This window comes from Dicentrarchus labrax, unplaced genomic scaffold, assembly GCF_905237075.1.
Source record: "Dicentrarchus labrax unplaced genomic scaffold, dlabrax2021, whole genome shotgun sequence".
Classification (NCBI taxonomy): domain Eukaryota; kingdom Metazoa; phylum Chordata; class Actinopteri; family Moronidae; genus Dicentrarchus; species Dicentrarchus labrax.
In genome coordinates this window covers 13,073,194-13,198,635 of record NW_026136710.1, presented here as the reverse complement: position 1 = coordinate 13,198,635, position 125,442 = coordinate 13,073,194, and the positions used below count along the sequence as shown (strand labels likewise).

The 125,442-nt window shown below is 39.5% G+C and overlaps 7 protein-coding genes and 1 long non-coding RNA gene across 9 annotated transcripts; 5 read left to right on the top strand and 3 right to left on the bottom strand.

Moving 5' to 3' along the window:
• Nucleotides 1–26,233: 26,233 nt before the first annotated feature.
• rai14 (retinoic acid induced 14) lies at nucleotides 26,234–67,073 on the bottom strand. 2 transcript variants are annotated; one of them, XM_051413348.1, is made up of 21 exons: nucleotides 66,707–67,073; nucleotides 65,373–65,454; nucleotides 44,507–44,637; nucleotides 42,518–42,606; nucleotides 42,270–42,334; nucleotides 40,957–41,014; nucleotides 40,254–40,324; nucleotides 36,624–36,730; nucleotides 36,300–36,484; nucleotides 35,940–35,965; nucleotides 35,439–35,525; nucleotides 34,990–35,079; nucleotides 33,952–34,089; nucleotides 33,146–33,247; nucleotides 30,938–31,663; nucleotides 29,931–30,424; nucleotides 29,349–29,517; nucleotides 29,070–29,237; nucleotides 28,759–28,917; nucleotides 28,593–28,658; nucleotides 26,234–28,234 (listed from the first exon to the last, which is right to left on the bottom strand). In XM_051413348.1, exons 2-21 carry the CDS (start codon nucleotides 65,406–65,408, stop codon nucleotides 28,148–28,150), a joined length of 3,054 nt encoding a protein of 1,017 aa, XP_051269308.1. In that variant the 5' UTR covers nucleotides 65,409–65,454; nucleotides 66,707–67,073; the 3' UTR covers nucleotides 26,234–28,147. The 2 variants fall into 2 exon arrangements, with proteins under 2 accessions (XP_051269308.1, XP_051269309.1); XM_051413349.1 differs by lacking the exon at nucleotides 35,439–35,525.
• Nucleotides 50,636–57,983, top strand: LOC127370890 (uncharacterized). The gene is made up of 2 exons (XR_007886306.1): nucleotides 50,636–50,822; nucleotides 56,855–57,983. It is a non-coding gene; the product is annotated as an uncharacterized LOC127370890 (long non-coding RNA).
• Nucleotides 67,074–69,818: 2,745 nt separating the features above from the next.
• scarb2c (scavenger receptor class B, member 2c) lies at nucleotides 69,819–80,188 on the top strand. Its single transcript, XM_051413351.1, has 12 exons — nucleotides 69,819–70,094; nucleotides 70,674–70,831; nucleotides 72,030–72,174; nucleotides 72,845–73,036; nucleotides 73,258–73,349; nucleotides 74,023–74,142; nucleotides 74,961–75,139; nucleotides 75,261–75,379; nucleotides 76,986–77,059; nucleotides 77,479–77,530; nucleotides 78,861–79,013; nucleotides 79,494–80,188. The coding sequence occupies exons 1-12, from the start codon at nucleotides 69,972–69,974 to the stop codon at nucleotides 79,530–79,532; spliced, it is 1,446 nt and encodes a 481-aa protein (XP_051269311.1). The 5' UTR covers nucleotides 69,819–69,971; the 3' UTR covers nucleotides 79,533–80,188.
• A 1,889-nt stretch (nucleotides 80,189–82,077) lies between these two features.
• LOC127370888 (liver-expressed antimicrobial peptide 2) lies at nucleotides 82,078–83,817 on the top strand. The gene is made up of 2 exons (XM_051413361.1): nucleotides 82,078–82,349; nucleotides 82,498–83,817. Exons 1-2 carry the CDS (start codon nucleotides 82,284–82,286, stop codon nucleotides 82,678–82,680), a joined length of 249 nt encoding a protein of 82 aa, XP_051269321.1. The 5' UTR covers nucleotides 82,078–82,283; the 3' UTR covers nucleotides 82,681–83,817.
• A 1,173-nt stretch (nucleotides 83,818–84,990) lies between these two features.
• Nucleotides 84,991–97,447, top strand: LOC127370880 (AP-4 complex accessory subunit RUSC2). Its single transcript, XM_051413347.1, has 10 exons — nucleotides 84,991–85,357; nucleotides 88,728–90,120; nucleotides 90,246–90,540; nucleotides 90,688–91,704; nucleotides 92,845–92,921; nucleotides 93,064–93,238; nucleotides 93,401–93,506; nucleotides 93,605–93,651; nucleotides 94,430–95,102; nucleotides 95,557–97,447. The coding sequence occupies exons 2-10, from the start codon at nucleotides 88,783–88,785 to the stop codon at nucleotides 95,666–95,668; spliced, it is 3,840 nt and encodes a 1,279-aa protein (XP_051269307.1). The 5' UTR covers nucleotides 84,991–85,357; nucleotides 88,728–88,782; the 3' UTR covers nucleotides 95,669–97,447.
• A 127-nt stretch (nucleotides 97,448–97,574) lies between these two features.
• Nucleotides 97,575–104,397, bottom strand: fam166b (family with sequence similarity 166 member B). Its single transcript, XM_051413359.1, has 7 exons — nucleotides 104,380–104,397; nucleotides 101,450–101,571; nucleotides 100,649–100,857; nucleotides 99,414–99,568; nucleotides 98,722–98,848; nucleotides 97,786–97,995; nucleotides 97,575–97,698 (listed from the first exon to the last, which is right to left on the bottom strand). The coding sequence occupies exons 2-7, from the start codon at nucleotides 101,512–101,514 to the stop codon at nucleotides 97,610–97,612; spliced, it is 855 nt and encodes a 284-aa protein (XP_051269319.1). The 5' UTR covers nucleotides 101,515–101,571; nucleotides 104,380–104,397; the 3' UTR covers nucleotides 97,575–97,609.
• si:dkey-106l3.7 (uncharacterized) lies at nucleotides 103,328–106,955 on the top strand. Its single transcript, XM_051413354.1, has 6 exons — nucleotides 103,328–104,074; nucleotides 105,361–105,513; nucleotides 105,717–105,900; nucleotides 106,051–106,133; nucleotides 106,267–106,364; nucleotides 106,663–106,955. Exons 1-6 carry the CDS (start codon nucleotides 103,442–103,444, stop codon nucleotides 106,751–106,753), a joined length of 1,242 nt encoding a protein of 413 aa, XP_051269314.1. The 5' UTR covers nucleotides 103,328–103,441; the 3' UTR covers nucleotides 106,754–106,955.
• A 782-nt stretch (nucleotides 106,956–107,737) lies between these two features.
• rnf208 (ring finger protein 208) lies at nucleotides 107,738–117,246 on the bottom strand. Its single transcript, XM_051413360.1, has 2 exons — nucleotides 116,378–117,246; nucleotides 107,738–109,925 (listed from the first exon to the last, which is right to left on the bottom strand). The coding sequence occupies exon 2, from the start codon at nucleotides 108,889–108,891 to the stop codon at nucleotides 108,115–108,117; it is 777 nt and encodes a 258-aa protein (XP_051269320.1). The 5' UTR covers nucleotides 108,892–109,925; nucleotides 116,378–117,246; the 3' UTR covers nucleotides 107,738–108,114.
• Nucleotides 117,247–125,442: the final 8,196 nt, after the last annotated feature.

Sequence of the window (125,442 nt, the reverse complement as noted above, 5' to 3'; positions counted from 1 at the left end):
AAAAGCCAAAAAGGGAAGGAGACAGCATGCTTGTTGCACACCTATTTGCATTGACTTAACTCAGTTGAACATTACAGAAATTAAATAAACAAAATATTTTCAAAGTAACTTTTCAAAATGTGTCCTGGTTTTCCGTAGTTATATTAATATGAAACATTCAAGGTCTTGCAGCTTTATTTGAAGGCATATGTAACTAACATGACTTGTCCCTGACATTTGCATGTATACCTAAGCATTGTAAAGACTGTAATATCACAAAGGTATAATATTCTTAAAGGACCACTTTGTAGTATTTAGTGGCATCTAGCGATGAAGTTTCAGATGGCAACTAACTGAACACCGCTGTATTTTTACGACCTGGGAATGAGAACGGGCTGTGAAGTGTGGAGGAGAAACAAAACATGCAAAAGGCCCTATCTAGAGCCAGTGTTTGGTTTGTCTGTTCTGGGCTACTGTAGAAACATGGCGGTTCAACGTGGCAGCTTCCACGAAAGGCAACCGGCAACATTTCTGCCAGAGCCTCCTAAATGTAACACACTGGGCCTTTTAAATCTGTTGTAGTCTAAAGCCCAGCAGTCATTTGCTACATTAGCTTTAACAGACTTAAGTAAGCACCTTTTATGTGACCATAATGAAGTTTGACATTCAGCATAAACTGGCACATCTGTCACAGTCCAGACATGTACATAGTTAAAGAGAGACTAAATAGAGGTATACAGCGTTAGTGAGAAGGTTTTGAAGGAGACTGGGGAAGAGGAGAGAGAGAGAGAGGGAAAAAGAGAGAGATAATTGTCTCTGATGATTGATTATTCTCGCGGCGTTCTTGTTTATTTCACCAGGCAGGAAGTTGAAAGCGGAGTAAGCCTGTGACCAATCAGTGGTCATCATTAAAGGCGGGATGAATGCCAGAACCAATCAAATGCTAGTTCATTAGAAGGCGGGAGTGTGAGGTCGTCATGTTGTCTGAAGGCAGGCAAACAGTCGAGAGGTGTTTGTTGAGTCTGGAAAAACTTCGGTACCGTGTTTCCTGAATCTTTACATGTGTGTTTTGTATAATATTTTGCAGTCTTATATGCCTGTTTTATTTTGTAAACCAACTAATTAAAGCCTTTTCACTTTATATATGTTGATCCATGCTAGTGGGAATGACGGCCCACCACTTTGATTCAGAATTAAATGTCTCAGCAACGATTGGATGGATTTCCTTGGACTTTGGTCCAGACATTTGTGTCCCCCTCAAGAGTAATTGTAATAACTTTGGCGATCCCCGGACATCTAGAGCCATCATCCATTTGTACCAAATACTTTGTAAAACTCAAAAATCTGCCTCAGCTGTACTTGAACATTGTAAACATTATACTGGTTAAACATCAGCAATGTTAGCATTGTCAATACCAGCATGTTCGCTTGCTTGTGTTAGCATTTAGCTCAAAGCATACAACTTTATCTCCATGCTAATGCCTGTAGTAAACATTCATTATAACTGATAACATTTTTAACTGCCTGAATTTATTAACTTTCATTACTAAAAGGAATCAGTAGACATGAAACAGAAAGTCTTCTTTTTGTCAAGTTAAACTGAAGTGGACTCAACAACGTAAGTATTATTATTCCATCCATTTCACAATGGCTGCAAATAATTATTTTCATCACAGAATAATGTTTCTGATTAATCGCCTGGTCTATAAAACGTCAGAAAATAATTCATAATTAGTCATAATTTCTCACAGCCTGTGATGTTGTATTCATATAACTTGTTTCATTCGAGCAAATGTCCAAAATATATTCCGGTTACTATGGTACATGACAAAAAAAACATGAAATCCTCACGGTTGAGAAGCTGGCACCAGGGAACTGATTTGGCACATTTGCTTGAAAAATTACTTAAATGATGACTAGGTCAAAATCGTTGCTGATTGGGTCTCTGTGGATCAATTAATTGATTAATTGTTACAGCTCTAGCTTTCACAAACATCCAGTACTATGATATTGCGTCCTCCGGTTTGATCCATGCCACCATGCTTCAGTAATCAAAGTTTACTTGATACAACCTCAGTAGGGGACGCGTCTTCGGAGCGGCTGCCCTGACGTGCAAGATTGTGTCAGGCAGGAGGTAAAATGGAGGCCAGGTGTTCGTGTGTGAGCAGAAGCTTGAGAGTTATTTGGCCAAAATGTTCCCAGACCTTTCAAGCACGAAGACCATCCTGCTGTAGACATAGTGTTGCACTGTTTTATTTTGAAGATTTTAAAGATAGCTTTCAGTGCTCTCTTGACCTTGACGCTGCCACAAATGCACGCACCTCCAACCTTACACACTTACTGACACATAAACACACCAGCACGGCAATGAACACGCATACATTTGCATAAAGGTCAGATAAGGGTGAGAGGTCAGAGGAAAGAGTGAGACATGGGAAGTTCTATCAGCTCCTTCCTAATGTTACAAAGGATTTTGTAACCTCCCACACCAACCTAACGCACACTAACCCAACCCCCCATCCCCACTCACGTCCATTACTTTGGCCATAGTTGGAACCAGACACCTGTCGTGTTCCATGTCCCCAGGTCGATTTCAAGTATCAGGTTTAAGTGGGCCAATAACCTCCTCCCTCCCCTTTCCTAACCTCTCTGCACACGCTCATTTAGCAGGTGACCAGTGTACCTGTAGCTTTATCCTCTACATATAAAAACGGCAGGTAGAGATGTTCCACCTCCCCCGGCACGACACATTAGCGAGGAGAAGAGAGGGCGACGGGGGTTGAAAGGCAATTATGTCTGGTCTCTGATGAGAGAACAGACTCAAGCAGACAAAGACCTGTGATGTGGTGAAGCCATCCAACCATCCCCAGGTACACAGGTAGACAATAGACGGCGAACTCAAAGCCCCGCAAAATACATTCTGTCTAGACACGCAAACAAACCAAAGCAAAAATAGTCCATAGAGAGAGGATGAAGACATTCGTTTGTAGGTGAGACAAGAGAAAAGGATTGTTGAGCTGAAAAATGCTTTGAAAGTACTTTAAAGCACTTGAAGTGCACTTGAATTAACCTGTTAAATACTTGTCTCAGTAGTAGGCACTCCACTTTAAAGATCAATCAAGAAAGATTATTTTACAGGGTTCTATATGTTTAGAGGAAGTGTTTGAAGCATGTTTCCTAAGTGACAAAGAAGACTCAAAGCTCTAAGTGGATTTTTAAGACATGTTCAAGCGGATTACATGAGCCAAAACTGCACCAGTGAACTACCATTATTACTGTCTTACGCAGGTAGATTGGCAAATGTGAAATTGCTCAAATAATCAGCACATTAATCGATAATGAAAATAATTGTTACAGTCCTAATTTGAAACACTGCTCTTGAAACTGCTAACATTGATTTTTGCAATGGGAGAGTTCAAAGTAGGAACACACCATTCAAATCGCCATCTTTTGAATATCCAAAGCTTGCCTGTAGGTTTCGAAAATGACTGAAGTTACAAAGCCACAGCAAAAAAATGTGTCAAACATATCAAAACGTCCACAGAAACTTCTCGAACTACTCTTACTATTTCTACTGTTGATCCATATTTTCAATATGTTCTAATTGTTGCTTTGTCAATAAATCCCTAAATACACTGAGAACATTTAGATACAGATAATTGACATAGAAATAGATTATGCTGTAGGAGAGGATTATTAGGTTTATATGGTTGCTTTGAAACATTTAGCCTTCGTCTTCAAAGGAGTCAGCAAGTATTCGTGACGGACATTATTTTTAGAGGAATTTCTTAATTGCAAGTGAAAATCAAAGTATCATCCCAAGTCTTACACTTACTTTCTCAACATTGACTGCATAACTGATTCAGAATTTCTAATAGTCATAGACCAATTAATCAGCCAACCACTTAATTGGGCTGATTACTATGATTTGAGTTAACCAGAATTGGCCTACGTCTGTGCTCATAAGGCCGATAAAGTTGGTTTTGAGCATCGTACAATAACTCACATGCAACACTGCTGTAGTCCTGCTGTACTGATGTAGCATAGTTTAAATATCTACAGTAACCTTTACAGTTAAAAACAGATTTTCCCTGTCTTTCTGTCTGGCTTTCACCCCTCAGTCTAAATTTGTTTTGTGATGGTTGATTGCTGAAGCAAGTTCTCATTTGTGTGTTATAACTGTGTTGAAAGTTTTTACAAGGCTAGCATGAACACCTGCGATCATGTGCTCGAACACGTTTTGATTCCACGCTGGGGCCCGCAGCAACAACTGCAGTTACAGCGTTAGAAGAAGCTCTGCTACCAGAGATGACACACGTGAAACACACACACATGATCCTGTGGTTTTCAAAACCACAACAAACACTTACTCCAGGACTATTCCCGCGTCTGTATGTAGTGTTTTCTCCTGTTTACACTCTCCAGTAATGATAGGGCCATTAGACATGAGACTCATGAGGTCTCACATAAAAGGAATCATCATGCTTCATCATCACCATGGTCTGTTGGTTGTAATAAGGACAGTGAGGCTGGGCTTCCCCTTGTATAACCGCTCATGTCTTGACTCATGGGTTCCCACATTGGTTGTCCCTCACATGTCCTGACTGAAGGTAAATCCTCTTATACTCTCTGTGGTATATCTCTGTGGTTCTCAAGTTGTTTATTGAGTAAGGGAAGCTACACAAAATCATGTTTAATTCTTCAGACTTGCATCTAATCTTTGCTTTTATGTTGTGGTTTGTTAGATCACCAATCTAAAAAAATACATATATCCTGTGTATATATCATTCACAACACGTAGACATTGCTTTGTTTTAATGCGTCAGATGAGCCTAAAAAGGTCAGGTACTTCTGCTCTCTCAGATACATAATTATAGCATGGTCAAGGGATTTTAAACATTGCTTTACATAGTAATTTTCAGTATCTTAGTTTGATTTTGTGTTATACTACGTGTTTATGTATATTTGTTTACTGTCAACAAATCTTGTGGAAAAAAAACTAAATGTATTGACCCAACTAACAAGTACTGTTTGTGTAGCCAAAGCCTGATCTTATTCCTCTGTGCCATAGACAAAGAAGAATGCAGTCTGCACTCGAGCTAAATGCTAATGTCAGCATGCTAACATGTCTTACATGCTTGTGTTAAGCAGATAAAATGTTTACTGTGATCACCAACATAGTGATTTTAATGGAATATCATATTATATACATTGTATACTAATTATATATATTGACTACATTATACATTGATAAATATAATATATATATATATATATATATATATATTGGACAAATTGAAATTTTACCTGATGATGGGGCTGTGTATAAAAAGTGAAGGGATCACCGAATTGATTAAAATTGATCCTGAGGGGGAAATGAACATCTGAACCAAATTTCCTGACAATCAAACACAGATGTCTGTACAACATTTCAGTCCATCCAGTAGTTAAAGAGAAATTTCAGTCTGGACCAAAGTGGTGGACAGACTGACTGACAGACTAACATTGCCGTCCCTATAGAGCCGTGGGGGGAGCAGAGCTAAAAACATTTGTTCTATATATGTGGGACCTGTTTTTAATGGTCTATGAATAAGCGTGTGGCCTACAGACAGGGTAGGAAAGCTGGAAAGTTTCTTCATTTAAAGTAATACTTCATGGGTAATTTTTCTTTTGAGTACATGTATCGTATACTCACCCCTAAACTATGCTTGAAAGATGGCTGTCAAAAGTCTGAAGATTGCTCGAGAACAGCTGTTGGCTTGCTTGGATTCACAACCATGAACAATCTATTCAAATACGGACTGATAGTCACAGCAAGGAAAGTGGTATGAAAAGAGACTAATAATGATAGACATTTTATTAATGATAAATATTAAGCTATTGGAGCAATTTGAGGATGGTGAGCTGTTATATATTTGCACATTCTGTTGCAGATATGACAGTGACATACAGTATTTGGGCCTCTGACACACATCTTTGTGAATTTCAAAGGGTCTTTTTCATATGGTGGCCAGTGCAATTGGCATATTGACTTCTCTGTCATGGCTATCACTTATAACGTTGGCCAAGTCACTCATATGGAGGCAACAAAACATAAACGATATTGTTCTCTGCCTGGGGTTTATCTCTTTTTCTCTCTCACACACACACACTGAATCTGAAATACCCTTTTGGAGTAAAAGAGACTCTGCTGAGGCCAACTCCCTCATATGGAGGAAACAATACACAAATATCTTTGATGTCTTGGATGAAGCCCCAACTGAGTCCACATGTTTCCCAAAGAGATGATTAATGGATATTAGCACATAAAAAAGGATTAACAAGCATCACCGCAATACAGGTCATGAACTTTACACACAACAAACAAACATGTCACGTCACATTTGTTTGTACAGTGGTTTTGATTGTCAGTCTTGTCTGAGAGGTTGATGAGTTTTGTAATGAGGCAACAAGAGAGCTTCCTGACAGAAAAACCACTGTGTTTTTATAGTAGAGCTCACATATGTGTGTTACATCACCAAGGTTGGACAGCTCTCTCACAGCGGACTATGGCCGACTATCTCAAACTAGTAATACATCACCTTGCACCTGCAACTCATTTTAAGGCAACAGAATTACATAGATCGTTGTTACGACTGATGGGCTGCATTATATTATTATATAACCTTTTATCTATTTACACAATCCTTGTTCACCTTCAGAGAAACTGAGATTATTCAGGTTGTTTTCCATCTCAACTTGCACTGCAGATAAACAAAGCATTGCAGTCACAGAATTAAATGTGTGTATGTATGTAATTGTATATATGAATATAGATATACACACATATAATTACATAAACCCAGCACAGAGGCCTTTGACATTTTGTATCCAAGCTAGATAAGCTGACGTGTTTAGATCAACAAGACAACAGATTTGACAAGGGAATGTGATATTTAGAGCAACAATAACAAGAAATAATAAATCAGATTTTGTCAGAGTTTAGTTTTACTTCACTTCATCATTCATTTTCTATCCTTTCTTCTCTCACTGTTTCACTGGCTTCCCAACATAGCTTAACTGTTTCTTTTTGTGCATACCTCTGAGGTTAAAAGAAAGCAGCCAAGTACATGGTATCCTCTCAGACCTCACAAAAGCACACAGATAATGGAGAAATACCCTGCTGTTGCCAGTCCCTTACATCAGCTCAACACATTATGTTAAGATGTGGCAGGATAACAGTAAAACAACACAGATTGGATGCAGTCAGCAGTGTATCTTTGATGTGATCTGTTAAGCATCTGGTCTAAGTAAAGCATATCAGGGGTAGACTAACTAGCCAGCATTAGCTTAGCATCTAGCTTTAGCCATGTGGACTGACAGACTGAGACAGCTGAGCAGAATACAAAATTAAACTCATCAGAGACACATTAACCACCTGCTGGCTGTTGTGGACAGGTCTTTTCTTCAACAGCATACTCTGCAGAAGAAGTAGTTTCCATCTCTTCATATCTGTTGGTTCTGTAATTTTCCAGCAGCTCAGCTGACTCAACAGGAACACTTCTAATGTTGCTGCCAAGAGACTTTGCATTTTCACACCTATAGTAGGCCTCTAGGGAAGGCAGAATTTACTGCAAATGTGCAAGCAAGCTGTGGGTTGGTGGGACAGAGGGCAGAATGCATGAAAACTGAACTGATTGAATGATTTTATGATGTATGCTAATGTAAACACTTTTTGGATTGAGTTTTTTTTTTTTTATGTTGTTTCATTTTAAGAAGGAAATGCTTCTTTATTTTGCATTTTAGGCTGCACAGAAGATGGACAGAAGTTTTATTGGACTCATTTATGTCACCTGTGTTGTTGTGTGTTGTTGTTGATATGAATGTGGTCGGTGGAGCAGACCAAGACTGATGACGACTAGTTTGCCTAGTGGTGCTGCTTGTTTTAAATAGAGTATATGACTACTAACACAACAGATCTGTGTTTAATGCATTAACTACAGCCCATTCAGATGTTGTTTTCTCCTTCTATCTAACTGACATTCATATTCAACTATTCTGCCTTAGCAGATGAGATTCAATGAAAGGTCAGCGGGGTGGTTAGCTGTATAGATCATGCAGCTGCTTTGCAACCAGGTGGTATTTTTATTATTTAACCATTACCTTATTTTCTTCCTCAAACCTCACCCCAATGCAGTAATTTGTCACATCTCAACAATACTTTATTGCCGACTTGACAAGCTGCAGAAAGAAATATGCAGTTGTTAAACTTTGGGCGTTAATATGTTGCAGATACATAAGATATGAAGACTCCGTCCAGAAAACATTCAGCCTATCCAATGAGTGAATCCAAAGGGGTTTTTGTTTTTTGTTTTTAATAATTTATGGAATTGTTTGAATCATAATCATAAATGCATCATGAATGTCTTCAAATGGAATTAGCTCTATAAACACGAGTTAAACACACAAATAATAAGTATAATAATAATCTGTATTTCATCTAAACATTAGTTCCCATTCGACTTACCTGCATAATGTTTAATGAAGCTTGTGGTCTATCTACTGAACATCTCACCTTTATTTTCACATGTCTCGTTCCTTCTTCTTTACGTGAACTAGAGTTAATTGTTCTATCTGACGGAGAGGTATCTCACAAATGTGTTGACAGAATAAATATATCTACGAATTCCCTCACTCCTTTTTGCTCTCGTTATCTATCCAGCTCTTTATTTTTAAGGTCCGTGACCTGAGTTCCTCTCACTGATAAATCAATTCCCTCCATCTAAAGAGACCACACAAGACACACACTTACCTCATGGACACATTCTTCAAACACACAACACTGAACATTGCACGACGTCTGAGGGCACACAAATTTTTACTTACAGAAGACAAATACGATTACCATATTAACTGATTTTATTACCTGCTAGTCTTTTAGAAGCTGATATTTATAATGAACCTTGACAGTTAAGATTTTCTTGTCGAGTGGCAACAAACTAATCTGAGAAATAACATTATTGAAACAGCCGCTGGGCCTAAAACAAACACACAACCTTTTTACTGATGGGGATTAAAGTACTCACAAACCTCATTATATCATCTCCGATTATGGATTTAATCCTGAATCTGACACTGACTGGTCCACTGGACCGAAACAAGACATCCGTTCACTCAACAGGAGGGACCTGGAACATGGTCCACTGAACCTTGCTCTTAAACCGACTTCTCAAATTTAAAAGTCTTTCGTCTGTTAAGATGATAGACAGCCATACTACTAATTAAATGAATTAGCTTAATACATTTTAGCAAGAACATATGAAATTCTTTCAAATAATTATGTTTTTACCACATTTAGAACAAACTCTATATAACTGTTTACAAATTCAGCCCAAAGACGGATGCCTGGAGGGTTTGCAGTGAAGTGTAACATTGGTAAATCAGGCGTTCATGGAGGGAGGATAACGGAGAGGCTGGCTGAGAAGAAATCGTTCTGAACTTTTCCTCCAACACAACTCACTCCTTCAATGTAACAGTTTCATTGCACCCGCAGCCAACATACAGGCTGAAAGCTTGGATACTGAAACTTGTATCTGGGACTCATTGTACATCGACGTGACTCAAGACAACATGACGCCATCAGTCGTTTCAGCGCATATAAGGCCCCAAAACATGTTTACGTTAAAGTGACAGAGCCCTCCAGTGGCCGTAGAAATGATGAGTCTTGTTTTTCAAAGTGCAGAGGGAGGAGGGTTGGAGTGGATGTATGTATCAACCCAGCTCCTGACTCTGACAGTCAACTTTTGGTTTGTTGTTACCATATTTGTTTCCTGACCTAAAACCATGTGGTTATTAAAGTAACCATGCCAACGAAGGATCCCTAACCTAAGCAAAGCACATTTTTTTAACCCAAACCATGTGCCTTAACCAAGTCCCTTTTTCTCTTAACCTACCCAAACTTTGAACGTAGCGTCAGAACAGAAAACGCTTTCATTTTGCAGTATTGATTTGTCTTTCTGAAGTTACTAATAATACATTTTGTCATTTAAATTGTTGAGCATTGTAGGTGTTGGTTAGATTTAGGCATTTGGTCTTGTTCTGTGTATAAAAAGTGCTGCATAGAGCTGTGCTGTATTTCAATAGCAGCAGAAGGTAATTATAGTTTGACTATTGAAGTCTTATGAGGGGGGAATTTTGCCCTTTTCACATGTGTCAATCATGGGTGTCAATCATGGCTTAAACTCTTGCACAAAGTCAGTTGAATTGCATGCTTGGCTTTAATTTTTGAACTTTTTTTTTGTCCATCCAGATCTTAAAACCAGCTGATCCAGATGCTGGTTTGCTCTGTCTGATTCCATAGTTTATTGTTAGAGTTACATAATATAGCAGCATTCACGTCCAATTTCTCCAGTAGCACTCTGTTTATCTTTTTGTTGCTTTTGGTGCACATTTTGAGAATGGATGCCATGTTATGCAGCTGTTTGTCTTATATTTGAATGCAAACAACATTTCAAAGCAGCTGCCAAATGAATGTCTTTATGTGTCCAATGGTATTTCCATTCATTTTTGGGGATTTGGATTAATTATAACAGTTTTGTTTGGCCTGTGTGGAGCCTATTAAAGCCATCTAACAGTCAGTTCGGCATGTAGGGACCTCCAGCAGTGGGTCATGCCAGCCTGGTGAGCTCAGTAGGAAAGGGTGACCCACATTTTGTCTGTTTGTCTTTCTCATTGCTTGCATGTCTGTTTTGTTCTCTAAGTATTTTCAGATGGTTTTCAGCAGATATGCCTTTTTAGATGACAGGAATGGCACAGTGAGTTTGTCTTGTTGAAAGTTTGCAGCTTTATATCAAATCACTTTTCTGCTATTTCTCCTTTTACCATTCATTCCTGGAAAAGTGATCTACCAATACACAGTAAAAAGAAACCTATATGTAGATATCTTTGATGGTAAACAGACAATTCACCCCTGACTGTAGATATATAAATATTATTAAATAACATCCACATCAGGGTTTCTATTGGATAGAGGTGGTTGATGTTGTTGATACAAGGTCTGTTTATCTAAGTGCAATGCTTGTTAATCTAGTGTAATTTAAAGAAAACCTAAATCAACCCAAACTCCAGTTCCCAGCATGCTCATCTGTTCCACTGTTAACCTAGCAGATAAAGAGATTAATGTCAATGAGTCTGATGTTATATGCATCTATCTCTCACATCTAACATATCCAGCCACTTGAAATCAAGAGGAGTCTACTGGATGTTGTGACGTGGAAAAAGCATGCAGGAGATGCAAAGTACTCAGTTTATGATGGAGGAAAACCAGCTTAAAAAAAACAAACTAAAATGCATCGCTTTACTGCACAAATACTTTCATAAACTCCCAATACTCCCTCCCAACTTTCACATCTGTTAACTGACTCAGATTAAATCATTGTTTTAAGCAAAAGTCTGAACGTTTCAATATCTGTAGAAACCATCCCCAATAACGGTAAAACAAAAAAAAAGGAGAAGATGATGACTAGTGATTAACTAAGCAATGAGCTGGAGCTTTTAGGGATGTGTGTGTGAGGAGGGGGAGTATTGAGAAGAGTGGGTGGGCTGTGATATATGTAACAAACCATGATGTCATGAGAACAATTTCTCTGGGAGATAAAGACACAAGTGGTGAAGTTGTTATCTAAGAAAGATGGAGAGAGAGAAAGACAGAGAGAGAGGTTAAACGCAACAAAATATATCACCACTAAGATACATCATAAGATAACCTCAAGCCAGTATGTGCACTAGTTAGACTTCAGATGAGAAACTGAGACGATAAAAGAAGATTTTTATTTTGTTTTTGGTGAACAAACTACTTTTGGTTTACTTTTTGGTCTTATTATTAATGTATTATTTTTTATCACAGTTATTAATGATTGTTACCATCCAGTGTTCAGAGTTTGGGAGCTGAGATTAAACAATGTCCTCAGTCTTTGATATATTATGTATCAGCTTAAATCTACTGTCCAAAAGGTTTCTGGACTGTTGCAACACTGCAGCCAGCCACTCTTGCATTCTTCCTTTGTCACTCCCTTTGCAGAGCAGAGAGATCTTGTAAAAGTCCAGCTGTGAAGACAAATTCCAGAGCTTCCAGGAAAAATGCTATCAGACAGCATTAGCCCAAATAACGTTGTTGATTAATCATTTACTAACAGGCTCTGACGTCGCTTCATATGAGAGACATCCAAAGGCTAAGACATTACTCACGCCGCCTGGTGTTTCTGGTCACACGCTGACACACACACACACACACACACACACACACACACACACACACACACACACACAAGCGTACAGAAAGACATGCATTCCCTCATGTGCAAAAACACTGCTTAAAGCTTGTACATGTGTGCATACCGCTCTCAGGCTCCTTTGGCCTGTTACTGGACTTCAGCTCGCAGACCCAAGTTTGGTTTGTAATTCAACCCCTCTCTCCTCTGAACATTTGACAAGAAAAGCTCCAGCAGGTGACAGAGACGGAGAGCATGACACGGATTTCCCAGTGAGAAATTAACCTTAGCTGGATAAACTGTGATTAATGTAACTGATCAGAAACACATGGTTAAACTGCTGTAAGGCCCTGATGAGAAGTGAATCTTAGGGCCAGATACTCTAGATCTAATTCATTACCATAAGTACATGAGGATTCATTGCCTCAGCAACTTCAATGGATCAAAGCAACATCAGCAGATTATATTCCTGGACGAACAGTAATGATGATTGCTTTTTACAGCAAGACGGAGAGAGTGAGGCAGGGGAAGATTTTTTTAAAAAAAGAGAGAATTTGATATCTCTTTCTCAGAAATCCTTTGTGTGATGACAACATTATTTTCATGCTTGTGTCTCCCTCATTACAGTAAACCAGAACACATGTACGTGGTGTCGTTTGTTTGTGCTTGTAATTAAAGACCCGTCACTTAGAGACACTTAGGTCTCCCCAGGCCAAGACACACACAAAGAGAGATGTCTGTTGTATAATAAAACTAAATGAATCATTGTAATTATTGTCAGACGGGTGCTACGAGGGAATACCTCAACAACATAACCAACATTATAGTGTCACGTAAGCGCAGGCACTGCTTTAGTGCGTATGTAGTTATACAGTATAAAGAAAAACAATTAAAGTGCTCTACATGCAGGTGTCAAGCAAATGGCAGAATATTATGAGCTCATCTGAATTATCCACATAATATGGTCCGTACTCCAAGAAAGTCTCTAGATGGTTGATGGCATACCTGCTAACATATCATTACACAAGACAAATGGTTTAAACAGGGCTGAAATGCTTTTTCAAAGATGGAAAAAGACACATAAGTGCTGCGGGCCGAGTTGATTCAGCTACAAATTATATTTTCATTTTAATTTTTGGTGCTGCGGTTGGGTAAAATCCCTCAACGCAACTGCTGCAAAACCATCTGTCCGAGAGGAGAGTAATCAGTGTCAGGTGAAATAACATGGATGGACCATGAATCACTGGAAAAGTTCTAATGTTGATTAAAAATCTGTATTGGAAATCTTAAGCAATGCTTCGGGCAGCTCTTATGAGAGCCTTGAAGTCTGCACTTAGAAAGTGTTGTGTGTTTTTTTGTATTTTAACATTTCTGTTCTCGCTCACCAGACTTTTTGTTATTTGGGAATTTCTACCTGCCACTGTGCGCCGGTTCCTATAGAGCGTATCAGTTCAAATGTCTAACACCTGGAGTTAAATGAGTCGATGTTTAATGGAAGTGATGGTTGTGATTTGAATGATTTGTGGACGTGTTTACTAGAGTTTAAATTCCATTACAGAACTGCTGTGGGAGACGTGAGTGAAGCAAACTTCCTCACTGATCTACACAAACACTTTTGCCCTTACTTTGTAACACTTCAGTAGACAGTACACAATAAATAACTCAACAGAAGTAAACACAACAATATGTTTCCTTCTTACTTGATAGATGAGCTTCTATTTTTATAAAGTATCCTACCAATACTGCTTATCAGTATGTTTTTTAACAGAATTAGCATTGCAGTATTTTCTTGTACTCTTTATAAATTAACATTCTTTACTACTACATATACCCAAAAATATAACCAAGAGTAGTGGCATTTATTAATGATCCAAATCTGCAGACCAAAAACAACACAGTAGGTTGGTAAATAATAACTTATGCTCGTCGTGGGCTCATAATTTAGCATTAACTTAACAGATTTGTGAGTACTCGTTTTTCTTGTTTGTGAATTCTGTTGATCTTTTTTTCCCGGCTTGTAGCACCTTAAAGAAAATAAAGAGGTTTAATGTAAATGTAATGAGTATTGAGTTTACTATTATTAGCTCTTAAGCATGCATTTATTTGTGGAATTATTTTATTAACACTTAAGGGAATGTCACATAATCGGTGTACATCTGCTTTATTCTGCTATAATGCTATTATCTTTCTAAGAGGCCATGTCAGATTTTTCAAACATCTCTTATTTAAAATGTAATGCTTTAACGGAGGAAGTTTGCCAGGAACTTCTGAAGAGTTAAACAAATGCATTCTTGGAAAGAGCAAACAAAGTGTCCCATAGTAACCCCTCATCTGCAGTGACTTATAAAAGCTCTATTATCAACTCTGCTGAGCATAAAACCTTATATCTCCAAATTATTTCAATGAAACTAGTAGAATCCTCGATGAGTTCTGTTCAAAACCTGTTTAATAAAGAGAAATATATATTTGTATTTGGGCGTCAGGCCAGAAACACAGCCTTTTTCCTGAGTTACTAAAAAGTTTAGAGTTTATTGGAGATGTGAGGTTTTCACCCGGCAGCAGCGATATCAGAGAATGTGAATCTGTCTCCTCTGGCTCTGCAGTGTTTAGTCTGAGAGCTACACTCAACCATCTGCTTTACAGCTGCCTGTTAGAGGGTCTAATTAGAACAATGATAATGTCCAATCATCTATGCTACATTAAGTTAACATCCAACACAACCAATCAGGAGGTCAGGGAGCACGAGGGCTCAAAGCTCATGAGCGGAGCTGTTACTGTCAAAGAGTTAAATGAATCATTGGTTAAGGTTTATAACATTAATTAACTAATGTTGATCTTATAACCAATAGAAAAGTTACGTTTGTAATTATATAGAGCGGTATTCGCTAATAAAATATCAATCTGAGGACCAGAAGATACTTTATTCAGTTTGTTTAGTGTGTGTGATCCCCACACATAACCCGTCTGAGCCTGTTCAAGCATCTGGCACGTCAAATAAAGTCCAAACAAGCTCTGAGACTGTTAGTTGTTAAATCAGTCAGTTGATCGTCAGACTGTTTCTTACTTATTAAGTAACAAAACAGAGTCTGCTAACATGCTGATCTTTAGCAGGTATAATGAAATGAATTGTCCTTAATGAAATGTCAGAGGATCATCAAAACTGTTAAGGTTAAGCCTGTGGTCACCATGAACGTAGATCAAATGTCATGGCAATTTATCCAATAGTTGTTGAGATATATCAGTTTGGACCGTTTTGATGCTTTGTGTTTGGCACTATGGTTGTCACCATGCTGTTTTTCTTTCGCTCACTGGCTGCACAGTTTCAACTCGTCTGTAGCGGCAAACAAGGGCGGCTTGCCTGGTCACACACGTTCTTGTGTTAAAGTACACTTAAATATGTTTCTGAAAACATCTGAGGAGAGAAATAGGCAACTCAGTGACAGAATCTTAATACATATTTGATTAGCACTGTCTAGTTTGACAGTTCGATCTGAGTATCCATGTGGTCCGTTGGACAGACTGATGATTTGTCAATCACGAGGTAGCCACGCCCTAAAGCGTACCCTGCTTTATTGTCTATTTTACTCTAAATTGGTCCGTAATTTACAAAATGAACATTACTGAGCTAATAATTCAAGTGAGAAGTAGGAGCATTTCTCCATAAGACTCCACTACATTCCAGCCAATGTAGGTGCCCTATGCTGGCCATTATACAAAGCATGATTAAGACACTTCTATGCTCTGTCCACTATGTATACAGTCAATGAGACTGACTGTATTTGGAAGTAATAATAATAATGCCCGTTCTCAGCAGCCATTTGAAAGATAGTAACAAAAAGCAAGAAGATATAAAGATCCTACTTTTTGTTTTTCATCATTTTTATAACTCACACATCCTCTTGCTGCTCTTTAACCAAACTCTTACTTTACAACATTACTAATTTTCCTATTCCTTTCCTTCTTCTTTCTCTTCAGAGCAAAATCACCCTTGAGTTCTACCCTTTCCCGGCTATTCCCCTGAGCCTCCAACATCAGTTACAGTATCTTTTCCTCCTCCTCCTCTTCATCCTTTCTCGCTCCCATGCCCCTCAGCCCTGACACCAGTCTCTCTTTGAAGTCCTCTTTTAAGAGCACAATTAACCCCCTCCTCCAGACACTGCACTCACTTCTCACCTTTTTAATAAGGCACTCATAGACAAGTGTCAGACCTTTTTTTCTTTCTTTCTTTCTTTCTTTCTCTCACACACACTCTGTCACATGCACACTTAGATCTACAGGTCCTTACAACAAGCCTGTAAATTCTTTGTCACTTGGCTGCAAACTCAGAGACCCCTTCCTGTGTATATGTTGTGGCACTGTACGTGTGTGTGTGTGTGTGTGTGTGTGTGTGTGTGTGTGTGTGTGTGTTTGTGTGTGAGAGAGGGCAAATTAAAGAGAGACAGAGGTGGTTTCTGGTGGTTTGACTCAGTGTTAATGTAGTTTCCGGTACTTTGATACAAAGTGAATCAGTGATGACCGGGGGTGAAAGACCGTTAAAGCAGTAGACCACCTAATTGTCGCTCAGCGTGGGCTCTTTTGTGAACAATATCTGTGCAGTTCAGGTCAAGAGGAATTATTTGTCTGTTTATTCCACCAACATACACAAAAGTATGTGGACAAACAAACCTTATTCCGAAACCACTCACTGTTATGCCGATGTAACAGCCGGGCTGCAGACCTTCAGCCACAAGAGGTTGTGTCCGTTCTCCCACAATCCGCCCCCATATCTACATGATCTGTACACGCCGGGATACATGGCCTTAGGCTTTAGGAGTCATTTGGTGCAGGTTAATCTGGCTTTTGTGACTCAGTCTGTAGCACATGGATGATTTCCTCCGGTGACAGGATGCCGATGAGTATTTCCTGATAGCAGGAGACATAATGAAACCATAATAATTAAAGCACTTCTTCTTAAATTAATTTGTTACACAAGATGTAACAATATTCTTGACTATCTTAAGTAGGACTAATTTGCTCTGACTTCTGGTAAATTAAGACTTTCTTAAACTTAACTAAAAAATACTGGCTGGTTGAATAGCAACCACATGAAACTGTTGATCTCCATCCACTCCATGTCTGAAAATATTTGGAACAAACAGTCATCAGGGTGTTTTATTAGGAAAATACTAAATAATACTAAAATCTTAGGGCAGTGCAGACCTGAGATGTTGTGGCTTCTTAACGTGGCATGGCTCAGTATCTGTTAACTCATCAGACAGGCTCAAGATACTTTCTCTGGGAAAACCAAAAACAAGTACCACCGGACAGTACACATATTCACATTACTGAGGACAAACGAGAGTCTTGCTATGACTCAAACATTGGAAGCTGCATTTGCATGCAAGCAAAGCAAACATCTTTGTTTGTCTGGTCTCAATATGAGGCCAATTTCTTGTTGTACGGTTCTTGGAATTCAGGGACACAAAAAATTAGTATTTTGTCGATCTTTCGGCATACGCCTGCTCTTCTCTGAGTGTTATCCGCGATAATGTGAATATGCCTTTATTTATGAGTTAGGCTGGGGCCACTGTCTGTTACATTAGACTACTACCCTAATAGCAAAATAAAGACTAGCCAAACACGACAGACCAGTCTAAAATATCTGTGCATTCCAGTTCATCCCAAAGGATGTTGGACGGGGATGAGCTCGGGACAGTCAAGTTCTTCCACATCAAACTCTAAATAGAAAACTATTTTATAAGGACCTCGGGTTGTTCATGGGGGAACTGTCATGCTGAAACAGGAGAGGGCCTCACAGCCACAAAGTTGGAAACACACTATTGTTAAAATATCATTGGAAGCGGCCATGTCAAGATTTTACTCAGTTGGAACTAAACTGAACTAAAAAAAAAGTAGCTCCAGATGAAATGTACACAAACAGGGTGTCCACATACTTTTGGGCATGTATTATACATATTTTTATCAGTGTGCATGAGGGTCCAGAGTTCAGCGGCTTTTGGAGGAGTGACATGGGGCTAAGCCTGCGGAGTATTGAGTTAGATTGAGAGGATATTCCATATGCAAACACAGACGTGCTGCCTTCCTATAATAACTTCCTCAGAAGCGACGGCAGCTCAGTGTTGAGCTATTTAAGACCAGCAAGCCCTTTGAGGAGGGAGGATTTTCCTTCCCCACTCTCCCTCCCTCCCTCCGTCCCTCTCTTTCTGTCATTAATAATATGATATTGTCCCATCTGTTGGGGGAGCCAGCATGGAGCACGTGTTTCCAGTTAGGCTCATCAGAACCTGATGTGGGGAGGCCGGAGCGAACGAGAGGGACTGCAACTGGGAAGCCTGGCCTAGAGTGGGAACGGCGGCAACAGGGCAAGGTAATTAAATCACAGGGTCTCAGCTTTTTCAGTGCGCAGGTATACACTTCAGTGATATATGAAAACTCACAAAGTCTGTTTGGAATAAGAAGGACTCTTGGGAAAGATAGGTTGACCTTTCAGAACGTTATTCTCCAGCTAGAACAATAAATAGCCAAATAAAGCTATTTTTCCTGACCTCCCCTCACATGATCAAACATTGACACACTGTACAGACATTTTTTTCTTCCAGGTTCTTGGGTTTCATGGCTCCCTTCCAAATGTTTACATGCACATATTTCTCACAACATACAAGTGATCACATAATTATGTTGTCTTGATGTGATTGGTGTACAAAGTAAAGTGTAGGTGCCCTGGGACACGAGTAAGTTGACATCACTATTAACATATTTGTAAGATGCCATAATGTAAAACACAAACAAGAAAATAGCCTGATCAAAGGCCTTGTTCTGCCCACTGCTATTACCCCACCTCCAGACTGTATTGCTGCAATCATTCTGTGCTAAATCAGATGCAGAAATAAACATCTCTGGGGTTTGGATCTGTAGCCAAAACACTCTCGGATCAGGGATCTCATCCAACTATCCCACTTATATACAAGAGGAAAAGAGTACTTCTGACCTGGGATGCAAAAATTAGAGATTTGTAGACTGAAGAAAGAAGACAGTGGGTCATTAAACTCTTGCAATTATGTTTAAGAAGAGGAATAATGTAGCCTAAATGACCTCCCGAACACTTGTCTCTACGAAGCTATACACATCTAACTATTTAAATGATATTATCATAACCAATTCGACAACTTACAAAAACCACTTGCAGTGTCTCTGTGCAGGACTTTCTTGGAGAACCTCTCTGTGGTCTGTTGTGTTGTGGTTTTCCAGAGTCATGTAACTGTATCTCGGTGACCCGGGTTAGTGCCGCCAGCAGAGCTGCAGTCAGCACAGTGATGTCAGGGGAAAGCATCAGCGTGCCCAGAGACAGTGTCGTGGTTGTAGGGGAATACCACTCAATTGAAGAAATCACATCTGCTATCATCACGGCGGCGTAGCACCGTCAAATCTCTTTTTCAGGGACCCGAGGAGCTTTTCTCTCAAATCGAGAAACCAGAGAGCCGAGGCTGTAATCTGTGAAGTCATCCTGGTGTGCCGCCCGGAGTGATAATCAAGATGAGGCAGAATTTCGTGAAATTTTTTTATGATCTTTCAATGATGTTAGATTTGAGTCTTGAAATGTATGTTTTTTCCGGAGGGAGTGTAGCAGCGTACTGTTACAGTCACCTTTTCCAACTTTTCCAATTGATTCTCTATGGACCTGTGCGCCGGTCACAGATTCTTTATCGTTTCTGACTGCGAGGGACTGTATTAAATGTTCACATACATTAAACATACAGGCGTATATCCTTTCAACAATCCTAGAAATATTATATTGTAATGGTGTAATTCAGAAGAGCTCCGTCTGTGGCTCCTTATATCTAAGATCAAATCAGACCAGAGCTTCTCTCCTGTCTCTCTCCTCTTTGATCCGTCTCATCTTTTCTATTCAGTACTGCTTCATGGGATTTCTACTAAAAGCCAAATGTAGATTACTCAAAAGCATCTTTGCGTTAATAGCATCTTTTATCCATTAGACTTTGGTTCAAAGACTGTCTTAAGATGCCTTAAGGACACAAAACCCGTAGATTTTGAATCATTTTGATTTGGTTTGATTCCATTTGGTTTGCTTCAGAGAGGACTTTTGAATGTTCTCCATCAAAGGATAGCCTTGTAGTAGAATTAAAACCTTGTTTTTCACCAACAAACAAACAAAAAATGTGTCTATGAAGTTTGGGCCGGTGCCGTGAGTAAAAAAATTCAGCCATATTGTAATTTCATGTTGTGTTTTCTTTACTGGCTATACCATGTGTACACATGTTTGATTGTGTGTTTGCAGGCTTTTTTTATGTGTGTATGCGCATGCTTTCATGTGCATGAATGTGTGTGAGTGTTTGTGGGCCACAGTAGGCTGCAGGCGAGGTTACATCTTGCAGCAATTAAGCTGCATGCGTCTCTTACGCCCCTCCATTCGTCTACTGCAGGGTCCTGTTTCAAGGCCAGCCTGCATTAGACCAACTGAGAACATTTGACAGCTTGGTGGCTGAGGCTGGATGGGCACACAGCAACAACATGTTGCACACATCAGTTAATTACTTGACAATAAAATGTGGTTGTATTAGATGGAACATAGGCATGTTAACAATGTTGACAAACCATACAGACATGCAGCAGAAGGAAGAGATGAAAAGAACGAGGGAGAGGAGGAGGTGGAAGGAAATCAAAAGATAGTGAGATGTAGGTGAAGTGAGAGATTAGGTGAAGGCTGTAATGTGATGACAGTTACTGAAAAACTGTTACCAGGAATGAAAGGAAGATTTTATTCTGGAAATGTGTCAAACCTGTTTTTTTTCTCGCTTTCATTCTTCTACTTCTGCAGCGTTCATTACCATCAGACCTCCCATCAGAATACATATGTAAACACGCCTGTGGTCTCAGTGTTCTGCCAAGAGAACCGCGGATCAGTGACAATCACTCTGTTTTTCTGCCATCAAGTTCCCCGATGACAACATGACTGTAACCATGCAAGAAGTTATCATGGCAGAGATTACTGACATACCAACCCTTCCCCTGTTTATAGGAGCCTGGATGCCAAAAGCCAATTGTCCCCAACATTGCTGAGAAGTACTTAGCACAGCTAAATGTCACAAAATGATTATTTTCAATTGCAGTTTAACAGAAAATCAACAAATAAATAATCCCTTGTAAATGTAGACATAAGTATTGTTTATGGAAACAATGAGTGTACTAAAAAGCCCTAGGCTAGCTCTGTTTGGCTAGCAGTGGAAATAGGTGTGTAGATAGTTACTACACGGCCCCATAAAGATAGTTGCAAGAGATTCCCCATCATATATTCCCAGTGTTTGATAAACTGCCAGGGTTTAATTATATTTAAGAGATTCAAGGATTTCTTTTATTGGTGGGGCTTGTTTTTTTCTGGTGCTATGGAATTTATGATGAATACACAAGAGGCCTGCGGTGCAGACGTGTTGCATTTGAAAGTCAATTTCAAGTATTAAATGCTACTAAAAAACTTCATATCCAGCACAGGTAGATGCAGAAATAGACAGCATCAACTACACCTAGAATAACAATAATAACAGAGAGACTACACAACTTACATCCCAACAAACAACAAAGATGGGGAGCGCAGGAAATGCCTCCAAAACGTTGCATCTTAAGTGATCAAAGCCAGCAGTCCTGCTTCTACAAGCTATGAATGAAGCTCCTTTGCTGGTCGTGAGATTTTTGCAGGGGTAACAAGATACAGATTTAGATTCAGATGACTTTGTTGTACATTCAATTTGCATAAAATGGAAATTCATCTTTGGCACTGCCATATGTCAGCATACACACTATACACAGCAATACATAACATAGCAACAAACAAAGATTTTATGTTATGGTAGAAAGTAAGTTAAAGTGACTATTTTAAGGCTATTTTAAAGGCTGGGCAGCAGGATACCATCCTCTGTCTGTCGGTTGGGCAACAATAGCTCACAGCACTGCCAGGAGTGAGTAACATTGGAGGAACTCGGGTAGCCGTACGGTGTCACGGGTGGTCTCCAACCTCTGTGCTGACTATACCTGCCTCCTTTTTCTAATTTTCACCAGTTTCTGGTTCCTCTGGAGGAGGCTGTTTGAAGCTGAAAACTGAATAACGAGTTTACTTTAAGTTAACGCATCTTGCGTGTTTTGAACATGAATTGGTCCAGGTGATTCTAGTGCTAGAACTAAGTTTTCACATAAGGTTACTATGGCAATTGGAGCGCGCTATTGGACCAGATCAAGTGTCTGGTCATTTCTTTGTGGGGCTATAGTGGGCTATAGCAGCTATAGCTCCACCTTGCCCCTCCTTAGAACTGATTATGCCTGACTAAAAGGTGTTTGATGGGGTTCAGGTCAGGGTTCTGTGCAGTCCAGTTCTTCAGAAAACCAGCACCAGAAAAACGGCTGTATAGTGTAGGTCTAAATCTTTTTGGAAATCTGAATATGTTACACATCCTGAAATATCAGTCTGTTGATAGTCCATGCAGTAAATGATATGGCAAATGCAGACAATAACGTTCTGTGCAAATTTACACATAATGTCAGATTAATCCGCCTTCCCACCAGAGAAAAATGTTTTGAGCCTTGTAAAATCACAGACATGCAGCACGTTTGTGTTTGTGCATCTTTTCATGAACAGATGCCAATCTGTATATTTCCCATGGTGGGTGGAAAATGCAAACCGCAGTGGAGTGATGCTCTTCAACGGTCTTTTTGATACTGCATTGTAATGTGGGTACAACTAACCACCAGTTTGATCAGTCGCAGGGCAGAGTTCAGCTGCAACCCAGATAAGTTGAAGATTGTCACCAGGCAGAAGAATGTAGGTTGGAGCAGCTGGGTACGAGTTTGCTCTGTCTCACAACTTGTAAGAGACACAATAATATGTGTTGTATTTATATTTCTGTAAATGTGCTATAGTTAGCCAAAAGATTTTCCAGTCCAGATGTCTTACATAGCAGCCAAAAATAATAGGAAATACTTAAAATAACAGCAGAAATAACAACACATACGTACTACTTGAAGATACAAGTACCAACACTTGAGCAGATAACGCAGGGTTGCTCCCTGAGACCAGGCATACAGCCTATGACGCAAATTTGTGAAAAACCATTCAACAATATTTACTAAGCACACAAGCCTTGATTACTAGGAAATACGCAGTATAAACAAATAGTTAGCAGAGACACAGATAGAACATTTTTTAAAAAAGTGGCGAGTTGGCTGCCGAAACTGCACCACTTTATTGCTGCCGTGCTTAATCGCTAGTGAGCAGTGGTTATCAAGAAAACTAAGAAAAGTAACCTCCTCATCAGCTCTCCTTCCCCTCCTCAGCCAGCCGGTTCCCCACATGGTTCTGGCGGCTGATCCAGGTTTGTAAGCTACTTCACAGGAGTCTCTTAGTTGCAGATTAGTCATCCCTCCAGTGATTCAACATACACACTTGTCCCTCTCTCCTGATCTGCTACTCTTACTTGCTTCATGTTTTTTCTCTTGGCCACAACCTCTTCTCATTTCCTCCCCAAATGGGCTCCTTCAGCCGCAGTTTTCCTCTCCTGGGTTTTGACCTTCTGTTATGACTTCTTCACATCGTCTAAACTCGTTCTCCACTTTTCATTTGTGAGCTCCTTTTCTCTCAGAATTGTCCACTATCCTTGGTTATCAATAGAATTCAAAGGGGAGAAACAATTCACTTACTTTTTTGCATTCATATATTAAAAGCTGTCTTTCTGTTTCATTTTTGCATTTCTGTTCGGTGGGGTTCCTCAGGGTTCACTTCTGGGTCCCCTCATCATTTGCATACGGCACTGTATGGGCTAAATCCATGAACTTTAAACTTCACAGACTCAATGCCATTTTTTAAATTCCAGTTCAGATCAGTAAATCTGCAAACATAATAAACATCATGCAAGATATTTAAAATTCTTGGCTGATGTAATGGTGCAGCCATACAAATTAATCTGGTTTTGAACATTTAAATTAAGACAATATTTCTTCAGTGTAGGGAGGCAACTAATGATTGTTTTCATAAGAGATTAATCTGAAGATTATTTTCTCTGTACATCAATTATTCATTCTATTTGTAAAATGTCAGACTATTGTTTTTAATCGTTTCTAAAATGGTTTTCTGTCATTTTCCTTGAGCCAACGTCTTTAATTTGCTTATTTTGTCCAACCAACAGTCCAAACCCTAGAGATATTCAATTTCCATCAATCATATAAGATAAAAAAAAGCTGGTGATCTTAAATAAGTAATAAGTAAACTTAAAAGTTAGTTAGATGATCAATTGATTTTTGACAATTAACTTAATGTCTATCTGTAATCGATTAATTGTCTAATTGTTTCAGTTCTACGTGCATTGTAACAAGGTAAAAGAGAACATAACTTTAAGACAAAACTTTTATCTAACTTTAAAGCCACTTGAAGAAATGAGACTTTGAAGGAAACCACTGAAAGGTCAATTTAATCTCAGTTAAATAACCAACAGAAATACAGGAGTGACTATGAAAAAATTGTTTGAACGTCCTTGTCAAATAACATCAAACTGAATATTTCAGTTTAGCCAAACAGAGTTCATCCTGCCATTCAGAGGCTCCAGAGTTCGAGGATTTTACTGCAGCCTGAGTTGCTTGACAAATATGGGCCCTAGCTGGATTAGGATCACAGCACTAGATCTCTCTCCACTAACCCCCGAGGCCCGAGGGCAGAACGTGTGGGAAAGCAAGATTGACAGGAAGTTGTCGTGTAAAGGCAGAGGTGTGTGTGTGTGTGCTTTCTTGCGTGCATATGCGTATGTGTGTGTTTGACCAGCAGGCAGAACACAGGGCCAGGGCAGGAAACGAAGTGGTTGTGCATTCGGTTAGAGGAAACAGAACGGCAGATAAATTACCCAGAGTTGGGCTGGCACTACTTCTGAGGGCCAAAGCTGAGTGGACGCTGAGTGTTGACATGGAGGATGTTGTGTCTAAAGCAACAGGAACATAAACAATGCACCTTTTTTTTAATTCACCCAGTATTTCAAACTCAAAATGTATATTTCTTACTCTGATTCTGGAAGATGAACAGAAATAGAACATCAGATATACTGTATTGTTTATGCATATGTACAAGGGGACAAGTTGTTGGACCACCACAAGCTACCAGAACAGCTTCAGGGCTCCTTTGCATCAATTCTACAAGTCTTGATAACTCTACAGGAGGAATAATATACACTTTTTTGGTAAGTTATTCCCTCATTTGGTGGGGCTAGGTGGTTTTGATAATGGCGGTAGAGTCAGTCCCAAAAAAATGTCATACTCATCAAACCATTATGTTTCTTGTGCTTCATTTCATGCTATTTGTTCCGCTTCTCCCCTAAATTTGTTACCCATCTGTAAATTGTGTCAGTGGCGATGGACCTCTGGGTTAGATGAGAGATTCAATTTGGCAAATGCTGCCATCTAGTGGTCATATATCACCTGTTCAGTTTCAGTTCAGCACTTCACCAAGTAAGTAAATTTGATTCCTGACCGAGACACACCTCGTGGTCCATTTAGCACTAATATAGAAACAGCTTTTGACTTTGATTGCAAAGGTTTAATGGATCTGAACATTTAAAGGCCCCATAACGATCTCCATCTGACATAAATCCCTGAATAATATGTTATATCTCATTTATCTAGAAGCCCAAGATCTTAGGTTGCACAGTTGAAACCCTGAAATATTCTAATTATGATGTGTTGAATTATGCCAACTTTGTCTCAAGAACCTGAAAAGGAAGGCAGTGCTGTTGAGTTGTTGTTTAGAAAATGTATATTTAATTGGCCCCTCTGGCTAATCTAGTTTATATTAAGCACACTGTAGCTATATGCATGACACAATAATAAAAACTTAAATCACTTCACATCTTCAGCAAAAATGGTATTTTCAACTGAGTCATGATACAGTAATTATAGGTCACTTTCATATGCTTAGATATAGAACAGATGGATATGAAACATAAAACATGGACTCACGATGGTACAGTATCTTGAAAATTTATTAAAGTGGGCAAAAAGCAGTTGGCAAACAAGCATTTTTTTTCATGTCACTACAAAACTGTTAGTAAAGAAACAACCTGCAAGAAAGTTGTTTTTCTTTTCCCTTTCTTGTTACAAAACATTTCAGTCAAGGCCTACAGAGAAAAAAAGAGGTTGTTTATGATATTCTACAACCTATGAAATAAAGCAAGAGCTCTACTCAGGGTCGAACAAATCTCAGTCAGGTGTATGTGTTCAGTAAAAAAGTTCCTGAGTGAGAACAAGCTTCTGTCAGTCAGATACAAATTCATTTAATCTGACTTCAATTAAACAAGGTTAGTGTTGGGTGTATTCACAATAATCTCTAACACTGTTCAGAAGAAAGGGGATATCCAACAGCATATGGCTCTAATTACAGTACTAAGGCAAAGGAGTGTGATGGGAAAACAGTTCAGAAGTCTCTAGAGGACGCGGTCAAAGAAATGCATTTGAAATGTATTCTCAAACACCGTACAGTGTATATCCGTACCTACAAAGACAAAGTGAAAGAGATAGGAGCATTGCGAACAGAAAACCTTTTCTGGTAACTGAAATAAATTAATAAAATGGTAGAAGGAAGCCTGGTGAAATTGGCATCTATGACAATAGAGAGTATTACTGATATTGACTGTCATGCTCAGTTGAAAGTCTGATTACAGGCACGTGACAGCAGACAGAACTCTAGTTACAAAACTCAACCATTTGCTTTCAGCCAACACATTTTGCATGCTTTTCAAGTAAGAACATAAATGGAGACAAGAGGAAGGGAAATGCAAGAAATAAAAATCTTACCCCCTAAGTATCCTCTGAATCCAAAAGACAAGAATATTGAGACCACACTGTTTGACATTTGAAATTAAATGTAGTTTTTTTTTATGACAGTAAACAATTATATTCAACCTGTTATATGTAAAACATGAATAATGACAGGGAAATAAACTAATTCAGGTGTCACTAGACCAAATAGTGCGTTGTTATACTCAAGGAAAAAGCATCTCATTCACACAAAACAGACACAAAACAAGGCCATCAAAAATACAACTATCAAACCTCTTCATTAACATACAGTAACTTAGAAAACATGACATGATAATACAGTTCAGTAAAATACATTTTTATAATTTTTGTGCTAATAGGAAAATAGCAATACAAACAGTATCATGCATTTTCTTCGTAGAAGTGCGGCCAAAAAAAACAAAACAACCCCATTTCTATGTGATTTTTGGGCTGGCGTTGAGCAAAGTCACATGCATTGTTAAGAGGGCACAAATAATTTAGATTGTATCAGAAAAATGTTGACAACCATGAAACATTGAACAAGTAAAAACACTGTTGTATCATAAAATAGATACTATTAACAGCAGCGCTAACTGAGGCTTTTATTTTTCTAAGCGCACATTGTAACAGGAACAAACCACATCAACCTGTTTTCATTGGACCGTGTCCAACTGCGTGTGATTTAAAGTTACTGCACATTGAACGTGTAGTGTTAATGTGCATCTATTGAGATTATAGGTTTGGCTGGTACACAGAAGATAACCACCTGGTTCACACACTCGTTTGAGTGGTCAGTTGGCTGATGTACAGTATCTGAATGCCGGGCTGGGGTTTCCCAAAAACAGTGTAACACTGATGACCTTTAGATTGCAGTTGGTCAAAGTAACATTAGCGAAGGCAATGAATATATGATTGTAAACCTATTCATCATTAACAATACTCAAGGTTTATCCAGAGGCACGGTGTGTTGGTTCCTTGCTTGTAAGCAGTACAAGCAATATGTGAATTCTGACTGGAGGACATGCGGTGGTGGATACGGCTGACGGCAACGCTTCAGTTTTGTTCACAACATGCTTTTGGGAAACCAGGCCCAGTGTCTCTCAGCAGGTCTCCTTGGCTTGGCTTGGCATCTTGCACATCATCAGGATCTGCTTCAAGGCTTTCTGAACGTCCTCGTCCATCTGACCCTGAAGGCACACAGCACAGGTTCAGTTAACCAACTACAATCATTACGCAGTAAGTAAAATTAGTATAATATAAAAGGTTTGTCCACATTTTTTGATATTCGTCTGAGGTTTCTGCTGCCATTCAATTACAATAGAGGGGAATAGAAGTGTTTGTGGTGCTCACTGCATTGAAACATTATACAAGAGGAAAGATCATGGAGACAGATATTTTAGAGATTGTTATTTCAAAACATTTGCGAATAAAAAATATCTGCATTGCTAGAGACCACAACTACGAAGTGATAAAATATTCATATATTCTCCTGTCAGTTGAAGATAATTTGCAAGCTTTAGGCTTTGAACTAATGGATGTATTTACCTGGACAGCATAGAGGAGGTGCATCCTGTAGACGGACACAATCTCATTATGCTGCTTCTTTGACTCCTACACAGAAAAAACAAGATGAATATGATATATTTCAGATAGTACCGTGCACTCTCTTGTGTTTCAAAATTGAAATTATTGTGTGTTCTGTCTGTCTTACAGCTAGCTGGTACTGTAGTTGTTTGATTTGTTGCTGCATTGTCTCTAGTTGCTGATTTTGCTGCAGTCTCTTGGAGGGAGAACCAGAGGTGTAGGAGAGCTGTGATAGGCTGTTTAAGGCGTCCTTCAGCTTCCCCACCTCCCGTGACAGGTCATCTATCTGAGAGGGACAAACACAAAATAGTTTAAAAAACAACATAAAAATAAATCAGGCCCCGATTACCAATTCATGTCTCAAGTTTATGTCAAGTGGTTAATGAAGTACTACAATAGTGATGGTGGTTCTGCAGTGGCTGTGAGATTAATACTGACCTTCTTGTTTTTCTCTCTCTCTGAGGCAACGTGATTCTCCACCAGCTGTTTGAGCTGACACACAGCATCCTGGGACTCGGCCAACCTGGAGGTCAGCATCTGGTTCTCCTTCTCCCTCGACATCACCAGCTCCTGCAGGGCCTCCCGCTCTGCACGATTCTCCCGCGCCTGATGAGAGGATAAGGGGTTGTAAATTATATGAGGGAAGGGAATTTATAGTCAACATTTGGAAAGTTGTTTTTCATCCGACCCTTCCTCCTTGCTCTTCTTTCTTCTCACCTTCTGCCATGCATCAGCAGCCTCCAGAGCCATCTCATCCTGCTTCCTGAGGGCCCCCTGGAGGAGCTGCGTCAGGTGGTTCACCTCGCCCTCCAGTTGCTCTCGCGCGGTCTCGTGCTCCACACGGGAGACTGAATCATCCGGGGTGACATCTTTCTCTGCCGTCAGCCTTTTTGTGAAATAGACAAAGGAACCACATGGTAAGAAGTATAGTATGGGACTACAAGTACGTAGAAGTACAAGTAGTTTGACTAGTGACCACAAAGTTCTGACACATGGTCAACTTGATCCACCTAGGAGAAATATCCCTTCATATTTATAGCCATTTAGCCCAGAGTAAAAAGTACAAGGTTTATACAGGTATTATCCTCTGTATATGCAGTGGATAAGTATAAAGTAGCATAAAATGAAAATACTCAAGCACAAGTGCCTTAGAATTGTTCATAAACACAGTATTTATGTAAATACACAATATACAATTCGTCCACTGCTTTTCTAATTCCTCATATACCATTTCAGAAGCCCCACCGTCAGTCTTTAGTAAAAGCAGAAACAGAAGCATCTATCAGTTTTCTTCCTCACCTGTTCTGAAGAGCCTCCACCTGCATGGTTTTCTGGTGTAACTGTTCTTTCAGGGCCTCTGACTGGCTTTCCAGCTCTTTGATGGCATTTCCCAGAGATGACATCACTTGTGTGTGGTCAGCAAGGGCCACAGAGCTCTGTGCCTGAGCTTCTGCCTCCCGCTTCAGCCGTGAAATCTCCTCTTGAGCTCCAGAGTAATTCTTCTCTGTCTCAGCTAACAACGTCTGCAGCTCCTCCACCTTGCTGTTTAGCACCTGGACCTGTTGTTGCTGCTGTTGTTGTTCTGAGGAGGGAGATGAGGCTGCACTGCTCTCAGCTCGGGCCTCGGCCAGATGTTTCTGTGCAACACTCAACTGATTCTTAGTTTCACTGTAGGAGTGTGAGAGTTCCAGCAAGCGGCGCTGCAGCCCAGCAATTACCTCGTTGAGCTCGGCCTTCATTTCTTCAAAGTCTTTGGCTGCAGCTTCGACTGGCACTGTACCTCTCAGAGCCTCCTAAACAACAAAAAGGAATACATTAAAGGATGACTGAATGAAATAAAATAAAATAATAAAAAGTATGTATGTAGTAAGTATGTTGTTGAATTCAAGAGGCAAGTGATGTACAGTGAGCCAACTAAAATGGTTAAAGAATAATTTAAAGACAATGTAAAAGCAAGTTCATCTGTGGTCTTGTAGACATCAAAAGAGTACTCCAGAGATCATTTTATTCTACACATTCTTCTTCCTAGTCAAAACCTGGTGCCTACATTACCCACCATGCAACTCGACCACCAAAAATTCAGATTCAGGTGTGTAATGCTAGTAGCGGCTAATGTAGCCTCGAGCTGCTAGCCTCAAGCAGAGATGAGGAGCGCCTAAAGAGGTCTGGTAAACTAACTCCACACCAACAGATCTTTTTTTATTTTTAAACTTGTAGTACTCCCCAAGAGCTGTCAACAGACGCTGATAGGTTACCCTTTCAGTCCAACAGAAATTTAGAGAGAAGAAGAAGAAGCCCATTTGTACCTGGAGCATCCTAATCTCCTCCTGTGCTTCCTTGAACAGCTCCTCAATCTGCGCTGTCCTCTGTTCTTTCTCCATTACACTCCGTCTTTCCTCCTCTGCCCTCCTCAGCACCTCCTCCAGCTGTCTGATTCGTTGAGCAGCTTTCTCTTGCTCACATCCCGATTGGACGAGCTGGGCCTTCAGCTGTTTCACTTCATGTTCAACTGTGGATGACAAACATCTCTGGACCTCCTGTTTCTCCATCGGCTCACCTCCTCCCCTTCCCACCTGCGTTCTCAGCTCCTCCACCTCCTCCACAGCTTGGTGGTATCTCTCCTGAGTGTCCGTCAGCTTCGCCTGAAGCTCTGCTAGACTCTCCATCAGCTCTTCCTCTCTTCCTTTCTCCCTCATGGTTTCATACTCCCCTCTTTCTCTGCTTTGCTCGGGTTTCATCTGGGCCTGAAGCGAGCGGTTTTCCTTCCTGGTTTCTAGTAGTTTCATCTGAACGTTCTCTAGCGCCTGTCTCAACAGTCCGATCTCCTCTTTGCTCGCTCCTTCAGTCTCTTCTTCCACCCGTTTCACAAAAACACCACCTGAACCGTCTTCCCTTTCCACCTGGGTGGTGGAGGGGACTTGTGGCACTGATTCAAACTCATCTTGGGTGGAGTGGAAGGAAGAGTTGGAGGCCATGCTGCTTGGACGACTGGTCTCCTTCAGGTCCTCACTTCCTTGGAAGGACGGATGTTTCTGTGGGGCAAAGAGTAGAAAAAAGTTAATTACATTAAAATAAAAATATCACTAACAGAGCATAGAGGCGTTTTGGCCAAAGTCTGTCATTACATGGAGCCAAGCAAGCAAAATCTCACATTTTAGCCTTCAATCAAATAATGTTGCTAATTTCTGCTTTAAAAATGACTCGATTGATTATGATGATTAATCAGTTATCAAAATAGCTGACTAATTTTCTGTCAATCAGCAGCAGTAATAAAAGGGAGGGCAATCTGAATATATCTTTAACTGACGATTGGAATGATATAATTTCTGGTATTTTCATGATGGGTTAGAGTTAATTAGCTACTATTACATCTTTATGTCCATCATTTGTAAATATGATTTTTAAAAAAAAAATTTTTTAAAACCAGTGAGACCTGAAGAGTGACAGAAAGGGGGAGAGAGAAGGGATGACACGCAGCAAAGGGCCACAGGTCAGATTCGAACCCTGGGCTGCTGCAGCAAAGATTCAGCCTTGGTATATAGCTGGCGCCCTATCAGGTGAGTTATCCGTTACCCTGATTCTATTTCTAGAGCTACAACGATGAATTGATGAACAGAAAAGTAGGTGCAGATATTTTCTTTTCAGACATGTCATTTTAAAAGCAAAAACGTATGTAAACTGAATAAATTTTGGTTTTGGAGTGTTGGTCACAAAAAACAAGCCATGAAAATAGATTTTTGACTATTTTTCGACATTTTATAGCACATTAATCAATAATGAAAATAATTGTCGGTTGTATCCATACACATTTTAATTTTGTAACTATAGATTATAAATTACACTACTTTTTTCAGTTCAACCTTATAACAAGACTGAAAATATGTACATTGGAATAGTTTAAGTCACTGTAACTGATTTCCTGTCTATACTGGCTGAAAAGAAAATCTCCTAAATGTGATTCCAAAAATTGGGGACACTGTTTGCTGAACCTCAGGGGAGGCACAGTTATAAAAGACTACATTTTGTACTAAAATCATTCCAGCTTTGGAACATACCCAGACAGCTGAGGCCTTGTACTACTAGGTTAATATTTTTTGGTTACATAAAGAGAGACAGAAAAAGGGGAGAGAAGGAGGGGATGACATGCAGCAAAGGGCCCCAGGCTGGAATCGAACCTGGGCCACTGCAGTAAGGACTCAGCCTTAGTACATAGTGTACGTGTTCTACACCGGGTGACCTACGGGTGCCACATATTTTTTTTTTTTTTCTTTTTTTTTTTTTTTTTTTTTTTTTTTTTTTTTTTTTTTTTTTATATTATTTGTAAATTGCCTGTTTATAATTAAGTGTGTGAATTTCAAAGTTTTGTTGGTTTTTTTTTTTTTTTTTTTTTTTTTTTACTGTAGTGTAAGTTCTTAACCTCTCACATGAAGAATGTGCAGCAGTCGCTTAGCTCATATATACAGTGTACTGCCCTTATCTTAAGTATGTTCATTCAAGGTTTATGGGTTACATACCTTGAGTTTGCTTGCAAGTTGCTGGTTCTCCAAAGTAAGAGCAGTAATCTTGGTTTGCAGTGCAGAAACCAGAGCTGCAGACGCTGGAAAACTGTGCTCGACCTGTCAACACATATACACACACACACACACACATACACATACATTCACATGCAGAGGCACACAGACATAAAAGCAACGTTAAGGACCACTAGCTACCTACTGAAAAACAAAACGAGTTGTAGCATGTCTAAAACTTAGGTTAGACCTCCTTCAAGAATGCCCAAGGTGAAAAAGTTCAGTAGTACACAGCTGTCTGTTGTCTGTATAGTATTAAAGTTAAAAAGTAGTGTTGACGTAAGATTTTAACAACCGGGGAAACATTTACTAAACTCGGTGTAAAAATGACTCAAAAGTCAAAAAAGCCACCATGTAAAAATGCAGTTTTTTCATCCAATTAATTGTTGGATAGAAGATTAATTTACAATATGTTTATACACCTTTTGTTATTTTATTTTACCTTTATTTTACCAGGAATATTCCCATTGAGATACAAAACCTCTTTTACGAGGGAATCCTGGCCAAGACAGCAGCAAGTTTAAGATAAAAGAAAAAAACAGTAAAGATTAAAACAAACAGCACAAAGTAGTAGTTATCAATAGTTATATTGAATGCATCTGTTGTGCTCTATACTGTTTGAATGCTCTACTTTACAAAGTAAAAGTCTGACCTCATTTACCTAGACCAAGCATACTTTCATAAACATCACATCTGTTTTCAAATCTGCTCATGTAATATTAACACGTCACTACAGCGGCGTTCATCACCTTTGTCTCCACCTCAGGGAAAGTCACCGTCTGCTCCACTGTCTGCTTCAGGTCTTCGATTGTCTCAAGCAACATGTTTCTCTCCTCATGGAGCTTCTCGACCTCCTCTCTCAGTGCCGTTCCTCTAACCTCATCCTCCTTTGAAATGAGAAAGGGGAGGAGTGGCGGGAAAGAGGGAATGGGAGGGGAGAAGAGCAGTAGATGGAACAAGAAGAAGAAGGAGAGAGTAAAAGGTGAGAGAAGGAAGAGAAAGGATATAAAAGGTTGAGGGCAAAATTTCAGTTCATTGGTATTTAAAATGCTACTTATAAGTTAATTATATACAAAATTTCTCCCTCAGGGTTTGAAATGTAAGAATGTTGCATATTTGAGGTCATTCCTGAAACACCTTTGCATGTTTTCAATCGACATCCAACACAAATTTGCACAAATGGAAAATAACAAAAAATAGCTTGTTTTCATCCATGATGTTAATGCTGCTTTCCACCTGTGTTTATATTATTAATATCTTTATATCCCTTATTTTAGGGTCACGATATACACACATTTTCTATATATGATTTATATCTTATTTTTGTTTGGTTATCTCCTAACTGTACATTGAGATTTAACCTACTTATAAATGTATTTTGTATTTACACATTTTCATTGCTCTTGTTGACCTTTCATATACACACACACACACACACACACACACACACACACACACACACACACACACACACACACACACACACACACACACACACACACACACACACACACACACACACACACACACATATATCTCACAGTGTGCGTTTTCTATGGCTCCTTATTTACTGCAAATTTCGGGCTTATTGAATATATTGTGTTTTTATTTTTTCTTATTATTTTTCTTTCTCATTTTGTACATCTGGATGTCTCTGCTGCAACAAATCAGACTCTGAAGAAGGCACATTGTTGAACCTCAACTTGTGGAATATATTCTGTACTGCATACCTGTCACTCTTATTAAAGTTACTATATTTGTTATTTCAACCACTGTTTTTGTTTTACCTTGTAGTTGAATCTTCTGGGAGTTTCACTTTTGTTGGATGCAGGGGTCCCAGTGGAGGTAACAGCTGAGGGAGAAGAGGGTCCAGAGCTCTGAAGAAGGATTAAGTTGATTAGTTTGATTCGATTTTGGATTTGTTTTCTAAATTTCTTAATCGAGTAAAACTCAATAAAGTGACATAATGGGTTATTATGGCCCTAGCACATTTTTAAATCCTTTTACTCTGGAAAAAAGGCAGATTAGTACATAAATGAAATAAACATGAATGAAATATATTGTCACACTCTGATCAACTGCTGAGTGAAGAACAATTATATAACAGATAATATGTAAAAAGACCACACACACAGGTCCGACTGCTCATTTTTTAAACTGCAGTGCAGACGTGCATTAATATAAAGAGTGGCATACTGATACAAGCAGACAGATACACAGAGAGGCATGCATTTACCTGCAGTGGGCTAATAGGAGGTGGAGGTGCTTTTCGTTTTTTGGGAGTTGTGATCCGTTCATCACTTAGCTTAGCTACTTGATCATGCTGAGGAGCCAGCAAAAGAGAAGAAGAGGCAATGAAAAGAGATTTAAAAAAAGAAAAGAAAAGTGGGATTCAGTGCTGGTTAGTAAAAGGAGAGTCAATCAATGAGTGCTACAGTAAGACTTAAGTTTTATTTTCCTAAAATAGCAACTAAAAGATTTTTTACAAGCTGAGGAATTTGATATTGACACATTAGAAAAGCTGATAGTAAACTACTGTCCTTAAAGGTGTAGCTACACAACAGAAAGTAAATTTGGCTTTTGTTCATAATTTTTAGCTCTTCACACTAGTACATTAACTAATTTGCTAATAGACTTTAATCGTCATTAATAGTTATGTTGTGTTTTTAGTAAATTTGGTTTCCTTTTTGTTCGGACCTTTACAGAAAAGTATTGAAGAACAGGGCTGGTGTCTTACCTGAGGACTTCTAGGAGACTTTGCATCTGTCAAAGGAGATGGGAAGAACATTGAAAATAGTCAAATAAATCATTTTCTTTAAATATTTTACATTTTCTACAACAGGTAACATCTCTTTCATAAGAAAAACTCTAATCAATCAAAAAGAAAACAAGTAATACTAACTGGAGAACTCCTCCAGATGGCAGTGTTGACTTTGTGTTGAAACCAGAGCAGTATGTAACTCTACCACATAGAGGCAATGCATTTTATGTGTGTGTTTATTGGCATTGATCTTGTTGTGTCGACAATGTTCACAACGTGTAGTTAGTGTCAGTGTCTTCCTTACTTTCTCTGAGCATGTCTTTGCATAACTCTTACCTGGGACCTGTTGTCTGCTCAGGGCAGCAGTTAGGGCAGTTTTGACCTCAGTGTTTCCCGACAACTTGGCGTAGTGTAAGACATCGTGGCCTTGCGAATCTACAGCTGACATATGTGCTCCTCTCTGAACCAAGACTTCAACAACGGACACAGCGTTGGACTCACTGGCCAGCATTAAGGCTGTCCTGTAACTCAGAAAAGTAGAAATATTTCACCAATGTGACATATATCCATAATTTAAGAACTTAAGTGTCTTAAATCAATCATCTCTACTGTTACACGTATGTAATTTCTGAATTTTCTGGGTGTCTTGACTGTTTGTACCTGCCACTGTTGTCAGAAGTGTTGATTTCAGCACCGCAGTCCAGCAAAGTGCTGCATACTTCAGCATGAGCATGTTTGGCTGACAACAGCAAGGGGGTAAGCCCATCCTTTGGGACAAACAGACATTACAAACATTAGATATGCCTGAAACCAACCTGTGCAGGGACCACAAACCAACATAACTACACCTACATAACTTATCTTGTGTGACATGAGGACGTGGGCCTAGACATGAAGTATGGGGAGTGTCTGTGTGGTGAGAGAAATCCCAGATCCATGTGAAAAAGGAGTGAATGTCTCCTAAATGAATTTCCCAGCAGATAAACAGAAAAGCCAAAGTTGCTCCACTTTCTAGAGCAAGCTTTTGGGAAAATCCCCCAAATGATATATTTACAGTTCTAAATGAATAGTCTGGCTCAGCAGAGTTTATTGCCCTGAGTCAGGCAACTAGGGCAGCATTTAATGCAACGTAGACATCCCACATTTTTCAACAGCACTGACAGATCCTAACCCCAAGCATGACATTTAACCCAACCTTAACCATCTATGACCTAAATCTAACATGAACATCTGATTGGCTGGGGTTGTGGAGGGCGGTGTACAGCCTGGAAGGAGCTGCTGCCCAGAAGGCTGCATCATCTTCAGATGACATTAGAACAGATAAGGAACTCAATATTAAAACTGTATGTGTACACATTTTTACAGGTCATTTATATTGTTGAAAGGGGAAAAATAGTCAGGTCCAACTGTAAAAAAGCTAAAGAATGTCAAGAAACAGTAAAGTGTGTCAGCACAGCTTTGTGTTTTATATTACAAGACTGCTGCTTCCACATGCCACAGAGAGCAAAACTATGTTGTGGGTTCCTCTGAGCTCTGCTAAAGACTTTAACAGCCCTGTGTCTGCTCTGCTCCGTCTGTGTTTCTACTGAACTATTTCTTCTCTGGAATCTAAAAGACATAAACCATTTTCCTCTCAGAGATTCAGTGTCTGTGTGGGTGAATACGAGAGCACGGATGTATATATGCTTGTCCGCATTTGTTATTGTTTACAACTTGCTGCCGTCTTGTCAGTTTAACACTAGACTACCAAATTTGGAAAACAAGGTAAAGCCTGGGCAGAGCTGACGTGAACAAAGTAAGCAGCAACCATCACAGCCAAGTGTGATAACTTGAGAGGCCTGTCAATCAAGGCAAACACACACAAGCATGCCCCTGTTTAAAGCTTAATACACTCCTAATGAGACAATCATTTTCTAAATTCCCACCCACAGACACACGGGAGGAGTTGAAGTTGGCTTTAAAACTTTTAAGAAATGTAGTTTGTGATATTGCTTCGCCTTGTTGTTCCTGTGCAACGTCAACTGACCATGTATTATAAAAGTATATATAGCATTTACTGTTGTTTTTAACTATTAAAGTTGGATGGCAATGATGACCTTACAGATACCGCACATGCAGGTCTCTGTGTGTATACAGTAACAGCCGATGTGTGAAGTACACCATGTGACAGACTAATTTAGAAAGGGCATTTCTTTCATACCACCTCTTACTCATGAAACATGACAGGAGAAATAATTGAAGTGGTTGTTGTTCCCAAATGAGTGTGCTAGCTCTATCACTTTATGTGCCGCTGAATAAAGAGTGAGGGAGAATATAAACCAGTGGTTCTCAACCTTTTTAGCATGCAATGCTGCTATGTCTATTTGTGACCCTTCATCACATGTTGCATATGTCAATGAGTTGTGAACTGATGAAACAAAGAGTGACCAGATTGTTTAATTTAAATTATTTTAGAGGCCTGAGGAGATAAAACTATCCACAAAAATGAGGGACCATTGCTAGAAACTCCATTTGAATACAACTAAACTTAGTAGCTCAGTACTGGTGGAAGAAATCACTCACAAAGCTACTTCCTGGTATGTGGATATCCTGGACCAGCCTAGAACTGACTCATGCCTGTTAAACTTTTACCATACTGCAAGAATACACATGCACACTGTCATTTTGTCTTAAGGCTGTGATTCACAATCAGAATACAAATATACATATATTACCCAAACCACAGCACATTGTAAACTGTGTTTATTCAAAGCTCTGTAGTTGAGCTGATATATACACTGTATACTGTAAGGAACTTTTATACTACATAGTACCAGTGTCTCCGAGCAGAAATTAAGTTTACATTTTCTATAAACATTCTTTGTTCGACACATGTAAGTGCTGTAAGATGTTCCTCTTGTTCAAATATAGATCAGGTATAGATGTTTGATAGAGCCATGATGTATGCCTGAGGCCAACAAGCTGGCAGGTTCCACTTAGAACAGAAACAGCAATATGTTCCAGACGACTTTGTGGTCTATACGTCCACCAACAGCAGACAAAGCAGGTCAAATCTCACACACACATTTGCAGATTATGTCTATGTCATCTCACATGTATAAAAGCAATAACATGCAAGTGTGGAGAATAGGTAAATCTACATTTTGCCCATGCTGGCTACAGTTTTCTAAAAGCAATGATTTGGACTGATTCAGAAAAAATATTTGAAGATAACATGTACCGGTAAATGTCACAAAAAAATTCCTACCATGTCTGGTTGGTCCTGCTCCAATCTTAGAAACCCTGTACTTGAGCTCTAAAATCCTTACAGCCAGTGGTACAAAGTGGTAGCATGAACCAGTTTCAAAAGCCACAACATACAACTTCTCACAGGCTTAAACAAGCATGAAGCAGCAATAAATTTTAATTAACAATAACATAACCTCTTTACATGTAGGCTAAGAGACCACTGTGTGTGTGTGTGTGCGTGTGTTTATCTCTAACAGACCAGCTGTGGCGTGATAATAAAAAGTGAAATAAATGGGCAACAGATTCTCTTCTCTTCTCTCACTTGCCCTCTTTTTGTTTTCTCACACACACACACACACACACACACACACACACACACACACACACACACACACACACACACACACACACACACACACACACACACACACACACACACACACACACACACACACACACACACACACACACACACACACACCAGTTGAGTGAAAACCACAGGCATGGTGCGTCACTGCAATGGAGACCACATGTCTGCGGCTTGAGAGCAGAGTTCCCACAGTACGCTGACCCTCTACCTCACACACATTCACACATACACACACAATGTACAATATTTATCAATCTTTAAACAGAGAAGGACAAACGAGAGGAAGTGCCAGTTAACGAGAATCCTTTACGTTGTAGATTTACAGCTGTAACAGACAGCTGAAGTTATTTTACCTCTGCTCTCTTAAAAAACTTGAAAAGCACATACACGGATGTAGACAAAACTATAATAAGCCAAATAAGATATTTGACAGCAGATAGACACAGAAAGCATCCTGTTGCAAACACAAGAACAGCAGACAGGTAATTCTTGAAGACAATCCAAAGAACACAAACAGTGATTAACTTTCCTTGAACACACTCTCTGGACCTAACACAGTAGAAAGTGATATGAATGAGAACTGAATGGAGCATTTCTGTGGTCTTTATTCGGATTCAAAAACCCCTACTATCCTGCCAAGAAATATCTGGGAAAAGTCTGGGAGAAAAAGAAGTAATAATGAAAGTACATACTGCATCTTTCAGGTTGATGGGACTTTTGAGTTCACACAGAAGTTGGACGGTCTGGATGTTCCCACTGGATGCTGAGGATGAAATAAACAACAATCAGACAATGAAAGGAAACACACAGCTGTCCAGAGATTGCAGAGTGGGCTAGGTTTGAATTTAGCAAGAAATGTATCCCTCTCTGATTTCCAAAAGACCAAATTAAAAAAAAAAAAATAAGATGAGTTACAAATGCCTGGACTGTCTACTTTTTCATTAAAAAACATAAGCAGGGTTATGGTAGCTGTACTGTAGTAACACAACACTGCCTCTACTTTAAAAGTGCAACACTGATAAAACTTCCAACACAGCCATGTCAACTAACATCAGCATAGTAACACAAACCGAAAAGCAGCTTAAAAGAGAGTCGCCATATTCAGTGCAGGCAGACGTTGTTGAAAAACATTATTTTTGGACAGAAATTGGCAGCCCCATGAAAAAATAATCTCATCACTCAAGAGACAGTGTAGCATTTGGTTTGAATGAAAACCTACAAGAGTATTATGGGAACTTTAATCACTTAATTCCAAATATGGTAGATGATTTCATCCAAATAAAATTAGAGCTTAAACTTCATATCACAAGATATTTTCCCACGTCCTTGTCTAAGCAGACTAATCTTCAATAAAAGCACTTTTGTTTGATTAACTCTCAATACTGAGACACTTACCAGCATGATGCAGAGCAGCCTTTCCTGAGCTGTCTACAGCATCGATGGGGCATTTACTCTGGTGAGGAAACAGAAACGTATTAGACGTGCAAATTAATGTTACACATGAATTGTGAATGATTATGAAAGAAAAGTCCCATTGTTAAATGTCCATACTTTTTGTGTCAGTAGTCTGTGACATGCAATACATCTCATTGCTTGCTGTGATTACATTTAGTCTGTACTCTCCATCATCCTGACGCAGCTCTTGTTAATTTAGTAAATTCTTACATTTCCCTGAAGGAGTTTTTTCAGATAATGTGCCCCACTATGTTCCAAAATGTGTGCAAATTATTCTCTAAATGCATTTCAGGCTACTGTAGAGCATGAGCAATAATGTTAGTGGAGTTTATTTTTTGAGGAACTGACACCAAAATCTGTTTACCACTGCTGCTTTATATAGATGAAATGTTTATCTGATAATAGACAACACTGGAAATGCACTGGAAACACACATTAGCAGCAAACAACATATTACTGCATTTTTTAATCTTTTCTCCCCATAGTATGCTAGTAGTGATGACCTGCTACAAATTTTAGGAATCATCGCACTATTTGTTGCTAATAGCTGTTGGTATTTGGTGCAACTCCATGTCTAGTGAAGACACAAAGGTTTGTTAGAATGTGACAATACAAATCAGTTTGAGGCACACAGGGCAAAACTTGCTATGTGTACCAGTAGACTTGGATGGATGTTTGACCAGGCAGGTGTGTGTTGCTGAGATGCTGCAGACTATCATGGGACAGTTAGGTCAGCAGATCAGAGAAGGAAGAGTGTGTGAGTGTGTGTGTGAGTGTGTGTGTGAGTGTGCGTGTCTCCTCCTGCTGAGAATTGCTGATTTGCACACACATACACACACAATCAGCAGCCTGAAGGAAGTAAAACTGTCTGGTTTCAGACATCTTAGGAGAATAGTGAGACTATTCAGAGTGTAGGTTTCATACGGTTCACGCTCCTGCTTTCACACATCCCTTATTTGCTTCACCAAGTAATGCGTCGAAGAAGAAGTCCTGCTGGGTGACTGGATGCTCTGCCATTAAAACATTCTTACTTCCATATTTGTTGCACTTTTTGTTCTACAACACATCTTGAAAACATTTCACTGAGCCAAAAATACTGCAATTACAAATATCTTGCAGTATCTTATCCCTGTGGGACCATATTGTGCGTAAAACGCATGGCTTGATAGATAAAAGCATTATTTTTACTGCATTAAATATGATTTTAGAGATAAAACTCACAGTTTGTAACTTATAAAGTCTCCTTCTCTTACCTGAATGAGCTTTTTACAGCACTCGATGTGATTGTTTTTGGCTGCCAGGTGTAACGGATTGAAACCTGAATATAAATCAATAATAATTAAAGAATTTATTGACAAATTGGATAAAATTGAAAAAACACAAGAAAGCAATTTAGAAGGTAAAGTGCCACTAGAAAGTATGAATTGCCAAAACCAACAAACCCCAAATCAAACATGTAACACAACAACATTATACTCTCACAGTGCATGACAGTACATACCTGCAGCATCAGTGATTGTCAGGTCAGCTCCATGGGCCAGGATGATGGATAGACAGACTGTCTGACCACGTGCAGCTGCCACATGAAGACTACACACAAACCAAGAGAAAAGAACAAATTACAAAATTCAGTTATTGTTAGCTGTAAAGTCACAACAGAGATTTTTATACAACTACTCTTTCTTTACTAGTTTCAGATCAGCGTTAGAAATCTCATGACAAAATGTGCATCTCCAGTGGTGACCACACTGTACTGGTGAGTGTAAATAAAGTCCTTCCACTAAAGTAATCAAACCTACTTCTCCAGATTTAAGACAACCTGTTTGGTTTGATACAGACCCCAAACATTTTTACATCATCATGAGTTGAATCATGAATAGTTTTTTCAGTGAAAATTAAATTTGTGATGCAAAAATGATCATTCCCACATTAATCGTGGATCATATCACAATTGCAATATCTGTCAAAATAATCGCAATATGATATTACCATATCATACTTGAAACAGGAGGAAACAGCAAGCCTGGTTTTTAATCTAAAAAAGTAGCTCATTTTTTGAATCTTTAATTGTCTTGGCCAGGTGCAGTGACTTCCTGAATTCTCTAGGAAGTCACTGCACCTGCCCAAAAAATAGTAAAGGACACTGTCGAACCACAATTTGTAGTTTTTACACTTCATTGCCTGCTTGTGCGTATGTGTGCAGGAGGCAATCAATACAACCCCATTCCAGCTCAGCGAGCAGAATGAAAAACACTGCACATGCCCAGCCTTCCCTTGGTGTGTGTGTGTGTGTGTGTGTGTGTGTGTGTGTGTGTGTAGGATACACACTCTCACACACTCACAACTATGCCCACATGCCTTTCAATCAGGTTTAATCACCATAGAGATACCGTAGACTCCTCCTTTGTGCGTCCTGAAAAGATTGGAGCGTTGAGATCCCAAACCACCACATTCATCATGATTTACAAAGGCTGTGAGTATGCATCTGTATGTGTGTTTCTGTGTTCCAGTTACACACAGAGAAAAGGTCAAGGATGTGAACTACCAGTAGAACAAAAACGCCTGTGTGTTTGTTGCAGCATGTTGAGAATCTGTGCATTCGTTTTTTCCCTGCATTTGCTCCTGTGTTTTGATCTTCCTGGCTCTGCGTGAGCTGCTTAACACATTGAGGTCAGTGGGTGTTGTGTTTCAGAAAAAGAAAGAGGTCAAATATTAACACTGAGCCTCTGTGTTATCAGCAATCTCAATCGGTGAGGCAGCGGGTTCCACCGCCTCTGGAGAAATAAAATGACTCTCAAAACACTCAATGTCCGAGAGGCTGGCTGAATGGTTGAAAATGTCAACCCTTCAGGAACGAAGAAGAACACAAGTATTTTTAGATTGGCCATTCATTTTTAACACTGTGCTGTGGAGCGTGAAAGTAGTTTCATAAGCCCAAGAATTTGAGCATATGCTGGAGATATATGAAAGGAAACACAAAAATCTCCATGACTGGATGTTTCCCTGAAATTGAATACACCCACTTTTATTTTACTACAATCAGACCCTTTCTTATCACTCTTTTGTTGCCAAAGTGTGAGCCGTTTAAATAACTGCACCACATTTAACTAAACAAGACAGCAAAGTGGAGATTTGTACATCTTATTCTACTCTGGTTACTCTTGTTTGGTTTGTAGCCTCATCAGTGTAACTGAATGCAAGTCTTTCTGTTTTCACTGAAGCTGCAACAGAAGCCACTACAGGCTATTGTCTCTGTCTCTGTCGATTAAATAATGTGCTGGAGTAACTTTTTACAGTAGTATTTATGATTCTGATGTACTTTACTGTTCCCATGAGGAAATTGGGGTCAACTGGGATTCATATACTGATTACAGAAAGACATAAATTAATGTACAGCAGAAACATGTGCTAAAAGGACATTTGATTGGTAAATCTGTACAAAAGCCATTTTTGTTTGAATTCTTTTGTAGATAACAGTATGAATGCTTACGCTGACTTTCCCTCGCTGTCCAGCTTTACAGCACTGGCACCTTTCTTGGCCAGAAGCGATGCCACCTTCTCCACCTCGCCATGCTCCACTGCAGCAAGCAGGCGCTCGTCATTTTTGTTCCACTCATTGACCTATAGAGGATGATTTGGGGAAAAAAGGAGAGAAAGACAGAGAAAGAGGGAGAATGAAGGAAAAAGAGAGGAAAACAAGGCAAAGCATTTAGGTAAGATAAAAAGCTGATATCAAATATAATCAATGGGGAATGGGAAACCAGGAGGTGGAAGATATATCCATGGTTTTAATTCTAATAAATTATCTATCTCTAATAATGTATACATTCCTCACAATGACGTACTTGATCAGACATTGACACCCATATTAACAAATCTTACTCTGCAGCCAAAACGACTGAGATGCCCTTAATGTGAGTAATGTTTCTCAAAGGGAGAGAATGTTTTTTTGGCTCTGCTGTAGCCCACACAAAACATTTGTGTCCATATGTGGGAAAACACACACAACACACACAACACACACAACACACACAACACACACACACAAAAGCAACATCCAATGTGGGTATGCACACTGACTCACACATACACAAACCAAATGGCCCCCACATTTGTATCACTGACAGGCTGTTCGGTTATTGGAAAGATTCAAGCATGATCTCATACAGAGACAGTGTTCCTACACTGCAGTCTGAAAATGCAGCACAATAAGTTTCATGTGCTGTACACTACAGAGTTTACCTCTGGCCAGAAACTAAACTGTATAATAAACCAAAATCAGGAAAATCAAACCAGGATAGTAGTAGTAGTCTGGTCATAAACATACAGTATAACTGCTCATTTGAATTACTACTTATATTAAAGACAGATTAGAAAATGTGTTTAAAGAAAGAAAGAAAGAAAAACATGATAACAGAGTAAAGGGAGAACTGAACCCGTGCACCCCAAACATGTTGGAAGCACAAGTTCATCAGTCAGCTCTCCTGTACGGATTAGTATGCAGCACAGTATTAGATTTGACCTGATAGCCTACTGACCTACACGTGAAAAGGGTATGAACTCTGTGACTCCATAAATACTTGTGGTGGCAAACTGTACCCTATTTTAAGAGTGCAACAAGCCACCATGGTGATACATGCAATCACTGCAATACATTTTGCACAGCTGGTGGAAAAATGCAAGGCTATAAAAATCCCTTCTGTCACTGGAAGAGCTAGTATGACCACTGAGCTCTGCAGCCTGAGCCACGTAGTCATTAATGTGGACCAGTGAGGAAATAAAAAATACTAAATTGTTGGTGTTTTGAAAACATTGATGACTGAGAGTGAAGAAACATTTTGGTGTTCAGGCAAGGAGCTGGTAAATTGAAAAAAAAAAAAAAAAAAAAAAACACCCACACACACATACTTTTTGGCATACAGGCTTCGAAGAACTGAAGCAATAGGTAAGGTACTATTTAGGAGGCGGTGTAAGATGAGAAAGTTCTCAGACAGACTGGAAATAACAGATTGGATATACAGACACTGAGCTGAGCACTGACATGTGAAAAAGATATATGAATCTACCAGGTGCCCTACCAAGTCTATGATGGGCAGTGATGGGCACACAAGTATTTCCAAGAATATCCAAGACCAGTTTAGAAATAAAAAATAAATAAATGCAGGATCAGGGAAAACCTTCCTTTACAACACATGTACAGTGGTAAGAATTCATTAGAGAAAACTGATGAAAACACCGGGATATGAGATGTAAACCACTTGTCAGTGCTGTTGGAAAATCAGCTAACAATGTGAGTTAATTTGAGTTTTAAGATTCTGGTTGCACAATTCCTATATTATTGGAAATGTTAGCAATACAGCCAGCATTAGACCTTTACTAAATAGCATGTTCCTCGGTATCCTCCAGAAACACTTGCAACTGCTGTGTTGAGCAAAGTGTTAACTAGTCAGTCCCAGTTTTGTTTGTATCATATACATGCACAAGGATGCACATATATACATAAATACATACATGTACCCAAGCATGCAGGCAACCTGATACACATTCACTTCCACTAGCTTCACGCTACTCCACTGACTGGCAGTTGGTTGTGGTAATGTGCAACTAAGCGTAGCAATGCACCAACAAAGGTAAGTAAGAAGAACACTGCAAGCTAGCAAACATAGATGTAAACATTGCACAATTTTAAATAATAAAAAAATTGGTTGGTTGTGCAAATGTTTCAGTGGACGAATATACATTTCACACATTTGTTAGGCCTCAAGGATATACAAACAATGCATTTTGGTGAGAAACACTAAAAGAAAACACCACAGGGCACCTTTAAGTTGCAGTGCACTGCACTAAAGACTCCACTATACTATACAAAATTGTGCATGCAGACATACCTGAAAACAACACAAATGTAGTTGTGCATCGATGAGGTTCATTACATGGACAATTTTGCTCTGATTTCCTTCAGACAATAGTGTTTTACCTTTTATAGCATTGGTGGGCAACCTTGCATGTCATGTTCGGCATATTTTAATGAGTGTTGCAAATGTTTCAACTGTCATCTACTAACAAAGTTGATCATTAGACAAGAATAGGTGGCTTTCCACTTCTTTTCAACAATTTCCTGGGGTTTGGAGAAAAACATTCACAAAGGTTCTGTTGAAGTTGGTAGGTAAAGGAAAGTGGAACAGAGAAGTCACTCTGACTTCATTTGCATCTGTCTGACACTATGATTGGTGTGCAGTGAAACATGACACAGCATGAGAAAGCCTAAGCTATAAAGGACATGTCCCATATGGTGTAGTGGTTAGGATTCCTTGTTTTCACAGAGGTGGCCTGGATTTGCCTCCCAGTATGCTGGTATAAAGTCTCATGATTTTCATACAGCCAGTCATGTGTTGCTCAGTCAGTTTGCAGGGCACTGAGGCAAATACTAAAAATAGGTACACTCAAGATGATAGAGGAACTGAAAAAGATGAATATACTGTACAAAACAGAGGCTTAACTGAAGAAAATGGAAAGAAATATGTACATATGAATCTACATATTGTTTCTGTTGCCAAAATCTTCAAAGACAATGCAAAAGGAACTTGGTCAGTGGTTTGTTTATATTATTCAACACTGTATCCAGTACTCTTCTTATCATGTTTTGCGGACATCAGGAAGGGTGGAACTTGCTGCTGTAATTGAGTGGCTTTATGATCCGGAAACAGCGGCAAAACAAACCCACTCCCGTACATGACAGATTGAATAACAGGCGCAGTCACATCTTGCAGAAGGTGAGGAGTCCCTTAATGTTAATTGAATTTAAACCTAACTTGTACGTTGTGCGTCTGAAAAATTCTGTAACTTATCAGATCTCAGAAAGTATCATAAATAAATCAGAACAAACTCACTTGGGAATTAACATTCTTGATACTGACATGAAAGGGTTTCCAACTGAGCTGATTAAAATAGATTAATCTGAATCTTCTTATTTCCTGTATTTAACCCTGAAAGTGAACTCTACATTGCATGTATCCGTCTACATTGCTTTGACTGACTGGCCACTTGTCAACTTTTTTTCCCAATTCATGTTTGGGGTTTGTTCCAGCTTCCCTGGGACCCATCTGATCAAACTAGACTTTTCTAGATAATTTAATTCTGCACCCTTGCCTAGTCCAGGTTGAAAGACTACTATGAATGTATATATTTCCTAATGTCTCAAATAACTGATAACTATGCAATGTCTCAGAGACGTTTTCCACACACTAGTCTGCAAGAGGACAGTAGTAATATCTCGGTTCCTGGCTTCCACTCAAGCAGCAAATATTTAATTCCTGGTATGAAGGAATTTTCAGAGTTGCTCAATCAGACGAGCATCTCACAAATGATACTGAAACCACAAAAAACTGGTACAGTACCTGGATTTATTTAAGCTACAGAAGTGTGCTGGGAAAATGCTTTTAAATGCACAATGCAATGAAACTACTACCAAAATGTATCCTTAAGATGTACCTACCCGAGATCTACCGGAGGAGAAAGAGCAGAGTTGTCATGAACAGTGGTCAACCACACAAGCCTGTCCAACCTAAGAGGACAGTAAGAGGAGTAACCCGGCAATTAGAAAGTTAGAGTGCCATTATGGAGACAGAAAACCAGAAACAAGGTATGAGCTAGTGCAGCGATTTAAAACTAAGGTCCAGGGATCTGCGTACTGTACATTTTCTTAGTTCATAGATAGCTTGTACTATCATTACGAGTGAAAACCAGTTCTCAGTAAAGATTTGTTCATGCTGTAGTTGGTTGTCAGTTGCTTTGAATCATGAAACTGCAGAACATTTAGGGCAAAGACTGGGGAAGGAAGGCCCACTACACTGTCTTCTAACAATTGCCTTCTGGGCAAAAGTTTCACTCTAACAGTACTCAACTCTTCAAAAGCTTTTACCTTATCTGAACCTCCACTATGTCTACAGAGTAGAGTCAACACTGCCATTCTCATTCAAATTATTCTATGATTCATTATAAGTTAGTTTCATATTGAGCAGGACCCCCTCTGTGTACACTGAAGCATCACACTGGTCACTCTCGGCAGTATGGCACAAAAGCAGACATGTACATCTGGGGCTGCAAATAACCATTATTTTCATTGGCAATGAATTTGGAGATTATTTCTATCCATTAATCTTTACTATCTTACTAACAGTACAAAATCCAACCCCACTTTTTCGACTAATTGGCTCGTTGCAGCTTTACAAATATCCATAATGTAATTATGTGTGACTTTTCTGGTCACAGTAAATAGATTGGGGGTCACTCTTTGATTCTTTAACTGTAAAAGTAACATCCATCCAAAAAATGACAAGTTTACAGTTGACATCTGCAGTGAATGCTCCTATCGTGGTCTCATTAACAAGAACAGCATGTGGGAGAAAAACTGGCATGGACTTAGAACCCCTACCAATACAAATACCCCCTTACCAGCAGTAATATAAAAAATTACGGGGGAAACACTGATGTACTGTATTGCATGATCCTGCCTAATGGCCTCTGTGATTTTAATAGGCTACACAAAAAATGAAGGGCTGTCACGATAGAGCAGCATGACACCGATAGCATTAGACTACATTGTAATGGACAGGTTTAAGTGGAGCGGAATGCACTGCTCCAGTTTCGGTCACATACACAAATAGTGTCATTGCAGGGAGGCTGATGAAATAATCATGTTCTGGCAGAGTTGGTGCAAAATCAGCACGGACGGCTCCAACAAAAAGTGATTCAACAAAGTGTATCAAAAAAATGTCTAAACAAAAAAACTTCTGAGCACAAACAGTAAACTATACCAAACAGTGTACAATACACTGGCAGTGCATCAATAGGGAAAATATCCCTAAATTAAATGACAATTTGTGTTTCCCCCTTGTAGGCATATGAGCACTCGACAATAAGAGATCAAATTAAATGTTGGTTTAAAGATATTCCTGCAGTGTAAAATAGCTGCATATAGAAGAAAGGTAGGCTACATAAGTAACTGCAAGATGGTATAAAACTAAATATGTGGTTCTGATGGGAAAGGCTTTATTGTGAGGGGGAAAAGGTGTGGAGACAAGTAGCTGATTTTTAATTTAATATATATATATTTTTTTAATTTAAAACACACTGAAAAAAGTTATATTCAGAAGACACTTTTATTTCATTTTTATTATGCCAATATCAGTACCAAAAAAGACACGAGCTGAACGATTAGTCCACAGAAAATCTATCAAAAACTATTTTGAAAATCTATTAATCAATTTCCACCTTTAATGAAAACAAGTGTAAGTTGCAGCCCTACTCCTCATGATGTATCAAACACAGCTATACCAGTGCACAACACATGAACACTAAACAACAATATCTGCTTGTATTAAATACTGTAGGCTTAGCTTACATTGGTTTGCACTGGATAGGATGGGTTTAACCCACATTGGTTTGGTTAAGTCATGGGTCACTTATCCTGATATTATAAAATCAGTAACCACTGTTGTTCTGTGTGTACCACTAGGAAGTGAAAAGGATCTCACTTCCTCTCTTGCTTTCAGTTTCCTAGACTGCCCCCGTCTTCTCCAGCTCTGTCTTATTAGTCCTGCCTCTCTTTCAGGTTTTTGTGCTGCCATAAGTCTGTTTACATTGGGATCAGGGTGTGGACTGTAGTGTTGGTTCTGTCTTTAGCCTGACACTCATTAAGACACACAAAGAGTCGGCTGATAACACTAAGTGTTTCCTGTTTGTCCAGGCTGCAGGCTGGCTGCACGGACAAGGGCAAGAGAACAAGGAGCAACAGAGGTAAAGGGGTAAGGGAATCAGATTTATTTGACTATATAATGCGTGTTTCTTTACAGTTATTTTTAATGAGTGAATCCTTACCTCCCTCCTCTCCTCCTATGTCTCACAGGTGTTAATTTATTTCTATTTCTAAGTCCTTAAAACAATTTGTGGAAACACAACCTCACAACATCCAGTCGTGACTACAGTTTTAGAATAACGTGCAAACAAATCAGATGCACAACAAGTGTGTATGTGACTGTTTGTTAACCTAATGGTTTTTGCATAAACATATCTGCCAAGAGGGTTTTTTCTACTTCGCTGAACTTCCTCAGTTCTCTGAAGGAAAAACAAACTGAGATTGGGAAACAGTAATTCCTACATCACATTCTGTATGTTTATAGAGTTCAGCCACTAAGAGAAAGTGGAGTTTAACAAAAACACGTTTACTTTACAAACCCTTTAGTATTTCCCTCAAAATACACATTTTTGTCCCGTTTGCTTTAATGCAGCTACTTAAACTTCACATATAATGTGGTAAAAGCTTATACAACTAATTTAAAACTAACCTAAGCTTGACCTGATAAGCCAAGAGCCGAGAAGGCCTTTTGGCTCATTTGTTTGTCAATGAACATACATCTGAGCTCTTTGTGAACCCTAGTGACACTGAAAAAGGACACGCATGTTAAGCAAATCCTTTCCCAGGAAATCTAAAGATTAGGGGGAAAAAAGTCAAAAGCAAAACCAGGACTATGCAAATCCACAAGAATACCATAGAAATCCAGGAATTACTTCTCCAGATGCCTTGTGATAGATTAAAGTGTTGTTTAAGGGAAATATGACCTGGCACTGGCACCAGACTCAATGGCAATAATACTCTGGGGATGAAAAGTATCCCTAACAAATTTAATGGTGATCTGGAAAGTAATTGTCAAGACATTTTGCTTTGGATTGAAGTGTTGAACAGATCAATCAACTACAGGCCTTGCTGTTAACTGGGCAAGAAAAGCAAAACAGAACAGAAGGGAAGTAAATGAGGAGTCCACTCACTAGAAGGCTAAAACATGGAAAAGGAAATAAAACAAGCCAAATCAGGTCATGTCAAGTAGAAAGTGAAAAACCAACCAATGCAGCATAATATTATTAGGTATAAACTACAGAGAAAGTATTTTCTTACTCACAGGTTCTCAGAGAAATGACTAAACACAACATGAACACACAACGTTATTCACTGTTCCAGTTCACACACTAAACCAACTAACCAACTATTGCCTTTCGTGTCAATAAGAAGTACATTGTCTATGGGATTTCATGCAGAGATGAAAGATAAAGCTAAATAAATGCAGGACGAAAAGTAGGTTAGATGGAAGGTAAGACACACAAACAACAACAGACTCCAGAGGGGAATAACCTCTATACAGCTTACAAGAATAATCTTTGTTTGAGAGAGTGGTTGAGAGACAGAGGAGGGCAGTATAGGCAGGAAGTAAAGGAGAGGATGGAAGAGCGAACAGTGTACAGAACAAAAAGGAAAAGAAACAGTGAAGGAGAGACAGCTTGACACATAGACAATTTCTCTGCCCTTTGATCCGTAGTGGCTGTTAACTTCAAACCCCTTATCTGCAACAAAGCAGATGCTCAAATGTCCTCAAACAATACATCCTTTCTCTCGGGCCACAGCTGAAACCGCTTACTGCCCTCTGTACTACAAACACACATCAACACGAGAACACACACACACACACACACACACACACACACACACACACACACACACACACACACACACACACACACACACACACACACACACACACACACACAAAATAGTTTACTAGACTCTGAAACTCAAACCCAGAGTACGAGAGTTAGTAGACAGAACTGTTAAACAAAGACCAGATGGTTGCTCTCATAATGGAAGATGTTGCCATGTATTTCACAATACTACCCAATCTGGACCACAGGTTTAGATAATGAAATCAACTTACATCATGAGAATCTCATTTGGCAACTTCTAAGTGGTTGGTACAGTCAATACATTGTCCATGTATGAACGTCAGGCACTGGTGTAGGTAAAAGAGTATTCCATTGAGTTAGCATGCTGTACAGATCGTAAAGCCCCTTAAGGCAAACTGTGAGGCTTTATACAACTTTATTCACATATGCAGTAGTACTCTCCAAGACCTGTAAACAGACTGTGTAAAATTGGTGCCTTTCAGACACCAATGAGAGCCAAGTGGAATTGCACCTCTATTAACACCCAATGTCTGCCAAGGGTGCTTCTTTACACCCACTTTGCCAATATCCGACACTGCCATGGAGAATATCTGTGCCAGTGAAACACTGATGATTAATCACATTCTGAGGAAAAAAAGGAACACCTCATTGTTTAAGGTGCTTTGCATAGAGCCTCTACGGCTGTAGTTCAGTTATTTTTAGCTTTCCTCCATTTGTGTTTATTAATACTGAGAGTCATTTAGCATTTACATGGATTTTTCTTGGAATGCTAAATGCAGTGTGGTGGAGACATGCCACTCTGATGGAAGTACTGTGTGCCAAATAAGCACTGTGTTCATCCTTCACACTTACAGTATTTGAAAATAGTTTTGTCCTAAAGGTGATGAAACTTTTTATAGACATAATATGATCTCATTACTGTTTTAATAGTCTCTCTCTGCCAGAGAGGAAATAAAAAAAACAAAATTGTCATCACATCATCCATCAGCACCCCCTTGCCCTCTCTTCACATCAGTATCGAACCTTAAAAACCCACATTAGTTGACATTTCCCCCTGACCTCTCTAATTACCTCTTATTTTACTGCTTTTCTAGTGTTCCTCTCATATACAACTGAGGAACACTATGAGGTCACCATGACTCCTCAAACTGAAACCCACTGGGCTCACATTATTGTTAAATGTGACAGTTAACGTAATTTCTACAGTATATTAAAGTGTGTTTTGCTTACTGCACTAAAGGCAGCCATCTTGTTAAAAGAGGCAAAAAACAATGAGCCTACTACATATACATACAATTTACTGCACAGTTCTTTTCACTCATTGTACTTCTTTTAAAGTTGAAGGATTGATGCACAAGTCTGGCGTAGGACATTTATGGGTGCAAGAAGACCTCCAGTAAAAAATAGCCCTTGTGCAACACTTCCTCCTGACACAAATAGCCTTTCCTGCCCTATAAATAAACATTGTTGGACTTGGAAAGCAACCAGCCTCATTACGCTCAAGGGCTGCTCATAAAGTCAGTAGAGTAGGGCAAAAATATATCCCTAATTTCAGTCAGGATAGGGAAGTTCATGCACACACACACACACACACACACACACACACACACACACACACACACACACACACACACAGATATCAGTCAGCATGCAAAGAGTCAAAGTAGGGTCAAATAAGAAATATACAGTTACACAGTCTCAGATCATTCCTTTGAACTCCAAGGACAACATTTTGGGCAACAAATCTGAAACGGGAAACCGTGTTTGTCTGGCTGCTCTACATTAAAGTTGTATCCATAAAACTGTCTGTCACTTTCATCGCTTTAAAGACTGAACTAAAAACACACCTCAAAAATGTTTGTGAGCCAAACCAGGTTTTGGGAGTACAGTGCAAATCAAGTAGAGCAATGCCAAATGTCTCTCATGAAGGAAAGTTCTTAAAGTTTTTTCAGGTGAACTGAGTCTAACCCTCCCTCCATCCATCTCCTAGCATGAATATTGTTCCAGTTGTTCAGCGTAGGCCAAACTAAACAACCAGTCTGAAACAAACCGGGGGGCGGGGAACCTCACTGCCTATCGCCCAAATAGGGTTTCTCGCCTGCTCAGTTTCTTTCCCATCATCCCCAACCTTTCCTCCTTTATCCGGTTTTTGTTCCTCATTATTCCTTCATCTTTGTCTCTTTTCTCTCACTTTACAACCTTTTCCACAACCTTTCATCCAACTTATCTGCGTTCCTCTACAGTATTTCTCTGGTGCCTCACAGCTTTACTTAATCTACATGTAGTCCTGAACCATGTCAACACATGGTGAGTTATGCTACACTGGATGTACAGCCACAGTTTTCTAAAGAACTTTAAACTGCTGAATACACTTTCAATAAAAAAAAGTCCCATAAACACAAATACACACACATACGCACAAGGTAGCAGACAAGCACCTTGCATCATAACCAATGTCTTCACACCCACACCAGACAATAAACAAGCCTAAGCACAAACTCACGCCCACACATAAAGGAGCATGCAATCACACACACAGACACAAGGATCACACCGGCCTGCTTTTAGGCCCAGTGCTTCATGTACTTGCTGATGAGCAGGTTTCCTGGCTGTTTGTCTGTAGTTCATGCACACTAGCGATAAGGGTTAAAGAGATCCCATGGGCACTTCCTGTTTTAATTGGATCCATGTTTAAACAGGCTCTAAGCCATTTTCCTCTGCCTTTCCTTGAATTAACTAGTTAAGGTCTGTACTGTTTTTAGAAGTGCTTCTGGTCAAACTCAAGGGTGAAGCTTTAGGATAAGGAGCACAGTGCTAGTGCAATCAACAGCCAACTAATGGTGGCAACTAAAGTAGCAGCAGAAGTGGACTGGCCATACATGCCACATAAGCTCCTAATAAGCAGGTAGTCCACTAATCGAAAGTCCCACTGCTGTGAGTGGATTATGTTTCTGATTAATCCACCTTGCATAGCCTCTGCCATCAGTGTGTGAATGTGACATGTAAAGGTTGGATTTAAAAATGGATTTAAACTATCAATTATTAAAACCGTTGCTAATTCATTTTCTGTCGATTGACTGACTGATTAATCGACTGATCGCATCAGCTCTAAACCTAAGCCATGGCTTCACGTGTGTGTGATTGGCTGGTAGGTCGCTAATCCTCCTGATAATCATGATCAAATCAAACTGATAAATGCTGTGATCCTTACTTTCCCTTCTCTGTATTGGTTACATATGTATTTTTATATCAATGTTGAGACTTACTGCAGTTTCTCAAGTGGATGTCGATATAATCTGAATATCTAGAGATTAAATACTACAGTAAGTGTGAACAGGGCTGTAGTTTTCCCCTTGGAGTGCTGTACTATCTCCTGCTGACAACACAGACACACACACACACACACACACACACACACAGACACAAACACAGACACAGACACAGACACGACACACACACACAGACACACACCCTTCCTCCACCTCCTCTCCCAGATTAATATTGGGCCGTCCCAGAGGTTTTACTGTCACTCCCAGAACTAATACCCTTTCACTACGCCCAGCCAGAACAAACCATTCCATGCCAAACCAAGTCAGACAAGGCCAAATCAAACAGAGCCAAGTGGATATACTTCAGGCTGTGCTTCAGTTAAAAAGAAACATTCTATAATTGAAGGACTGCAGCATTATTGTGTTACTATATAATGTTTTTTATTTATTGACTGCAGTATGTTTCAACTTACATGAAAAGGGTGGGGTGTAACATTTTTCTCTAATGGCTACACCCTAATGTACTGAGAAGGAGGGGAAATATTATGGTTTACGGTTTTCAACCACCCAGACAGTGCACAATGCATTATTTAGAAATGTTTTCAGATGATCAGCATGTGATTTTCTTTGCAGTGCTGCTCCAGTTAACACAGCAGACACATTTCATAACTCCTGATAAGAAGGACTCCATTACTCCAGTATTTACACACTCTAGCTAAATAAAGACTGCAAAACAATGCATGTTTCCTTTTCTTTGTAAAAGAGAAACTAAAGTCTTGATACCAAGATTGATACTACGATTTGTGTTTTATCCCACCGATCTGAATCCTCACATTTTTGTATTGCAATTTAACTGTCTCGCGATATATCTTTACATTCCTAGTCCAGACTAGGATAAGGTCCAGACCTTATCAGAGAAACAAGCTGAGCAAACGTTAGCAGCAGCTCTACTGGCAGACCCTCCGATGTGTCCTTTATCCGCCTAACAGCACCGGAGAAACACTGACTTATAAGGTGAAACTGCTTTATTCTGTGTTTCTGTTTTTAATCACCAGATCCAGTTTGTTTTTTTGTTGGAGAGGAGGAGACCTCTGCGGGTAATTCGGCTCCCAGTAGAAACCTCCTGAACACTGAAGGAATGCTAACTAGGAGAAGCTGACTGCAGTGACGGCAATGGTCGTGAAGACAACAACTCCCATTATCCCACACTACCTCACGACGTCATCAAACTCCGTCTTTTATTATTGTTTCGACGTGAGAGACCCATTGGCAGCAGAAATAACACATTATATGTTTAGTAAGTGCCAAAAATAGAGCAAACCGTAAATGTAGAGTTTAGTCTCCAGTGTCATGTAGCTCAGATGAATTGAAGCCATGAAACAGCTGTGTGGAGTGAAAGGAGACAGCATAATCCACACATCAATTAGACACAGAGAGACTGGATGATACGGGGAGGGTGTGTGTGTCTGTGCATATGCTGTGGATACTGGTCTCAAGCGTGTGTGTGTGTGTGTGTGTGTGTGTGTGTGTGTGAGAAAGAAAGAGCATGTGTGAAAGCCTTGAGTAATCCTGCTTAGTCTAGCAGCTGGGGGAGCAGGTTTAAGTAGTGTGACAGTATGAAGGGCTGGGTGAGGGTTTAATACTAAAACTACTGTCAACAATAGAATACACACATAATATTTAACAAAGAATGTGCAAGAGTATGTGTACAACAGCACTGCCAGGAAGTAGTGTGCTTGGGGGATAGTACTAAGGGGCTGAGAGTAAGTAAATTAACTAATTTAGAGCAGCTCTGCTCAAACAGCAGGGACAGGGTCGTTAATGTGGTCTCAAAGGGTTCAAACACACTACAAGATTTAATTAAGATTTCTCAAACTAATTACACATGGCTGTTCTTTCTAACATTAAGGCTGTTTCAAGGAAACCCGAAGAAAAACTATTGTGCTTTCAGAATGATTTTCTACTATAGAATATAAAATCACATAAGCCGCAACTTTATGATTGAGCTAAAATGTGTGACAAAACAGCATTATAACAAAGTACAGTAGTGCCGCAGAGACCAACAAATCTTGTTTTCCAGATGTTAGAAAACATGTTGGTTTGGTACAAACCCCAACAAATGTCACATCATTATAATTTTTATGTTTTTTTTCAGTGAAAATTAAATTTGTGATGCAAAAATGATCATTCCCACTAATCGTGAATCATATCCTAATATCTGTTTTTTTGCCATATCATGCAGCCCTTCTACAGTGTAATTTGCATTCATGCGTCATCTTACTTTGCTATGGCTGTCTGGACACCTCTGTTTCCTACACATCAAAATGAAGCGAAATTGACTGAACTGGCAAAACTATTTCTGACAGCTGATGGTTCAGAATGCCTCTAAGTCTGTCTGTGGCTGTTCGCCAACCCCATTCCCAGAAACCAGATTACACCGTCTGCTTGTCTTAAACACTGCTCTCACACACACACACACACACACACACACACACACACACACACACACACACACACACACACACACACACACACACACACACACACACACACAGGACCTCCCTCATTATACTGACTGTTTGGCCAAACAGGCTTAGCCAGAATGATCCACAAACGAATCCCAAAATGTCAATCATATATTCCAAAGACAGACACACACAACCAGAAACACACCAAATCGACAAGTATAGCAACAGACAACAACATTTCAAAAACCACACACACACACACCCCCCCCCCCCCCAATTCACGTTGACCTTGCATAACTACACACCTGCTCACAGTCTGATAAAGCAACACTGGTGTTACTCCCTTTTAGGTACAGGCATGCACAGAATTTTGGTGGACAAAATTTAATGTGGAAAAAGTCAGACGACAACACAGCCACAATGATCCCAGTGCAGAAAAAATGCTGTTGCAAAATCTGAGAGAAAATCACACATAATGCTTTTGTGCAGCAGTAAAGCTGTTTAATATTAAGGATGGAAATGCATGAGCATTTTAAGCGTAGGCAGCGTTTTCACATTACTTAGCCTTACAGTGCATTCACAGTTCAACGTTTGAGAATGCCGATCTACTTAACCTGGTGACACATTCTGCTGAGTCTGCCTGACTGCACAGTTTTAGCTAGTTTGCAAGTATTTTTTACAGCCAAACATATTTTCATATAACAATAACATATACTGGAAGGTAAAAAAAAAGATTTACAAGCATACCTCAAACATAATGTGGTAAGAAAGGTCTTTTTTGCAAGACTGCAAGAGATTCATTTTTAGCTGCCAAGCATTAAGACTGGTAAATGTTGACCTAATTAGCACTGCTTTAAGTGCGAGTTCTAGTTCAATGTATATTTATGAGCAGCCTGCCACCCCAATTAACACTGCTATCACACTGATAATCTTCACACAACCTGACCTTCACACCTTTCCTATCATTTCTGTAGCTGACACAATCTGGTACAGCAGCATAATCAATAATACAGCTGCTCTCAAAATGAAGTACATAGCGTGGGATAAAGTGATATTAACCTCCTAACCTTAAATATTATCTAACCTTAAGTGCCTATAAAGTTAGATTTATATTTTTATACACTGTACCACATATATATATATAAGTTCACTGGTGCACAGCCAGCCATTAAACACCATCACAATGCACAAAATCATACACAAGGCCAAAGAAGAAAGAAAATAATAACCTAAAAAAGTATCATAAATATCAATGTATTAATGTAAGAAAGATAACAGTTGCACAGTGCAAAGTAAAGTGACACATAATGTGCTTATGTATTTATCAAAGGTTGTGTCTTTCATTAGCTAATGGTATGAAGGATATGATAATCTGTTGGTGTATATATATATTATTTATTTGCCTCTTAGTAGCAACTCCCTCACTGTATATTGAGTTTAACATTCAGACCACAACACATCATTTATGGCTGTACCACCGCAAAATATGATTCACATTGGGGAAAGTCCTGTAATAGAATTTCAAATTAAGCTCTGTGGGTCTGCACACAAACAGGCACAATTAATTGGAGTAATTATGTGTCTGAATCTCGGAACAGAAAAAAAAACCCAACATGGGCGTAATTAGTGACATTAATAATGGCTTCACTCTATCTAGTTTTGCTAGTTCCAGTGTCCTGATATTGTGCATGATGGCGCACTTTCATGGCTTACTGGGACAATTAAATAGAACAATCTTTAATGTTATTAGTAACACATGTGCTCTTTATGTCAAAACGTCTGCTGTGAAAAGATTTATAGAAAGGCCCTCCGTAATGCCAGAGGAGCCTATTACTCAGCACTAATAGAAGAAAATAAGAACAACCCTAGGTTCCTCTTCAGCACTGTAGCCAGGCTGACAGAGAGTCACAGCTCTATCGAGCCACATATCCCCATAAACTTAAGTAGCAATGACTTCATGAGCTTCTTCTATAATAAAATTATTACTATTAGAGAAAAATTAATCACCAACTGCCATCAACGGTTATCAGTGGCTCTCCAAGTTCAAGGACTTCTGTCAATGTAAACTTAGATGTATATTTAGACTGTTTTTCTGCTATCGATCTTCATCAGTTAACTTCAATCATTTCTTCATCGAAGCCATCAACCTGTCTGTTAGACCCGATCCCAACTAGGCTGCTTAAAGAAGTTGTTCCCTTAATTGGCACTTCTTTACTGGATATGATTAATCTTTCTTTATTATCAGGATATGTACCACAGTCCTTTAAAGTAGCTGTAATTAAACCCCTTCTTAAAAAGTCTACTCTTGACCCAGGGGTTTTAGCCAACTATAGACCGATTTCTAACCTCCCGTTCCTCTCTAAGATTCTGGAGAAAGTAGTCGCCAAAGAGTTGTGTGACTTTCTACATAACAATAGTTTATTTGAGGATTTTCAGTCAGGATTTAGAGTTCATCATAGCACAGAGACAGCTCTGGTTAAAGTTAATAATGACCTTCTGACTGCTTCTGACAATGGACTTGTCTCTGTACTTGTATTATTAGATCTTAGTGCTGCATTTGACACCATTGACCATGATATTCTTTTACAGAGACTTGAGCATCAAATTGGCATTAAAGGAACTGCCCTAACCTGGTTTAAGTCATACTTATCAGATCGTTCTCAGTTTGTACATGTTAACGATGAATCCTCCATAAATACTAAAGTTAGTCATGGAGTTCCACAAGGTTCTGTACTTGGACCAATACTATTTACTTTATATATGCTCCCTTTAGGCAACATCATTAGGAATCACTCCATTAACTTTCACTGTTATGCAGATGATACGCAGTTATATCTATCAATCAAACCCAATGAAATTAATCAATTATCTAAATTACAAACATGTCTTAAGGACATAAAATCCTGGATGACCTGCAATTTTCTGATGTTAAACTCAGAAAAACCGAAATTCTTGTTCTTGGCCCCAAAAACCTTAGAGACTCATTGTCTAAAGATATAGTCACTCTAGATGGCATTAACTTGGCCTCTAGCACCACTGTCAGGAATCTTGGAGTTATCTTTGATCAGGATTTGTCATTTAACTCCCACATAAAGCAGACCTCTAGGACTGCCTTCTTTCATTTACGTAATATTAGAAAAATTAGACACATACTATCACAGACAGATGCAGAAAACTAATCCATGCATTTGTTACTTCAAGGCTGGATTACTGCAACTCTTTATTATCAGGTTGCCCCAATAAGTCCATTAAAACGCTCCAATTAATTCAGAACGCTGCAGCACGAGTACTGACAGGAACTAGAAAAAGAGATCACATCTCTCCTGTACTAGCTACTCTGCATTGGCTCCCTATAAATGTAGAATTGAATTTAAAATACTCCTCCTCACCTATAAAGCTCTTCATGGTCAGGCCCCTTCATATCTTAAAGAGCTCATAGTACCCTATTACCCCACTAGAACACTACGTTCTCTGAATGCTGGGCTACTTGTGGTTCCTATAGTTCTAAAAGTAGAACAGGAGCCAGAGCCTTCAGTTACCAAGCTCCTCTCCTGTGGAACCAGCTTCCAGTTGTGGTTCGGGAGGCAGACACCCTCTCCACATTCAAGAGTAGGCTTAAGACATTCCTCTTTGATAAAGCTTATAGTTAGGGCTGGATCAGGTGAGTCCTGAACCATCCCTTAGTTATGCTGCTATAGGCCTAGACTATCGGGGATTTCCCATGGCGCACTGAGCTACTCTCTTCCTCTCTCTTTCTGCACTCATTCATGTCCCTTTAATGCATGTTACTAACTCCACTTCTTCCCCGGAGTTCTTGTGCTTTCTCGCAGGTTCTCATGGATCCTGGTGGAGCCTCCTGCCATGGTCCTGCTTGACTGCCATTGCCAATACTGTTGTTGCTGTGCACCTGTCTGTCTGTCTGTCGCTCTCTCTCTCTCTCTCTCTCTCTCTCTCTCTCTCACCCCAACTGGTCGAGACAGACGACCACCCACCTAGAGCCGGAGGATCTGTCCTAGGTTTCTGCCTTTTAACAGGCAGTTTTTCCTTGCCCTTGTCGCCAAGTGCTTGCTCATGGTGGTACTGTTGGGTCTCTGTAATTAATGTTAAAGAGTTCGGTCTAGACCTGCTCTATTTGAAAAGTGTCCTGAGATAACTTCTGTTATGAATTGGCGCTATACAAATAAAATTGAATTGAATTGAATTGAATTGAATTGAATTGAAAAAGCCCTAATGAGTTGTGCATTGTCAATCAAACAATGCACTGGTCCATCTAGAGTATGATACATACAAATGCATGGGTTCTGTTATTCTTGTACAGCTGGTGTTACATGGGAGGTCTGGTAGATGAATAAATCTATATATACACGTTTGAATTATGTTGGTCTTTCTACTTTCAGTAGAGAAACTCCAAAAAATGTATTGTCTGAATTGTGAAACCATCTATCAATTTGACAAATGTATCATCAAGGTGTATTATCAGGCCATATCATCCATCTCAACATTTAGCCCTTATACTGCCTGCACCCTATTACAGTAATACATCTTACTTTCTCCTCCCATAACATTTCTACCTTATTTAGGCCTCATGTTGAAGAGGTGTTTGAGTAAAGGTTTGGCTGCCTGATGCATGCAGTTCACTGGGCTGGAGGAGGATCCTTAATGTGAAGCATTCAGTAAAGATTTGACACTAAAGCACAGATTCCATTACACAATATCTGCAAATGTCTTCATAGAAAAGCTATTTATAGGCATTAAGTTTCTGCTATTTTTTTTTTTTTTTTTTTTTTTTTTTAAATGAAGGGCTGGTTTTGGGGGAAACATTCCTGGGTAATCTGTCACTGACACACGCAGCCTCAAATAGAACCAAAGAGATATTTTCTTTCTATTACGGTTGCTCTGGGTTTCTATAAAAAGCAATGGAATGACTTTTGGCTCAGGGGATAAACATGCTGGCCTCTCCATATCTTAATCATGACCATTAATTTTAATCACCATGTGTGCACTAGAATGCTGGCACTGTTTTACCCAGGAGACTACTTCACTGAAAGTTACTTGTTTTTAAAAGGTATAATGGATCTTTCTTTTAATTAAAATAATATATTATTGGACTGTATTTCACTTAAATATCTAATCTCAGAATATAGTTGGTGAGATATACTTGCAGAATGCAACAGAACAGACAATACACTGTTTTCCGATTATAGTACATAATCAATTACACATAGGGTGACATACATACACAGAGGGGGTAATATTGACTAGAACGATGGGCAGGGCTTTGCATGAAACACAAAATACACAGAAATAAACATGCATTTGCAGTCAGATCAGTTATTAAATTATGTAATCCTCTATCCAAACAAGAATGCCTTATTTCATTATATAATGTGTGTGTGTGCATGTTGAGTGCAAGAGAAGTGTTGAATTTTTAGATGTGTGACTGTGACTAGTACAGCAAAACAGTCATTTTCCTTTCCAAACTGTTTCAATGATACACAGATATGAAAACTGGGATTTATTACAAAGACAAACTGAGAAATTATGAGACATCTAAGCCATTAAAGCACGACAATGTATGTGGGTGTGAGGTCTGCAAAGGCATGCATGACTGCAAATGGCTTCAGTGTTGTTTCTAAGCAACATTCACATCCACTGCTCTTCCCTTTCTTCTCTCATGCCGCCTACGACTGGCTATTTCTGAGGACTGAGGACAAGCATTTCACTCCATCGATCTCAAACAATGTACAACTCTTACCATAACAATGCAGGTTTTGACTGGAAAACACCCAGTACAGGTGAGACAGCCACCATCCATTTTATACACCAAGGAGGAACTATTGTGACCTTGCACCCCGAAGCTGGACTCATTTTTCTAGAACAATGGGCTCTATTGTACTCCCCCACATAGCTGACTGAATTTGCAGTAATTTACTAATATTAGGTTGTGGGCCCATGTAAAATTGCAGACTGTTAAAGATTAAATCAGACACTAGGAATAATGGGTTGTTTTTTCCTGTTTTCTTTTGATTTGCATCCATGTTCCTTATAAAGTGTTTTAACAGCACGTGTATGTTCTTCAAGATGATTTATAGGTGGGTGATTTGATTTTATTCTCCACTAGCAGAAGTCTTGCTCTCTATACATCCATGCACTGCTTATGGCTCACAGTATATTCAGGCTATAATTGAGTAAAAGCAGAGATGTACTCCACCTAATTCCTCCCCTGCGGGAGAGTCCCTCGCTCTACAGAGCATGCCATATAACCAGAGTACACCATCCTGCCCTGCCACAAATTCTTAATCTAATGGAAACTGTCTACATAAACCAAGTGTCTCATTTAGTTGGCATTCTTCTCTGCATTGGCCGACTTCTCTACTTCTGACACTCCCTCCATCCCCTAAAACTTATCCCATTCATCCAGCAACCCTCCAGATTTTTCCTGTCTGGCGTTTGGCTCTGTGTCATTACGGTCACCGTGACAACAGATGAGTCAGACGCTGTGGAGACGCCTCACTTCCTGTGAGTTTAGAGTATCATAGACCGATTGAATGACTGAACCAACATGAATAAACTCCTCCCTAAAGACTGATTCACAGACGGCAGGATCAAATCCTCATCAGAAGTGGTGCACAGTCAGAGTATCTGAAGATATTTGTGGTCACAACATGTCTGTTTTAAAGCCCGTGTCATATAGCCAACACCATAAATCATGGTTTCTCAACCTTATGACCCAGTTTTTAGGTCCCAAAGTTCTCATGACACCCCTTCAATTAGAGCTGACAAGCTGTCATGTGAAATTGAGCATGGCAAACTTTTTCTGTTTACAAGAGCCTGGAGGAGGCTCTAAATGGATTACACCGACATTATGATCCAAATCTATTTATTTTATTATTCAAACGTCTTTATTTTTTCTTAAACAGCAAAACATCAACAAGCGGCAGGGTGCTGCTTGACCCCAAGGTTGAGAAAATCTGCCATAAATCATCCGCAACTACTACAGCTATACACACAGACATTGACTCAGCCACGCAGACGTGCACATGTTCACACATGGTTGCATGTACACACACTTTACATGGCCATGAACATGTGTTACAGTACTTACATCAGTTTTTCTAAACTTGGCTTTGAGGCTCTTCATGTTCAGTCCGGTCCATACAGTCACTCACTCAATCACTCCGTCAAGGCTGTGAAGAAAAAAAAAACCAGATGTTTAAGCTCAGCCTCAGTGATGTTTGTTTCAATTTCAAAAGTGATTTAGTATTTCTAAAAAGACTAAACTGTCTTATATACAATTGTGTGAAGTTCCAGTCAATAAGTTTTCATCAGGAGTTTGATCACTGCACTCTGTACTCGAGCTGTAACATATCTGAACTTTTACATTTTACTATTCCTTTCCAATTAATGACTGGGGACTGGACTTCTTACCACATGCAATTCTAATTTAAACCTGTTGCTGGAAATGGTATCCGGCTTTGTATTGTTTCCTATAAGGATGTTTTAAATCACCACAAAGTCCTTGGGGACAATCTGTGACTGTATTTTTGCGCCTTGACTGCCTCGAGCCATTTCCATTTTTTTTATGCCTAAAATGACCTTGTCAGTGATTTCCTCCCAAAATATCCTTGTGAGCATTCCAGTCAAAATTAGTCTACTTTTTTCATTATTTTTATTTCCAGTGTCCTCTGTGTCTGCGTGTATTTCAACCAAGCACCATGTAAGCAATTTGAGCCTCTGTGCAACAATTACTGGTAGGTAAGTCCTTAAGGAATGAAACTGAAACATGTATGCATTCATGAAGGTTTTGCAGACAGGGAAAGGAGTTATTCAGATGAGTCTTTAGTTTTACGTGGGCAGATACTGATGTGCTAGAAGAGGTGTACTGGTGAGTGCATCAAGGACAGCCATGTCTGGGTTCTTCTGGCAATAGTCAAGCCATTCAGATTAACAACACATTCGTAAGGCACATTTTCTGGGGACCCCTGATGAGATTTTACTCTTCAAACATGAATTAAGGGGTACAACATATAGATATCAGAAGCTAAGTAAAAAAAAAATGAGCAGAGATATCATATAAATCTGCTGTCTGGTTGTTAGGCTGCAAACTTTACTACTGAATCCATGGTGAAACTTTCCAAATAAAAATAAAGTCGACAGCAACAGTTCAGAGCACAGTTTATCAAGTAGTTAACGTTACCTGTGCATATCTGCATACTGCTACCTCAAACAATAGGAGCTGTGCATGAATACAGGCACAAACACGGATAAAGCTGCACAAACAGTGTCAAACGCGCGCGACGTGTATCATTGTATATCAGATTGAACGCTAACTGCTCACGAGACAAACAAACGGTTATTGAACAGAAAATGATGGTTTATTTCGACCAGCAACTTACTTAACTTAACGTTACATGCTGTAAAATTACTGGACACACTTACCCGGTTCTTGGTGCTGGGAGTCGCAAGAGGGCTGGACACATATATAAAAAAAAAAAAAAAAGAAAGAAACTGAGACACACAACCGCCTTTTTGAGCCAAAAACAGATTAGTTACCGAGCCGGTGAGAAAACAGCGAGCCGTTGTTAAGCTCAGTCGAGCAGGAGGATGCATAAAGGAGAGGAAAAAAAACAGCCCGGTCGCTACACACACACAACATACATACACTTAACACACACTGGCCCGGCTCGGCCCGCATACATTAAAAAAGTTGTTTCCCGGACGGACTCCTGCCTGTCTGTCGCTCGGGACTCAACTCAACGGCTGTTGCCCGGTTTAGGAAAGTGACGTCACTCCCCCCAGTGCTCTCGTGACCGCGGGCGAGCGAGCCCTCTTCTGTTCTCTCCTGCATTGTGTGTCCCATTCATGTTCTGGTTAAAGGAGCATTTCCCACAAAAACAACACACACTCACACAGCTAGGAGAGAATAAATTAGGAGTAGAATGAAATCCCTTCTTCTTCTTCTTCTTTTTTTTTTTTTTTTTTTTTGCACTTTTACTCGCATAACTTTTGTTATTTTGAGCTAGTTGTCATACGTTGTAGCTCCCATGGAGAGGGAGCTCCTAATATAACTATCACATATTTCAAATTATTTTATGTATTTTTAATTAAAGCCAATAAATCAGTCAGTTTATGTGTTTGGTTCCCAGCATATGATATAGTACATTGCTCCTCCATAAAGTTGGGGGACCAAGCAGTGGTGGAATGTAAGTACTCAATCACTGCACTGTAATTGAGATACTTGAGTATTTTCTTCCCATGCTACTTTCTTCTTCTTCTTCTGGTTTGGACTATTGATTGGACAAAACAAACATTGTGAAGGCCTAACTCTGGGTCACTGTGACAGCATTTTTCACTATTTTCTACATTTTTACAGACCAAACAATCAATCGATTAATTGAATTAGAAAATAATCAGCAGATTACGCCATAATAAAAGTAATCACTAGTTGCAGTCCTATCCAAAATAGCTAAAAATGAGTCAAATATACTATAAAATCCTGAGTAATAATAATCTAATGGTTTAAAATATAATAGTATTACAGTCAGATTGGCACTCAGTACTTTTACTTTTACTCTTAATAGAGTATTTTTACTTTTATATTTAAGTAAATGATCTGAAAATTTCCTCCACCACAGCTGCAACAGGGGCCAAGATATTCTGACTTTTTGTCCCCATGAGCCAACCTCCCAAAAGCTGGATTTCCCATAATGCATCTCAAACTTGACAAAACTGTTCCAGATCTATTCAACATTTCTTACTGGCTGTGTGATACCCACAATTAACTGGTCTTCATGTGTAAAATCAGTGTATCTCATCTCTAAGGTGGAGAGACTCTGCCAGTTAGACAAGTCATATTGATGATATGTTGCAACAACCCTACATTGAAACACATTAATGCAGGTAAGGACGTGTCTGAGCTGTAAGGCTGTTGACGCTATTTGGTAAGATGAGATAATGCTACCAAGGCCACCTCACTGTCTGAGTGTCAGTCATAAACAAAGTCCATTCATAGTGAATGCTCAGATTGCTCATGTCTGTTGAAAATATCAACCACTTTTTACTCAGTGTTCAGTGTTTATCATTTATATACAGTCTATGGTGGTCTATTCTGACTGTCCTGGTAAATATTTCCTTAATGAGTATAAGCAGTATGTTTGAAATTATGTAATTTGGGAATATCTGTGTGAACAATCAGAGACAATGTGACACAGACACACAGATGCCTGCTCATACCTTAGTGTTCTTAGCCAAGGTGTGGCCCCCTTTATATGAAATTTTGACTCAACAAGCATGACTCCACTTTATAGGCCAACAAAGAATTTGGGTTGTGACATGAAGACAGTGACATCTAGTGGAGAAGCGATTTACTACATTTTTGTTGTAAACTGTAATAGGAATAATTTAACAATAAACAGTAGGTATGTCTAAAGGTTCAAATGTATCACAGAAAAGTGTCATATAAACCATAAAAACATTAAGCTATGTGCATATGTGTGAAAATATCTGACTTGGGTAAACACATGTACTGAATGCATACACAGTACACACATACTTTTTATAATATAAGAGACAGACGAAAATAACTCATGCCAGGTGCATTATTTCTATTTTATTAAGAACCTTTAGAAAAACTGATCTTTATGGTTCTGTCTTTTCTTCAGTTAAGGGTTTCTCTAACAAATTACCAGAAAGATGGGCTACAGAAAATGTGTTAATTGGCAAGAAATTATTAAAGCTAATTCATTTACTTACTCAGTAAGTAAGGTTAGATTTTTGTGTAAAATTAAGTAGACCTACACATTGTTGGATTTACCTTCTTGGGGTATAAAATGAGCTGTGGGACTCTATTGATCCCAGTTTGTGGTCATTATTAAACACCATTGTGGACACCTACACAGTACAAGACAGCAGGACCTATTTGGGAGGCATTCCAGGTACGCTAACATTCAAACTGTTGGAGCATTAAATTGGACCATTGAAATAAATCATTTACTAGATTAATTCAAAATCTGCAAGTATTTATTTTTGTCACACCTATGCTCAATTTTTGCTTATTTCTAGTTCTAGCTTGTTTACTTTTATGAATCCAAAAATAAAGCCAGTTGTTTATCTCAAATGTGTACATACTACAGAATGTATATATATATACACACAAATAAATATATATAAATCAATAGCTTATGGCCTATGTTTAAAACAAAACCCACAAACGACCGAGAGTTCATGAATTGCGTCACTGTCATGTGATTGATAACAAAGAGTCTTTATATGCAAGAGAGATATTTTCCTTGCCTTTGTGCTTCAGCGACCAGCTAATGGAAAAAAAAACATTTTTTTGGTCAACCATGTAATGGATGTGGGAACACTATCTCATTTTAACATTATAAATCCCAACTTTCATTAATGAGACTACTCTAAATATATCCCTGTAGTGATTCTGTCACGGGTGCATGCTCCAGGAAGCCGTCGACTGTCGAAGAAAGCGGAAGTGGTAACAGGGAAGTGTTTCATTCCGGAAGTGTGTCTTTGCTTCATCGAGCAAGTTCCTGGGCCACCAAAACAAACACACACACACACACACACACACACACACACACACACACACATACATACATATACACACACACACAGAGAGAGCAGCTAATGTCAGGGAGAGCTATCTGTAGCTGTTAGATATCTAACACAGTCAGTCTGCTGTTTCACCATGCTACTGAAGTCATGTTGTATTTACAGCATCGGGGTTTGTTCTTTACTGACGCTGATCCTCGGTATTTCTCTGGTTTTGTCTAACGTGTTTCCACATTTCATACAGTCGCTGGTTAAAAAGGTAAGTTACGCATTTTATTCGGGCTAACGTTTGTGTAACAGATCATAAGATAATCGCTGAATAAGATAAAGTTAGACATTTTGGTTACGGCTAAAGGCTTGATTTGGCAAAAGCTAGTGCAGTTTCTGTTTCGCTGCTGAGTTTCATTATGCAACTTCATACGTTGAATGTTTTACTAATGACTCATGGAGGAATGTATGGTAATTTAAAGTGACAGTTGTAAGAACCAACTATTTAGTTAAACATGTTTTTTTTAGCTGTTTTTTGATTTATTGTTATGTTTTACATGTTCAAGTCACCTGGATATCTGCCATAATATTCACACCTATTTTAATCTATTCCTGCGTTGTGATCCCCCCCCCCATATACACCTCACTGGCCTACTTTTAATGTGAAATAAATGGCATATCATGACAGATCATCTAAATGATGATTTCCCCTCTTCAGCAGGTTTACAGCAATGGTGTAAGTGTCATATGATGTGAGGACAGCTTAGTCAGCAGCAGACTTCTTTGTCACCCAATTTCTCAACTGTGTAGGACAAGTTAACCCACTGCCCTTTGTCCCCCCTCCCTATAGGAAGTAGTTCTGAAGAATGGCACCGAGGCGTTTGAGGCCTGGGAGAATCCACCGGCCCCTATTTACATGCAGTTTTACTTCTTTAATGTGACCAATCCCCTGGAGGTGCTGGATGGAGATAGGCCTGCTGTGGTGGAGATTGGACCGTATACATACAGGTGAGAGAGGAATACGAGGAAGACTTTACTCTTGTTCCATCTTTTGTATGAAACAGAAGTGCAGATCTCACAATAAAAAGGAAACACAGATCTAAAGGAGAGAGGCACAAAAACAATTTGCATTTGAGACGCCCTCTCCTGAGCTATTAACGTCATATAAACAAATAAAATCCAACTGAAGATGCCGCTTACAGTTCTACTATTATTTTTAGGGTGAGTACAAAACTCGCCAAACATATTGCAGTTACGCATTTACGCGTCTGTCATCCCTCAAGGAAGAAAGGCGCCAAAAAGCTGATGATTAGATTAACAGGAAGACAAAACAGTGGTGCACATGAAAGCACAACATGCACAAACAATATATTCTACACTATAATACAAATGTTTTCATTGATAAAGATTATTAAGTTCACAAAGCTATCAATTATCTACTATCAAGAACTGTTCAAATAGATTGATTTAATAATAATGGCCATTCCCTGAACGCACTAAAGCTGCAACACAGACCTGATAGCGGTTTAAAATATGTTATAATGTGTATTTCTTCTGTCCAGGCTTTCATGTGTTTTGTTCATTTTGCTGTAAGACAAAGTGCTTACTGTTATTAATGGACAGACAATACTTATAAAACCATGTGTTTCGGACATTACTAAGTTACTGTCTACTCAGAAATGACAGTGACAGCTTGCAGAGACAGGAGCAGAGAGATATTAGTGCAGTCCTGTCTCTGGCTAGCTTGAGGCAGTTTGTTTGCGTCTCCATTTTCAGCCCTGACAGACACAGTGGCTTTGTACTGCTGCCAGTTTGTCTCACCAGGACATAAGAATTACATTCTTACAACAAATATTTATATTTTTCTTTCCGTCTTCCTTCTGTGTAGAACAGATGAGAACCGCCTTTTTTGGAAACAGTTTCATTTTTCCAGATTGTCAGTGAATGCATCATAGTAGCTGTCACCATTGCTTAATACATTTAGTTGAGTCAGGAACAGAAATAAGTTTAAAATAAATCCTTTCTTCCAGCATTATGCTAGAGTTAGCCCTTTCTCTGGAGTCTGCTGTTGTGTACATATACTGTACCTGATGAGGAAATGTATGATCATCCTATATTCATATATTTGACAGATGCACTGTAACAAGGAACTACCAACAGTGAGCTTCCTTCAACCTGAACCCAGTTGTTATGTTTTTGTACACAGAGAGTACCGGCCTATGGAGCAAGTGGACTTCCAGGATAATGGTACAAAGGTAACAGCTGTCAACACTAAGACGTACATATTCCAGCGGAACATGTCCCGAGGTCCAGAGAGTGACCTCATCAGGACGGTCAACATCCCTGCTGTGGTGAGTTATTAGTGATGTTTGGTCGTACTATTTTCAGTCAGAATTGTATTATTTTCTAGTTTTAATTATTTATCTTATTGGGCAGCAAAAGAACAAAATGATTGTTTTCAAAATTATTTATTAACATTTATCATTCATATGATGCATGTTTTGAAATTTTTCCTAAACAAACTTTACTTGACACAGACATGCAATAGTTTAATTGCACACTTTACAGTTAGCACAAGCTATCTCGTTGTTTTTATCTAACAATCTCATTCTGTTCTCTCCAGTGTTTACATTTGTTTTGCTTTAATAGATGCGATTTCCAACGTGAACTGTCCTGTGTGGGTTGTTGTTTACATTCCTAAAGCAGCTACAAGGAACTTTGATTTTGTGTTGATTCTGGCGGCCCCTGTGGAAAAAAGCAGTAGTGTTTCTACTTTCTACTCCTTTAATCTGAGTCGAGGGGAATTCGACCCAGTGGCACGCATTAAGAATAACTATACAGAAACAGTCAGTCTTCTGATTTGTAGGTCATATAGAGGCAACAGTATTAAATAAAGGAGTTTGTAGCACGTTTAAGTAAATTATTCCTTCTGTTATGTCGTCTTCTTTATGGAACTTATGCAGTTCAGCGCTTTACACAAGTCGTCTTTAACAAGATCCTTTCCGTTCTTTCTCCTGGTAGACTGTGATGGAGCGATTCAAGGACCATTCCATTATGGCCAATCTGATCTCTTCCTACATGAAGTCCACAGGTGAAGGCTTGTTCACCACCCACACAGTGGGAGAGCTGCTGTGGGGATATGAAGACAGTCTGCTCAAAGCCCTCAAACTTGTACAACCTGACCTGGATGATGTTTTCGGACTCTTCTATAAGGTCTCATTTAAGCATAAATGCATTATTGTATAATTTGAACGGACTAGAGTGTGTTTATTCATAAAAAGGTACTAAAGATTTCAGATAATTGCTCAGAAACTTTATTAGAATCTTAGAAAAACAAGAGTTTCTGATTAATTATAAAAGTTTAACTGGACTGACTATTCACTTGTGGTTTTTTTCAGCTTTCTAGTGTAAAAACATTCCTTTTTTTCTTACAGAACAATGCTTCCAACGATGGTGAATACGTGTTCTTCACCGGCCAGCAAAACTACAAAGACTTTGCTAGAGTGGATACATGGAACGGTGAGAGGTAATTGTCTCCAATCACCTACAGCACAAAATGACAGTGACTGAAAGAGAATTACCTCTTGCTCTGTAAATCCAGTCAGTGATGATAATTGATTACGTGCAATTTGAATGGGTGAGAGTTAGATAACGTGTGATTGTATCAGTACAACACAGGAACATGATCAAGGCTGGTTTCATCCTGCTTGATATGACACTCCCTCTCTCTTTGATCACAGCCATTCATGTCATAAAGCTACACTAATGTTAATCCTCTAATTTGCCCTCGGAGATGCTCTTTCATCATTTTCTCTCTTTTAACTGTTTCAGACTCTTGTGTTATACCTAAACTTTTAGGTGTAGTTTTGGGAAATACACAAATTTGGATTAGAAGATCGATACCACCCTCATTTCTGTCAGTTAAATATGACGCAACAGCCAGGAGACGATTAGCTCAGCATAGCCCAAAGACCAAAGTGTCAAACTATTCCTTAAACACACAAAGGACTGCTGTTCTGTGAAAGCAGCTTTAGCCAAGCTTTTCCTGACCTACAAACATTTTCAGTCTTGTTCTACTGCACTTTTAAAACATTTGCATTTTTTGCCTAAGTGCTACTTCACAGTCCTTTAATCAAGCTGATAAATGACAAGCATTAAAAAAACATTTATAATCTTATTTTCTGTGTGTATGCTTGCAGCTCGCTGAGTTGGTGGACATCTGATGAGTGCAATATGATCAATGGAACCAACGGAGCGTCTTTCCATCCAGTCATCACCAAGAATGAGACACTCTACATGTTCTCCTCTGACCTGTGCAGGTGAGTTTTACAGCCCGCTAAGGACCACGTCCATAAATGTGACTGGACATGCACCAAGTAATTATACATATTTATGTTCTCACATACACTTGTGTTAAACATCCGATGACCCCTCACACTTGACCCCAGAACTCATTTGGGTTTTCCTTCTTTCTTTCTTTTTTCAATGAGGTTTTGTACAGAACTGACATTGAAAACTTCAGTAACTGAAAAGCTGATCTGGATTTCGTTTTTATTCTCTCTTTTATTTATTTCGAATGTAACTTGAGTAGGAGACAGTTTTGTACACTTCAATTAATTTATTGAGCACAAACTCTTTAGCTTTAGGTAACATGAAATTGATTTAAATTTTCGGTGTACTCTTTTATTCATTCTTTTTCTGGTCTTATCTGCCTGGCTTGAGTTGGCTAGTGAAATGGCTCAGTCATCCTAAGAATGTCTCCCTAAGCCTTTCCCTTAGCGTTATTCATGTCTACATACTGGATTAAGGATACCAATTTAGCCTGGCTGGTTGCATGGCTGCTCTGTTGGCTTACTACCTATTTAGTGCTGCTCAAAACAACTAATATCAGCTCTCTTTGACTGTTAATACATCCAAATTCAGAGTGCAACATATGCAGGTCAGCTAACTACCGAGGTTGTTGTGAGAAGGCTGCCAAGGTTTTCAAGGCAGTAACATGTCAGAGACCAGATCTTTTGGTTTTCTGTAAATCAGCTTACCACAGAGCTCATGTACAAAATTCCCTCTTTTGTTGCACGGCTTTACAGAATGTATTTGTGCCTGGAATGATTACCCAGCATCTGGCTCTGTTTCCAAGGTCTCTGTATGCTCTGTACGAGGAGGATGTGACCGTGAAGGGGATCCCTGGGTATCGCTTCAGTCCCCCTAGCATGGTGTTTGCCAATGTGACCGTGAACCCAGCCAATGCAGGCTTCTGTGTCCCTGCTGAAAATTGCCTGGGCTCTGGGGTGCTGAATGTCAGCCCATGTAAACAAGGTGTGTTAAGCATCTGGTCTGTATGGGGAAAAATCATTTCACATAGGCAAATGTGAAAGGCAGTCTTGGATGTTTCCTATAATATCTATATACATTCTAACTGAATCTCTTGTGTGTTCAGGAGCTCCGATCATTATGTCCTCACCACACTTCTACCAGGCAGATGAGAAATTCGTTCAGGATGTATTTGGCATGAAGCCTATAAAGGAGCAGCACCAGACTGTGATTGATATCAATCCGGTAGGAATTTCAGCTTTAAAAAACCTCTCTAGACCCTTTTTAAGACATATAAACATACTCCACTTGGAATAATATTTGTGTCTGGTATATTTCTTCTCTCCAAAAAAGTTAAATTAGGTTAAGATGTACTTTGTGAACATGTTGTAAGCCTTTCTTTACTTTATGCCCACTTGTTGTTAGTATAATTCTTTTTCCCATGTAGAAAAATAAGTTGCAATAAAGAGCTGATATGAAAACCTGAGGTGATACTTATGTTTACCACTAGGTGGTGAACTCTCTCAGCTAGACAGTGGTTACCCACAAAGCAGTGCTTCTTCTTCTTTCTTTTTTTTTAAAACAGTGGTTAAAAATTAAAGCAGAGGTGCATGGAACAGAGCTGTCACCAAAGATAAGCTCTAACAGCTCTTATCATGTGTAATGCTGTAATAACTTGGCTGTAGTAAATCCTTGATAAATGAAATCCGACTGAAAAAAACACTTACAAGTGCACAATGTCACAAACGCTTCTTTTTTTAAAACAAAAAACTGTATTAAAGAACATTTAATTAAAATATTCTTTAACATGTTAAATAATTGAATAAGAGGGAAACAATTACAGAACAAAACGAAACAAAAAAAGATATTGCTGACAACAGTATTTGACAGATGAAAATAAGGAAATAAGTCCTGGAAATGACTTTCTAATGGTCCACCTATCAAAGGTTTTTTGAACAGTTGTAAAATAGCTGATAAATTGCAGATAATAATTAGCCTTTCTGCTCCTGAATATGACACTAATTTGACTTCTGCAAGAAAGCAGATGGACTACAGAGACATTGACAATTAATAAGTCAAGATCTAATTATAAGTTCTGTTTGAGTCTTTCTTCCGATTGCTATCTTTCTTTGGCTTTTGGATTTTTCTTTGACTTTATTGAACTCCTCTTTTCTCGCTGCAGTCCATTTTTTGGTCTGCATTGATACAATTTGGATCTAGTAAACAGAAGCTAACCCAGCATGCAGCTGTGACACGTACACTTAACTTTCATTCTTAGTCACGTCCACCTTGTTAACACTTACTTGTTAGGTGGTAGCATCGTGAGTCTTTGAAACCGGTAAACAAGCTACTGTTTTATCTGTTTATCCTCCTTCCTATACAGTAATCTTCACTGTGCCACTGCATGAGATTATTGAGATTGATCAAAGTCCTGCGACTTCTGTCATAAATATTGGGTTGCGGTGCCCTGCACAACACTGTAAACCACTTTTCCCGCCAGCTCCAGTGCTGTGATTTCCCCTAGAGCCGCCTACAATAAAGATGCATGCAGATACATCTTTGTTCCAAAATTCACTTGTGTATATGGAGTATGTGTGGGTTGCCGTGTTATCTCTCAGATCTTTTCTGCCTACCAGAGTCATAAAGTACATTTACTGAAAAATGTTTGCAGCAAAGAGATGATAATACATAGTGTCTTGAAAAACATGTGTAATTGATGCTGAAAAGGCTATAATGAGGCATAAATGTTCACACATCAGGAGTGACGGGGTGTGAGTATAGTTCTGCACACACATCAGAACTGTTCCTCCTAACTTTGTGTTTCCTAACAACTTTTAACTCTGTTTTGCAGCTAACAGGAATAATCCTGCAAGCAGCAAAGCGACTCCAGGTCAACGTCAATGTGGAGAAAATTCCCACCTTCAGGTAATCGTCTCATTGCCTTCATCAGTCTCTAAATATTCTCTATGTTCTGCACCTTTTTGTCATAAACTGGGATGTCACCATATTGGCTTTGATGAAGCTGCAGTCTAGTCAGTCTAGGTAGGGTTACCAGTAAGATAACTGTAAGGCAATTATGCCACCATCATCTTTATGGATGGACTTTTGGACAGTCGCAGCTCACTTGTTATGTATCTACTTGGCATCTGAAGGAACAAATATAATCTTGAGTCCAGACTGTACAGGTACACATGTTGTCTAACTATATGTAGACAAACATTTTCAGAACGTCTCTTTGCCATTGATTCATCAAGTCATAGGCGAATGTTCAGATCACTTTCAGATTGTGATGCATACTTATGATAGTAGGTGAAATAGTGTGATTCATTTTCTTTTTTCTTCAGTCAAACAGGAAACGTGAGGACAGTGGTCTTCCCTGTGGTTTATCTCAATGAGGTACAAAAACACACTGTTTGGTAATTCAGTCATGTACTGAGCACTGGTTGGCACACGGATCATAAACTCCCATCAGCAATCCAAATGCAGCCACATTAAAAGGGCAACAAGTTCCAGTCACCTTGTTCACACTTGGTTCATCCGTCTGTCTGTCATGGATCGTGTCTCGTTCATAATATCACAGACATCATTAACACGATTTCGAAATGAACATCTCGTGCCTGTGTACTTAGTTGAAACCAGTTTTTCAGTAGAAACGTGAACTTTAATCAGAACTGATAAGAAGTACTTACTTTGGACATTTTTGTACCACTGAACTGATAGCATTGAAACATTTTATTTTGAAAGCCATCTGCAGTATATTAAGTTTGAATTCTCCTCCCTGAATATCAAGTTTTGTCATTTCAGAAACTAGATTTGTTTTTCAGGTTTACAGATTTACAGGTCATCTTAATCTGTCAACCCTAAAAAAAACAACCACTTAATATCAAGTTTTGGAATTTGTACAGGGTTCAAAGGTTTTACTCACGTTGGCACTTGTTATGGCAGCGTTTTTTGGAAACACTTTTCTGTCTCGTCATTAAATTGTTCAGCCGACTATAAGTGCACTTGCACATGCCACAGTAGACTGCAGGGGGAAAACGGGTTGCCCTACCCAACTCTGAAGGGGCTCCATAAAGGAGGGCCACGGCTTAAAATAAAGTTAAATAAATACAGAAAGTCCCCATGGAGGAATGCAAGAATGAGAAAAAAGATCGACAATAAAACAGTGATGATACTTAAATTAAATTGTGAGTAATGGTGATGGCTAGTGGAAGCATTTCACTCTGCTACTCAACTAGCTACTTGATTAAATGAGCAAAATCACTCAAATAGAGCCATTGTGAACTTAACAATAGACACTAAAGAAGGGCGTCTTGCCCGAAAATGTCCGTGTGGCAAAATTATAAAAGTTGAACGGAAGTCCTGTCCTAGTTCTTTGCTCATGAAAATATTTCCAGGCCACACAGACTAAGAATTGAATGGAAATTTAATAGTAGCTTATTTTTTACAATTATGTACCCCTTTCTGTCAGCCGTGATTTTGTACATTTAAAATTAAACAAAGGTCCACAGTAATCACCTTAAGGACCTCTTTTTTTACCTTACAGGGTACTTTTCTGCTGAAATGATACCCCTATTTCTCAGTGTGCCCTTTCCTGTCCACCTCTCAAACTTTCCTGTCTATTAAACCCAAGTTTAGACATGAAATAACACAATAACAGTTAATATAAAAGTATAATGTTTAATGTGACTGTACCTCTAATTTCACTCTCTCGCCATCTTCTCAGAGCGTCGTCATTGACGACGCCTCAGTCCTGAAGCTGCACGCGATTGTTGTCAAGCAGAATGTCGTGGTGAACATCCCGTTCATGCTGATTGGTGTCGGCATCATTCTGGGAGGAATCTTCATGTTCCTAATGTGTCGACAAAAGATTCCCGAGGTGAGCTGAGATAGACATTGATCAGGTTGTTTGGTCATTAGAGCGGCAACGATTATTTTCATTATTGATGAACCTGTTGATTGTGTTTTTCTTTAATCAATTAATTGTTTAGTCTATGAAATGTAAAAAAACTGGACCTTTAATGATATAATGGCAAATTAACAACGCCATTGTTAATGTTAGATATGTATGGGTGCCCGGTTAGCTCAGTGGGTAGAGCTGGCGACCCATGTACCGAGGCTGAGTCCTTGCTGCAGCGGCCCAGGGTTTGAATCCAACCTGCAGCCCTTTGCTGTGTGTCATCCCCTCTCTCTGCCCCCCCTTCCTGTCTATCTTCAGCTGTCACTATAATAAAGGCAATAAAAGGCCAAAGAAATATACTTTAAAAAATAAAAGATATGTATTATTGTAAATTAAACAGTTTACGTCAGTGAATAGACTGTTTTTATGTAACTTTTTATGCCTGGTTGCGTTTTTCAGAGCACTTCTGCTGAGCGACAGCCCCTGCTCTCATCATAGCACCGAACAGGATGTGAAAGGAGGAGGATTGCCACATACGCAGTATCATTCAACAGTTCATGGTTCAGTCCATCAGCAGTTTTTACCGTTAACCTAACCTGTATTGCACCTTTTAATCTGTTTTTTTTTTTTTTTTTAAGCGAATGGTAATCTAAAGGCAACAAAGTGAAGTGGAGTGAGTTGTTTGTTACTGGATTGGTTTTAATGTCTTCCTTTCAGGTCAGTTGTAATGATGCTAAAGATCCCTGTTTTTTTTTTTTTAAATTGAGTGTATTTCTCTTTTAACTTCTAAATATGGGATTTTTGATTCAAACAACGTGAATTGAGTAATTTAATATCTACCAAATCTAATTTGAATTGTCTGGAGAGTCAGCTCTGAACTAATCAAACCTCAAAGAATTCAAATGAAAATTTTTAACTTTAAAGCCCGTATTTTTGTGTGAAATCGATGTGTGTGTGTGTGTCAATAAGACAAATGGCTACACAGCAGGAATACTTACGAAGAAAGAATACTGTCAACAACATCCAGCTGTTTTACTAGCAAACTACCAGCAAAGTGAATAACAAAGTCAAGCTTGCACTTCCATAAGTTTATCTTAATGTATGAATTTTTCTTCCTAAAACGTATTGTTCCAAGAAAAGGGTTGTCATTTTGATATCTTTTGAAGTCTCTTGGTTTGTCTGGGTCTGGAGCAGCATGAAGGGAAGAGTTTTGCCTGGTATGGTATAATGGTGTCTTGTATCATGAAGCAAATTTTTCTCCTCAGTCCAATATTTCGCCATGAGCGTGTGATTTAGAATTTCTACCGATCTAAAGTCAGTGTATGAACTGCTTCATGCAAGTGACACTACTGATACATAGTTTGCCAAATAGAACAACCCCTATTTAACCACTATTGACTATATGTCATTGTTCTTATGCTTAAATGCACTTTTAAACAGCATCAGATCATAATCAGATTATTGTGACTTTATGTAAAAAGGGAGGTTTTTATTGGACTTCAACTGATAAGATTTGCCTGTTCTTAAAATGCAACTGATTTCCTTCCCAGCACTACACACAGTGTAACAACAATGTGGGGTTTTTTTATGCAGTTTGAATAACCACTGTTTCACGCATATCACTGACAGGTCTTGTTAATATTGTTATTGTCTTATATGTAAAAGAGAATACTGTTTACACTACTACTCCATAGTAAAATCAATATGTAATCGGTGTTTACATACTCTCAAAAGGTCACACATTTAACAATTTTCACATTGTCTTGTCAACTTCAATAAACCTGTTTCACATTCTCTGAAGGAAGTTTGTATTTCCTCTATCACGCATAATAAAGTGCTCTATTACTACTTTTTGTATAGAGGTCACCAGTACAGTCTTATGACAGTTACACCATCTGACTAATTTATTATAATCAGATGTTGAAACTTTTCTATTTATACCTGCACTTACTACACACACACAGACAGACACACCCCTGTTGATTTCAACAGATGTCTGTGAAAGTTGAACAGTACACTGTAGTATTTTGAAAGACTGACTTTTAGCCTAAATTATGACATTTTTATTGCAAGTTGAGTTTGAAACTCAATTTCATGAAATGTTCTTCTGTCAAATAATATTATTGTGTTCTATGCTAATAGTGGCTGATGTAGCCTCAAGCTGCAACCCTCAAGCAGAGATACAGAGCTCCGTAAGCCCACTTCTTTCTCTACACCCCCAGCTATTCTTTTTTTCAAACTGTTATCTAGCCCCAATCAACACAGCCTCAAGTTAAGATAGCACTCATGATGATTATAATATAAATAAAGTTCACAGTTTTGAGTTGATGCTGCTGACTTATTAGAGTCATAAGAGACTAACTTTGAGGTTGAAATATTCTTGTTTAAAAATGAATAGATGCAAATTATGGTCAATCCAAGTTCTTCTCCATTTGTCTGAATGCTTGTTAATCTATCTTTATTCAGGGAGGAGTTTTGTTGGAAATACCTATATTTGCTTTTTTAGTTAGATGCTAAATATGAAACTACAGCGAGCGGGTGATCAGCATAGTTTAGCATAAAGACTGAAAGCAGGGGACAGCTAGTCTGACCGGAGTGGGTGGAAGAGGAGTTCAGAGAATCAGTACTCTGCACCTATAAATTTGATCTAATTTTGGCAAACTTTCACTTTCGCTGGCCAGAAATTCTCATTATCAGCATCCCGAGGACCTTTAGCCTATCTTCAGTAAGGTGGCTCAGTGTTAAACAGTCACATCTCACCATGGAGGTCCTGGGGTCAGATCTTGGAACTGATTCTTTCACATGGATTTCCTTCAGATTACCCCCACAGTCCAAACCATGCAGCTCACATGAATTAGAGAACCCAGGAAAACACTAACCCTAATCCTTAAGTAAATGGGTGCATTTCTGCAGTCCATGACACATACAATCCCTACGTGGATCTGTCCTCAATTACCGGGTTAAAGTGTACTTTGGTTCCCTGCAGATAAACTTTGACCTCAGCTGTCATTATAAAACTGATAAGTACCATTGTACAAAGACGTCTGGGGCGCTGGCTGGGGCTCTGACTTTAGCTTCTCTGCCAAACCACAGCCTCTGTCATTAAAGCAGCAAATTGGAGAATTAATCATTCATATCTATGTAACTCCTCCCCAACCCGATTAAAGCCTTTAATACAAGTGGAACATGGGACAACACACCAGCCCCGCCACAGAACAGCCTCTCTCTTGAACTTGATCTGCAAACAGCATGAGGACTCTTCAGGAAAGAATCATTGTGCTCTCCATTTTTCTCTCTCTGATCTGCACCATTCAGGTAAGTTAATAACCCTGCACTCACTCTTTACGTCCTGAGAGTTTGCCTACTCTTTGTCCAAATAAAAAACATAATGGTTTTTGATTGCATTTGATTTTATCACCGTATATTGTGATGGTGATCACATTTCTTATATTTGTCCTTACAGGTGAATTCTTTGCCTGTACCTCAAGACTGGAAGGGTTTGCTCCAACGGACCAAGCGGTCACTCCTGTGGCGCTGGAACAGCATGAAGCCTGTGGGTGCCAGCTGCAGGGATCACCTTGAGTGTGGTACAAAATACTGCAGGTACAGCAGAGCTTCTCAGTCATCAGACAGTTGGCAGATATAGGAAACTCAAACATTTCCAGCCTGCATTCACAGACAACAGTCAGATTGTGTAACTGTCTAATAAATGTCATTTTAGGTTGGTTTTTTTAACTTTAATATCTGTATCTCTTAACGTCATTAATTTGAAACCAGATATATTCTTCCAAAGTTCATACTGTGATATTAAATAGGCATAATGTTCATAATGTTTACACACGTTCTGCAATAATATGTCTCTGCTGTCCACGTGTATTTTGCATGACATGGACAAAGTCAGAAATTAATGACACTGCAATAAAAGTTGCTCCTTATCTTTACAGGAAAATATCTGTTCTTTCTGGAATTCCACCTGATGACGAGACACGCAAACATAACTCCATCAGGGTGACTGTCTACAAAACAAACATCTGCTTTCAGCACCAAAAGCAAACTGTCTCTAAATGAACCCTGTATAGAATTACTGCTCTGATAATCTGGCTTTAACTGAAGACCCGCTGGCACTTTATCAGACTCTGTGCATTTGAAGTTATCTGATCTGACTCGGCACTGCAGAAAAAACAAAGTCATAAATGCTGCATTCACATGATGAGTTAAATGGCTGCATCTAGAGTGATATTGATTTTTAGAATTTAATTTGTCTAAAACACTAGCGGGACATCCGACAGGCTGTATAAATCTATGTTTTTAATAAGAAAATATAAATATTCATGCAAAGTTTTTTGAGGTGCTCTGAGTTTATTGGTTTATGTTATTATTACATATTTATTTGTACATATTGTAAACCATGTGAATATTCAAATATACTTCAGTTTTCAAGAGGTTGTATTGCCCAAATTTTGTTTGTCAACAAGTTCAGAAGAAATTAAAACAGCTCCTAAAGCTGTTTCTACTTTTTCAGTACAATAGGAAAATATGATGAAAACGTGGATTTTCGTTGGTAAAAGAAGACAAAAATTAATATATTTTTTTAAGTACAATTAAATATTTCTGTATTTATTCATCCAAGGTCATGTGATACTGTGATTCATAACTCTTCATTGACCAAGGGACGAGCTTTGTCTCACTGCTTTTACATGTTTTGAGGTATTATTCATTTTTTATTGCTGTTTTACAATCAAAAGTGCCTAAAAAATCTACAAATAAATATATATAAATATTACCCATCTGTGTTGAAAAATAACAGGAAACTGGATATAGTTACTGTGTCAAAGGTCCTGGAATTTATAGTACGGTTGGGGATTATATGGATTTTTTGGACCATGTTATTATGGCAAATTATTCGTAGTTCAGTGGTTTTCAACCTTTTTGATGTCAAGGACCCATAAATTCATTGTTAAGATGTAGGCTCAGGGGTCATCCTTATACGTTCTCTCATTGGGCAAACCTTTAGCCAGTGAAATTATGGTTGAATTAAATTGACACCCTGTCAAGGACCTCTGATATCTGACCACTGCAGTGCTAATGTTTGTGGCATGGTAGGGATATATAGTATGCTCACATACAATGATACTCTGGATTTTATCCCATATAATCCCCTTCTCCCTAACATCCTCGTTCACACCCAACAGGCCTTGAGGAAAGCTAGAGTCGGGTGTTCCCAACCCTGTCTGTTGGTTATTGAGGATGCCTCTTTTGATACCCACAGAACAACACTACCACCATGTGGACTGTGACTTTAGGTGTGAAGTTTACCTACACTACATAACAGGGGAACAACATGATACACATACTGTACAACCGCCCTTGAAAAGGGATGCATAAACAGCTGAACACTCACTGCTCATTTTTCGCCACTAGGGGGCGAGCTGAGCCAGGTTTAATGAAACGAATGGACCACCAGCACATTTGTGATTGAACAAACTGCAGTATTGTATGAAATAATTATTACAGCAACAGCAATTTTTATTATTATTATTATATTATTGTGACCATTCTTATTATATGTCTTTTTTTCTGAATACATTTATGTATATTTTAGATATAATAAAAGGATAAAAAGTTAGGAATAAGAAGAATCTCTTTTGAGTAATAATATGGCTATAATGTTAATTCAGTTCAGTCATGAATAATAATGAATGTTATTTCTATATATCACAGTTAGTGTTTCATATTGTGACTCATCATAATAGGATACAAAGTCATAATTTTATACACTGTGTTTTAACTACAGCCTACTCGTGATGTTTATTTTTATCCTTCTTCTTTTTATAAAAAACAAAAACAAACACAGGCTTTATTAATAACCTCTTCCCTTACCGGATACTTTGAGTGGCAGAAGCAGCTCCTCATTGGCTGAAGCCGCCGTGACGTCACCCCTCCGCCGGTGTTGAGCGGTGCTGAAGCGGCGGCGTGGAGACAGCTGTGTGTGTGTTTGTATTGTGTGTGTGTGTGTGTGTGTGTGTGTGTGTGTCCGGACCTTCACCGTCGGACCGGTTTCATTACCCCCTTATATAGTTCTACATTCCCGGGACACCCCGGTTAATTTAACCCTGCAGGTATCCGGTAATAGAGCGGAAAATATTAGCTTCCTAATGCAGCTTTGACGTCAAAGCTGCGTCGACCACTCGCATGATTTTTTTTTTTAATATATATATTTTTAGTTTAGTTGAATGTTTTTGGACCAAACCTCGTATTCAAATCCGAGTCACCTGGAAGAAGAGGGAGGATGGACATCACCTGTGACTGACGGCTGCTGTCAGGTAGGCGTTAATGTCGCGAGGACAGTCGCTGGTGATGGATGCGCCAAATGCACGAGCGCTTGTCTGTTGTATGTGCTTTAGCTACTTTACCTTGAAGTCAGTTATTCAGTTGTATCTTGATGCTAATCTTATCTTACTTTATATGTCTCTGTGTGTGTGTGTGTGTGTGTGTGGAAGAGAGAGAGGTGCTGTTTCTGTCATGGCTGGTTCTTCTGGCTCCTGTATTCACTATATTTTTCTGTCTAACATGTTTTCCCACTTCAGCCACTTTGACTATTTCATTTTCATCATGAAAACCAACACACACACACACACACACACACACACACACACACACACACACACACACCTGGCTACACAGCACAGTGACCTTCCTCTTCTGTCTGTGCATATATGACTTTAACTTTCCAGTCATCTGATCATGTTGAACCATTATTGAGTTCTTACTGAAACTTTTCCTCTCATGAATGCAGACCAACATGGCTCTGTAATGATGTTGTCTCATTACAGAGCCACATCACTGATAACGAGCAGCAGCATCATCTGAGTCTGTTTCCCCCCCGAAGCGCAGCAGCAAAAAAAGGGGGACCTAGCTCAGACTCTTTGCTTTCCCAGGACCACCACAGTCCCATTCCTCACGCGAGATGGTTGACTTGATCTGACAGAAATTTCCAGCATAAACAGTTAATCACAACCATCTCGGTGTGCTCCAGTACCCAGAGGACAGAGCTGTTGTGCCATAGAAGTTAAGGGACTAGAGTCGAATCCGCTTTGCAGTGAAATTGTTTGTCCTCTGCAGACAACTAGTCAGTCACACTGGCCTACTTCCCTGTGGTATTGAACTGTTGAACTGTTGAAAATAAGCGAGGGACAGGATAAATCAAGACTGCGGCCCTCTCGGGTATTATATTATCCCTCGTGTTACATCACCAGAGATATTAATCTTAAGAACCAAACAGGGGACATATTGATTTAAAGTGATCAGCGAGGCTTCCTCCACAGAAATGGATGTTGTGTTTATAATTGCAGATTTACTTTACTAAGTGATAATGTGTTTTTAGCTGAAGGTAGAAATTAGATCCAGGAGTAGTTGGGGATTCAGTGTCTTGCTCAAGGACAAAGCACCAACCTTATGATGAAGGGGCCTACCTGCTCTCCCTCATGAGCTCTGCTGTGCAGTTATGCAATTAGGTGCCAAACAATAGTCTATTTTTTTTGTAGCTTAATGAATAATTACATTTAAATATAAAATAACGCAGTGTAGTTAGATCTTTTCTGGAAATACTAGACTAGAAGTAGGCTGACTATATGAAATATGCGTAATAAATGCGTGTGCTAAAATAAAAACCTGGCTCTGGTGATGCAGAATAGAAATATAAGTATTGTTAAATTCTCTATTTTTATGTTTTGTTGTTGAATTAGGGCTCTGAAGACGGTTCACCAAGTTCCACAGAAAAGCCACATCCACTTTTTCTATTGATCAGATGTAAATCTGACAGACATTGCTGCACTAGACTGAAATTGCTCCTACGTGTTTATATTGACGCTTAGCCCATCATCTTGACCTATAACTTCATCTATAACCTATAATCATCATCACTGGGGGAATGGAGATGAAGAGAGGCTGACCCTTCTGATTTAAAATAGTGTCTTTAGCAGCCAAACAATCGGAGCCTGATAGAAGATGTTGCCCTGTCTTTAAGCAGCTTGTTAAGTAGTTCACAAATTATTCTACCAGCTTAAAAAAGGAAGATGAAGAGAGTACTCTGCCAGCCTTTAATGGCACATTTAGCTCCAGAGAAACATGCATAATTCACATTATTCAACTACATAAAGTATAATCTGGCTACAATTTCTAATGTAACTTCACCTCTTGGTTCTGTTTTCCCTTAAACATTACACCATAAACATAGATTAACCCAGTTTATTAGGGATGGTATTTCTGATCGGATGCAACGTGTTTACTGTTTGTTGCCATGGTAAGGATGTTGTTTATCGTCGCGATGTGATGATAAAGAGGATTACCTCTTCATGGTCATCTGCATTAGATGTGCAGATTATTTACACATTATGTCCAGACAGTAGCACAACAATCTGGCATCTCTGAACTGATGGCTGCCTGACGTAGTGACATAACAAAGCCCGAAACAGGGCTATGTAACACTGCTGAAGGCAGATATTAGTAAATGCTGTGTGGTTCTATCCCTAGCAACATTAATTATTACTGATAACTTAAATGGATTATTTAATATTCATTCACTTTGATTTCTTTGTCTCTCTGATTGACTCTCCAGTGGTTAAATATTATATGAGTTTGTAATTACTTTTTTTTTTTTACTTAGCAATAGTCTGATGATCAGTATTATGCTGCCTGGTTCCTGATGTCTGTAAAATCAGGAGCAATGAGTATGAATATGGGAGAACACGTTGAATTAACTAAACTGATGTGAAAATGTATTTACTCTTAGCAGTGCCAGCGGAGCATCTCTGCAGTGCAGCTGCCCTAGTTACAGAGCAGCTGAGTAACTGTGGGAGACTGTGGTTGGCCCAGGCAGGGAGAGGAGGAGTTTATTAATGGTTGACTGGAATATGGAGGGTAGGCTGTGCTAAGAGCCAGGAGCAGACAACAGAGTAGGACTTTGACTGGAGGAACACGGACAGCAGTAGCTTGCAGTTGTATTTTATGTTAGTCTTTTATCGTTTCTATTCTGTTGGGATGTTTTTAGCCCAGAATTAAAGACGCGTTTTTAACTCAAATCTATAATTAGGTCCCTGAGCGCGGCAATACAGCAAGAAAGGCCACTGAGGGCATTAAAACTGAGAAAAAAATCAAGAAGCAGATCCACAGGGAGATCCACATAAACACTTTGTATGCAACAAGACCTGCTCCATTTGAAAAGTGTCCTGAGATAACTTGTGTTATGAATTGACGCTATACAAATAAAATTGAATTGAATTGAACAACAAAGATACAATCTATCCAGATTACAATAACATGCAGCATTAAAACACGTCTTAATGGTCCAACTGTGCTAAATATAAAGTCGAATACTTCTGTGTTCAGCTTTATTGTTACAGGAACAGTTTGCCGTGGAGCCATAACAGTTGTGACTTATTTCATGCATTTTTAATTCTCTTTGGTATATTCACATTTAATGCATCTTTCAACACACTTAAAAAAACAAACTGTTCAGGTTCAATAACAGTAGCAGTGGTAGTAATTGATTGTTTCATGTATTTTATATATCCACACATATAATCTTCCTCTGTACTCTTGCATAGATGTGAATCTGTTTCTCCTCCACTGATACCATATTCAAAGAAGATCCAACGCTTTTATCAGTGATTGTTTTCTATTCTGTGCTTTCAGGATTTTATTTTAGGAACATGGAGACAGTTTCCATGGACCAGCCTCCTCCAGCAGTATGATTGGAACATCCAGTCTCTCAGGGGACACCCTGATAGCGTGCCACTTCCCCGTGGTGCAGCTTCCCACTTGGCAACTTCCTGTTCAGGCCCTGTGCAGCTCAGCCAAGAGGCCTGGCCGGCTGTGCTCAGTGGGTCTGACCCGAGCTGTGTCCCTACCAGAACAAGACTCGCTGAACCGAGAGCATGCCTTCATCAGTGGCCGTAGACCTTTTTCTAGCAGCTACAGTAGTCTCAATGAGGACCGGGCGGAGGAGGAGGGGGGCAGTGACAGCAGCGGGAGGTACGACTCCAACTCGTCCCCGGAGGAGACGAGTTCCCATCTGAAGAAGGAAAGCTCTGGAGCTAGAGGCAGCCTGCGGTTGCACAACTCATTCCTTCCCAACATAGAGCTGGATGAGGATGAGGAAGATGAAGATAGTGATGGAGGTAATCTACACAGATATCATGAGGACTCATCTTTTGTGTTGCATGGAAATTCCAACTGGCCTCTAAGTAATGGTGCCAGAAATTGTGTGTCTCACGGGAAGGTGGACAGTGAATGGAGCAACGAAGGGACCATGTTGGGCACTGAGAGTGACCGAGAGCGGCGCTCTAACCAGCCCAACCAGCTGGACTCACTGCCTACTGAATGCCAGTGCTTTCATGTGAGCAGATCTGGCATCACAGCGTATGGAGAGCAGGACTCAGAAAGACTGAAGGATAACGTGTCCTGCTGCATCCACCAACAACACAATTGTTTTCCAGAGCTGTTCTCCAATGGTCACGCAGAGTATGTCAGCGACTCTTCCTGTAACAGTTCTGATGGTGTCTTGGTTAACTTCTGCACTATCTATAACAGGAGCAACAACCCTGCCACGCCTCATGACCTCAGCAGTCCTGCAGTTCATCCCTGTCAGGTATCTGAGGGATCTGTGTTCCTCAACCTCCAACCTGTTCCCAAGACTCCAGCTGAGGGCCTCCAACACCATGACGTGACAGTTTACTCTCCCTCAAAAGAGGAGGTTGACATGACGCCCTCTGCTTCCTGCTGGTCTCCTCAGGGCCTCGACTCTAACTGCAACCTTTACTCCCTGGAGCCGCTACCCCCAGGTCTCTCCTCGCTGGAGGTATCAGACTTGACTGCCTGTCTCCAAAGCCAGGCCACATTGGCCATGGGGACCAACCAGAAGTACTACAAGCTTGTGACTTGTGACCTCCCCTCCCAGTCGCCCAGCCCAGCCTGGTCCAGCCACACCAGCTGCCCCGAGGGTCAGTGCAGAAGTAGTCCCTTTCCGCCATCTGAGCACCTCTTTGTTGATCATAAGACAGAAGAACAACACATCGAAGTCAAAAAGGTAGTGTATAATAAAACAGCGTCTCTCCTACTACTGAATTAGATGATCTACTGTAGATAGATAAACATTGATTTTTACAGATTTGGTTGTATAAACCTAAGCAGTTCTATTTTTTCCTGTATCAGCATCAGGAGAAAGAGGATCAACAAAAGGAAAAGAGCTTCTCCTCTGCACAGTGCAGCACTGCGCTTGACTGCTTTGGGTTTCAGACCTATGATTACCAAGTTGCCACCACCTCCACTGAGAAAGCCCTCTGCAGGAAGAAACATACAGGCAGCATCCAAAACTTCTCCCACACGCCCTGTTCGCTGTGCCCCAGTCAGTGTAGCCCACATAGCAGTAAATGCCAAGACACAAGCTCTGCATCCACACAACCATCTGTGACTCTGGACCAGGAGCACTGTGATGCTGCTGAGAAGGGTAAGGCAATAAATAATAGATTTTTTTTTGTGTGTTACTTGGTTTTATAAGTGGAGTGCAAAATACACAAATACACAGTACCTGAAAAACATCTAACATCTGTTCCAACTATTCTTCTTCTTATACCATCCTGTGCCTCCATCTCAGGAGCATGTGCATTGGAAAATGCAGTGGTGCGCTACAGTAAGGCCCAGAGACCAACCTCGCTGCCCATCCAGCCCTTTGTCCTGGTCCCCGCAGACAAACCCCAGACCCAGCACTTGGGCTGTCTTCTTGAGCAGTACATGAATCAGAAGAGCAGCAAGTCTGGTAGCTCCCAAACAGGCTTCAAGTTCAAGGGCAAAAGGAGTCAATGCTTCTCTAATCTTCAGCTATCACCAATGGGCAGCCACTACCCTGTCTTTCTGGAGGCTCCTTCGAGCTCTGATACTTGCTCCACTTGCACGCCGAGCCCAGAGTGCTTCAGCCGCAGGCACACATGGAGCCAGTCCAGCAGAAGCCAAGGACGCCCGAGTCCGTGTATATCGAAAAGCAGCCTGGATCCAACTTACATCAACCCAAATCCCACACTGGTTCAGGTGCAAGATAAAACAAGCCCATACTCGTGCAAAACTAACACTTTTTTAAATCTGACCCCAGCCCCAAATCAGTCCAACCTTGTTAAAATACACACCTACCAGGACCTTATTAACCTCACCCCTGAGCAGAGCCATGCCAACACTGAGCCCAAAAGTCCTAATCACTCCCAGAGCCACACCTCCTACCATTCGATATTCTCCCATACACCACCCACTTTGCCCCTAACCACTGACAGCCATCACCCAAACCTGCAGGTGTCCCTGTCTCCTCCCACAAGCTTACAACCAGAAAAGAAGTTCCCTCAGCACCGGGCCGCACCTGCAGCTGACTCTGGCATTTTAAACGGTAGTTTCACAGCTGCCTTTTCCACAGTAGCTCCTCTCTCCTCTTTGAGTTCCTGGCTATCTTTGGCTGCTTCTGGGCTGCACCCACAGCATATCCAGGACTCTGCTGGGCTCAGTGGGAAGCAGAGCCAGAGTCAACACAGTGAATCTCTGATCCTGAGTGACAGGCCGCCCACAGAGTTCTGCCTCTCACCCGATACATCTTATGAGTCCATGTCTATCAGCCATCTTCAGAGGAGAGGTGAGGCCATTGAATGACTGATACGCTATATCAATTTGTGTCAAACATGATGTTACATTCATTATATGCCACACATTGAAGTCTGAATAGAGTCAAAAGAGGCCCAGTTGCAATAATGACTGGATTCCTCCTTGAGTGTATTGTCTATCCAGTGATAAGCTGTTGAGAGCAGCAGTAAAAACTCACTGTGCTGCAGCAGTGCCATCAATACCCTGAAGGGGCTTCCTCTCAAACATGACCTATTTTTAACTCTCCCTGCACAGGATTGGCCGAGCCTTCTGCTCTGTAGCCTATGTGTGTGCGACTGCAAGCTCCAAGAGAGGACGAGAGGGAGGATGATGCAGTAGAAACAGTGTTAATGATTTATAACACACCTAATCATTTTGTTTTAGTGCTACCATATGGGCCACTTGGTGCGAATATGATTACATAAATGTGTGCCTTTTTCAATGGGTAATCATCGCTGGAGACATTTAGAGCACTGGTTAAGAGTCAGTGTGGTGCAGCACTGCAGGCGGCATCAACATGCATAAAGAATTTACCGTGACATTTGCAAAGGCTAGCCAGTAAGAGATGGAGAAAGAAAGTCAGGGGAAAGCAAGTCAATGAGGGTCGCTGCTAAAATGAAAAACTGACTTTCATCTTCAGTTCTCATTCACATTTGCATTCCTGCAATATAATAATAAACCCAGAAAGCATTCTCTCATGTTTTATATGCATTGACCCAGTTAGTGAGGTGAAAAGTATTTTTTTCTTTATTATTGAGTCTTACTATCTTAAAACAAGTAAAAAAAAACAACCTTCCAGTGCAATAACATAACTTCCACTTATTTCCAATACAAATCACAATGTTTAAGGAATTATCTAGAAATTCTTTTAGTATCTTCAAACAAGACAGAACAAGGAAAATCACTTAAAGAAACAAGTTCATTTTTACCAGAAACAATTAGTTAGTTAAACCCATCCCACCACACTAGCAGCTTATTTGATGAAAATAAGATTCACAGAAATCAACAATACACAGAAAATACATAAGATGGGCTTTTGCAAGGTAAGGTTTTTTTCTCTGCCCAAACAATGCTTGAAGCATTAATAACAGCTTCAGCTTATCCAACCTCTTTCCTCGTCCATTGTCTCTAGGTTTGCTGAGGTCTGTGAGCAGAGCGGTGGATTTAATCATGGCTCATTTTGGCAGCAGCAGAGACCCTGAAGAAAAGGTATGAATTGGCAGAGACGAACAGCTTGAAAGATGTGTCCCAATGGAAAAGTGCCAAACTGATATTACTTACATTCTGGGACTAGAGTCAAATTACTTGTGTCAGCAGGAAATACTATCATATTTTTCTCCTTCTGGCACAGATGCGTTTGGGTAACAGCTCTCGCAGCCCCACAATCGCCGGTCTGGTCCTGGAACATTTGTGTCCAACGATTCAGAATATTTTAGAGGACGGTCTTAGGGACCACAAACTGGATCTCATCATCGGGCAGCGTCGCAACCACTCCTGGAGCGTGGTGGAAGTCTCTACTAGGATTGGTAAATGTAACCAGTGATCATGATTCAAGGGAAATGAATGTACTTCTGCATCAGTTTGCCAAGCAGATGGCTGTGGCTTGGTGTACAGCATTGTTTGTGGTACATTGTGTGTTGTGGGCTCTTTGATCAACTCTGTTTGGTCTCTCTCCAACGCCGCGACAGGTCCATCCACCAGGGTCCTTCACAGCCTGGTCTCCAAAATCAGACTATGTCCCCAGCTCACCAGCCACTGCATGAGACTGAGAGCCTTCATCATGGGCCTGCTTAAGTAAGTACCAAAACTACCTCTGATAATACTAATGATGCTAACGAATGGTAATGCACATGAAAGCATTTATCTTTTGTTCGTTGTTTGCTCTCTTTCAGCTTGAGAGCTTTGGAATTCTGGCTCAGTCACCTTCAGAGTCAAAAAGGTGAGCGCACAGTCGATTTACTGTACCTTTTATTTTGGTCACACAACACTGCAGCAGCGAGGTACAATGTCGAATGGCAATGTCGGTTGGACAGTCAGTTGGTCGCTTAAAACTATTGATTCATTATCGCCTCTATCAGGTCAAAAGTGTAATTCCAATACTTACCAACAAGTTATTGCATTGAGCATAGCGTTAGTTCAGGCAGGGCACGAAGTCAGGCTTAGCTTTCAGTTACAGCTATATCATACGATCACAGCTAGTCATAAACATACATTAGCTGATTCCTCTAAGCTTCCCATTGGATACCATACACAGTCAGCTGACAGCTCACCTGATTTCCTCAAGCATCCAATTGGCAAACATCATGCATGGCGCCTTATTTAAGCTGCTTTAGCCTGCCTACCTATCTCTGCTGCTTCCTCTACAAGCCTTTTGCACCCACCTCCACCCCAGCTCCTCCTTTTTATGTTGTTTCTAATTAATCAATGTCATTTTTTGATTGCCATTGATGCTTGCTCTGTTCTGTACCCTGGGGGGTCTCTGCTGCCGCTCTCCTTGTCTTAAACTTTTCCATGTAGGCACATGGAAGGGCAGGGAGGTGTGCTCTCCCTGCCTTAAGGTTTTCCACGTAGGCACGTGGAAGGACAAGGAGGTCCCAGAACAGATCCATACCGCCAAATGTAAATTCTGCTTGGGATATAAGATATTTTGACGAAAGTGGTCCTGACTGAAATATGTTTGTGTCTTTTTGTGTTCACACCCATTACTGTCTCCTCAGATGTGGTGACGACATACTACCATTCTTGGGGGTTCCTGTCCATGTCACTGAGTCAGTGTCAGCCCTTGTTTCAGGAGCTGCTACTTCTGCTGCAGCCGCTTTCTGTGCTGCCCTTTGACCTCAACTTGCTTTTGGAGCCCCGACTGTTACGTAACAGACAGCTGTGTTCAGAGGAGGAGGATGTTTCTCCGCCTCCACCATGCTCAGCCCTCCTTGTGACCAGCTGGCCGTTACTGCAAGCTGACAAAAAGGTAGACAGCCGCCACAGCGGTCAGCAAACTAAGGTTTCACACCAGACAGATCTGCAGCACCAAGAGTGTCTCAGTTCCCAGAATTTCGTCAAGCAGGATTGCAGCGGGATGCAGAACAGCAGGAGTCCATTGTTAGCTCCTATTCCAGAGTGGTGGCCGAAAGAGTCTGACCTTATGGATGGTGTGGTTGAAGGGGAGGACTGTAGCCAGAATAATGCAGATACTTGGTCTCAAATAAGTATGGACAGCAGGCAAGAAGAGAGGAGGGGACAAAAAGACAATGAGACCCCAAATGCATCAACTTGTGTCCAGGCTGAGAGTCCTCAGGGTTGGCTTCGCTGGGCCAAACTGTTTGGAGCAGCTGATACCTCCATCAGGACAGAGACCGTTTCTCAGAGTCACACTGGAGCACAAACCAGAAGGTAGAAACCAGCAGTGAGATAATGTTCTTTCACTTTCGACATACTTCAATGTATTTTCTTAAAGGTTATATATATAAAATTAATTTGCCACTGGGTGTCGCACCAGAGCAGCAGAATTTCAGACCAAAATAAAACTCACCAACTTTGTTACTCTTTCCACTGGTTCTGGTTTGGTCGAAATAAATACTTAATTCACCCGACATAGATGAGAAAAACAGCCGTTTCGGTCGCTCCACTCAGCTGCACACAGAGCATGTAAACAAACCAGAGAGGCTGCGATAGTGTGTGACATCCTTCTCTGCTTATCTTTACATAGCAAATAGTTGTTTGCTGCTAGATTTATGTTTTAAAACTCTTGGTTTATTTTTTTCTTTGTAAGAATAGGATTTAGACTAACTGAAGAGTGACACTGTAACTCAACTCATAACCAATAACTCTTTATGATTGCTTTCAGGTACAGGCGACCATCACAGTGGCTGCATTTGGACAGATCACAGCTGGGACTATTGGCTCAATCCATCAGGTCAATGAAGCTAGGAGGAGCTCAGACTGACAAGGACTTCTGAAAACTAGGTGGAGGTTATTCACTGTAATAACAAAGACTCTTAACTGCATGATCATACAAACACAGTGCCCGATCACACTGCTTAACTGATCAGAAAGCACATGAAACACAGGAGTAACAGCTTTGGCGATGGGCCGCATTCATCAAGTTTTGCGTTGCACCAGCTATTCGTGAATGCATTATTAAGTTTGTGTGTCCTTTGAGTTTCCAAAGAAAACCCCGTTGGACCATATGTTTTTAATTAATAATTCATTATAATGTGTCCGAAAACATCTGCAGTCCTGTCCAATCTAAAGCAAACAACTATGTCAACAGGAAGTCACTGTAGCATTACTAGCTGTAGCATAACTGCCAGAATGAACAATTTTAGGATCCAATCTATAGGTTAAATTTAATTAATAATCTTTTGTACATGATGGGTATAACTTTGTTTTATTTATATGTGCACACATGAAGAAATGTGTTTAGAGTTATTAGTATTTACATAGTTTAGAATGAATGGAAAATACCTGATTATGCTTATCTAACAGAGGCTATTTAGCTAGCCTTTTACTTTGACGTTAGCATAACTTTTTGAGGTAAAATCTTACAAGGTTAAGTTATTATAAGACAGCATTTTGATTAACTGTTGACCATATTTAATATTATCTCCTGAACAGGTCAGATATTAGCGGGCTAACATTAGTTTTGTCAGTGGGTTGCGTTAGCTAATGCTACAGTTACACCTTGAAGTTGGGTGTAAATATGTGATGTAAGAACTAGTGTGTGGTGCAACCTGTTTCAATGTAGCGATGCACTCCACTTAGTAAACACTCGCCTGCATTATAACTGGGCTTAGCTTAAACAGCTGGTGCAACTGGCTCTTGGCCTAACAGCTCCCGATCTCAAAATGTCCCTCAGTTGTAGTTTTATCAGTCTAACTTTTGTAATTTATGCTCATCTTAGTTGTGTGATGAAGCCTCATGAATGCAGTCAGAAGATCATTTCCATAGTAGATCCTGAGCTCTTTTCCAGGAAATAGCTTGATGAATGAGGGCCAGTTCCCCGTTTGCAATTGTACTCTGAAACAATTGTAAATCGGTGCCTCTGTTACCTGTTCCTCTCCTTTGTATTTGTATCCTGTTGGCGAATATCAATCACAAAATGTGAATATTGACCTGCTGTAGACTGTTGGATATTCTTGTGGTGCAATATATCCATTTCTCATAAGTCACTATCATTGTCTCCATAGCTGTACCTTTCATCTATAGGCGGAAAAAAAGAGCAAGCAATACACTATTATTAGTGCCAAATGTGTGACACACCAGCCCTGTGGATCGTCAGTGTTTGCTTTCTTGAGCAAATTCCTAGCATGGATTAACTGTAGGTGCATGATTTAATACAAACATACAGTACAGTGCTTCGGTACGAGATCTCTTAACTTCCCCTTAATGTTTTTATAGCTGTAGAGTTTTGGACATTTTCTGGTACTGAAATTTAAAGTGTGTGGTTGGTATTTAGTATGTCTTCCAGTGAGGTTTGTTCAGTTGCACAAATATAAGCCATCTTGTGGCTGTTTCAGGTATTTCAATGTGTGTCAGGTATATTTTGATAGACTGGCGGTTGGAGGAACGGAGAGAAAACGTGTTCTCTGCATTTATTAAATAGATCATTTTTAATGTACCGCAATAATGTGACGTCTGTGAAGTTATTCCACCCAGCATCGTTTTCTCAATCTCTGAATGCTTCCTCTAAAGCCCAGTGACAATCAAAGTCTGTCAATAAAGACTTAACATATTTATCTTTGTCTTCTTCTCCTTGTACGCTGTGAAAAGTACAAATGCTTATTCGTGTGCCAGATATTTTTTCCAATGCAGCACAAACTGATAAATCTTCCTGATGAGTTCTTACACATGACTCGTCACTACTTCAGCTTGCCATTTTATTGAAGTGTATGACGTCTTTATGACTGAACGGTCCTCTTGATGCCGCTCTTTTCCAGTGCATTCTGGGAAAGTTGACCAAAGGTGTGTCCATACATAAACTGGTATCCTGTGGGATAGTGTGGAGTTAGACATGCTTGAACTTGTAAACACTGGCAGAGTGATTATAAAATGGCTGATCACGAGGCTGACAGACCTGGGATGTGTCCTGTGAATGACGGGACCACACCCCTGTTTGATTGATAGATCTTGGGCATGGAAGTTGTGCTGTCGTTTTCCCCGGGGATGTGTAGGGATGTGGGGTCATTTCGCAGCTGCTTCCCAAACTGAATCAGTGCCTGGTTGGTGGTGATGGGGTAACTTTTGCCAATTAGGAAGCGAGATTTTGGCACATGCCCTGTAAAACCTGTAAAAAGACATCACTCAGTGAGTGTTTTAGCAATGTTCTGGCAAAGAAAACAAGTGTAAAAGCCAGCATCAATATTATATATTAACCTAAATATCCATATGTGCAATGTCAAAGGGATAATTCAAAGTGACACTCAGAGAATATCACCTAATTTCTGCAGTTAGCACAGTTTTTCAGTCTGTTAGCTCCTTGTTTTGGTTTTGTCTGCAAATTTTCTTTTCCAGCCACAGCAACCAGCCGTTTTCAGCCAAAGAAAATCTCTTCAAAAACCCCAGTGTACTCTACCTGCCAGCACCAAACTGCAGATACACAAAGAAGCTAAAGACGCAGATATTTTTCTCAGGTAAATGTTACTTTGTATTTCTCAGGAGGCCAGAAGTCCAATGGGATGAAACTGTTGCTCTTAATTGATGGACATGTTAACAACTAATTGTTTACTAAAATGTTAGCCATAACAATTGTAAAAGCCGATCACATTTCAGAAATGTACATCGGTCTTATTGTAGAGATTTCTACTTCTATATGTAAGAGGTTGCTATTAGTGGATTTAAAGCCAGATATCTTCTTCAGAAGTGAGTTGAGATCAAAACGAGTGAAACTTGTCTCCAACTGAATGCTAAAATAAAAGTTCATATATTCACAGTTTTTTTCTGCTGCCAAAAAAAAGGTTTAAGGCCAATTACACTTGAGGGGAAACAGCTGTTAAAGTTGTCTTTGTGGTACCTGAGATAAAGTACTTGTGTGGGTCATCATCATCCATTAAATATGGTTTTCCAGCGGGGATGAAGGGCTTCAAGGGCTCGAAGGAGAGCACTTTGTTGGAGATTACTGTAGAAGCGGGTTTCGGTTTCTGGGCCAAAAGATAACAGAGAAACATTAAAACATGCAATGACTCCTGTCAGGGTCAGAGGTCATACAAACTATGACCAAACCTGTTTATAAGCCTCAACAGAAGGTTTATACAGGAAGCTACATAGCATAAAATACCAAGAAAAACACAGATTTAATGAAAACCTATTCCAGTAAAGGTTCAGAGAAGTAGTAAATGGAAATTTGTGCCATAAGAAAATGGATTATAAAGCTGATATTTCCTCTTAATTATCTAATAGGGTTAATTAATGTGAATCTCAGAGACATAATTTGTGGTTATCAGTCCTTCTGGAAAGCTGATCAGTTTTACCTCTCAGTCTTTTTTAGGGCGGATTACATTACAGTGAACTGACACTGGAGTTCCACCATGGATAATTAAACAAGTGTGTACCTATTCAGAGGCGCCATGTCAACATGTGTGTGTGTGTGTGTGTGTGTGTGTGTGTGTGTGTGTGTGTGTGTGTGGACGATAGAGTGAGAGGGAGAGTGATAGAGCCAGAGTGTGTGTGTGTGTGTGTGTGTGTGTGTGTGTGTGTGTGTGTTACTTCAGACTGTTGGTTGGTGTAGTTCACAACAGGTGGCAGTGCTGTTGATTGCCGTTGGATCTTCGGTCCCCCTTCTCGGTAATACTCTGACAGCGCTTTACGACATGTTTCAGAATAGCTGCAGGCAAAGTAGTTCCGTCTTTTTGGAATGAAGCCTAAAACAGCAACAAGCATTAAACAACACTAAAGTAATGCATCTGAAGTTCTTCTGGTGTCTAGCCATGGAGATAGTTTTGGTTTTAATTGCCTCAGGTTTTGGGATATCTGTCTCTGGGATTACTGCATCCACTCAAATGGAGGTGAATAGATATCTGTCTCTGTTGCTCTGGATAAAACACAGAACAGTGGCGGACTCAGGCTGTTTGAGGGGCAGGGGCAAAAAGGTATCATTATTATTATAAATTAAGTATTTATGGTGAAACCATTTAGTCAGGGTTAGGATTAGCTCCCTATATGGCACTTCAACTTGTTATGTCCACTGGAAGGGCCCCTGAGAGTGCACATTATCATGTTTTATCTACTATAAGGGTGTCCAAGGTGGCACTTTTGTGTAATTTTTTTATACATGGCGGCACCTGGGGGCTGAATCCACCTGTGCCACACAACAAAGAGTTTTCAAAAAGATTATTTCTACTGCACAAACTATTTCAAATTAAAACAGTTCTCAGCGATGTCTATGGATGATCCAAAGTAACCAGGACTTTGTTTTTTATGTTGTGCTAAATAGAACAAATAAAACCAAATCAGAATATATATTGGTGAGGAAAGTCAGAACACATAGTGTGTGTTTTTTTTTTTTTTTTTTTTTTGTAATTTGGGTGAACTGACCTTTTTTTTCTGCCAAATATTTCCACAGGATTTGAAAAAGCAACGTAAGCATTAAAAAAAAAAGGGACTTTTACTTTGAAATCGCTACTGGACTGCTACACTGCAACAAATATGGCTGTTTGGTCTATGTTATCTTGATTTTCAACACTGTTCCACTTCATTAGTCAGCTATACTTAATAATTTAACAAGCGGACAAAGATTATTCTCACGTTGTCATGGTCTTGTGAAAACTCGCATAAAGGCTTATTGTGTTTTATTATTGTGTATTGATCTCATTAACAACTTGTACAATTAAAAGTGACCAAACTTTGTACTAGTGTTTGTTCCCAGTATAAAATAACGAGGTGTTCAGTTACCAGGCGTTGACCCTCCCCCCTCCCTACTAACACTAGTGTGTGATACCTACCTGTGTATCCTGGTATCATCTTCTTCAAGTTACTGTCAGGGAGGGTTCCCAGTGCCGGAGCAGGGTCGGACTCTGTGGAGGGGATGAGACCCGTGTGGAGGACCAGACGATTGGAGTGTCTCACTGCAGGACTGGTCAGCAGCTCGGCAGTGAGCTGGCCGTAAGACTTCCCCATACTGTACTTCAGCTGTGGACAATAGCCTGCATACCTGTAAACAATAGAGTCTGGGGTAAACACAATCTCCAGCACCAGTAGTGCCTCAGCTTCAGAGCTGGAAACAATAAGATATCATTAGTTAATGTATATGTATGTAAACTTATATATAGATCTATATGAACTATGTAGAGGGGAAATGCTACTTTTTATGAACTCAAACTGTTACATTATGGTCATATTTTGTTTGGATACAATAACACAATTGTTTTATCCAAACTATTTTACTAACTTACTTTACTGTGGTATTACACTGGCTTTCACAAACCAACAGTACAAACAATAACACCAACAGATAAAGCTGCAACTATACCGTTAGCCTAGATTTAACACTAACTTACTCAGACCAAAATGTAATCAAATCAATAGATACAATAACATTATATATATATATATATATTCATTGAAATTTCTGTTTATTTATATATAATGTATTATTTGACATGATCCTGGTCTCCTGGCATACATAAATTGAACAGTAACAAGAAGAAGCCCTGCGCAGTCATGCAACACTATTATTTTACTTTCAATATCAACATTAAATGGCTATGTCAAAGCGACTCTCGTGTCAGGAGGCTTGTACTTACCCCGGTATATAATGCGGATCAGGGGTGACCAGAACTTTGCTGAATTTAGGGGCGTATTTCTCCATACTGGTCCCACAGGAGGCTGCAGCAGGTCGCCGGATGACCGCGGTGTTTGCTGGTTGCTACAGAGAATAAAACACAAACATTCTGATGGAGCTCGCTGTCTTTAAACTGACGTGTAAAAAGAGACCTTTTTTTCTCTGCAAGGGCACAAATACTGTTGTTTGCTATGAGACTTAATACTGTGGTAGTGGAGGGGATTTACATAATGTGGCAGATAAAATTCATTTCTAGTGCGTGTAGCTCTCAGCGGTCACTCACTAAGTATCACCTCTGTGGAAGTTCAGAGAGCTGAGTGCTTTATTTCTGTATTAACATTCATTATCTTTAATCAGTTTTTTATTTTGTCTAATTCAGCTAAAGGACTAAACATGAGGAGTGTTAAAAAGGAGGACTGGGTGTTGTTGTTCAAAGTGAGTTTTTGAATAAATACATAGATGCTCAACAACGACCCCTAGCGACAGGTTTTTGCCCAGAGGAGGAACTAGTATTCTGACTGTATACTGAAATATATCAAGTAAAAATACTGCTAAAATGAATTACAAGAATAAAATATGAATAAACAAAGATAAATAAACATGAATTAATAATAATTAATATAAAATAACATTGTTATTTATTACCATACAACCTGTAAGGAGGTATTTTAAAACTGTTTATTACATGTTTTTATTATTCAGTTAAATGTTCATTTGTATTTTCAGCATATTTGATTTCCCTATTTAATGCCGACTCCACACTAGTCATAGGCTAAATAGGCCTTATACTTGTGTTTTGTATTTTTTATTTTGTTTGTTTTTGTATGTTTTCCATTCCATTTTTTTTGTTTTGTTTTTTGAACAATGATTTTTTTACCCTATAGCTGCCTCATATAAATACAGAGGACATGGGCACAGTGTCCTCAGTTAGCAGCTATGGCACTGATATGAATGTATGTGAAAACAGACTTGAAAAAATCTGAACCTATCCCTAAGCACATACAGATAAATAAATATATAGACAATGAACACAAGTTGTAGTTTCTGTACTGTTGGTCTGCTGAAAAGAACAAACAATAACATAAAAGTGACCAAGTAGACTGGCTGGAGGAGTAATTAAATCACAGTTAACATTCATCAGGACAACAACCAGACGTAACAGGGTGCACTGACTCGAAGTAACTTTATGAATGAGCCTTTGTGTTTGATCAGATTCGGTCACTGTTCACCTGGGGAATGTAGATGAAATCAGCAGACAGGAGTGTCCATTCTCCACATTCCTACTCTCAGAGAAATCTTGCTGAAATGACGAAACAGCGTTTCTTCTAACAGTTCCCCTTCTCACATACCATAAGACTGTATATCCAGTGAGGAATTTGGACATATTATGTTACCCCTCTCATATGCTCACACCCATGAACAAATAGGCTGTGTTAAAGCTTGAGTTTTGTTGCCATCTCAACTTGTGGGAAACATTTAAATGGCAGGCCTTGGACTTGTTGTTTTATCTTTGATGGGATTTTACCTATCAGCATTCCTTTACAGCGCCTCTGTTTCTGAGAAGACCAACTCAAGTTTAATTCCAAGTACTGTCTGTAAATACACAGATAATGTCACCGTGTCACGGCTTGTTCTTGTTTTGTCTTGGATTTCTTACAGGTGTGAGGACAAATCCAACATTTCAAGTAACACTGCAGATGAGTCACTTTTTTTCCCTGGGAATTAGTGACAGGAAGGAGCAGGTATCAACATGCAGCTCCGCGCTGTGACAGGACAGATGCTAGAAGGATGGGCGTGGTGAAGAAACGGAGGCGGATCAGAGGGAATGTTTTGAATTCTGTATCACCAGTTCACCTCAGCTAATGACTGCGTGGGCCGTCTCAACCGGTGCTCATTTACCTGCTGCAGTTCAGGAGCAGAAGAAGTGTGACGGACAGAGGGCAAACGTGTGGAGATGAATCTATACAGGAGCTTTGGAAACCTCATGGAGGCCTGGGTGTCTGAAGGAGGCCAGTGTTCGGACCCAGAATGGCCTGAAAATAATGAGGAAGACTCTCCTACACCTTCCTCTGACATGGGGACCAACCTGCGCTCAGAATCGGTGGACTCTGGAGTGGAGACAGCCAGCTCTAACTTGTCCTTTCTCGCTACATCCTGCTCCATCTCAAGGGATAATGCAGAAATAGACACATTTACACCAGAAGGGGAAGACCACAGACTCACTCCAGCCTCAACATCACAGTCTCCTGTGCCTTCCTTATCCTCCTCTTCCTCCATGCGCCTCTGTCCCAGCAGAGCTCAGGGGGGCTACACTGCCTTGAGTCAAAAACTGGAGGAAGCATTACAGAGAACTGAGTCTAAACACCTGAAGGACAAGCCAGAGCCCATCACTGTGGGTGAGGTGCTCAGACGACAACCTGGAGCATCTTTTCTACCAAAACGGCACACATCGGAGTTAGTGAGGGGTCAAAGGTCGGCGAGTTTTAGCCTGAGCAGGACAGTCAACCCATCAGTGCCTACAAGGCAGTTGTGCAGACGACCAATGTCTATGATTTGTAACAGGCAGCCAGCTCAGACAAGATTGGAGGTGAGATACTGTTTAGATCACAAACCAAACTGTGTTCAAATATGCAAGAATTTCGCATTTCTGGAAAAGCAGAAAAGATCCAAAAAATGACATAATGTGTGTTTTTTGGGGACCTATTTCCAGATTACATAAATTTCCCAGTAACACGTATGGTCTTGCACAGCTTTCACAGGGTTGTAAATGTTAAAGGACGGCCTGAAAGAAAGTCCCAGAGGTGTGAGGCCTATACTTTGCCCGTAGTTGAGGGGTTGCAATACACCAAGTTGCTCTCAAATGTAAAGTAGGACAGGCATGTCATTACTCACACAGGATCTCTTTCATGCTCGCAACCCGTCACCAGTCAGTCTGCGGTGCAAGGGATCATAAACCAGTCTGCCCAGTTGACTTTACACCCACAGGCATGAGAGGAATGGACGGAGACACGAAGGAAGTTGAGCAGAGTGTGGGGTTTTTGATAAATCCGACAGACACGTTGTTAACCTTGATTTGAATTTTGATTTTAAGCAACAAAGTGTATGAACATTGGAGATGTTCCTCTTCATATTTGCCACGAGTCAGTGTTCATCCTGTCATGTTGACAACTCACAAAGGGACTCACAAACAAATGGATTCATCATCTAAGTCGTATTCAATTACTGTAACTGTTTTTTTAGTCTTTGGGTGTGTGTGCACTTTTTTGAATGACAGTCAGGATTAAAGGGCTTTGATAAATGCAACACTGAGAAGTCAAACAATGACAAGTCGACATAGTTACTCAATTATATCATTTTGCAATTACATGTGATTATATTTTCATTATCCTGGTCGGCAGCTCGTGCAAACATGCATAAATGAGAAATGAAAAAACAATCAGTCAGCCAAACAAATCTGGATATTCTGACTAAACAGGTTGAGAATTTAATTGTTACAAATTAATATTGTGATATTACAAATGTAAAACTCCCATACATCTATTCTTAGCACCATTTGGCTGATCTATATATATACACATCATTATATTATTATTATTATTATATTACTCTCTAATTCTGTTCTCTTCTATTCAATTCTAGTTAGTGCTGAATAGAGTTAGATTATCAACATAAAATGAATTGACACAGTGTTTGATAGTGAACGTATCATGTTGCTTTTGTTTTAAATGTGAGAATTTGCTACTTCTTTTTTTGTTTTACCTTGTTATACATTCAACATCTGGTGGTAGCAGGCTTGGGCTGTTCAATCTGTATACACTGTACTTTTATTCTGTCCTACAAGTTAACACTTTTCTTGCTCAATGATCTGTGCAGGACCTTGGTGAGGAGGAGGGGAAAGGACTGAGTCCCGGGCTCTGCTACTTGGAGCAGGTGTGCCAAATGTTAGAGGAAATTGCCAGAAAACAGATGCACAACCAAGCGTTGCAGATGGAGACGAATGCCCTGCGGGAGCATCAAGACATGGAGGTGAGCCAGGTGGAGCCATTCATGTATCGCCTCTTTGCAAGGGCAATTATGAAGTTGTCACAGTTTCCACCACTGGGTTTATAAACATGATATGAGCTTGTCAAACTGGTGATGACAAGATGCCATCTTGCAGCTGGAGGGTTAATACTGTATGAATTAAACTATGACAGCATTGTGTTTACCATCACTTGGCTCTCTTTAAGGCTCTCGACGGCCATCAGAGTGACTCTAAAGCTACTGAAGACGTCCCCTCTTCTTGTCGAAGGCTTGAAGAGACAGAAAGTGCAGAGCCCAGTTCCAGTGAACCACAGCAACAGAAAGATTATCCTCAAAGGCATTTTCGACAGCGATCATCTTCAGACGCACCTATTACAACACTGCATTTAAGTGAGTCATAGTCTGCCTGTTCCTTTCCATTTTCTCCTTTTGTGTTGATATGATTTGTATCTTCAATATATTATATTAGACTTTTCAATAATTCAGTAATAATCTTGTCATGTGTATTGTAGTTATTGTATGTGTGTGTGCTTGGTACAGGAAAGTTGAATTCAGACTGCAGAGGGCAGCATCTGAGTACAGATGACCTGCTGCAGAAAACAGAGGACGACCATGAAAAACAGGTAGAATACACTCAAATACATATTCTGTAGTTAAGCAATAAACACAGTCCAAATACTGGCTAAAGCGTGTGTTTTTTTGTCCTCATAATCTTCTATTATTTTGGTTCATGAATTTTTTATGGTGTCTTTTCAGGAGTGTACAAAAGAGAAGATGACTAAAACTAACAAGAACTGGAAGTTAAGATTTGGGTCTTTAGGAAGAGAGGAGTCTGCTGGGCGAGATGTAAAGAGGTGAGAAGTGTAACCTCCAAGGGGGGCAGCATTATTAATCTCATATGATGCATGATGCTCTGAGGAAATGTCTGTGCTACTCCAACATGGCAGCCAGCCACACCGACGCAGTGGCCCAGAGCTAATGCACAGTAGCTGCTCAGATGCTTTGGTGGGAGTTCATTTTTTAGTCTGTGCCTCTGTTCCTCTTGAACATTTTGTCCCTTTTTTTTTTCATTAACCTTAGCTAACACACTTGCTCCCAGCTTTCCACAATGCCTTGCTCCAGCCCTGTTTCATGAATTTTTTATCTATACAGCCAACAGATGCAGTCATCTGAGAGAAACTCAGCCCGGCGACGGTTCAGCCAGCTGTTCAGGAGGACCAGGAGGAAAACTCTGCCTGTATAAACCATGATGGACATTTTTGTTTCAGCAGTGACGAGGAGAAGGCTTTTCTTTGAAAGTCTGAGCACTGTTGCTGCTTTCAGACTTCTTATTCAGCCCATGTAATGCTGCTATGTTTATTTATTGTCTGCTATACTTGCCAATATTATTTATACTGATGTAAAGTACGATTTTCAAAGGAAATTGTAAAGGGCAATGGAGTTTATAGTACAAGCTTGACTTTACAAATATTAAACTATTTTTTCCCCCAATCAAAGCTGCAAATGTAAACAATACTGCTGTGCACTCTACTGTATATTACTGTATGTTACACTGTAAATATCATGCAATATAAATATAACTACCTGAAATTCTATTCATTTGAAATTCATTTTGTCTTGGTGTTATACGTGAGAGAAACATATCCATCAAATACCAAAATGCACCACATGAAAGAACAATCTGACTATAGCCCGTAGTTAAATATGAAAATATATTTAGGGAAGCAAATATGTCAGCAACCGTTATGGTGATCAATCCCATTAATCATTTAGTCAATAAAATGTCAGTTCAAAACCCAAATATAATCACTTTACAATGATATAAAGTTAGATAATCCTCACATTTGAAAAATTGGATCCAGTAAAAGTGAACAAAAATGATCTAATCAAACAATTCATTACTTATCAGAATTCCTAATGATGAATTTTCAGTTGACTGTTTGGTTTGTCCATTCTGGGCTACTGTAGAAAGATGGCGGTTCAACATGGTGATCTGATGAAAACACAATGATTCTTATTTCCAGGTGATTATACACTAATGAAAACATACCTGTGAATATTATATCCCATTTCTGCCAATAGATCCTCCTCAATGTTACACACGGCAACATACCTCAATATCTTGTAAAGCGTTAATTAATCCATTCGCTAAAAACTATAAAAAAAATAAGAAAAAGGAAGCCAGAATTCTGCACCTTGACAGATAACAAGTGTAGGCCACACAGAGTTACTTTTAGATTTATTTAATCTTTATTCACCTAGGTTGGGGGGATAGACCTCCCCTGGCATTCCCATGTAAAGAGATGTCAATGACAAACACGTCCAACCAAACGAGAGAGGGTGAATAGGATTCCAGTCCATACATAAAATACATTTATTTACTATTTATTGAACCACCGGCATCCATTAGTCCCACACAGTATCCATCTGTGCTATTAAATATATAGAGATAACATCTGTGGAGGGATTTATTTACTGTATGTGTGTGTGTGTGTGTGTGTGTGAGAGAGGGGGGAGATTGGCAGAGAGGGTAGAGCTTATAGACGAAAAGAGTGTTGGGAGGGGGGGGCAACGTCGAATCATGCCTGCAGTGTCCCCCCTTGTCTACATGATGCCACAGGAGGACAAGGGGTTGGCGATCTGGCAGGTGCAGGCTGACTGGCAGTATTGGCGCACAGTCTGGTAGCAGCTGCGGTCGGCATCCCCGCCCCACTGCACGGGCCCGTTGGGGTCAGAGGGCAAGCGGCTCAGGATGCTGGTGTTGATGGCCAGAGCAGCCAGGCCATAGTCAGTGAACAGCACTGTCTCACGCCGGCACGTGGGGCAGGAGATGAACTTGTACTTGGGACAGGACTCGTAGAGGATCTGCAGGCACTCCTCACACACCGAGTGCAGGCAGGAGAGGATGCGCGGACGCTTGCCGGCAAAGTTGTAGGTGTGACCGCAGGTGGGGCAGTCCAGCGGCTCGCAGGGCATGACGGGTCCCGAGGAGGAGGAGGAAGAAGTGGAGGAGGAGGTGGAGGAGGAGCGCAGCACATACTGGTTTACTATCACGTCTTCCATCTTGTAGTGGAACTGGTGGTAGCAGATCTCGTTGGCACTGGTTTTGCGCTGCGCCAGGAAGCTCTGCTCCCTGCGTGTCACGGGGGCCGCCGGGGACACCATAGGCCGGGGGGACCCTGCAATGTCCAGGGTCAGGTCGCTGCAGGCCTGGTTGACGATGATTTCGCCTTCGCCTCCGCCGTCCCACGCCACTCTTGGGGGCGGGGCATAGCGCGGTTGGGTGACGGGCACAGGGCACTCCCTGGGGAACTTCTCCGACTGGATGATCTTGACGGTGTCCATGGGGATGGTGACGGGCTGACGTCTGAGGCAGGACATTCGCACGTTTGTTGGAGGTGGAAGAGAAAGGGGCTGTGGCTCAGTGCTGGACAACCCTGCACGGTTCTGGGCAAGGGGAAAAAAAGTGGGCTCTGTCTCTGAAGTCAGCCATTCGAGGGGACATGGGGACGGATGGTTGCCTCCATGTTTCCCTCAGAGATCCCCCCTTCTGGTGGGCGCTACTGTCAGCCTGAGTCTTTGTGAGGGGAAGACAGATAGAGGAGCTCAGCCAGAGCACCGCAATCCGAAGCTCTTATTCTGTCACCGCTGATATGTACAGATGATTTAACAGTCCAGCTTACAGTGTTTGACCAGTGTTGACTACTTAAAGGTAGTTTTTGTTGTTTCTAATCAATGATGCTGATGTTCCTGTGCTGTCTCTGATGGCTATTTGCAGAATATTCACACACAAGGACAGTTAGTACTTTAGCACAAAGATATGTTCTCACTCAGTGATAACACCAATAAATAATCTCATATGCACACAGATGCTCACATATATACATACAGTACAGGTTGGTGGATTTCTGCATTCACAGAGTGGGGAAGGGGAGGGGTGGTTTCAGGCAGTTCGAGAGGTATTGTCTTAAACTATATCCTGTGGCCTGCCAAGGAAACTCTTGCCTTCTCAAACTAGCCCTTGCATGTGTTTCTTGCTTAAACACCCGCCTGACTTCCTGTTTTTGGCTGCGGGTGTGTGTTACACGTCAACTTGAGTGTGTGAGAAAGAAAGAATACGTTCCAGTCTTTCTCTCTGCTCTTGGTCCAGTTTGTTCAGGTGACCCTGTGTGACCCTCTAGGTGGCTTGTTGATAAGAAAGAGGGAGGTGTCCTATAATGCTCTGCTGGAATGACTCCTTCAAGCTCCAAGGCTCCTGAATTCCTCAGAGGTGGGAGTGAAGGTTTTATTTCGGACTTTCAGACAGTCCTCCCAGCTGAGCAGAAGATGTGATAACAGTCTGAAGGAAGCCTCTGTGCTTGTCTCCCCCTTTTTCAGTGTCTCAGACTCGTAACGTGTTCCTTTGGTCCAGCTACCTGTGAAAACAGAAAAGAGATTTATAAATATACATGCATTCCCTGCTATGATAAACACATTATGTATAACATTTGGTGAATTAACAGTTGAACAGCAACAGGATAAACAGAACAAGCTCATTTAAAACATTTTGCCATTTTCATTGTGTTTCATAGACAGAATATTGGCTGTGAGATACTAGTTTGACTGTCTCTATAGTGAGAACATTTGAAATTCATCTACTTTAGAAAGGTGATTGATGTGAATGTTTTAAAGTCTGATGTATCCCTATTTGGTTCATTTTCTTTTTATGTATCTGATGACAGAGGCTACAAGGATGGCTCATTCCAGGGAAAAAAATATTGTCCCATTTCCTTCTGCATCTTGGCCACTGCCCAGGTTTGTCTCTTTAAAGAGATAATTATCATGTTGCCACACGCTCTTGGCCACAGCACAGCACGCCATTCTTTTGAATAACCACAATCAGTGAGCTACAAAGTCGGAAGATTATTTTGATATGTGGGGAAATTTGGCATGTGAATTACAAAGGAAGCACATCTGTTGTATGTCTGACGTCTGGTGAGTTTAACTCAGAACACACAAATAATTTGCTTTTTAGGGCAGCAGCGAATGATGATCTTCATTAGATGAATTTAGAATGAGTCTATATCAGATCCCAGAGCTGTTGTCTTTCAACGGCTCATTTAGTCAATTACAGTAACCCAGAGGTATACGCTACAAGTGTTTTTTTATTTAAGGAATTACTAATTAATTGGCGTACTTCTTTCTACGGATACAAGAGATGATCTTATATAGATAGATAGATAGATAGATAGATAGATAGATAGATAGATAGATAGATAGATAGATAGATAGATAGATAGATAGATTTATTTATCCCGAGGGAAATTCAAGTATCCAGTAGCATACAAAATACAAAACATACATTAAACAAACATTAGACTAAAATTAAAATCCCTAACCTTGAGAATAGAATGAAAAATAAAATAGAAGATAAAATATAACGTATTATATATATATATATATATATATATATATATATATATACACTTAGTGTCCACTTTATTACCTGTACAGGTTAATGCAGTCTAATACAACTGTTCTGACACTTTTATGATGTCTATAATGTTTTGTTGAGGCTGTCATATTTTAGCACTGAGGTCACAGTTACTGATGGTGTGATACAGTCATATTAGGTGTTTCTATTTTTCTGTCCCCTCATTGTATGTGAATACGTAGGACAAAAAAATTGCAACACCTCTCTATATATAATGTAGTCCAGTACAACACCACCTTTAACTATGACCTTAGTAATACACGTATAATTGAATTCACACGTTTCTGACGTAACCAAAAGCTGAATGTTATGAGCTTCGTAAAGACAGGCGTTATGGCAGAGCTGTTGTTTTAGACTGAATTCAATTGTACAGGTGTACCTAATAGTGAATAAATAATGTGGTACATGTGTTATGAACTTGCTTTATATATTTGAGCTTTTATCATTTTGCAGATTTTCTATGTATTAGCAGACTGGCTTGTTTGTTATTCAGTTGGTTTACTGGCTAAATTCAATTTAATCCCCGTTGTTACACTTTCACAGAGTCTGTGGAGAGAGTGGTGTGAAAAGCTTATACGCAAAACTTTCACATTTAAAGACTGTTGAAAAGCTTAAAGCTTAGTCATAATAACATCATTTATAGAAGGTCAACTTTCTTGTAAACTGCACAAATTGTGATACTTGTTGTGGTCCTGCTTTTGTCATACTTCCTGCTTTCTTTCAGCATCATCTTGCGAGTTGCGTCAGTTTGACTCGAACATGCGTGGGAACAGGTTACAATCCCCGTTGAGGGTTTGTGTCATACTGTGTGTGGGTTTAAGTGTATGGATGAAAATGTTTAGTTTGACCAGAACAATAGCTGCCAAACAGCAGAAGAGGGAGGATGACACATTAATCATTCTGTGCACGGCTGTCAACAGCGATGATTCATTTGAGGAAAAAAAAAAACTGAGAAGAGGAGGTGACCTACATGGTGAGAAAGAGAGAGTGTGAGAGAAAGAGAGTAGAGGGAGCGCATCGCTGGTTCTGGTTTCTATTTATGGTTTGTTTATCTATGTACCTCTCAGTGGTTTCCTGCCCCCAACCCCTGCTGAAGATTCACACCGAATGAGAGAGGTGTACCTAACAGGAGGAAGTGCCTAACCCCATTATTTTCACGTGATGCAGCGAGCCATATTGGGCAAGCAGGCAGATGTTTTTTCTCTCCACTTTTATCCTTTCTCAATACATTTTCCGACATATTTGTACACTCCTCACTCAAACACAACGAGCTGTTAGCTAAAATCATTCACAAGCTTAGAAACTGTGTTCCTCCAGCACTGCAGTGCTGCGATACTGCTCCCAAAATAGCCTCTGTGTCTATCTCATCCTCCTGCAAACGCAGTGTGCATTCATACACGTTTATCAAGCTGGGTGTTTACAACAAAATATTTTCCTGTTATTTCCATCCGAACACCTTGATAGTGATATGTTTAGGGGGCGATGTTTGGCGCTTTTATAACATATTTAAGCAAGACATTTTTGGGAAACAATCATCATGAATGCGTATGATGTCCTTGTATGTATGATGCAAGAATGTTTTTTTTTTTACAAAATCTTTAAAAGTGTAACAATTAATAGGGTTATTAATTCAGCCTGTATGATCATTAAAAAGCCAACTTTTTTACGGCACTATATACTATATGGAAAATGTAATTGATATTCAACATAATGAACTATCATTTGAGACTAAACTCTTCTCAAACATGTAAAAGTAACCTTCAAGAATTAGCAGCTACTTTTGTTTTTAAGTTCAGATTGTTTGAATCATTCATTTGGACATTATGAAAAACAGTAGACATATTTTTGATCATATTGTCATAATTATGGCCAGATATTAAAATAATATGTCTGTAACACTGTGTATCTAAAAGTACCTCATGCTGGTTAAGCAGATTCTTAATCTGGTTTATTTATTCCAGAACAGATATTTACTGGTTTAAATAATAATAATATTGCCACTTTTTACAATATTTAGGCAAAATTCCGCTTTGTGTATCGAACGCTGAATATTTGAGTTGAGTTTTTACTTATTTTGCTACATAAAAAAGTGTCATGTAGAAAACCAAGATATAAGATATCCAAACTGTTGCTTTAGTACCTGAACTCAGAAATAAAATCTGCATGTTTTGAATGTTACCCTAAATGATACTACAGTGATGTTTTTCCCAGCTCAATACATGGTTATATGAAATTAGAGCTCGACCAATAAATCTGCTAATATTAGCTTATCGCAGATGTATCTGTATTGGTGTTTATATGGGCCAATAGGTAACACGAAATATGTCTGTGGTAATTCGTTAATGGTGTCAGTGTCAGAATACAAACACATTTAAGGCATTTAAAAAAAGTCTCATTACTTTATGTTCATGTAAAATTAACATGGAAACTATCAGCTGATACATCATATCAGTTAGGCTATTGTTAGAAATTCAAATAATCAGCTTCCCTTTTCACAGATATATGTCTAGACACATTTTGTGGATATAAACAGCTTGTGAAAACATGTCCGCCTGGTCGTGGCAGGGGTTGAGTTGATAAAGCATCCAGGCTGCACAAGGAGCCTTTGAGCCTGGGAGAGATGAAGCAGCTAAAATTACCCTCTAATTTGGTGACAGTGCTATGAACAGGGCTGATAACTGATGCAGGCTGCCTGCTGATGGGCCAGCTTTGGCGCAGCCTCTTCCTAATCGACAGAGCCCTCTCCGGTTATGTAAGGAGCTCATCTCCGACCTAGCCACCATATTAACATGGTGCTGCAGCTCTCCCACAGTCTTGACATTGTGTATGTGTGTGTGTGTGTATACATAGCTCTGGATCCCCTCCCTGCAGAGGAATTATTACACTAATGAAATCATGGCAGGCATTTGACCTCGTCATCCCAAGCAAGAGGAGGAAGAAGAGGAGAGCTGACCACAGAGATGTCAGGAGTCTGTCTCAGCAGCAAATTCCTCAAACAATTAAACACACACAGAGCTGCATACACAGTATGAAGTCACACACACATATCCTAGAACATTCTCGCCCTCAGACGACTCCCCGTCACGTACACGGCACCACCCTTTACATACCAGTGGACACACAAACAAACAGATAACAAACAGATACGATCCACTAAAAGGAATATTTTTAAATGTGTATATCATGCTAGATTTATCTCTGACTGATTAAACTGACACAAACACACATCTGACGAGAGAGAAACACACACACAGCTTCAACCGCACGCCTAGAACATTCCTATCCTCTCACACTCCCACTATATTCCTTCATTACACGCACACACACACAGCTTGGGTCCTCATGATCAGACTGGATAGATTCCACCTGTGCTGATCGGAGAGCAGGAGAAGGGCACCATGTTCTGAATGAGTCATAGAGACCCTGCATCAGTCTGTCTCCCTGCCTGTCTCTCTCTCTCTTTTCTCTGAATGGAAATCTGTCTCTAGCTATTCAACCCTCCCTCTATCCACCATCCATCCATCCATCCATCCTTGTCTATATGTGAGCAGTCTGTCGGCCTGGCGAGAGCAGGCGGTGCTGGTCTTTGTGCCTCCACACCACAAACCAGCAGTATGTCAGGTATGCCAGCTATGTTGAGATGTGTATCCACATTCATGCTTTGGCTGGTAAAAAAGACGCGCTGCACCTCTCCTCGGACCTGCGTGGGGTATTATGTTATTGTTTTGATTACGTAACATGTCATGACCTTAGCGTGATCTGAGGACAAATCCTCAGATTTACTGTATGTTTGCTGGCTGCAGCCTCTCTCTGGAAATCATAGCGCTTGCAGGGATTGAGTGAAGAATTTGGAATGATTTTAATACAGGAGGATTTGCTTTTGTGGCATATTTTACCATTTGAAAAGTATATGAAGTGTGGTTTTGCATAAATGCAGATGACAGATGCATCTTGGTCTCTTGCTTGTTTTTATGTCCCTAGTGCAGCCAGAACATATAATTAAATTGAAATGATTTCCTTTTTGTATATTTATTGATTTTAAATGTCAAGCCTTTTCCCAGTGGGCTTCTGTTTACAATCATTTTGGAATGAGGAATCGGTTCATCATTCACAAATAACATACAGTCAGGCTAACGTAATGTAAATACCGAGATTTAAATACATGTGGCTATTTCTCCCAGGATTCAGGTCCAGATATGATGTTTGACTTTAATTCTTATATTTACAGCCAGTCCATCAAGCTGTAATAACACGTAATTATTCCACAAGCTGCTGTACAGTGGAAAAAAGTGCTTAGTGAGGTGTTGTTTTTAATAATTCAGCCCGCTGTCATTCATGGCAGACATCGGCCATTTTGCCTCGCAATTCATTACAGCCAAGTGCTCTTTGTTCTCGTCTATGTAGCTCTCACAGCAACATGGCAGAGCTGCACACTGGCAGAAAAATAAAAGCAATAACCATCATCACTCTGCCTGACACAGACCTCATAGAAGATTTATGAGGGAAAGGTTCAGCAAATGTCCAGCTCTTCAATAACAACAGTGGCTTGATTGATAAAGGTGATTGATTTTCCGTTTCAGCGGGCTGTCTCAGCACGGGGGTTAAGGTGGATGGCATTGTTGATGTCGTGTGAGCTGAGACTCAGGAGGGACCGCGAGATAGAGGCGAGGTGGCCAAAATATTTTGGACCGTGTGAGATGGAGCAGCTTTAGCATGTGGGAGGGGCGTGTGCTCAGGAGCAGCAGTTATGCAATCGCAGCATGGTGTACCCAGCACTCTGACTGCAGCGCCAATGTATGGCCAATATGGAGATGCCTTAGTGCTGCTGACAGCTACAGAACAGGCCGTTCCTGCCCTGTCCCTATCACACCCCCCCCTCGCCTTCCTTCCTGCCCCCACTGTCTGTCTGTGCAGAGGTCTGTGAAATGTCATAACCGCTGGAGACATGACACCCTGAAGATACCATCAACACCCAAAACTCACACATTAACGTTGTCTTATTCACAGTTTCTCATCATCATTTCTGGTCAGTGCAGATAAGCAGGTGTGCAGGTGTGTTTTGGTGCATGTGTTTGTGTCTCCATTCATGCATCCTGTGTGTGTGTGTGTGTGTGTGTGTGTGTGTGTGTGTGTGTGTCTCCAAAATGGATGGCCATGATGCAACAACCATGTAAATCCCAGCTTAACGTAACAAAGCAAAAAGGCAAAGACCTCCTCTATCTATTTGATTCCCGCACAAAGAGAGATACAATGAAAGGAACGTTAGTATGAAACCCCACATGAGGCAGCCCCACCTCACAGATCTGAAACATACAGGTACAAACTATAAAAATGAACACACAGAAAAACCTCAGTATCTCCTGAAACACATGCAACGCCTTTTCTCATGCTCACCTGTCTGCCTACGCACTTCTCTTGTTTCAGTCCTTTCTCGCCTTCTCTCTCCTGTTCCAGTTGTTGCTGTCGACGTTGTTGATGCTGTTCTGTGAAGATAATACCGAGTCGCTCAGTCTCTTTGTTCAGTGGATGTCTCACCAGAGGGAGGATGCTCTCTCCTGTCCATTTGACTCTAGCAGGACGAACAACAAGCAGCAACGAAGGAAGGAAAACATGGAGGAGATGTAAGATGGAGGAAGCTGTTGCAAGGTGGATGCGTCATGTCTCGGGCTGCTTTTTCGTCGAGCTCCGCATCCCTCGCTCCTCTTCTCCTCTCCTCTCTGTTACCTTTGTCTTTCACTCTCCCACCCTTGCTCCTTCTCCTCCGAGCTGTGGCTGAGTGTCGCCCTCTGGTCTCTCTTTCTCCATCCTTCTTCCCAAGCCTCTCAAATTATTCAGCTTATTTTGTGCAGCGACCTGAGCTTCTTTGCTGTGTTTCTCTGCGTGTAGGTTCCCCTTCTCTTCCTTCCTTCCTTTCGTCTAGTCTTCAGGTTAAACCTCTCTTCTCCTTCGTTTCCCTCTCCTCTGCTGTTATCTCTCCTCTCGTCTCAGCTGCCGTTCATTACTCCTCTTTCTCCTTCTCCGTCTGTTCCAGTCAGTGCGCCTCACAGTCACACATGCGCAGTGTTTTCACACATACATGCACACTCACACTCTTTCCCTCTCTGTCTCTGTGCCTCTGGCTCCCTTCTTATGCATGTGGCTTATTTTTCATGCCCACCCCCCTATCTCTCTTTCGCTCTCTCTCTCTCTCGCGCTCTCTCTCTCTTTCATACACACACACACTCTCTCTTTCTCTCTCGTTGCTCTCTCCCGCTGCAGCACACACTGCAGTGCCTCTGCAGGCAGGATCACGTTTTCTAGTTGCCAGATAAAAATATTTCAGCCAATGAGGAACAATGTTAGCCACCCTCCCCACCCCCCTCCCCGTCTAAACACACATATGCATGCACACACATAAACACAGATGTACATTTATACACAAACGTGCACACAGTCATCTGAGATATGAAGGCTTTGCACCGAGAGCCATGAATCATATATTACACACCAGCCAGGCACACAGGAAATACAGGAAGCTGGTTCAAATAGATCTAATCTAAGCAGTACAGGAGATCTGAGAAGGCAAAACAAAGCATAAATTCACTCACAAATTAACTTTTTATCAGGCTGCTGACTGGAGGCTTCAGAAAAACAGATCCATCATAATCAACACTGACCACATGTATCTCATTCATGTTTGCAGACATGTTTTTTCCTACAAGCAGAACCTCAAAGCAAAAATGTGAAAAACATAGCAGAGAGGTGTCATTTGTGTTAATTCCTTCTTGAGACTTTGAATCCCCCCTACCCCCCAAAAAAGTTTTTTTTTAAATTCACTTAGAAACTTGAAGGCAGCATCCTAAGCTCCCACCCCAGATCTAGACATGCAGTGATGTTGCATAACGAGGATTTTAATAAGTTTTGTATCTGCTCAAGCCTTCATGCTGACCAATAAATAAGCCTCAGATCAAAGTGGGGGAAAAAAACACGATGCGATTTTTCAATCCATGTTAGAGGGTTATGCTTGTATAATATGGGCATCAAATACATAATGTAGCGAGAGGAAATGGAGCAATAACTCACAGGGAATAACAGAACACCAAATAATCCCGTTTGAAGGAGTTTTTGCAATGAGTACCGTATAAACTTGCTCTTCTGTAGTTCTCAGAAGTTTGAGGAAGATTCTCAGTATCTGCTGAACACACATTGATGCAATGCAAGTTCCTCAAACTGGTTATTTGGAATGCTGTTATCTGTTATACTCTGGTATCTCTTGTTCCTTTTAACCAGCAGCCTTTTTCAGAGCAACTGTATGTGAACGTTATTGCTTTTCCAGAAACAAGTACTATGAGAGATGGAGACAACACCTTACTTTAAGTCCCCTTTAGCCTTAATAAACAGTATAAACATTTAATAAAATGTTTATTGCACACTATAATGCAGTTGTAAGCAGATAATTGTTTTCTGATGTATTTGCCAATAACTAGCTATAACTCCTCCATAAGTGGATGCCTGTGTATAAACAGACAGGCCTATGGAATGACAATATACATTAGTATAATACTAACAATATCAGACGTCTTCATAAGAGATGTTATTGTTGACAAATACTGCACATCAATATTAACATGTCCTTTTAGCTGCCTATAACTAAATTATGTTAGTGTGTTATAAACTGTAAACCATTAATTATAATACATGTTTGTATTATTATTATTGCTAAATATGGAAAGTAAAGTGTTACAAGGAGTCAAATTTAAAATTCAGTAACTAAACTAATCTCTCAGTAATGCTCTGTTACATTTTGAGGATATATTCAGTTTACCAGGAGTTCGATGGAGGGTTGGTAGTTTCATGGATAGACTGGACTGTATTAGCTTGGCACCAGGGGCTGAAGTGTGAGGAGGCAGCTAGCTTCTGCAAAAGAGGAGAAACATACACACTTAAAAAGTCCATTTGTTTACGCTAGTTGGTTAGTAAAAACCTCCAACTGTAATGTTAGACTAGCTGTTCAGTAAAAAAAATCCAACTGTAATATTAAGCTAGCTGTTCAGTAAAAACCTCCAACTGTAATATTAAGCTAGCTGTTCAGTAAAAGCCTCCAACTGTAATATTAGACTAGCTGTTCAGTAAATGCCTCCAACGGGTATATTAGACTAGCTGTTCAGTAAAAAAAATCCAACTGTAATATTAAGCTAGCTGCTCCGTAAAAAAAAACAGACTGTAATATCAAACTAGCTGTTCAGCAAAAAAAAATCAAACTGTAATATTAAGCTAGCTGCTCCGTAAAAAAAAACAAACTGTAATATCAAACTAGCTGTTCAGTAAAAAAAAATCCAACTGTAATATTAAGCTAGCTGTTCAGTAAAAACCTCCAACTGTAATATTAGACTAGCTGTTCAGTAAATGCCTCCAACGGTAATATTAGACTAGCTGTTCAGTAAAAAAAAAAAACAACAACTGTAATATTAAGCTAGCTGTTCAGTAAAAGCCTCCAACGGTAATATTAAGCTAGCTGTTCAGTAAAAGCCTCCAACTGTAATATTAGACTAGCTGTTCAGTAAATGCCTCCAATGGGTATATTAGACTAGCTGTTCAGTAAAAGCCTCCAACTGTAATATTAAACTAGCTGTTCAGTAAAAGCCTCCAATGGTAATATTAGACTAGCTGTTCAGTAAACAAAAAAAAACTAAAATCCAACTGTAATATTAAGCTAGCTGTTCAGTAAAAGCCTCCAACGGTAATATTAAGCTAGCTGTTCAGTAAAAGCCTCCAATGGTAATATTAGACTAGCTGTTCAGTAAAAAAAACTAAAATCCAACTGTAATATTAAGCTAGCTGTTCAGTAAAAGCCTCCAACGGTAGTATTAGACTAGCTGTTCAGTAAAAAAAAACTAAAATCCAACTGTAATATTAAGCTAGCTGTTCAGTAAAAACCTCCAACTGTAATATTAGACTAGCTGTTCAGTAAATGCCTCCAACAGTAATATTAGACTAGCTGTTAAGTAAAAAAAAAAAATAACAACTGTAATATTAAGCTAGCTGTTCAGTAAAAGCCTCCAACGGTAATATTAAGCTAGCTGTTCAGTAAAAGCCTCCAACTGTAATATTAGACTAGCTGTTCAGTAAATGCCTCCAACGGGTATATTAGACTAGCTGTTCAGTAAAAGCCTCCAACTGTAATATTAAACTAGCTGTTCAGTAAAAGCCTCCAATGGTAATATTAGACTAGCTGTTCAGTAAAAAAAAACTAAAATCCAACTGTAATATTAAGCTAGCTGTTCAGTAAAAGCCTCCAACTGTAATATTAAACTAGCTGTTCAGTAAAAGCCTCCAACGGTAATATTAAGCTAGCTGTTCAGTAAAAGCCTCCAATGGTAATATTAGACTAGCTGTTCAGTAAAAAAAACTAAAATCCAACTGTAATATTAAGCTAGCTGTTCAGTAAAAGCCTCCAACGGTAGTATTAGACTAGCTGTTCAGTACTAAAAAAAAACTAAAATCCAACTGTAATATTAAGCTAGCTGTTCAGTAAAAAAAAACTAAAATCCAACTGTAATATTAAGCTAGCTGTTCAGTAAAAGCCTCCAACGGTAATATTAGACTAGCTGTTCAGTAAAAGCCTCCAACGGTAATATTAGACTAGCTGTTCAGTAAAAAAAACTAAAATCCAACTGTAATATTAAGCTAGCTGTTCAGTAAAAGCCTCCAACGGTAGTATTAGACTAGCTGTTCAGTAAAAAAAAACTAAAATCCAACTGTAATATTAAGCTAGCTGCTCCGTAAAAAAAACAAACTGTAATATCAAACTAGCTGTTCAGTAAAAAAAAATCCAACTGTAATATTAAGCTAGCTGTTCAGTAAAAACCTCCAACTGTAATATTAGACTAGCTGTTCAGTAAATGCCTCCAACTGTAATATTAGACTAGCTGTTCAGTAAAAAAAAACAACAACAACTGTAATATTAAGCTAGCTGTTCAGTAAAAGCCTCCAACGGTAATATTAAGCTAGCTGTTCAGTAAAAGCCTCCAACTGTAATATTAGACTAGCTGTTCAGTAAATGCCTCCAACGGGTATATTAGACTAGCTGTTCAGTAAAAGCCTCCAACTGTAATATTAAACTAGCTGTTCAGTAAAAGCCTCCAATGGTAATATTAGACTAGCTGTTCAGTAAAAAAAAACTAAAATCCAACTGTAATATTAAGCTAGCTGTTCAGTAAAAGCCTCCAACTGTAATATTAAACTAGCTGTTCAGTAAAAGCCTCCAACGGTAATATTAAGCTAGCTGTTCAGTAAAAGCCTCCAATGGTAATATTAGACTAGCTGTTCAGTAAAAAAAACTAAAATCCAACTGTAATATTAAGCTAGCTGTTCAGTAAAAGCCTCCAACGGTAGTATTAGACTAGCTGTTCAGTAAAAAAAAACTAAAATCCAACTGTAATATTAAGCTAGCTGTTCAGTAAAAAAAAACTAAAATCCAACTGTAATATTAAGCTAGCTGTTCAGTAAAAGCCTCCAACGGTAATATTAGACTAGCTGTTCAGTAAAAAAACTAAAATCCAACTGTAATATTAAGCTAGCTGTTCAGTAAAAGCCTCAACGGTAATATTAGACTAGCTGTTCAGTAAAAGCCTCCAACGGTAATATTAGACTAGCTGTTCAGTAAAAAAAACTAAAATCCAACTGTAATATTAAGCTAGCTGTTCAGTAAAAGCCTCCAACGGTAGTATTAGACTAGCTGTTCAGTAAAAAAACTAAAATCCAACTGTAATATTAAGCTAGCTGTTCAGTAAAAAAACTAAAATCCAACTGTAATATTAAGCTAGCTGTTCAGTAAAAGCCTCCAACGGTAATATTAGACTAGCTGTTCAGTAAAAAAAACTAAAATCCAACTGTAATATTAAACTAGCTGTTCAGTAAAGCCTCCAACTGTAATATTAACTAGCTGTTCAGTAAAGCCTCCACTGTAATATTAAGCCAACTGTTCGTAAAAATCTCCAACTGTAATATTAAGCTAGCTGTTCAGTAAAAGCCTCCAACTGTAATATTAAGCTAGCTGTTCAGTAAAAGCCTCCAACGGTAATATTAGACTAGCTGTTCAGTAAAAAAACTAAAATCCAACTGTAATATTAAGCTGCTGTTCGTAAAGCCTCCAACTGTAATATTAAACTGCTGCGTAAAACTCAATGTATATTAACTAGCTGTTCGTAAATGCCTCCACGTATATTACTAGCGTAAAAATCCACTGATATAAGCTGCCTCCGTAAAAAAACTTAATACACTCGGTAAAAAATCACTGATATGTGCTCCGAAAACAAACTTATACAACTAGCTGTCGTAAAAAATCCAACTGTAATATAAGCTAGCTGTTGTAAAACCTCCAACTGTAATATTAGACTAGCTGTTCAGATGCCCCAAATGACTAGCTGGTAAAAAAAACAACTGTAATATTAAGCTAGCTGTTTAAGCCTCACGTAATAACATTAAAGCCTCCACTGTATATTAAACTAGCTGTTCAGTAAAGCCTCCAATGGTAATATTAGACTAGCTGTTCAGTAAAAGAACTAATATAACTCCAACTGTAATATTAAGCTAGCTGTTCAGTAAAAGCCTCCAACGGTAATATTAAGCTAGCTGTTCAGTAAAAGCCTCCAACGGTAATATTAGACTAGCTGTTCAGTAAAAAAAACTAAAATCCAACTGTAATATTAAGCTAGCTGTTCAGTAAAAGCCTCCAACGGTAGTATTAGACTAGCTGTTCAGTAAAAAAAAACTAAAATCCAACTGTAATATTAAGCTAGCTGTTCAGTAAAAAAAACTAAAATCCAACTGTAATATTAAACTAGCTGTTCAGTAAAAGCCTCCAACGGTAATATTAGACTAGCTGTTCAGTAAAAAAAAACTAAAATCCAACTGTAATATTAAACTAGCTGTTCAGTAAAAGCCTCCAACTGTAATATTAAACTAGCTGTTCAGTAAAAGCCTCCAACTGTAATATTAAGCCAACTGTTCAGTAAAAATCTCCAACTGTAATATAAAGCTAGCTGTTCAGTAAAAGCCTCCAACTGTAATATTAGACTAGCTGTTCAGTAAAAGCCTCCAACTGTAATATTAAGTTAGCTGTTCAGTAGAAGCCTCCAACGCTAATATTAGACTAGCTGTTCAGTAAAAAAAAAACTAAAATCCAACTGTAATATTAAGCTAGCTGTTCAGTAAAAGCCTCCAACGGTAATATTAGACTAGCTGTTCAGTAAAAGCCTCCAATGGTAATATTAGACTAGCTGTTCAGTAAAAAAAACTAAAATCCAACTGTAATATTAAGCTAGCTGTTCAGTAAAAGCCTCCAACTGTAATATTAAACTAGCTGTTCAGTAAAAGCCTCCAATGGTAATATTAGACTAGCTGTTCAGTAAAAAAAACTAAAATCCAACTGTAATATTAAGCTAGCTGTTCAGTAAAAACCTCCAACTGTAATATTAAGCTAGCTGTTCAGTAAAAAAACCTAAAATCCAACTGTAATATTAAACTAGCTGTTCAGTAAAAGCCTCCAACTGTAATATTAAACTAGCTGTTCAGTAAAAGCCTCCAACTGTAATATTAAACTAGCTGTTCAGTAAAGAAATCCAACAGTAATATTAAGCTAGCTGTTTATTAAACCACAGTGTCTTGTTCTCTATTCCCATGTGTGAAATGCAAAAGAGGAAACTGTTTTGGAGGCTTTGGCGTTGCTTAAAAGTTGTTTAACAAATAATATAATAATAACTGAAGTAACGAGCAAATGACTCTGCTGTTGAGTAATTATTAAAATAATTAAATTAACTTTGTAACTGTGTAATATGAGTAATTGTTTACATTTTCTTGTTCAACACTGCTAATGACAAAATAAACATCAACCAAATGGTCATTAAGTCAGCTAATTTATTCAGAACTGGGTCTTGTTTGATCAGATTTGATAGACCTGGACGGTGATTAACAAACAACTGTCATCAGACTTAAAGTTTAATTCTGATTGGCGCATGGAAATACACATCATAAGTCCCACCAACATCAAACAAGTCAGACGAACACAGACAAAAACACAAACACAGGAAATAAATGTAGCTATATATATATATATATTATATATAGCTACATTCTTTAGAATAAGAAACTGATTAAATTTCATTTTCAGGGACATTATTCCTTCTTGAAGAAACAATAAATTAAAGGAATCTTAGAAAGCCATTATTGTACCACCAAACTTATTGCCATGTCTGAGATTTACCATTTACATGGCTTATATTACAAATTAAATTAAAATTAAGTGTAATACATTTTTTAAGCAATAAAGTTCTACAAATATGAGTAACTTATTGAAACTACTTAAGTACATCTAGTGGAGATGTAGGAGATATGAAAAGCACTTGCAGGAAGGCTAATTGTTAGAACAGAGTGTTATTATTAACTATTTGCAAATGTCAGTGGACCAAAACATTACAAACACGTGTGTGTGTGTGTGTGTGTGTGTGTGTGTGTGTGTGTGTGTGTGTGTGTGTGTGTGTGTGTGTGTGGGAGGTTTATGTGAACTCAGTGGACCATAAACTAAGGTTGGAAGTCAAGGTCTTTAGAGGTATTTTCTTCTTTAAGAATTTTCTTATTGCAGTTTTAAGAGGTCAAGTGCCGTTCAGAGGTAGCTACAAGGTACTGAAGACCTATATAATTGTGGCTGCAGGAACAATGATTTCTACATTACCTGTTTCAGTAAACCAGTTCCAAGGCTGAAAAAGATGATTAATCATATTTAGTCAATAAAGGAATACTGGTTATATTTAGGTATACTTTGTAGTTATATATATTATATATATGTATAATAACGTTGGGATTAGAGTGGCTTTTGCAGAAAATACACTGTAGTTGACCAAAATATGCAATATTATAGCTGAATTAATTTGTAATGTACAATTTATTTTGTAGCTTATATGTCACAGTTACATATCTGCTATAAATACCTCATCTGTTTATTGTTCATTCTGAATATTAGAGTATTTTGATGTATAGGAGTATCAAAACATACACTGTAGCCGGAAGTGATCTCAAGTTTCTTTGCACGATTGCAGTAAATACAGTGTCTGGTACCTGAGGTGTGATCACAACTTATTGCTGTCTAAAAGCTTTCTACAATAGATTAGTTTAAGCCATTTGAAGTTTGTCTTGCAGTGATCAGCATGGAGTAATGTAGTATCTTGTCCTATGTAATGAGGCTCTTGTGCCACTAGGAGGCCACAGTGTTTTAGTTATCTTATCTTGTGATATTGCTTTTTATGATTAAATGTTGCTTGTGGTATAACCCTGATTGTAATGTATCATGCACCTGTACAATTTCATGAAATCTAACATGATTGTCATGATTCATGTTTGATGGGACCACATATGAGAAATTAAGTGGTAATTGTTGGGATCACACATAGTTTGTAGAGTCTGTATCTTTCTAATCATTGGGG

Bases quoted from the DNA above. Each gene is read 5' to 3' on its own strand.
- rnf208 (XM_051413360.1), bottom strand. From the start codon at position 108,891: ATGTCCTGCCTCAGACGTCAGCCCGTCACCATCCCCATGGACACCGTC.
- rai14 (XM_051413348.1), bottom strand. From the start codon at position 65,408: ATGAAGAGCCTCAAAGCCAAGTTTAGAAAAACTGAT. The intron at 34,090-34,989 runs GTAAAACAAAAA...CTCATTTCAAAG, and splicing joins CCAGAAGATTCAACTACAAG to GAGGATGAGGTTAGAGGAAC. The intron at 29,518-29,930 runs GTGAGGAAGAAA...TTTCACAAAAAG, and splicing joins GTGGAGGCTCTTCAGAACAG to GCTGACGGCAGAGAAAGATG.
- scarb2c (XM_051413351.1), top strand. From the start codon at position 69,972: ATGCTACTGAAGTCATGTTGTATTTACAGCATCGGGGTTTGTTCTTTA. The intron at 70,832-72,029 runs GTGAGAGAGGAA...TTTTGTACACAG, and splicing joins ATTGGACCGTATACATACAG to AGAGTACCGGCCTATGGAGC. The intron at 75,380-76,985 runs GTAGGAATTTCA...TCTGTTTTGCAG, and splicing joins CTGTGATTGATATCAATCCG to CTAACAGGAATAATCCTGCA.
- LOC127370888 (XM_051413361.1), top strand. From the start codon at position 82,284: ATGAGGACTCTTCAGGAAAGAATCATTGTGCTCTCCATTTTTCTCTCT. The intron at 82,350-82,497 runs GTAAGTTAATAA...TTGTCCTTACAG, and splicing joins CTCTGATCTGCACCATTCAG to GTGAATTCTTTGCCTGTACC.
- si:dkey-106l3.7 (XM_051413354.1), top strand. From the start codon at position 103,442: ATGAATCTATACAGGAGCTTTGGAAACCTCATGGAGGCCTGGGTGTCT. The intron at 106,134-106,266 runs GTAGAATACACT...GTGTCTTTTCAG, and splicing joins AGGACGACCATGAAAAACAG to GAGTGTACAAAAGAGAAGAT. The intron at 106,365-106,662 runs GTGAGAAGTGTA...TTATCTATACAG, and splicing joins GCTGGGCGAGATGTAAAGAG to CCAACAGATGCAGTCATCTG.
- LOC127370880 (XM_051413347.1), top strand. From the start codon at position 88,783: ATGATTGGAACATCCAGTCTCTCAGGGGACACCCTGATAGCGTGCCAC. The intron at 90,541-90,687 runs GTAAGGCAATAA...CCTCCATCTCAG, and splicing joins CTGTGATGCTGCTGAGAAGG to GAGCATGTGCATTGGAAAAT. The intron at 93,239-93,400 runs GTAAATGTAACC...ACGCCGCGACAG, and splicing joins GGAAGTCTCTACTAGGATTG to GTCCATCCACCAGGGTCCTT.
- fam166b (XM_051413359.1), bottom strand. From the start codon at position 101,514: ATGGAGAAATACGCCCCTAAATTCAGCAAAGTTCTGGTCACCCCTGAT. The intron at 97,996-98,721 runs GTACCACAAAGA...GTCTTTTTACAG, and splicing joins ACACAAGTACTTTATCTCAG to GTTTTACAGGGCATGTGCCA. The intron at 97,699-97,785 runs GTCTGTCAGCCT...ACTATCCCACAG, and splicing joins ATTCACAGGACACATCCCAG to GATACCAGTTTATGTATGGA.